The sequence below is a fragment of the Mauremys mutica genome, chromosome 3 (assembly GCF_020497125.1).
Source record: "Mauremys mutica isolate MM-2020 ecotype Southern chromosome 3, ASM2049712v1, whole genome shotgun sequence".
NCBI classification, from domain to species: Eukaryota; Metazoa; Chordata; order Testudines; family Geoemydidae; genus Mauremys; species Mauremys mutica.
The window spans coordinates 194,685,312-194,792,914 of record NC_059074.1 but is presented as its reverse complement, the minus strand read 5'-3'; the positions used below and the strand labels follow the sequence as shown (position 1 = coordinate 194,792,914).

The following is a 107,603-nucleotide window of genomic DNA, read 5'->3' as shown; positions in this document are numbered from 1 at the left end:
CTTACTCCCTTTTGAAAATCCTGGGCCTGTCCTTAAGCATTATGAATCTCTCATCACGGCTGAGTAGCACAAACACCCTTAAACAGCCTAACACCAGGACATTTCAGACAGTTGTGTAGCAAGGGACTTTTCACATGTAAGCTTAATTAATGAGATTTTAGTCTCTTTTTAATCTGTAGAGTTATTATAGACTATGGGAATGTGGCAGGATAAGACATGACAAATCATGCCAAGAATAGATTCGTATATTCCAAGGCCAGAAGGGACCATTGTGCTCATCTAGTCTGACCTCCTGTATAACGTAGGACATATTGTTTCCCAAAAATAATTCCCAGACCATAGATCTTTCAGAAAAGCATTTAATCTCGATTTAAAAGCTGCTAGTGATGGAGAATCCACCATGACACTTGGTAAATTGTTACCATGATTAATAATTCTCACCATCAAAAAAATGTACACCTTATTTCCAGACTGAGTTTGTCTTACCTCCATTTCCAGCCATTGGATTGTGTTACACTTCTCTATGCCTACTTGAGATTCCCTGGTTTATACATCCCAGGATTGCATAAGCTCTTTTGGCCACCACATCACACCAGGAGCTCATGTTCAGCTGATTATCCACCACGATCCCCAAATCTTTTTCAGAGTCACGGCTTCCCAGGATAGAGTCCCCTATCATGTACATATGGCCTACACTCTTTGTTCCTAGAGGTATATATTTAACAATTAGCTGTATTAAAACACACATTGTTTGCTTGTGCCCAGTTTACCAAGCGATCCAGATTGTTGCAATTGAAATTGGACTGTGCAGTTGTCCTGAGAAAGCATAAAGCAGTCTCACAATCAATGGGCCCGAGCCTGCTGTCCGTCTGCATGCGAGTGATTTGATTTCAGGCGGGTGTCTCCAATGGGAGTGGGCCACTTACAGGACTGGGTCCTGTCTCAAGGGCCTGTTGTGGTTCTGTAGTCCAGTTTCCCTGCTTGACTATCTGTAGCGCCTTCCTATGGTTCTAATTCTCCCCTCCCACCAGTGTAGAGCAGGACTAACTCTATCAAAATTAGTGGAGAGTCACGTACAACCGAACTACAGGAGAGGAGACTGGGGCCCTGTTTGTTCAGAATCTACTTCAGCCAACCTACACATTAAATGGCAGTTTTATCCTGGGAAGGGAGGCCAGGGAGGCTGCTGCTGGCTCTAGTGCACTCCAGTCAGGGCCGGCTCTGGCTTTTTTGCCGCCCCACGCACAAGAAAAAAAAAGGGGGTGGGGCCACCAGACCAGCAAAGCAGGGTGGGGGGTGGAAACTGGCGCAGCTGGAGTGGCAAAGCGGGGGGGGGAGAACACGGTGCGGCTGGAGCAGCAAAGCGGGGCGGGGGGTGGGGACACGGCACAGCTGGAGCGGCAAAGTGGGGGCGGGGGGAACACGGCGTGGCTGGAGCGGGAAAGGTGGGGGGGAACATGGTGCGGCTGGAGCAGCAAAGTGGGGGCGGGGGGAACACGGCGCGGCTGGAGCAGCAAAGTGGGCAGTGGCAGGGGGAGAAACAACGGCGCGGCCAGCAAAGCAGGGGGAAAGCAAAACAAAAAACCCTACAGGGCGGCCGGAGCCAGGAGACTCCCTGTGCTGCAGAGTGCGCGCCCGGTCTAATGGGTGGGAAGGGGAGGGAGCAGGGGGGGGGAGAGAGAGAATGGGGGTGGCCAGGGCTTCAGCGGGGAGCTCGCCACGCAGCCCCGACCGCCACGCCGCCTGCCGGGAGGGCTCCGCTCCACTCCGATCGGTGGGGAGGGAAGGATGCGGGCTGCCCTGCCGAGTTTGCTGCAGGGCGCTCCCCTCGGCGGCGCCACCCCCTACAGGGCGGCCGGAGCAGCGAACAAAAAAACAAAAAAAAAAGCGGCCATGCAGTCCTAGGTTTGGGTTGAAGCCGCCCCGTAGAATCTGCCGCCCCAAGCATGAGCTTGCTCAGCTGGTGCCTGGAGCCGGCCCTGACTCCAGTTACCAGGGTAGGAAGGGGTCACAATGACTGCAGCATCTCCCACAGCCAGATGAGGAGAAGCTCAGCCTCTGGAGCTTGGTAGGCCAGGGAGGACCTGGCTACTATTGCTGCTCCCAGGCTGGCTGAGTGCGTGTGGCTGGGCTGCCTTCCCTCCCTCTGTCTCCTCATCTCCCCTTTCTCTTTGTGAAGAACAAGTGAGTGTGAGAGCTGAAGTTTTAAAGATAAGAGTGAGCAGGAGGGAGCAGGTGAGTGGAGGAGAGGAGGTGGTGATGAATGCAGAAAGGACAAGGAGGGAGTGAAAGAAAGGGAGATGGAGTCAGGGAAGGGACATGGAGCAGAGGGAATTGAAGTGGGACTGCTTGCACTCATAGGTAGAGCTGGTTGGAAAAGCTACGAGGGGACCATTTTCCCTCAGAGAACGAAGTTCTGTCAAAGTCGAAACTGTGAAATTGTGTTGATTTCGCTGAAATTTTGTGTTGGAGAAAAACTGGGGAAAAAAGTTTCACGATGTTGAAACATCCTGTTTTGAAGTTTTTGGAGCAAAATGTTTCGGTTTTTCATTTTAAGCCCACTTTATCTCTATGTTATAATACAAAATAAAAACATTTAAAGTAAAAAAGGAAAAATATCAAAGCAAAACGTTTGGAGGTTATCTAAACTAAACATTTAGATCAACCGCAAACAAAGAATTTTCTGAATTGCTTTTTGCGGAGAATATTTGAAGTTAATGGGTTTTGTTTCTAATCGGAGCAAGACAAATATCAAAGTCTTGAACCCCTCCACAAAAGGGAATTCCTGGTCCCTGCACAGCACTCCTGGTAGGCTGGAAACTTGAGCTCAGCCACACAAAGGAAACACTCACGGTCACTTCCCCGCCTCAGAGCAGGGGACCCTGCATTTATAACAGCATTGAGGCAGCCTCGCATGTTAGGTGGGAGCTCTTTTAGTGAACAATAGTAAGCACTCAAATAAATATGAGGGCAGGGGAGGGAGGGAAGTCTACATACTCTACCCCAGAAGAGGACTTTGTGGAGAGAGGGATACCCCATTATGGCTCTGGTGGGGTGATATCTTCTGCTGGAGCGGTATGAGCAGCCTCCATACGCAGTTCCCTCCAATGGGGAGCTGGGTGCTCTGTTCAGGTGGGTGGGGAGTGAATCCTTGCTCCTCCTGGACAAAAAGCACTCCACTAACAACATGGAGCAGCACTCAAGGAGGGAGAAAGGCTCTAGCCTGTGCAAAAAGGAACAGTGGCAGCATCCCTACCAGCCCAGCAAGCTGCACTTGTGTGGGTGGGTCCTGCCGCTTACCACCCCACCCCAGGCTGGGACTGCTGTGCAGACTTGGGGGAGGGCTGGTGGGTGGGATCCCAGACAACATGGCTGCAGGGTGATGACACATGGGTAGACAGGGCTGGGGTATGGGTTGGGGGGGGGCATGTGAAGGTATGCCTAGGGCACCATTTCTCAAATGCAGCCATAGTAGTTTCCTGGGTGGGGGGGAAGAGCATCAGCCCCTCCCCTTCCTCCCTGTTGGTCCTGCATGCCCCGCCCCTCTGGAGACATAGGTGGGACACACAGCACTTAAGGAGCAAGGTGAGGAGATGAGGAGGGGGTGAGAAGGTGAGCAGCGGTGGGGGGGGCTGAGGGGGTGAGCCGGGGGGCTGAGGTGAGAGGTGAGTGGGGGGCGGGTGAGGAGGTGAGCGGGGGGGCCCTGGCGGAGGAGTAAGGAGGCAAGCGGCGAGCCAGCGGCAGGGTTAGGAGGTGGGCAGGGGGGTCTGGAGGTGAGCGGTAAGCCACCAGCGAGCAGGAGTTCTCGTGGCAGGTAGGGGTGTCTGTGGCAGGGGCGTGAGGAGGAGCGTGGCAGGTGGGGGAGTGAGGAGGGACACAGAAGGCAAGCAGAGGGTGAGGTGGTGAGCAGTGGGTGCATGAACAGCGGGCGGAGCCCCCGTTTGGGGAGGCTAGCCCCCAACTCCACCCCTTCTGCCCATGCTCCCCCCCCCAGCAGCTGGAGCCCCGAGACTGCCTGCGCCTGGAGCCACAAGCCCCCTGCCCTGACAAGTCCAAAGTGTCCCCACTTGCAGCAGGAGGAACCCTGGGATGGCCGAAGCCCTGAGACCCACACCCCCTCAACCTGCCCGGAGGAGCCCCAGGCCAGCTGCAGCCGTGCCTCTCCTCCCCAGACCCAAGCCACCTGGATACGTTTTTCATTATTATTTGGACTTGGATTACGTCAAAGCATTTTTAAATTTACTTCAGAATTGTTAGACAATCACTTTTACCAAAAAAGCAAAAGAAACAATAATAAAAAAAGACAAGAACATGAAAAGCACTTTATTTGTGTTTCTATTCTGTTAGGTCAGTTAAAAATAGAGATAACTGTGCATGATTTTTATTATTTAGTCTGCAACCCCCCCCAAAAACCTTACATAAATAAATGACAATGATTTGGATGTATATATGTGCATATTACTTTATTAACTTTAGGAAAAATAAATAATTTTAGGAAAAAGTGTCAGCGCGGCCACCAGCAAGAGTTGGTGGCTGCACTCTGAGGCCACCAAAACATGTGTTTCGAGAACCCCTGGCCTAGGCCCCCTGAGTTGTTTAAACCAGCCCTGAACTAGCCTAGTGCCCAGCCAGCCTAGAACTAGAGCTACCCATTTGCACCCCGACCCCAGTCTGTCATTGAGGGCCACCGTCTCTATAGGATCACTGTCTTCTTAGAACACTCCACTATTTTCACAGTGATTTGCCTGATGGACCAAACCAGAATGATTTCTTATTCAGAGGAATGTGAGGACAAGTATCAGGCAGAGCATACCCCACCATCAAACAGCTATTCCACGGCTGTTCTCCAGACAGAAGGTTCAGTAACCATTTCTCTGTTTCATCAATCATCAATTACTTTAGTTTTCTAGCCATCTGGGCAAGTTTTTGTCATATTACATCTGGATACTAAGAAGGGCTTCACGTCTTCTAGACATCTCCTGTCAGTTGTATTTCAGTATGGAAAACAATCCCAAGACCCCCTGCCCCCAGCTCTAGAGTTCGCCAAACCTCAATGAGCCTGTTGTTAACCTGATTTGTCTAATGAAAGCATCAATTCTTAGCAGTGATAGCTGCCATTAAATCAATAAGACATGTAGCCTATTAATCTGATGTTTGACATGAACACTTGCGTGGTCTGTTAACAATGTTTGCTAACACTGAGATCCCACAGTTCAGAAATTCACCAGTGTGACGTTCCCCTGGTGTTATCTGGACTGGTGATCTGCTAGGTCACTCCAATCCTCGACTCTGGGAGCCAGCCTTACCCTGCTCTGCTGTGAGAACCCTGACTCCTGGGCTGTTCACGCACAGCATCTGGCATGTAAGCTGCTCCCAGCTACGTGAGTGAGCACTTTTGGCCAGCCGCTGCTTGGACTGTGCAACCGAATGACACTAGCCAATATCTCCGGTCTCAGACACAACCCTAGGAACCTCCATCTTGCAGTGTCCAGTTATCCCTGCTGGACGCTGCAAGCTTATATGAGTTCATCAATTTAACAAAGAAATTGATATGTACCAGGCTTGTTATCCCAAGGGTAGCCTCTGACACGCTTCAAACCAAACACACTGCTTCAGGCAGAATAAAGAAAACAAATTTATTAACTACAAAAGATAGATTTTAAGTGATTATAAGTCAAAGCACATGAAGTCAGATTTGGTCAAATGAAGTAAAAGAAAAGCTCATTCCAAGCTGATCTTAACACTGTCAGTGCCCTTACAAACTTAGATGCTTCTCACCACAGGCTGGCTGGTTGCCCTTCAGCCAGGCTCTCCCCTTTGATCAGCGCTTCAGTTGCTTGGTGGTGGTGTCTGTAGATGGAGGTGGAAGAGAGAGGAAGAGCATGGCAAACGTCTCTCCCTTTTAGGCTTTGACTCCGCTTCAGAGTCAGGTGAGCATTACCTCATCGCAGTCCCAAACTGACCAAAGGAAGGTTGGTGACTCACTCAAGAGTCCAACAGATCCTTTGTTGTTGCCTGGGCCAGTGTCCTTTGTTCCTGTGAGGCCGGGCTGGGTTTGTCCCATACATGTCCTGATGAGATGTGAACTGCCTCTCTGTTCCTAGAGAGTTTTGCCTGGCCTTGTTTTAAGCCACGAGGACACAGTTTCAGCCTCATAACTATATACCTGAAATTACAACCTATGACATTACTATAACAACGATGCTTAGTGCATCATGAGCCTTCCGAAGACACCTGACATGACAAACCTTGCACTGGATACCACACAATCATATTATAAGGATGAACATGGGGGTGCTGGGTGTTCCCCCGAGGTGCAGAGTGTCTCAACCAGTGTACGCTGTACAGAATGATACTTATCCTCCATAGAAAGCACTGTAGCCCAGCCAAATCAAAACAAAACAGTTACATACTTTTCCACTACAAAGGAACAAAATAATAAGAAGGCTTTTAGTAATTTGTGTAATGAAAAAATTCCTTCACAGATTTCTATCTTTGAAAGGACATAGAAGACAAAATGGACTAAGTGGTCTGAAGTATTCTTTATGTTGGCACACACTGGGATTTTTTTAAATCATGGAGAAAACAAATATATGGTAAACAATACAGTAAACACCTCTGGAAGCTCTCTTATATGGAGGCTTTTTGTGAAGGGTGGTATTAACTAGAGATGGTTGAAAAACAGGGATTTTTTGAGGGAAAAAATCAATTTTAATTTCCAACTCTGAAATTTCATCACAATTTTGAAATACAAAAAAATTTCTACTGCCTGCGTAGTCGACCAAAACCCAGGAAAAACAACTGCAAAAAATGTTGAAAGGCAAAAAAAAAATAACTTTTGACTGAAATTTTGACTAACCTTTTCATTTTAAAATTTTTGAGCAGATCCTGCTTCTTACCTCTGGAGTGACTTTGTGACAAACTGAAGCTCTGAACAAAGGACTGAATGACCCATCCCAGCGGGGGATGTTCCAGAGACTTGATTTGAGCCTGCAGTTTGCTCCATCTCTGCTACAAGCCTGAACTAAGAACTTTGCCATTACTGTATGTAATTGATTCCATTTAACCAATTCTAGCTCTCATTTCTATCTTTTTCCTTTTATGAATAAACCTTTAGATTTTAGAGTCTAAAGGGTTGGCAACAGCGTGATTTGTGGGTAAGATCTGATTTGTATATTGACCTGGGTCTGGGGCTTGATTCTTTGGGATCGAGAAAACCGTTTTCTTTTATTGGGGTGTTGGTTTTCATAACCATTCATCCGCAGGACGAGTGGGACTGGTGGTGATACTGAGAGACTGGAGTGTCTAAGGAAATTGCTTGTGTGACTTGTGGTTAGCCAGTGGGGTAAAACCAAAGTCCTGTTGGTCTGGCTGGTTTGGTTTGCCTTAGAGGTGGAAAAACCCCAGCCTTGGGCTGTAACTGCCCTGTTTAAGCAATTGGTCCTGAATTGGCACTCTCAGTTGGGTCCTGCTAGAACCGCATTGTCACAGAGGCCAAGTGTTAATTTGTTTGGTTTTTACAACAAAACAGTCTCCAATATTAACTATTATGTGCCTTCCTCATGGTGTAGTATATATTCTCTAATATTAACTCTCAGACCTTCCCCTCCACCACCACTCTACTACACTGCTCAGTGGGTCTAACAATTCATTACGGGGTCATGTGTTAAGCCTCAACACAACACCCAGCCAGCAGAGGGCCCAACAACACATCCGTACAGAAGGGGAAACAATAGTCAGAGATGGACCCAGAGGCTGCGTGTGAACAGAAGCAGCAGGCCAGGGGCAGCAGGCTCTGAGCAGCAGCGGAGAAGCCAGGCACCTTAGGAGCTGGGCCTGACTAGGGTCTAGGAATTGGGGTCCATGACAGCGGATGTTGGAAGGCCTGCAAGTTGGACAGACACACTATATTTGGCAGAGGTCACAGCAAAGGGTACAGGGCAGCAGCTTGTGGAGGGACTGTGCACCCTTGGCCTGGCCTGTGGGGCTGAGTTAGGAATTGTGGGCTCTCTCTTTACTGCAACTGTTAGTGTAGTTGTGCCTGGGTAATTGCAAGGTGTATTTCTAGCAGCCCTAGTACAGCAATCCTTTGTCATTCTCCAGCCTCTGGGTGTAGGGTTGCCAACTCGGACTGAAGCTATTCTGGGAGATTTTTTCCCCCCCAACATGAGGTAAAGTCATTTTCTGGAAATGTCCTATTAAAATCTCCCAGATTGCTTTTGATAGTCACCAGGTGTTCAATGCCGATTCCAGGAGACTCCAGGCCAATCCTGGAGGGTTGTCAACCCTATCTGGGTGTGTTTATGGGAACCCATAAGGCAGGGGCGGCCAGCCTGAGGCTGAGAAGGAGCCAGAATTTACCAATGTACATTGCCAAAGAGCCACAGTAATACGTCAGCAGCCCCCCATCCGCTCCCCAGCACCTCTCGCCTGCTGGCAGCCCCCACCAATCAGCACCGACTTCCCCCTCCCCCCGCAATCAGCTGTTTCACGTGCGCAGGAGGCTGGGGGCGGGGAGGAGGAGCGAGAACATGGCAGGCTCAGGGGAAGGGGCAGGGACCTTGGGGGACGGGGTGGAGTGGGGGCAGGGCTTGGGGCAGAGCAGGGGGTTGAGCAGTGAGCACCCCACAGCACATTGGAAAGTTAGCATCTCTAGCTCCAGCCCCAGAATCAGTGCCTAGGTAAGGAGCCGCATAGTAACCAGGGCCGCCCGGGGGGGAGGACAAGTGGGGCAATTTGCCCCGTGTCCTTCATTCGCTCCGGGGGCCCTGAAAAACTCTCGCGGGGCCCAGGCCTCCGGAGCTTCTTCCACTCTGGGTCTTCAGCGGCGGGGGGTCCTTCTGCTCCAGGGCGGAAGGACCCCCCGCTGCCAAATTACTGCCAAAGCGGGACCTGCTGCCGAAGTGCCGGGTCCTGCTTCGGCGGTAATTTGGTGGCGGGGAGCCCCCGCCGCGGGTCTTTGGGGCACTTCGGCGGTGGATCCCAGAGCGGAAGGATTACCGCCAAAGTGGGGGCCCCCCACCGCCGAAGACCCCAGACCCCCTGAATCCTCTGGGCGGCCCTGATAGTAACCTCTGAAGAGCCGCATGCGGCTCAGGAGCCACCGGTTGGCCACCCCCCGCCATAAGGCCGGTCTCCTGAGGGGCCCAGTACATGGAGCACCTACATTGCTTGCCTCTGAAGTCATAGTGCACCCAGCTCTCTCAGAGACCCCTAGGTCCTGGTATACCACAGCACTGGCCATGACACCCAGCACTGGTGTCAGTTACAATATGCTCTAATATCTGGATGCTCCTGGGATTTTAGGGTACTATTAAAAGTGATGTAATAGGATTCCTACAGACTTGTAAAGGCAGTGCCAGGTAATGCCCTCTCATAACACCCCCTTGTAGCAAGACCCCAGCATTGGGGCACTCTGCCTCAGTTTCCCCCATCAGGCTCTTGAGCAGGGGACTTCACGAACCCAATGTTTCAATAACACCCTGGTTCCAGGCCATTTATTAAGACAAAGAGAAGCCTTTCAAGCCTAAAAATAAAGTCCTCAGAGTCCAAACCTGACAACAGCCAGGAGACTAGAAATCACACACAGTGGGTCTTCTGCCCCCACCAAGGCACCTCTTCTACACGGACTGAAACCATGGTCTCCCCATATCCTTGCTAAACTTTACAAAGCTAATATGGCTACTTTCTTGGGCACCTCCAAACTGTTTGTTGCTACTCTGCACAGCTCTTCCTTGCGCTTTTAGCTGAGCTCTAGGTGCCTCTCCCAAGGAACTCCCTGCTACTTTTCCTTCCCCCCCACCCTAGTAACAGCCCTGATCTTTATAGGGAACACCTGTCCCCGCCCCCTCCTCAGCTGCATTTAATTAATGAACAAGGTTGGCTGGCCCCAGGCTTGTAGCCCTTACAGGGGCAGACCACCCTGTTAGCGGTGTTTTTCTAATTCTTATTGATATCTAAATTAAAGATATAGCTATTAACTCCATCCCTCCGCCGACATGCTACTTCACTGTTTGATAGTTCTAAGATTGCTTATATTTGGAATTCATCATATTCTGACAAATCACTCCTGGACAGTCTGCAAAGAGTGCACCACGGCAGTCCAGGACATATACTGTCAGCATTTCCATTTTCCCCTGAGCAATATAAGTAAACTGCTGATCAGCAAAGCCATTGGACTGGTATATTGACCCATCTTGTCTGGTTTGCTTGCTTCTGCTTGGAATCCTGCCCCTCTATCAATCTTTCTTTGGGACTATGACAATTCTCCTATGGCAAACACTTACGATTTGTTAGCAGGAATAGAACTCAGGCTCCAGAAATGGGAGTTTGTACCACCTAGGCTAAAAAAGAATATCTGTGAGCTGTAGCAGTATTAACACTCCAGTGTGAGCCACAAGAGGTCAATCTAGCTACAACCACTTCACATTCTATCCAGCAGGGGGCAGTGGTACCCCCTAGGCTACTGTACCTAGAGAGCACGAGAAGTCAACATACATAAAGAGAGGTAGCTGTCAGTAGGCTTAATTCTTAGTCCCTGCCAAAACTGATTCTTGCATGTCCGATCTTTGAGTGTTTCTCCTTCCTGTCAGAAACACGGTACCCCCTGGAGTCAAGAGCCTGTGGTAGGTGTTGAGGCTTTGTGAACCTTGAACAGTGCTTCCTGTAGCCACGAGGGATTCTGAAATGAGAACAGAATCATTTTTTAATGTGTATCCCCTGCTTTCCCTGAAGAGCAAACAGTGCATACCGAGCACGGTTCTGTTTGCAGGACTGGGGCTCTGAATAGGACTTATTTTGTGTATTGTGGATAAAAGATGAGAGTGGAATTGGAAATAAAACCAAGGACTGAAACTCCACCAATTATTTAAAGAATATTCAAAATGCTCACAGTGAAGCACACCCAGACAATGACTTTCACAGGCTCTCACTTACTTATTAGCTTGCTAAGCATATGCATAATCACATTGCCCTCAGGTGGCAAAGTTTGTAAAAGCAACATCAGACTATGTTATTTTGCCGGTCTTAGAGAGACAAGGTGGGTGGAGCAGCTTCTATTGAGGCCAGCTACTGTTGTGAGAGAGACAAACTTTTCAGCTTACACAGAGCTCTTCAGCTTGTCTCTCTCACCAACAGAAGTTGGTCCAATAAAAGATATTACCTCGACCAGTTTGTCTCTCTAATATCCTGGGACCAACACAGCTACAACAGTACTGCATATTTAAGGTATAGTGGAGCACGGTGATTTGCAGCCGGCCCCTTCTCTTCTTATTTCTCCCCAGCACCGCACAGAGTAGCCCTAAGGGACAACCTGGAAAATTCCCATGTACTAGGACTTTGAAGAGGCCCCAATGGTTAATGAAGACATTTCCATCCAAAGTGCCGATTCTAAATACTACTTCATCAATGACAAGGTTCTGGGGATGAGCACAGTGTCAGACACAGATGGGGCCTCAATCCCGCAATGCACAGACACATTCTGGGATAGCAGAGTTTCTATGCTGCACCTATTTAGATTTATATACATGCTGTCTAGGTGCTCTAGGCTCCCTGAACAAATGTGCTGTCTGAGTCAAACAAAAAAATGTGGCCGTGCCACGCCATTAATAATAGTGCAGTCTCCGGAGGAACCCACGCAGCAAGAACCCTGAGGATCCTGCTTCCTTCATTAGGAAACACTGTGGGGGCTGGGAAGATTGTTCCTCCTGCCCAGCTCTCTCAGAACTGGGATCCTAGATGCCATTTCCAGGCCCTGTACTGCCGGCCGTCGCTGGTGTTGCTTCTCCTCTCACCACAGTGCCAGCCCCTGTTTGGAAAGCTCCCTACTATGCACAAGGACATCATCTTTATGCTTTTAGGTCTGTCAGAGAGTAGAGGGGAGGTTCTCTACCACATTGAGAATCCTGGCTCCTCACAGAAAGCCAGGAATCGAAAAGGATTTTCTAGGTGTCTGGGTTGTTGTAGGTTTAGTGACTTCTAGGTTTTTGAATCACTAATCCTACATGCATATTACAGGGTTACAGAGGCATAATCCAGGCTTCTTGAACGAATCTCATGGAGTTTCGTTCTTAAACAGACAAGGAATGAGGTTAAGCAGGGATTAGGGAAGGCACAGCAAATACCTGGCCTGCCCCATAGGAGCCAGGATTGTTTATATGTTAATTGAAAGAAAACAGTTTTTTAAACTGTTCATTGAAAATTAAGAGGTTTTCAAAGGTGAACAAAAAAATAAATAACAGGAGAGTATGGGATACGTCAGCAGCAGCTTTCTCAAAGCTGCCAGTTGAGTACATTGGAGAGCTAAGGAGCCAGAAGGCCTGAGGGAAGCATGTGTGAGCTGAGTTAGGAGAGTGAAGCTAGTGTCCCTGGAAAAATGGATGTATTTGATGCACATGAGAGTGTGAGGCCTTGTCTACATTGGTGGCAGCATCCCCACAGTGAAAGGCAGGCTGCAGCCACACTCGGTGTGAAGCTGCATGTGGCAGTGAAAGGCTCTGGCAGGGGAGAGGCAGCAAGGGAAAGGCTCTGGCAGTGTGGAAAAGCCCTGGCAGCAGGAGCTGCTGGAGTTTTTACCTGCTGCCGCCACCTGCCAGAGTCTTTGACTGTGGCGGGTAAAGGCTCTGGCAGCTTCCCACTGCTGTAGCTTTTCTCCACCACTGGGAGCTTCCACAGCCTTTCCTCACTGCCTCCACCTTCTAGAGCCCTTCTCCTCTCCCACTGTGGTGGGAAAAGGCTCTGTCCACAGGACACTACACTGCTATTATTAGCAGTGTAGACATGGGAGGCATTGCTTGGTGCACAGAGAGCTGTGTAGGATACATACTCTAATGTTCTGGAGTTTCTTTATTCTATTTACCTAAGCAGTGCCTCACTGTCCACACTGCTATTTATACCCAAGCTAGGGGGATGTACCATGAATGTACCCTACATGTTGTTGTAAGTGTAGACACAGCCTGAGAATAATTAGACTGAATTATACTGAGAGAAGAATATTAATTATATTGACCGGGGGAGAGTACGTTTAGTTTGAAAAGATCATGAAGGTTTGGTTTTTCTCCCAAGGAACATATGGGGTTTATGGGTTTATGTTTTGCAAGGCAGGACCCCAAGTAAGGACTGCCCAAGCAAGAGTAGGGTAACAAGCTGCTGTGGCTTCTGGGTGGTGATGAGCCATGAGTCATCTTCTATAATCTTGGTTATCTAAGCACATGGGTCCCAAATCTGCCCTTTCTTACCCAAATGCCTACAGGAGATGCACTCATGGAAGTGAGAAAAGAACTGGGCTTTTTGTGTGGGGTGCTGTAGTAAGGTTTGCTGAGCGCTTGGCAAGAGGTATGGATTTGCTTAATCTTCTGTTTAAGTAGCATCCATCAGAGACGGGGAGTTGAACGTTACCATGCCGACAGAGAATGTCAGGCCCTAAAATAGTCAGACTTGTTCCTGTATTTGTGTGTGTGTGTGTGTGTGTGTGTGAGAGAGAGAGAAGAACAGGTGATAAGAAAACTAGTAGGACTGGCTTACTGACAGGGATAGTGTTCTCATTTCCCTGGAAAGAAATTCTGGCCCAATATTTGGGAATTTCAAAGCCTTCCCACCTATTCAGAGCTATTCATCAGTATCAATTCATATTGATTCTGATGAGCTGGCTTCAAGAGAAGCTTAATTTATATTATGAGATGGAAGGATGGATTTGGACCTAAATACAGCTACGTTGTTTTAGGTGCTCGACTAGGCAGTCCTTTCGCATTGGCTTTGAAGCGGTATACCTCATAGCCTTGATTTTTGCATCTTGCACCTTCGTTTAATAATCACGTACACCTGTGCAAATGGAGTGTAACGCCCTACCCATAGTTTGAAAGCAGGAATTCTAATCTGGAGAACCAGCTGCTTAGGATATGGCTACACTGCAGCTGGGAGCATGCTTCCCCGCCCAGCTAGACAGACATACACTAGGTCTGCTCAAGCGAGCATGCTAAAAATAGCAGTGTGGACATTATGGCATGGGCTAGCCACCTGAATACAGACCCAAGGGGTGGGCAGGCTTGTATTTGTGTTAAGCCAGAAAGGGTATTCAACAGAGAGCTACAGGATTTAGCCACAAGCCCCCACCCTACAGACTCGTACTCCCTCCCATATCTGTCACCAGGGGTGATATTCATGGGAATGACTCGAAGCAAACAGGATATAGAATATACACAAAGCCAAATGTATTAAACAGAACTCCCAACTAAATGACAGTTCACTACAAAGGTTAACACAAAGCACTCTGTTGTTAATTCAAACAAATTGGCCTTAAGCCTGGGACCCCAAGCAAACATAAGGTAGGTATACAAATAAATCAGGTAACTCAGTACATCATGGGATGAGAGGCTATCACAGACAGGGAACATTCACACACAGATCCAGGGGCACCGCGGAGTCACCAACAGCGTCAGGAACTGGAGACACCTGACCCTATGACAACGGATTCAGGAATGGACACGCTCAGGATCAGGAACAGATCTTCTTTCTTTTTGTTGATATGTAGGACGCCAGGATGGACAGCCCTTGGCACTGGGCACACAGATCTTTTATGCCCTCTTGTTACCGAGCAGATTACCTAGGTCACATGACACCATCCTTCCCGCTTTAACCTAAAAGGGCACCAACTAGCCCGACAAGAAGGGATACCAAAATGGTGGACAAATCACAACATAACCAAACAAAATGGCGATTTAAAAAAATTCTCTCTGCATTTGGGTGCTAACCATTGCTGCCTGCTGTGCTGCAACATTCACACTGCTAACTGTAATGCAGTGTAGACATCTACTCAGCGGCTAACACAGCACATACCACAGTCCTGCACCTCACACCACATCTAGAAAATTGGCATTTAACCCTGTTTTCCATTCAGAAATTCTAAAGAACTATCAGTTCAATTTTTTTGTTATGCAGCGTGCTACCTAGGAGCAGAACCGATGGCACAGTCCATTTGTGACCTCCACCCACTGCCCTCTTTTCCTCTCTCTTTTTTCCCCTCATTCTGCAGTTCCAAAACACAAAGCCCTGGGCCTCACCTGTGCCCCCTCTCCCTTTGCCACATTCATTCCTTCTCTCTCTCTCAGCTGGTTTTTCTTTTGCAGTTAATTAGGTTTAAAAGGGGACATGCAGCGTTCCAGTGAGATCATATTCCAACCTCACAGAGACACAAATACACATACACCTCTACCCCGATATAACGCTGTCCTCAGGAGCCAAAAAATCTTACGGCGTTATAGGTGAAACTGCGTTATATCGAACTTGCTTTGATCTGCCGGAGCGCGCAGCCCCGCCCACCCAGAGCGCTGCTTTACTGCGTTATATCTGAATTCATGTTATATCGGGTTGCGTTATATTGGGGTAGAGGTGTATTATTCAGCCATCTCTTGAGTGAGAGCAGGTTCAACTTCACATTCCCAGGAGCTACTGTATTCCCCACTCCCCAACCTGGCATTGTGGCAGGTCAGCAGACACCAGACTAAAATTATAACACAGACTGTTCAGGTTTTCTTGACGCATAGGTATGGCTGAATAATCAAAATCATTTCCTGCCTTTCTGTAGTAAAAGGTTCATCTGGTGGTTTTGAAGCTGATTGCCTGGCAGGCAGACCTCCTTTTATCTACCATTCTTGATGGCTTTAGCTTGCTGTCGCTCAGATGGATGTTCTCACTCTATTCAGCAACCTTGCTGTAGTCCATACTTTAAAACTTAATTTTACAACCGTAACTCTCAAGAGACAGCACATTCCAAGAGGATAGACTCTCTGGGGGATGGAAATGGGGCAGATGACAATCTTAATGAAATACACCCCCTCCTAGAACATCTCAGGAGACGCGTACGCCAAAATTCCAGAACTCGTTGTTCATTATGGCCCTGTTATCATTTTTATAAAAGACTCTTCTACTTGCCTGTTGGCTCTAAATAAATATGAATGCATCTTTTCTCAGGATACATGGGTTTCATAGATTCATAGATTCTAAGGACAGAAGATACACACACACACGCACTTCCATATCTATACATACCCTCTCTCTCTCTCTCTCTCTCTCTCTCTCTCTCTCTCTCTCTCTCTCACACACACACACACACAGAACCTCTCTCCCACCCATCTTCTCATCAGCATTCCAAGAACTTGCCACTACGATGGGCTGGTTTTCCAGAAGCATGTTTTTGGTTTGTTTGATTTGCAGCAGAAACCGTGGCCACCCAGGGCATTCTGAAGTTTTTCCTAATGCTTCCCACTTGTCTGAGGCCAGAGATGCCTGAGGGGGTGGCAAAGGGGGCAGTTTGCCCTGGGCCCCCCAGTTGAGAGGGCCCCCAAACCAAGAGGCATTGCAACCTGGTGCACAGGGTCACAGAACCACTCAGGTTTGGCCCAGTGGCCCTCTGTCATAATGGAGAGACTGCCAGGCCAAACCTGAGTGGCACTGCAACCCCATGCACCAGGTCGTAATGCCCAGAGCAGGGAGCCAGGCCCCGCCCTGTGGGACCGAAGCTGCTGCTGCAGGGTGAGTGCATTGTGGGCGCACTCTCAAAACCCACCACTGTCACCCTCCCAACCGACCCCACCTCAGTGGTAATTTTTGGTAGGGTAGGGGTCTGTGTTTCAGATTTTGCCACAGACCCCTGAAAACCTCTGTGCAGCCCTGACTTAATCCCCCTCTCTGCCCCACCTCCAGCACCCTTTGTCTGGATCCTTATCTTCCTGTCTCCTTCTAGCCCTTCACTCTTCACTTGAGCCAAATTACACACGTGCTTAAACGTTTGCAGGATGAGGAGTCAAGTCCTGCTCTCCTTACTACAGATCTCTATTGTATGTATCTGCTTTAGCCTTTGTCCTGGATAACTGTGGGAGAATAATTTAGAAAGACAGACCTACCATTGCCATCATGTGGAGTGTTGTACTTTTCTCTTCCACTAAGTGGCACTATGCACTCAATATAGCTTGGATTCCAACAACAACCAGTAGACTCCTGAATGAAAGGATCACGTTTTTCTAAACAATTTTCATTGTCTCTGGTTCGGTTTGCTTTTTTTTTTTTTTTTTTAATCGCTGATCACATCTGATAAGCCCTGCTAATGGTAGGGGAGTTCACACAGCACACAGTGCGCTGACAGAATGTCCTTTTGCAAAGAAAATAAGAAATGATGATTAATACAGGGATTGTGTCTGGTTTGGGTTGCGATGTCCAGGACATTTTTCTGGGCCCAGGAAGCTTCAGTTAAAAATGGTTGAAGATTCTTTAGCTTATCCCCATTTTTGTCACAAAATGTACAGGATGTCAGCAGAAATATAGGCCTGGACCTTGAGAAGTGCTGAGCACCTATTGTCACCATAACAATGATTGTACGGATGACTTTAATAGGAATTGCACTAGGTCTTGTGAGGGCTAAAGTTGGTCCCTTATATTTAGATTTGTCCCTACTTTAAAAAAAACACTCTACCTGGGGCCAAGAGAACGGCCCAAGCTACAAAACAGGATCAGGCCTAGAAAGAATATTCTCAGAGTGGTAGCCTAGGAGTTCTTGTGGCACCTTAGAGACTAACACATTTATTTGGGCCTAAGCTTTCGTGGGCTAGAACCCACTTCATCAGATGCATGGAGTGGAAAAAACATAGCAGGAATATATATATATACATAGTACATGAAAAGATGGGCGTTGCCTTACCAAGTGGGGAGTCAGTCTAATGAAACAATTCAATTAACAGTAGAATACCAAAGGAGGAAAAATCACTTTTGTAGTGGTAATGAGGGTGGCCCATTTCAAACCCTTAACAAGAAGGTGTGAGTAACGGTAGGGGGAAATTAGTATGGTAAAATTAGGTTTTGTAATGACCCATTCACTCCCAGTCTTTATTCAGGCCTAATTTGATGGTGTCCAGTTTGCAAATTAATTCCAGTTCTGCAGTTTCACGTTGGAGTCTGTTTTTGAAGTTTTTTTGTTGAAGAATTGCCACTTTTAAGTCTGTTATTGAGTGACCAGGGAGATTAGTTTGTCAAAAACTAGAGAAACCATTTACAACACACACTCTGCTTCTCTACAGAACAAACCTAGACAAGTCATTTACAACACACACTTCTCTACAGATTGCTGGGCCGCTTGGTATGTGCCGTACATCACTCGAAAGCTCTTGGGGGGGACATCCTGGCCCCAGTGAACTCAATGAATGTTTTGCTGTTAACTCCAGTGGGGCCAGGATTTCACTCATGATATGTCGACATCAAACAGTGGCTTTTGTCTACCAGATTAGTCAACTGGCGACCCACTGGCCTGAGTGGATCGAGCTAGATAGTTATGCTCATGATGTGGATTTCATTCCAGATAGGCAGCTTGTTCACTTCAGGCTTTAGCAAAGCCCCCAGATGGTGGCTAGTTGTCAGCGGCCAGACCAACTGCACTGCCTTGGACCAGCTGCCGAACTTTGCTGCTAGGCAACCAATAAGCCCAGCTGCACTTCCTGGGACCTGACAGAGTGGCCATAGCCCCTGATTGGTTGCTGGCTCAGCAGCTCTGTTTATAAGCTTGGCCCCCACAGCAGGTCAGTGGCTGCTGAGCTGTATCATGCCTGCAGCCGAGCTTGCCTTTGTTCCAGCCCTGCTCCTGGATTTGATCCTCGGCTCGGCCTCTGGCTTATAACTCTGTTCACCCTCCAGCTCTGGCATTCAGCTTCTGTCCCTCCAGTACTGACCCTTGGATTGTTCCTGGACCCTGGCCAGATCTCACTGATAGAGCCCACACTCTCGTTTCAATCACTAGGCCTAGCCGCCCACCGCCCAGTCGGCTACACGAGTGGCATTTGGCATGTGGGCTCTTTGGTTAACTCCTTCCTTTAGCAGAAAGAGATGGAATTTAATTTTGTCCCAGTTATTGTGAGCCAAAAATAACAACCCAGTGTGGTGCAGAGAGGGTGGAAAGGAACAACATGGACAACGATGACCTGACGTGCGGAATAGCCATCCACAATTTGCATGGGACTTCTTACTCCCCATCATCCAATGGGGCTCTCCGCTTGTGAGATGGTGGGGTTGCTGCTCGGAGGCAGGTTGATGTTTTCAGGGGCAGGCTTGGTGGCTTAACACAATCTTTCGGCTGTTTTTTGTGACCCCAAGAGCCCTTCCAGTGAGTCTTCATTTTGCCTGAGCCCACAAGCCAGACACTTTACACACAGAATCAAATCCCTGTGGAAGTTGGAAGGTTGAGGGTGGGCTGGTGCTTCCATGAAAGGGAGCAGAACGAGCAGCGGCAAAACAATGGGTAAAAATTCCCAACCCTGTCAAACTTCCCCTTCTTGTCAGACATGCGCTTTGTGCATGGTGGGCTGATAACTGAAGGTCAATTATCCCAGAGTATGCACAATGTTAAACTGGAGTTCATGTGATTTGCTATATTCCTATTAGCTAAAAAAGCATGGGAACAGTAAATGTCACATACATTGTTTCAACTAACAATTTTTCCAGCACCTGGATTTAATGAATTAATTGGGAAAAAGTGCTGTGTTTGCCTGGGAGCTTTCGGGGGGCTGAGAAGTGCAGCGGTGAGACAGGACGCTCCTAAGGTAGTTGGAGCTTGTGCCCTTTGAAATTGTTTTTCTTGTGTAAACTAAAAGCTAAGCATTTTGTTAAGGAGCGCCAGGAATGCCAGCATGGAGCACTTTCCACAGAATGCAGCTCTCAGGGAATGTTTCAACATGCCCCCTATGAGTTGCGTACCCCAACAATTTTGTTGTGCATGTGCGCACGCTAATTTGTGAATGCTCCCTCCTCGCTTACACAGTTCAGTCTCCTGTGAAATAACTCTACAGTACTTTGTGGCTGCTCCTTTGCAGCTCAAGTGATTCTCAGTGTAATTCTCCAGTAGTAGAACTGGTCAAAAAAAAGGTGAGAGGAGGGGAGCAAATTGCCACTAATGTTTTAGAACGGGGTGAGCAAACTATGGCCTGTGGGCCACATCCGGCTCATTAGACCACATAATCCAGCCCTCAGCTCCAGCCGGGGAGCAGGGTTGGGGGCTTGCCCTGCTCCGCTCAGCTCCCAGGAAGCAGCTAGCATAACCCCACTCCGGCTTAACCTCCCTCCTACATAGTACATGGAGGCGTGGCCAGGCGGCTCTGCGCGCTGCCCTGTCCGCAGGCGCCGCTCCCGCAGCTCCCATTGGCTGTGGCTCCCGGCCAATGGGAGCTGCAGGGATGGCGCCTGTGGATGGGGCAGCGCGCAGAGCCGCCTGGCTGCACCTCAGAGCCGGAACGGGACATGCTTCCAGGAGCTGCTTGCGGTAAGTGCCACCCAGAGCCTGCACCCCTGAGCATCCCCTCCCCCCAAACTACCCAATCCCCTGCCACAGCCCTGATCCCCCTCCCGCCCTCCGAACCCCTCGATCCCAGCCTGGAGCCCATTCCTGCACCCCAAACCCCTCAACCCCAGCCCCACCCCAGAGCCCTTCCCCCCATGGCCCAACCCACAGCCCTCTCCTGGACCCTGAACTCCTGATTTCTGGCCCCATTCCAGAGCCCGCAACCCCAGCCAGAGCTCTCACCCCCTCCAGCACCCCAACCCCCAATTTCATGAGCATTCATGGCCTGCCATACAATTTCCATACCCCGATGTGACCCTCAGGCCAAAAATTTTGCCCACCCCTGTTTTAGAATGATGTTTCTCTGGTTTTTTGGGGTGAAATTTTGATAATTCAAAATTTCTTTGAAATAAGAAGCATTTGGTCTCAAACCACAAAAGAATTTTTGACATTTTTTGTAACCCCCTTCCCCTTTTTCATCAAGACTCACTGTTTCAACAACCTTTTTCATCTAAGTTTCAAAATTTTAAAAATCTTTGCGAGCTTCCCTGCGTGTTCTTTTTCTAAACACGTGGCAGCACAGAAGAAGTCATGTAGTTTTGCTCCATGTGAATGGGGTTGGGGTCAACAGAGATCAACATCATTGGTAAGAAAATGTGACCAAAACCTGATAGAACTGGTCAGCCTGGCCATTGCGGCAAAGGGCATTGAACTCTGATAACCAAGCCCACTCCGCTGGGACAATCACTTTACCACCAGATAAAGCGGGTAGGAGCCATGTTGGAGACTCACACACAAACACAGCAGAATTTTTTCATGTACACACCCCTTCTGAAGGCACAACACTAGCACCTTTTGAAATCCTCCTTTCCCAAATTAACCCTTTCATGCACATCACATGCAGCCCACCTCTGACTTCCGTTTGAAGATTGCTAGCTCAGATATTACTGAACACTTCAATTTCTCTCTGTGGCTTTGAATCTTCTCCATTGTGTGTACTGTATAAACATCCTTATAGACAGCCATATGAGGCATTACAAAGAGCAGATGCACACAAAACTCTCAAATCAGATCTATGTAAACTGGAATTATAGACACACACATCCCTTTCATTGATAATCTGAATAAATAAGCAAGATGACCAGTTCATAAATTATGATGATTAAAACAACTGTACCTGTGTACAGTAAAAACTAAAGCTGTGAAGCACATAGGTCATTGCATTTCTACTTGTTTGCTTAGCCCACTCTGGACAAAGTCCTACTAGATTTTATGGTGGGTATTAGAGCACTTAATGGTCAACGTTTCAGATTTTACAGTACATGGAGTGTTACAGTTGAAAAACTACAGAAAACTTCCTTATTTCAGGATGAAGGGCCAAATTCTGCCCCAAGACTTGCGTGCCGAATTCTGAAGGAAGTGACCCAATGGAAGCTGCATGTGTGCATCTGAGGGTAGGATGTGGCTTTAGATACTATAGGGTGCTTTGATTCATTGTTCGAATGAAGGAAAGAAGGATATTGATAATGCCTAGGTGAGTGCATAACTGAGGTACAGTAAAATTACAGACCTTAAAAGCCTGCAGCTGAGGGGGAGGGATAGCTCAGTTGTTTGAGCATTGGCCTGCTAAAACCAGGGTTGTGAGTTCAATCTTTGAGGGGGCCACTTAGGGATCTGGGGCAAAATCATTACTTGGTCCTGCTAGTGAAGAGAGGGGGCTGGACTCTATGATGTTTCAGGGCTCCTTCCAGCTCTATAAGATAGGTATAAACCATGAAGGGCCTGATCCTATGCTGCCTTGCACCTATGTGCAAGTAACTTACATTGTGACAAGTGGGCACAGAAGTTCCCCTATTTTCACCCACTTTGCACAGGCGTACTTGACTGCAGACACACAGGGTAGTGAAGAATCAGGCCATACTAATATTTTTTCATTGTTTGAAGTTAACCCACACTGTATACATTCTGGACAACACTTGATACTGTGCACACAAGGGGAATCGTATAAAGCCTGAGCAATGGTGAGGCCAGTTGGAGCCGACAGCCCTCAGCATTTTGCAAGGTCAGAAACACTGGGTCACTTCACAAATGTACATCGCTATTTGCTGCTACAGAGTGCAGGCACCCGCAGGTGTGTGCACACACGTGGAGGCTAGGGGCTGACCATTACCCCATCATGTAGTGATAAAGGAATAAATTCCAATAGAGTGCATTTGGATGGGGTATAAGACTCTGGCCAAACTTTTCTAAAGTCGCTTTTCTATAGCCTATCCAGCTTTCAGCCTATTAAAAATCATGAGGCCAGTATGATCTCTTGCTGCTCTCAGTTCTCATGCTAACTCGGTTATCTGAATGCCTTCATCAGCTTCCTCTTCCTTTACACATTCAAGGTAAGGGCTTTCCCCGCAGACTGCCTTGAGCTCTGCTCTCAGTTTCGTGTTGTCTCTAGTACCTAAACCCTTTCCACCTGCCAAATCTGAACGCTGGTGCAGTGGGTCCCTATGGTCCCACTGTGGTGGGATCCTCCACCTTGCAAGATCTGTGTTATTAACTCATTTTACATCTCAACTTATTTTGGTACTTCCCAACATTCTAAATTCACCGTATTTCTCCAGGTAACGGTTTGTGCGTGGCACGTGGCGACTTGTGAAAAGCTCCTACCTACATTTGCATGAGTAATAGTTTTCACCTCTAAAGCACCTTTCATGCAAAGATCTCAGAGAGCTTTAAAAACGTTAAGGCTCTTGTGAAGAAGCTAAGTGACTTCCTTGCTGCCAGTGTACAGACTAGAAAACTGACTCTCAGACAGTTGAAAGTTATTTGTCCAGAATCACACAGTGGAACACAAACTTGCTGGCTCCAAGACCTTTGCCTTAACCACCCAGAGCTAGATTGTGCAATTTCCCCCAACCCCTTTTCGGATGATTTGCTTCATGGAGGGAACAAGGGTTAAGCAGGCCCTGCTCACAGGACTAGTTGTTATCATCAGCCCTTCTGTGGGTCATGCAAGGAGATGGATGTTTCTCTCCCTCTCACCATTGCCACTGTCTGTAGAAGGCTGAGCACAATCCAGCTCCAACGAATAAGTACAACTCCCCCTCTATTTTCATTTTAAAAGGAAAACAAAACTAAAGATGAGAGACAGAGGCTGGAGAATAGAGATAGAGAAAATCCATCCCATCGGAGATACTGTCTCCCAGTCAGTCCCAGACAAGAATCACAGCTTTTAAAAAAAGCTGACTCAGCAAGAGAAAAGTGATAAGAATGAGACAGGCCAAATCACGTGACCTAAAGAAGGAAATCTGGAGTGAGAGGAAACAAGGCCTGGTCTGCCCTAGGAAATTAAGTCCGTGTATCTACATCACTCAGGGTGTGAAAAATCCACACCTCCAAACAACACAGTTACACCGACCTAATCCCCCCATGCAGTATTCTCCCGTGGACCGAGCTACCGCCTCTCGGGGAGGTGGAGTATCTACACCAATGGAAGAAGCCCTCCCGTCAGCATAGGTAGTGTCTTCCCAGAAGCATTACGGCCGCGCAGCTGCAGCATTTTAAGTGTAGACAAGCCCTTATTGAGGCTACAGAACAAAAGGTTGGTCTGCGACTGTTAATTTGCCACGGAAGTACGTCCACATTGCATTTACTCCTCAGCCATTTTCCAGGGACGCACCTAGCTTTGGAATTCCAAACGTCTAGCTAGAATTTGTAGCCTGCCTTCCGCACCCCTTCGTCCTCTCTCCCCACCTGCCTCACTAGGACTCATTGGCAGGGTCCATGACTGCCTAGAGCATGCTCAAAGACATAGCTGTGTGATAAACTGAAAGAAATCCAGAGACTGTAAGTCAGTAACCCAGGTGCCAACCCTTCTTTCCCCCAGTGATAGCGTTAGATGGTACAGCTGCTGTGTTGATATTGACGGTTTATTGCAATTTACTATTGCTCTCTGCGTAAGCCTTCATAAAAATGTGTAAACACCTACTGTTTGACAGACATGCAGAGGTGGAAGCCTGAAATTCTAACTTCTCTCCACCTCTTAAAATGTTCTGTTTGCCATTTGGTTTTTTCCCTCTTCTTCATTGGCCAACAGAAACACGCACCTCTCTGTTATGTTCAGCGAATGTTCTTCTCTGTTTTCACTGGAACTAAATATTTTTCTGTACTCTCTCTCTTTTACAGTATTGGCCCTTTCCCCAAATTCCAGGAGCAAGCACTTTGTTTTCTATGGTTTTCTGCAGCTCTGCATGGTTATTGAATGTTCTTGCTTGAGTGACTCCTCAAGCTGAAAGAGAGCCCAGGGCCCCTGGGCTCTTGTTCCAAGACATTGTTTTTCCACGTCTTTCCTCTCCTCTGCTTTCAGAGATTCAGTTTTATTCTTTCTTCCTCTAGATTATTCTAGTGGTTCTAATAACTTTTTTACATCTGTCTATTTTAGTGGCCAGTTTTAGACTCTGGATTTGCATTACTGTTACCTGCTTCATTCATTTTAATTCTGTGTTTATTGGGCTCAGCGTCAGTGCTGCCAACTCTTGCAATTTTACTGGGTGTCTGGTGATATTTACTGGGTGTCTTACAGCCCCAGCTCCTGGAGGCTTGTGAGTAGGTGAGAAATTCAGCTTCCATTTAAAATATAAAGTACAGGTCGAGCCCTCAGAGAAACCCTTGAAAATGTGAACTGACTGAACCTCAGAGGCTCAAACCTCAGGAAGCAGATAAAAGATACCTTCCTCCCCCCACTTTTTGTAAATCTCATGATTTTAAAACTAATCTAATTGTTTCAGGGAGACCAGATTGATGATTTTTAAACTCTTGGGGCAGGAAATATGGGTGTCGATCACCATATAGCCAAGGTGGCCTAGTGGCCTATGGCCATGATGACCCTTGATAGCCGACCTTAATGTGGGTGCTATTCCTGAGTCCCGCTCCCCTTGTATGCCAATTCAAGAGCTGCTCCACAACTCCACGGGCAGGAGGCAGTGTCATATTCGGTCTGGTTGCAGTTCTTCCTCCCCTATGCAGCATATCAGAGCGGAGAGGGACGTGGCCAGCAGAGGGGCTGCAGAAGGGGAGAAAGAGCTAAGGGAGCAGAGGAGAGAAAGGAGATGGACAATGGGGGAAGGAAACAGGAACGGGGAAGGACAGGAGAGGAGGAAGGAACACGACATTTCCCAGGGATACCCTGGGTTGTGAGGCTCCTTGCTGCCACCCGCCCTTCACATGAGGGAGCCTTGTCTGTGCCCACTGCGGGTCAGCTCCCCTGACTCCACCAGCCCCGGGCAACACAAGCCCTCCCTTCTTAGCCTGTGCAGGCTCCGCTGTCCTTCTGCAGCTTAACGATAGGCACACTCCAACCCCGAGCGTCCCCCTGGAGTGCCCAGCTCCGGTTCCACTGGAGACTCCCACTGTTTACACCTACGCTGGTTCCAAAGCAGCAGGATTCCCCAGCTTAGCAGTTTCACCTCAGGGTCGCCGCGGTGCCTAACTCGGAGCAGTCAGTGAAAACACGTATGCATTTATTTAACAAAGAACAGAGATTTGGCTAATAGCCAGTGGGCAGATGTATTAAAAACAATTGCTTACTTCTAATACAAAATGAAAGGCCATAGGAGCGCAGCAGTGATGGGGCAGGGCTGTGACACCCAACATGAAGTAGGAAAACTGAAAACAAAAGCCAGCAGGGAAAGAGTCACAGACCCTTTGGCATTAAAGTGCTTCCCCATTGCATCTCATTTTCTACTGTCTTTCCCACAGCAACTCCTCCTTCCCACCCCCACCCCCCCACATTTCCGCTAGGGCTGTCAAGAGATTAAAAAAATGAATCGTGATTAATTGCGCGATTAAAAAAATTAATTGTGATTAATTGTGTGATTAAGTGCACTGTTAATAATAGAATACCATTTACTTAAATATTTTTTGATGTTTTCCACATTTTCAAATATATTGATTTCAATTACAACACAGAATACAAAGTGTACAGTGCTCACTTTATATTTATTTTTTATTACAAATATTTGTGCTGTAAAAAACAAAAATAGTATTTTTCAATTCACCTCATATAAGTACTGTAGTGCAATCTCTATCATGAAAGTTGAATTTACAAATATAGAATTATGTACAAAAAAACCTGCATTCAAAAATAACACAATATAAAACTTTAAAGCCTACAAGTCCACTCAGTCCTACTTCTTGTTCAGGCAGTCACTCAGACAAACAAGTTTGTTTACACTGGCAGGAGATAGTGCTGCTGGCTTCTTATTTTCAGGTGACATTGTAAACAAGAACAGGCATTCACATGGCACTGTTGTAGCTGTCGTTGCAAGATATTTACGTGCCATATGCGCTAAAGATTCATATGTTCCTTCATCTTCAACCACCATTCCAGAGGACATACTTCTGTGCTGAAGATGGGTTCTGCTTAATAAGAATACAAAACAGTGCAGACTGACACATGTTCATTTTCATTATCTGAGTCAGATGCCACCAGCAGAAGGTTGATTTTCTTTTTTGATGGTTTGGGATCTGTAGTTTCTGCATCAGAGTTTTGCTCTTTTAAGACTTCTGAAAGCATGCTCCACACCCCTTCCCTCTTAGATTTTGGAAGGTACTTCAGATTCTTAAACCTTGGGTTGAGTGCTTTAGCTATCTTTTTAGAAATTTCACATTGGTACCTTCTTTGCATTTTGTCAAATTTGCAGTGAAAGTGTTCTTTAAACAAACAACATGTGCTGGGTCATCATCCGAGACTGCTATAATATGAAATACGTGTCAGAATGCGGGTAAAACAGAGCAGGAGACATACTATTCTCCCCCAAGGAGTTCAGTCAAAATGTAATTAACAAATTATTTTTTTAATAAGCATCATCAGCATGGAAGCATGTCCTCTGGAATGGTGGCCAAAGCATGAAGGGGCATACGAATGTTTAACATGTATAGCACATAAATACCTTGCAATGCTGGCTACAAAAGTGCCATGCAAACACCTGTTCTCACTTTCAGGTGACATTGTAAGTAAGATGCCGACAGCATTAATTCCCGTAAATGTAAACAAACTTGTTTCTCTTAGCGATTGGCTGAATAAGAAGTAGGACTGAGTGGACTTGTAGGTTCTAAAGTTTTACACTCTTTTGTTTTTGAGAGCAGTTAGGTAAAAAAAAATCTACATCTGTAAATTGGACTTTCACAATAAAGAGATTACACTATGGTACTTGTATGAGGTGAATTGAAAAATGCTATTTCTTTTGTTTGCCATTTTTACAGAGCAATAATTGTAATAAAAATAATGTAATCTGAGCACTGTGCACTTTGTATTCTGGTGTTGTAATTTAAAACAATATATTTGAAAATGTAGGAAAACATCAATAACAAAATAGGCAAAAAATAGGTAATAAATTTCAATTAGTATTCTATTGTTTAACAGTGCGATTAAAACTGTGATTAATCACAATTAATTTTTTTGAGTTAATCACATGAGTTAACTGCGATTAATCAACAACCCTAATTTCAGCACAGCCAGCTTTCCTTGGGACTCCCTCTCTTCCCCCATTTCATACAGAACGAGTTGCAATGTCAGCACTTACCTACAGCTCCCAGGCATGGCTTTGTCAATGGGCCCCCTCTCCATAGATGCCTTTTTAAAGTATTTCAATAGGTGGGCCTGGCACAAGTACCCATCCAAAATCACCACTGCTAAGAGGTTGGGGGGTCTTTGCAAAGGGCTTAATAACCACCCGGTTGCTCTGATTGGCAGCTTCAGGCATCCATCTGACATTCTTTAGTTCGGCTTTTCTTAGCAATGAAAGGGCTTTTCCAGCTCTCTAATAATGGGGTCTTTTCCTGTAGCCCGCAGAAAGCTTTCAGCCTGCTCCAGCTGCTGTCTCTGCTGCCTCTCTTTATCCATCAGAAACAAAGGGCAACAGCCATGCTCCGCATTTCTTGTATTAATACAGCCACTATTTCACCCTAAAAGGGGGGGCTGGCTTTGCAAGTGCCTACTTTCCTAAAGCTCCTTTGCAAGAAACGTGTTGTTCAAGATGGGCTTTCCTGCCTTGCCTGTCAACTGGCTGCACCTACGAGCCTAGAACTGCTGCATTGTGGACATCTAGGTGCGCAAGGGGAAGCACATTCCTTGAGACCCTGATTCAGGGGAGCATCTAAACATGTACTGAAGTCCCATTGATTTAAGCACATGGTTCCCTGCTCTACTGAATAAAGAAGCTTGCCTAAATCAGGGTCTAAGAATCCCACAAACCTTATTCTCTTTCCCTCCCTCTCCATACACAGTGACATGAGTAACATTCCTGGACTCCATTCAATAGGTGTCAGTAGCACATCCATTGCACTGTAGTTTCAACATTTAAATTCTACCAGCGGCACTCAGGAGGGATTGCTCTCACTCATTGCCTGTGGGGTTGATTATGGGCACACACACAAGTCTCTGTTTGAAAATGTGAGGCCTGATTTCCAGCCTCCTTTCCCCTCCACCACCCTCAACTCCTCAGGCATAAATTTAAGGTCTTTAGCATTCCTGAGTGACCAGAGCAAGAACTCTGCAAATTGTGAAAAATGGAGATTCTAGAAATGGAGCTAAAACCTTGAAAAAAACAAACACATACACACACAATCACACATACAAACACACAAGTTGTGCAGCCAGGAAAATCTTGAAGCTATAAAGGGAAAACTCCCCTTCCAGATGTACTCAGTGGGTCGAATGCTACTCTTGTTAACACCGATGTAAATCCAGTAGCTTCAGTAGAGTTACTCCAGATTGACACTGATGTAACTGAGAACAGAATTTGACCCCATATGGAGTATATATAGCTGGAGGTCAGGTTTTGTGTCATTTCACACTGCTCTCTAACAGCAATAGAGCAGTTTCCTTCAATGGGCAATGATACCTGAGCATTGCCAGTCATTTAGGAACAACTCATTTCTGATTACATGTTTTTAAAAAAGTAAATCAATGCAGTTACATTTACTGTCATTACAACTTTCCAAAATGATTGAAAGGTCAGGCCCACTGATAGCCAGTCACCCTCCTTTTCAACAGGAAGTGAGAAAAGAGCTCTGGGGAGAACCACATTTCTTTCCCACTCACCCTCAGGATTTAGGGAGGTCTCTTCTCCACGAATACTGCTTTTAATTCAGTCATGTTGAATTCAAGCAGTTCCAGTCGTAATCTCTCAGGGCTCTGTTGTGGCTTTTAGACACAGCTCTGAACTGGGAGTGAAGTGCATCACCCCAGCAGGAGCATCATCTGTGCAATGCTTCCTGGAGCTCCCAAGGGCAGAGCAGGAGCACTCCTGCTGTTACACCCTTCGGGGAGCACCACATATGCTCCTTGCTGGAACTGGCAGCAGTTGCTTGGTGCTGAGGTGAGGGAATGGGGTCATGACATTCTGATAAGTAAGCTGGAGAAATGCAGGCTCAACAGAACTACCATTAAGTGGATATATAATTGATTAAACAACCAGAAACAAAGAGTAACTATTAATGGAATGAAGTCGGAGTAGAGAGAGGTCTCAAGTGGGGTTCCACCAGGATCCGTTCTGGGTCCAGTGTTGTTTAACATCTTGACCTGGATGTAGGAATAGAGAGTATGTTGATAAAGTTTGCAGATGACACAGAGCTAGGTGGGATTGCCAGTACTTTGGAGGCTAGAGCTAAAATTCCAAGGGATCTTTATAAACTGGAGAGCTGGGCTATAGACAACAAAATGAAATTCAACAAAGACAAATGTAAGGTGCTATACTTAGAGAAGAAAAATCAAATGCACAAATAGAGAATGGGAGAAAACTGGCTTGGCAGCAGCACTGTTAAGAAGGATCCGGGAGTTGTGGTGGATCACAGCCTCAACATGAGTCAGCAATGCAGTGCTGTTGCAAAAAAAGACAAATGCAATGTCATGTTGCATTAACAGAGGCATAGTATGCAAGTCATGGGAGGTGATGCTGCTGCTCTGCTCAGTGCTGGTTAGACCTCAGCTGGAGTACTGTGTCCAATTTTTGTCATCAATGTATAGAAAGGATGTAGAGAAACTGGAAAGGATTCAGCGACAAAGATGACCAAAGGGATGGAATGCAAGTCACATGAGCAAAGGCTGAAGGAACTGGGCATTTAGTTTGGAAAAAGAGGAGATCAAGGGAGGGAGATATGATAGCGGTCTTCAGATACTTGAAAGGCTGCCATAAAAAAAATGGAGAAAAGTTGTTCTCTCTTGCCACAGAGGGCAGGACACGAGGCAATGGGTTCAAACACAGCAGATTTAGATTAAATCTCAGGAAAAACTTTCTAACTGTAAGAACAGTAGGACAATGGAACAGACTGCCTCGGGAGGTTGTGGAGACTTCTTCACTGGAGGTTTTCAAAAGGAGGCTGGATAGCCACCTGTCTTGGATGGTTTAGATACAACAAATCCTGCATCTTGGCAGGGGATCAGACTAGATGACCCCTGCGGTCCCCTCTAACCCTAAGATTCTATGGCTGTGCCTCCACCTCAGCACTTCATGCCTCCCTTGGGGTGGTTGGCATCCCAGGGAGCGCTAGCAGAGGGCAGTATCTATGTTTACCAGGGGCCTGCAACCATTCCTGGCTATGGTAGAGGGTGGGGGAGGTATGATAGTGGGGAATGATCCTTTTATCCTTGTATACCTATGTCGGTGCCAATTACAATTTGGCCCCAGTCTAGGCCATTCAGTGCAATCCTGAACCAAATAGCATTTACCTGAAATAACAATATTCAATGGTGTGTTATCTAGTCCAGCGGTTCTCAACCAGGGGTATGCATACTCCTGGGGGTACTCAGAGGTCTTCCAGGGGGTACATCAACTCATCTAGATATTTGCCTAGTTTTACAACAGGCTACATAAAAAAGCATGAGCAAAGTCAGTGCAAACCAAAATTTCACAGACAATGACTTGTTTATACTGCTCTATGTACTAGAAACTGAAATGTAAGTACAATATTTATATTCCAATCAATTGATTTTATAGTTATATGGGAAAATGAGAAATAAGCAATTTTTCAGCAATAGTGTGGCTGTGACACTTCTGTATTTTTATGTCTGATTTTGTAAGCAAGTAGTTTTTAAGTGAGGTGAAACTTGGGGTAGGCAAGACAAATCAGACTCCTGGAAGGGGTACAGTAGTCTGGGAAGATTGAGAACCAGTGAGCTATTATGTGTTATTTCCCTCCTCCGCCCGCCTGATCTAAATACTGTTCACGGGCGGCGGGTACCATAGGCTGAGGGAGGCTGTGCCTCCCCAAACAGCCAGGTGTAGCCCCGCCTACATTCAGGGCCGGCTCCAGACACCAGCCCAGCAAGCTGGGACAGCCAATGGTGAGGGGCGGCACAGCCGGCTCTTCGGCGGCAATTCAGGGGCGGGTCCCTCACTCCCTCTCAGAGCAAAGGACCAGCTGCCGAATTGCCACTAAAGACTGAAGCAGCCGTGGCAGAGCTGCAGATCGTGACTTTTTTTTTTTTTTTTGGTGCTGCTGCTTGGGGCAGCAAAAACCCTGGAAGCCGGCCCTGCCCACATTCCACCTCCAGTCCTGCCTCTCCTCCTTCCCACTCTGTGTGCAGCTCCACTCCTCCGGTGATCACCCCACCTGGGGCTGGGCCACACCGCCTGCCTTCTCAGCACTCCAGGGCTAGCGGGGGGGCTGCAGCCACCTGCCGCCCACCCTCCCTGAGCTCCATGACTGGGGGGCTAGCCTGGGATGGGGGCTGGTGGCTGCAGTGGGTGGGGGGTTCTGGGCTCCGGTGGGGGCCTCAGATGGAAGGGGCAGGGCTGGGGGCGAGTCTCCCCCAGCCGGTGGTTCACGTGCCACCCATGATACTGGTGCGACTAAACTAGATGCCAAATTCATTTGGTTCATGCTGACTGTTAGGGAAAGGACCCAGCTCTGCCCTGATTTACCCCTCCTTTCAATAGCACTGAAGACAGGGATATTTGCAAAGGACACAAGCGAAGACTGAACTTGTCTCAGAAAGTTACACTCATCTCAATTTTGAGGACTGAGAATTGTTATTAGATATAACTTCTACTGATGTTCAATGTGCTCATGGCTTGAAATCAGTGGGACCTGGGTGTTTCTGAACATCCCACTAGGCACCTATCTGCATCCTTAGGCAGCTAAACACCTTTGAAAATCTGGCCTGAAGTCAATTAGGCCAATTTGAATCTATTACCCATTGACTTCAACAGCTGCAGGACTGGGCCCATAATCCTGACTGTTATAGCTGTGTTTGAAGAACTAATAATGCTTAGTTCTTCTTCCCTTTATCACATCAACTGGGGTCAGGTCTTTGTCCAAAAGCATCTGCCACCTTCACTTGTCCAAGGCAGCACTAAGGTCCACCCGCTTACCCGCTGCTTTGCAATCCGTCCCTCACTTCCTCAGCGTTCCTTAGGGTCTCTCCTACCCCTCTCCCCTGCCATGCTGCCCTCACCAGGTACCCTTTGTTTATCCTCCCCGTGTGTCCAAACCCGCCAAGTCGCTCTCCCGGGAGTTTGTCAGCAAGTTTACAAGGTTTGAAAAGGAAAGTGGCAGTCCGTTTACTGTGACCTAAACATTCCACTGGAAAGCCAGGCAGAGTGACATTGGCTCCTATGTGACATTTTGTTGTAATTATCTATTGCCTTCCAATGGTTCATAGGTTACTTTGACATTGGGCTGCATTCATGTTTCACCTGGCTTGCGTATCACTGTTTTGACTTTCCCCCATATTTAGCTCTGTTCCCATGCCAAGGGAAGGCGGTGAACAATTGTTTGCCCTTCTTGGTCCACGCAAACAGATTTTTGTATCTCCCATTAAAGTGATTCACCCTGCATATAATTTTCATTCCTTAAAAGGCAATAAACCGTAAAAACACACTCTGGCATGAGGGCAATGTTTGTAGTGTTTGCACAGAGACTAAGGACAGCAGTTGAGTTTTTATAGTTCTCAGCCACTTTACAAACCCATACCTGAATGGAGCCAAGTTACCTGTGTCTGCACAAAGAGAGTTACTCCGTGGTACAGAGGGAACCCTGGGCAAGGAAATAAAGGAAGAGTCACTTTCTGTACCTCTGCTGAGTGCTGGTGTGTGCTTACCTCTCTGTCTAAGGCAGGGATCAAGGATCTATCTGAAGTGGAGGTATGTGGGATCTTGCTCATTGAGCCAATCATCCATCCCAGCTGCAGTAAAAGCTGCTTACTAATCCCTTCTTCACAAACTGATGACACTGGCAGTGAGTCTGCCAAAGCAAGGTCAATCATCGGCGATATGCATAGCTTGCCTAAGATAAGCAAAGACCCATGGCCCCTGAGACAACCCATACCCCTGCCCCGTACAAGTTGCCAAAGCTCCATGTCATACATATAGCGATGCATCATAGCACATAATCGCAGCTGGGAACTGGAACAAAACACACAAGGATATGAGTGGATGCCTGCATAATAAATATTGTGTTTGCTGCTTACATCTACTAAGTCATTGGTTTTCAACATGTTTTCATTTGTAGACGTCTAAACAATTTTGAATGGAGGCAGGGCCGGCTCCAGACCCCAGCGTGCCAAGCGCGCGCTTGGGGCAGCATTTTGCCGGGAGGGCGGCAGGCAGCTCCGGCGGACCTCCCGCAGACGTGCCTGCGGAAGGGCCGCTGGTCCCACGGCTCCGGTGGACCTCCCGCAGACGTGCCTGCGGGAGGTCCACCAGAGCCACGGGACCAGCGGCCCCTCCGCAGGCACGTCTGCGGGAGGTCCCCCGGAGCCGCGGGACCGGCGACTGCCAGAGCGCCCCGCACGGCGCGCCGCCCTGCTTGGGGCAGCGGAATTCCTAGAGCTGCCCCTGAATGGAGGTGCAGACCCTTTGGAATCTTAGGCATAGTCTGCAGATCCCCAAGGCGTTCACAGGTTGAAAAACACACACAAACTTTCACAGACCTGTAACAGGGCAGCAACTCACCCCTGCGGCGCCTCCTGTTGGTCATCCTGGGAATTAGCTCTTTGACCCAGGAGCACCCTCTGCAGGCCAGTGTCCCTCTTGGATCCAGTGCCCCTTTCAGACCAGGGTGCTGCCCCCTGCAGTACTCCACAGTCCCACTGGGTCTCCCCTCCCCAGGGAACCCCCACCCCCAGCTCAGTCATAGGCTACTGCCAGTCACTAACTAGCCCCCTGCTCCCTGGGCAGACCACAGTATAAGCCACTCATCACAGGCAAGGAGGGGTTTGGATCTGCCACCTCAGCCTAGTCCTGGGCTGCCCCTGCAACCCCAGTTCCTATTTGGCCTTATACTAGGCCACAGCCTGGGAGTTTCCAGGCTGGAGCTCCCCAGGCCTTCCCCCAGCCCTACGCCACTCCAGGTACCTTATTTAACACCCCAGCAACCAGACCCATCTCCCTCCACAGCTAGAGGAGACTATCAACTCCTGGCTTCACTGGCCTTTATAGGGCCAGCTGGACCCTGATTGGGGCATGGCCCCCAGCTGAGGCTGCCCAGCTTTTCCCCTACCACAGCGCTCTCCCAGGGCTGTTTTTAACCCTTTCAGGCCAGGAGTGGGCGACCACCCCGCTACAGGACCCCTTAGACATAGTCCGCGGACCTTGGGGTTGACCACAGGTTGAAAACCACTGTACGAAGTCACACGCTAAATAGTTTTAAAATAGCTCATACTATTGTTCTCCATAAGGTGGCTTTTTACTGAATGTTGTGCTCATTTTATGCAAATCAGGCTGATACTACACTTTTCCAAGTTATATTTAGCTTGGGTATTAATCTGGATGCCTAGGGCCAGCTCCTCGGCTAGTGTAATTCAACGTAACTCCACTGACTGCAATAGAGCGGAGCTGACATATGCCAGCTCAGGGTCTGCTAGTTTTTCCTTCTGTGATAATGCCCCTCTTCTGTATTTGCTTAAGTGTGCCTAAGTAAAAAACAAGAATATCAGATAAAGCACAACCTCTAGAAACTAAATGCAATAGTAACATCCCATCACTGGGAGTGCACATTATCTAACACTTATACAACCAAAGAAGAAATTGACACTCTCCACTTTTGACACACATGCGAGCTCTTCATTCAAACTATTAAAACTAAAACGGTTCCAGCATCAATTGAAGTTGTTCCTCTGTCCCTTTCTCTCTCCTCCTCTCTCCACCCAGAGCTTGAGGATGTCCTGCCATGCAGCTTAAGAGAGGTGACTACATTGCCTTTAAGACTAGTTTGTTTTGAAAAGACTAAGCCTGGCACTCCCTATCCACCACATGCTGGATACCACATACCCAGCATTATGGAGAGTAGGGTGACCAGATGTCCCGATATTCAGGGCTTTTTCTTATATAGGGACCTATTACCCCCCACTCCCGTCCCGATTTTTCACACTTGCTATCTGGTCACCCTAATGGGGAGACTCACACCTCCTATCTCTTACTGTGGTACGTTTCCCTGTTTGGGGGGGACTATACCTCCTGCTTGTTCCTCTTCCTTCCTTCTTCCCACTGTCCCCTTTCCTTGCCCCCAAAAGAGCACTCCTTGAAGACCCCACAGAGGGGGACCCTGTTCCCCGCACTGGCTTTTCTACACTGTGGAACAGTCTGGTCTAATATCAGAGGAGTACCCATGTTAGTCTGGATCTGTAAACAGCAACAAAGAGTCCCGTGGCACCTTATAGATTAACAGACGTATTGGAGCATAAGCTTTCATGGGTGAATACCCACTTCGTCAGATGCACGGAGTGGGTATTCACCCACGAAAGCTTATGCTCCAATACAACTGTTAGTCTATAAGGTGCCACGGGACTCTTTGTTCCTATTTACAGTCTGGTCTACTTTGCTTTTCAGTAGTCTCCTAAGGCCTGATTCTCATTTGCCCTAAGCACCATTCTGGCAGCGTAAAAGGAACATTACGCTGCGTTGTGACTGTAATCTACACTCACCTCAAGCCCCCTTTACAGTGCCAAAGCATTGGAAAGGGGCCTTACTGTAAATGAGAATCACACCCTTAGGGTTGTTATTGTGTCATTTTCTCCCTGGTAAAACTGCCTGGCTTTGGGGAATAAAGTTAAATAGTCACTCTAGGTCAATCAGCCCTGTCTGTCAAGTGTATAGTTAGTTGGAGTTTGGGCAATCAAGTGATATTTGCAAAGCTACTGCATGCTTTTGCCATCTGAAAATTTGCAGGTGCGTGCGTTTAATCAGAATTTTTTCCAATGCGTGTGAGAACCTAAAAAGACTGAAAAAGTGAATCGACATGGACAGGATTACACTGGAGGATCTTTTTAATTGTTAGTAGTAATTATTTATGTAGTAGGACATTAGGAATATTCTTGGGACCTCACATTAGCAGGGGTTACAGGTAGCACCCAGTATCAGAGGGGTAGCCGTGTTAGTCTGGATCTGTAAAAGCAGCAAAGAGTCCTGTGGCACCTTATAGACTAACAGACGTTTTGCAGCATGAGCTTTCGTGGGTGAATACCCACTTTGTCGGATGCAAGTAGTGGAAATTTCCAGGGGCAGGTATATATAGGCAAGCAAGAAGCAAGCTAGAGATAACGAGGTTAGTTGCTTCTTGCTTGCCTATATATACCTGCCCCTGGAAATTTCCACTACTTGCATCCGAAGAAGTGGGTATTCACCCACGAAAGCTCATGCTGCAAAACGTCTGTTAGTCTATAAGGTGCCACAGGAATCTCAGGTAGCACCCAGTCCACTGAACCATCCTTCCTTTGTCTTTGTACGTTAAGACAACTCCTAGAACAATGGGGCCCTGATCCCGAGTAGGCTCCCTGGGTGATGTTGCAATAAAAAATAAAAATAATGCAGCACTTCCATTGTTCTAGACGCGTTCTCCATCCTTTTTGTAAAGTCCAGGCGAACAAAGGGAAAGGTGGGAAGGATTCAAGGGAAAAGGTATGCGCGCCCAACTTCATTTCCATGGGTTTTAACTTCCATTTGATGGAGCCCTTCTTTCCATCTGTTCCAATGGTCCTTCGGAGCAGTTGTCAGTGTTAGTAGCCTGGCTGGAGAGTATAACTCTGCCTGCTTTGCACTGTTCTTCTCCAAGCAGGCTGTCAGCAGCAGGAAATGCCACCCCCCAGTCGCTGTTGCCCTGAGCCTGGGCCCGCAGTGATGATGGTGATTGATTTCTGTTACGGTGTATGGTAAGGTAGAGTTTAGACTCGCATCCCCAGACAGGAGGAGGGGTTCACTGGGCTAATGTGCTGGACAGGCCCAATCAAAGCTGAGCCTTGTCCCTGTCTAGACAGACCGGACAGGCTGCGTGCCCGGTGCAAGGGGCTATGAGCCGGGGAGGCTCTGGGACGTGATGTGCCGCTAGGGTGACCAGATGTCCCAATTTTATAGGGACAGTCTTGATTTGGGGTTTTTTTTTCTTATATAGGCGCCTATTACCCCCCAGCCCCTGTCCCTGTTTTCACACTTGCTGTCTGGTCACTGTGTGCCGCGGGAAGCCTCTCTCCCGCCGGCTGCCTGCCCCTTTATGGGAAGAAGCGGGAGGCGCTGGCTCTAAATAAACCTCAGCCGGGATTGCGACGCCCCCCCCCCCCTTTGGCCCGGCTTCCCCCAGACAAGTAGCCCGTCCCCGAGCGCCGCGTGGCGGCCGCGCCCCCCCCTCCCCCGCCGCTGGGACAGCGCCCCTCGTGCTCGGGGGGCCCCTGGTGCTCGGGGGGGCCGGCGCGAGGGGCAGGGCCAGCGCCAGCCGTGCCTCATCCCCGCCGGGGCTGCAGCAGCGGCGGCGGCGCGGGCGCCTTGCCGAGCCGGGGCTGCAGCAGCGGGCGGCGGCATGGAGAAGCCGGGCGAGAGCTGGAACGGCCACGTGCCGGGCGGCGCCCTGGCCGGGCTGGAGGCGGCGGCGGAGCCGGCCCGGCGGCGGGGCCGGGGCTGCGGCCGCTGCCTGAGGAAGCACTGCCTGGTCATCCTGACCGTGGCCGGCGTGCTGCTCGGGGTGGCCCTGGGCGCGGCCGTCCGCGGCGCGCACCTCAGCCGGGCGCAGGTGGCCGCCCTGGCCTTCCCCGGCGAGCTGCTGCTGCGCATGCTGCGCATGGTCATCCTGCCGCTGGTGGTCTGCAGCCTGGTCTCCGGCGCCGCCAGCCTGGACACGCGGGCCCTGGGCAAGCTGGGGGGCCTCGCCGTCGCCTACTTCATGGGCACCACCCTGGTGGCCTCCGCGCTGGCCGTCGCCTTGGCCTTCATCGTCCGGCCGGGGGCGGGGGCCCAGGCGCTGAACACCAACGCCCTGGGGCTGGCCGACGCGCTGCCCACCAACAAGGAGACGGTGGACTCCTTCCTGGACCTCGCCAGGTACCTGCCTGCCCGCCGCTCCCCGTGCCAAGGCGGGAGCTGGCTGCGCTCCTGGGGCCTAGGACCCCCCCGGTACATCAGCCCCAGCTAGTCCCCGGGGTACCACTAGATGTGGCTACCACTAGATGCTTCGCAGGAAGGATGTGCAGTTACCTGTCCCCAGGGAAAGTTTTCTCCTAAGCCCCTTAATTAGAGGTTGGTTTATGCCCGGAAGCGGGAGGGGTTTTTTTTTTTTTAGTATTATAATTCCACTTATGACCTATGGAAGTGTCTGATCCCACTTTGAAGCCTGCTAAGTTCTTTGGCCTCGTAATAACTGGTGGTAGTGAGTTCCATTGGTTAGTTATGTGTTGTGTGAGAAAGTGGTTTCCTTTGTTCAGTTTTGAATTTGGTTCCTTTTTGGTCTCCTTGAAAGCCGCCTGGTTCTTGGGTTAATACAAGGTGTAGACCATTCATTATTCTGCATGCTTTTATCCTGGACCCTCTTATTCATAGCTCTAAGGTCAGAAGAGATCATCTGTCTGATCGCCTGTATAGCACGGGCAATGGGAATTCCCCTAAATAATTCCTAGAGCATATCTTTTAGAAAAACATCTAGTATTGATTTAAAAATTGTCAATGAGGGAGAATCCACCAGTTAAATTGTTCCAATGATTAATTAATTTCACCATTAAAAATTTATGTCTTATTTCCAGTCTGAGTTTGCCCCCTTCAGCTTCCAGCCATTGGATCATGCCATATCTTTCTCTGCTAGACTGAACAGCCCATTATTAAATATTTGTTCCCCGTGTAGGTACTTACAGACTGTAATTAAGTCACCCTTTAATCTTTGTTAAATTAACTAGATTAAGCTCTTGGAGTCTGTCACTATAAGGCATGTTTTTCTAATTCTTTAATCATTCTCGTGGTGGTTCTTTGAATCATCTCCAATATACCAACATCCTTCAATTGTGGGTGCCAGAACTGGACACAGTATTGCAGTGGCAGTCGCACCAGTGCCAAACACAGAATTAAAGCAGTCTCTCTATTGCTACTCAAGATTCCCCTGTTGAAGGCAAACAAACTCAGTCTTTTCAATCTCCCTTCATATGAAAGTTTTTCCTGCCCTCAAATCATTCTTGTTGCATATTTCTGAACTCCCTCTAATTCTGCAGTATCCTTTTTGAGTTGGGGTGAGGAAAACTGGTCGCAGTATTCCAGTTAAAGCTATCCCATCAATTTATAGAGTGGCATGATTGTATTATCCTCCATCCCACTCCTTTTTCCTCCTGACATTTGGTAGGTTCCTTCCACCTATTATAGAGAAAGAGGGCCAGCTGCAAAGTTTACATTCCCCATGAGAACTTCCTTCAAAGGCAAGGCTCCCATTTCTAATTACATAGCAGTTATTCTTATTTTGTCTTATTGCGTAGTAGCTGTTGTTATTTCATTTTAAATAGGTGCTGGGGGGCGGTGATCAGGATCTGCCTGTAACACTTCTACAGTTCACTATTTTTAGTGTGCAGATGCTGTGACAATCTGAATAAGAGAGATTTGTTTTTTAAAAAGACACATTTCAGTGAAACACACAGAGACAATATTTTCATCATCAAAGGGAGAGACTTTTAATACAATATTCTCAAAATTACTTCCAACTGCAATCTCTTATTCATTGATTAATCTTTGTTCAACCCTTTGAAAGTGTAACACACAATATATTAGCAGTATTCAGCGCCTGATAGCGTCATCTTACTCACACTGAGTAATGCTTTACTCTGTGAGTAATCCCATTGTGGAGATTAACCAATGAGAAAATTACTACATAATCTGAAAAAAGTGGCAGAATGAATGAGAACCTGCAAATTGGAGTGCAGTGTCTCCAAATAAAAATATACTGAGGGAAACTGATACAGTATCCTGGGTGTGAATGTATGGAGCTAAATTCCTTTTTAATAAGAGTTGATAATCTCTTTTCTATATTTTGGACTGGGGAGAAGAGTTACAATATAAAAGCAAAGTGACTGAGCACTTATGTTTAACAAACATGTTAGTTCAAAGGTTTAGTTGTTTTTCTTTTTCTTGTTTTTAAATATACTACCCGTATTTTGTTATTGTTGAGGGAAATTTGTTTATCGCTGGTAAAACTAGTGGCATATCTGACTGAATGCTTTTGGGCTCTCCATCCTGTTTTTGTTGTGCTATAAATATGGATTCACACAGCCTTGTTAGCAGGGCCATTAGTGATAATAACTGCAATCAGTGGTGCTGATTTACACTTTCAACAGCATGCATGTATTTAGCTACATTCCAGTCTTTCCTCATCCCATACTTCCCAAGGACTGACCGTGAGAAATCTTGAGAGTCCTAATTAAAAAATAAAAGTGGGGAGAGGTAGAGTGCCCGTTGAGATGAATGGGAATTGATGGGCTGGGGGTAACAAATCTAGGGCCTGGTCTACACTGGGGTGGGGGGGATCGATCTAAAATACGCAACTTTAGCTACGAGAATAGCGTAGCTGAAGCCAACGCATCTTAGATCGAATTAAAATTATTTACTTTGCGTCCTCGCGGCGTGCCGTTGCTCCCCCGTCGACTTTGCTTCCACCTCTCGCTGAGCTGGAGTTCAGCAGTCAACGGGAGAGCGATCGGGGATTGATTTATTGCATCTACACTACACGTGATAAATCGATCCCCGATAGATCAATCGCTACCTGCCAATCTGGCGGGTAGTGTAGATGTACCCTAAGAAAAACAAAAACAATTTGTTTAAAATGTAGAAAGAATCGACTTCTCACTACTAAACTGTGAGAGTCTAGAAGACCATTATAATGACCCAAGCCTGAGGCTGCATGTTCATAGGATGCTGGGCATGTGTGTGGTGTTTTCTTTATATATCATCCTGGAGTTTTGAGTGTTCTGAATGCATACATGATGGACGGGGGCTGGGCACTTCCAAGGGTTCTTGGCAGGATTTCTGAAGTTCCACCTAAACTTGGGAGCAGTGGACAGATTCCCCCAGCATCATGTAAATGCAAATGCTGAGTTTAAATGATGTCAATAGAGCTCAGAGTCAGGGGTTTGATAAGGTGTATTGTGATGGTTCTCGGGGTTCCCAGGACAGTCATCTTGTTCCCTACCTTCTGCCTCTTGCGAGAGGGAGTCTTGCTGTGGTAGTGGGGTGTTCGATTCCTAAGACCACCAGCCTTTTAGCCACTCACCCACTCTCCTCCAGGTTGTGCCAGTATCCTGTCTTTGCTGTGCAGGTTAACAGGAGGTGCACCACAATCCCCTTGAAGTGATCCCCTGTGATATCCAGCCCCTGACACAGGCTACTCACAGAAATCCCAGATCCTCTGCTCCCAATGGAGCAGTGTACCCTACTTTACCAGTTTTACCTTAAACCACTGCTGCTGTATCACACACAGCACTTATGAGCACTTATAATAAAACAAAATAATGTATTTTTAAAGAAGAATAGAGGTTCCACTAGAAACAAGGGAGCGATGGAAACAAATAGTTACAATACAAAACAAAATCTTAAAACACAAACTAGGGCCCACCCTGATTAATAGTTACATTTTTCTGTCTCATAAAGTAGGTTCCCCCCCGCCCCGCCGCACTCCCTGCAAAGGTTTGGAGCTGGCTGGCTTCGCAGGAACCAGGATCCAGTCTTTCATGAAACAGCCCCACTCCATGAGATGTCTCCTCAGTGAATGGCTTCAGAGTTTCTTTCTTCACCCTGTGATGTATCCATCTTGTGTCTTTAGTCACAGACAGGGTGACCCCCGTAATGTTCCTTTTACCCCTAAGTGGTTTTGATTGTTTGCAGTTGTCTTTGACGGTTTTCCATTTACTATTCTGAGATGGGGCAAGGGTACACAACTGAACCTTACATTACATCACCGGCTGACCAAGGAGGGATGACAACTCTCTCGCGCTTGAATGGGCCATATTATCCTCTGGTGACTAACTTTTACTCCAATCCCATAGGCATAGTTTTCAATATAATTTTGTTATTCCTTAAATATTATGTTGCATCCGACGAAGTGGGTATTCACCCACGAAAGCTCATGCTCCAAAACGTCTGTTAGTCTATAAGGTGCCACAAGACTCTCTGCTGCTTTTACAGATCCAGACTAACACAGCTACCCCTCTGATACGTAAATATTATGTGTAATTACATCTCACAATGATTGAGTATTGATAAGTTACAGGCTTTCAGTAGAGATCTTACATGCTACCTTTTATGGGTAAATACCATGAAAGCAGAGTATTAGGTGTAGTTAGTCAGATCTGAGACAGGAGCTGCTTATAAAGAACAGGAGTGATCCCTTTGCCTAATGGGTGTCCTAATTGTCAATGGAATTTAATCCTTCATGCTAATAAATAAATAAAATACACATGCTGGCTCAGTAAACAACACTAGTTTGCACATTGGTGCCATTTCTAGAGAAAAAGCATTGACTGTCCCGTCCCCGCCATTTTGGTTTATACAGACATAACTAAGTGCCTATCTTACATTCAGGGTGCCCATACATAGTTTAGTCTAATGAAATATCGTAAGATAATGGACTGCTCTTCCCATCCATATGTAGAAATACACACCAACCATACAAACCTCTTCCAGCAGACAGAAAAACCCCTTTGTATCTCAGCCAACCTGTCCTCAAATGTCCTGGAGAAAAGATAACCCATGCAGCATGCCCTGATGATTGACAGATCCAGCCTTTGGTGAATGAGGGAAGGGAGCAAATTCCAAAGTCAAGAATCCCTCGAGGAACATGCTCTGGCAGCAATGCTCCAACTCTGGCCCTCTGCATTGATTTCAGTTGTGGCAACGTCCCACAAGGAGGGAAGCAGTCTGTCTCTCAAGTAATCAGTCCCTACCAATAAGCACCCTTCTAAAACACACTCGGGCCACTACGATGATGGGACAAAATCCAATTTGAAAATATCAGATGAAATGGACTGTTCCAACACACCGGCATCCCCCACCCCCATGTATCACCTCCAACACACTGGCCAGCTCAACACAGAATCCCACCCTGAAACCTGGAAGCACCATCCCAAGACTGTTGCTCTGTCCCCTCCCCAAAGACCTGTTTTGTTTTTGTTTTTTAAAGAGCTTTTCACTATGTCCAGAAGGCTAACAAATCCGGGCTCTGGCAGACCAGGGGTAGAGCAAGTTATGTGAGGGACTTGCATGGAAAACACCCCACTGGTTATTTCCCTCTCTCCCCAGTATTGCTTTTCAAAACGTTTTGCTGATCTCAGCTGTGGCAGAATGCTACAGGAGATAAGGTCTTTAAGCTGGCAAAGCATCAAACCATTTAGGGCTTTACAGGTTCAAATCAAGACCTTGAACTGTGTCTGGAATCCAACTGGTAGCCAGTGCAAATCACTTTCACACTGAAAGCACACAGTACTGATGCACTATGATTTTTTTTTTTTTAGCATGAAACACTTCAGTTAAACACAAAGGTGTGTGGCTTTGATTTTTTGGCTGTCATCTGTGGTGTCTGGAAATGTCCGTTGAGATTCTGCTACTCGGTTCAGTTCAAATTGGGGCAACAGCAAATGCCAAAATATGTAGGCTGGTCATAATTATATTCAGTCAAAAATCAATTAAAACAATTTCACTGGTGTCAAGGCAGTTCATAATTAGCTTTTGAAAAACAGGTGGCTATGACCCACCTGAACATCAAGACTGGATCGACTCTCTGAAAGATACACTCCAGCTCAACCAGAGGTTATGGGCTTGAGGCAGGAGTTAGTGGAACAGTGAAATGCTATAGCCTGTTTTATGCAGGAATTCAGACTAGAGGATCATAATGGTTCCTTCTGGCCTGACAAGCCATGTATCTGTGAATTGGACCATGAGGTGATTATTAATGGCATCGTAAGTGGCACTCACACTCTTAGTGCCCTTTTTAGGCACAACACAGAATTGAAAGCTAGTGTAAACCTTCCTGTGGGTGGAAATAGTGAACGGGAGCTTGGGCCCAGCCTGGAGAGTCAATATTTAACATGGATTCTCTGGCGATTAGAAAAGATGTCCTTTATCAGGACATACCGTTCTGTTGTTTTTTAAAAAAGTCTGTTGGCTTGGTGGCCAGAGATAGTGCTTTGCATTGTGCCATGGGAGGCTGGGGCTTGGCTCGGTTCCCAGCCTTGGCCACTGATCACTCATTCACTAGGCCAGACCTCTGAAGACGCGACACGTACACAAAGCTCCTGCAGAAGTAGTTCCTCCTGTGGTTTAACAGCAAGCTGACTAATGAGTGGATAGATTCAAAGGGAGAAAAAGGGTTGGGGCTACATCTGAGCAAATATAGAGACCTCCATCAAAAATACAGAGGCACCTCTGAGAAATACGGGTTTAGAGGATGCTTTGTATCCACTTTGTCCTTTCCTGGATCCTTGATTCTCCTATACTGCCATTAGATTCACTTGGGCTGGCATATAATGTGATATCCGGTCCTGAGTTCGCTGATCTAGTTTCACACTGCAGTTTTGATGAAGGCTAGTGAGTGATTCTTTGGGGCACCTCAGATTCAGCTGACTTGTTTTATCTTTTTTTAAAAATCAGGGATTTAAGGCATGGATTTTCAGGTCTTTGCCAGCCTCCTGCTGCGGAAGTGGAGGCTAACTGCTGGTGCTGGGATCCAGGCATAACTGCCAGCATATAGAAAAGTTCTGGGAAGAGAATTATTGCATCCAGGTACAGGGTTCACTTTGTTCTTGTGAATTTTAGAATTTATACAGCGCTCTACAGATACAAATTAACATGTCATAAACTAGAGCTGGTGAAAAAATTTCTGTCTGAACAGTTTTCCGTTGGAAAATACTGATTTGATCAAATTGAAACGGTTTGTAGCAACACTGATTTCACTGACATTTTCTATGAAAAATTATCAAAAACTTTCATTTCAATAATGTCAAAACATTTCATTTTTACTTTATGATTTTGACTTTTATGTATTTTATACTTTTATAACATAAAAGTCTAAATGAAATGTTTTGACCTTATGAAAATGAAGTATTTATTGAAGGTCAAAACAAAAAAAGAATATTTTTCTCCTCTCCCAGTTGGGGTGAAACCAGATTTCAAAATCTCAAAGTTTTCTGCAGGATGGAAATTCCAATTTTCAGCTAGCTCTAGTTGTAACACCCTTGGGAGGGAGTGAAAAATTATCATCCCCATGTTATAGCTGGAGAAACCGAAACAGGCTGGATCGAGACCCCAGGAGTCAGTATCAGAGCCAGGCTCAGAATGCAGGATTACTTTTGCTCTTAGTCCCATTCTCAGTTGAGCTTGCAGAGAATACTCTGCCTGCCTGCAGTGGCCTTAAATTAACAATCTAGTGGCACTACATCTCACAGCCATGGATTAGCCCTGTACATTGAGGGATGGACAGGCATGGGTTTCTCAGATACCAGTGGCTAGCCCTAGGCAACTGTGGTGGAGTAATGGGCCTTAGAAACAATCAGAGACAAACTTTACATCTGTTTTTGAAAGAGTTATAAAAATGAGAATATCAGTAAATAGCAACACTCCTCTACTCTGAGACCAAAAGGGATAAAAGTCTTGCATTGTAATGACCGTGATGTGGGATAGGGAATGGTGGGTTAGTAGTTACAGTTATACGGTTGCTTGAACTGTGTATTTTCAAGAAATGCTAAACACAGAGTGTCATTTTATTGGCAACCAGCTATGTCTATTTCTGATACCTCATGATTGTTGCGTACACTATGAAAAAGGGAATGTTGTAGGTTAAACGGGAAATGTTACAGTCTGCACTTGCTTTTTGCCGTATTCTGATTCAGAAACTAACATCCCCTACATTATTGGTGGAACCGATTCTTTGTAATTATTAGGGAATGGAACAATAGCTGTTTTTACATGGTTGTGCATTTGTGAACAGGAGAAAAGCTTCCAAATGGGTGTATACCTATAACAGAGAAGACCCCAGTCTAATCTCGTCTAACAGTAGGTGTCTCCTTATCTAGGTTCCTTTTTAAATGATTAAATTAAGTTGGGAGACAGTGTTGTCTTGCATCAGGTATAGGGCTGTTATTTTGCAAGCTTCCTCGTTGAGCTCTGCCAGTGCCCCAGATCTGAGGCAGTGCAGTCCTTTCATGCCGAGTGATGCCCACGTGAGTGGTGGCTGTGTTTCTTTCTGCAAAATGTATATTGTGTTGTGACAAGTGGGGAGTTCTCTGCCCAGCTCGCAGCCATAGTCGCTGGCCAGAGCACTGAGGAAAGTCACAGTGGAAAGCATTCCTCCCCTTCAGAGCACAAAGGTGGTCTGCATTTGCTACCACTCCCCTGAGGCTAAAGTGGCTCCTATGTGTAAGGAGGCCCCCTTTCCTGAGAAGGGGAGGATCTGTAGCAGATCCTCTGGAGTTAAACAGGAATGAAACATGCACCATATAAGTTATGTAACTCTCTTCCTTCCCAGCACTGACAGCATTCAGTTCTACCACCTTGGCAATGGTAGCAAGGACTGTACTCTCACTGAACCACATGCTGGCAGGATAACCAGCATACTCAGTATCAGACAATCCCAATGTTTGCTCAAGGGTGGCCAGCAGAGTGATAACACTCATGCTTTAGTAAGATGTAACAGGCACTTCAGGGCTTGGGGTCTTTTTAGAGCAAACTAAACTTTTAATGTTACACATTCAAATAACCCGTTAATCTAACCCTACTCCCCAAGCTCATCACACCCCTTATCCACAACTACTATGGACCTTCTGGACTATTCCCCTGTGGTTCCCTTCCTGAGCTTGGATTGGCCCTGTTTCCCAGGTTTCTAAGGGCTTGTCTGCCTGGGGAAATTGCTATTCTAGAATAACTTCCTATGTGGACACCCTTAATTCCAGAAAGAAGGGTTGTCAACATTTGAAAAGTAATTCAGATTAAGGAAGGGTGAGAATTTAAAGTGCAATAGCTGTTCAGGAGTATCTCCTGGTGTGAACACTCATATTCCAGAATAGGAGTGCCATGTTCCTGTTTAACATAATCCACTTCTGAAGAATAACTTCCCTATCTAGACAAGCTCTAATTGGAGCAGCGTACTGTGGGAGGCTGTCTATCCTTCATGGCAGAAAGTAGGCTAGGAAAAGAGCAATAGATGCAGGGGACTAGTAAGGGCGTGTGAGAGAGTGAATCTGTGTGTGTTTTTGTGGCGATTCTGGCAGTTATTTTTTGTCTCATCACTTGAATTACTTCTATTCTCCCTCCCCATCATCACCAAAAAAAAAAAGTTATAGGGAAGCAGTGGAGTCTAGTGGATTGAGCACTGGACTGTGACTCGGGAGACCTGGGTTCTATTCCTGCCACTGGCCTAGCAGGTGACCTTTGGCAAGTCACTTCCTTTCACTGTGCCTCACGTTACCCCTCTGTAAAGTGGGGATAATGATACCGATCTCCTTTGTAAAGTGTAGAAGATACATGGTGCTCTATATAATTATTTATTACTTTGTTTCATAGGAAATTCCAGGTGTAAAATGGTGTATTGAGAAAAAATGTTGTCCAATGGCTGTATCTGATTTTCATGTGCAATTACACATTCGCCTAAGTGCCGTCCTTCCTATATGGTGGCACACATGGACAGGAAGTATGTTTGTGCTTCTATATGTGAATTTTCCATTTTGAATTGGGGACATAATGAACACAGACTCGTACTGACAGAACTGGGGCTGGCTTTCCAAGGTCTCTTAGTTTTGCTTCACTGCTCATGATAAACACTGTCTCTGATGTGAGCACATGATCAGCCCATACAGCCAGTCAGTTGTGGGATGGCATTTTCCTATGGAACACATTGAATTAAATTATTTACTGTGCTTTATGTGAGAGTGTTTGCACAGATTCACCCTCTGATGAAGTTGAAAGCCTGTGCACTTTCACACTGGCCTGTCTCTCATCAAAGGCTGATTTAATTCACATGCTGACTTCTCTTAATGAATTATAACTCTACTTTGTGTAAAACTGCATCTTAGTGTATAGCTGATTAAATCACTTATTTGATAATAGGCTTTTATGACTAAAAATGTTTTCCTAAATAGTAGATTGCACAACAAATAAGAATAACACATTAAATTAGATGCTTGCATGATAGTCAGAAGTGACTTTATTATTTGAGCAGTCAAAACATCCATTGTTTTATTTGATCTTTCATTGTTAATTAATTTGGCCCATAATTATATCCTTTTGTAACCTAAAATGTTCTTTTCTGTCTTCAGGGTCAAAATCAGGTCAGGTGATTGGGGAAGTACAGTCACATCTCTGTGCACCGCATTCACCAATATTCAGAATGGCCTCGAAGCATTATCTAGCAGTTCAAGCCAAAAATTGCCACTTGCTTTGCTGAATTGGGGCTTGCAGCAGCACTAAACCACCTACTAAAACCCAATGGGATTTAAGCACATGCTTAAATTTAAATATGTGCTTAAGTTCTGGGCCTAATGCTCTGATCCTACAAACAGTTACATGTGCATTTAACTAGATGCATATGAGTTGTCCCATGGAGGTCGATGGCACAACTCACATGCATCAAGTTAATCATGTGCATAACTGTTTGCAGTACTGGAGCCGGCTTGAATTTCTTTTCTTTTCTTTTCATAGCTCAGCAAAACATTTATATTGTGAATTTCTATGAAATAAAATCATATTTCTCAGCTATAATGCGATCTGACTCAATAATCCCCAAATTATTCCTATCATGCTTTCAGTGCTGTTGACAAAAGCAGCAGAAAGAAAGGCTCTGAGTGTTAACAACCAGTTGTTTTGTGAAAGTCTGTGTACTTTGTAGTATCATCAAGGCTGTGGGAAAGTCCGTACGGTGTGACTGGATAAAGGAGATATGACTAGGAGAACACCAAACAGGTTATCAGTTGAGTTGATAGCATATGCTAGGCTATGTCCACAGCTGCAGCTGTGCTGCTGTAAGTTCTCCCCTGGAGCTGCTCTATGCTGAAGGCCTGGGCGAGAGCTCGCCATTTGGCATAATTAAACCACCCCCAACAACTATGTTTTTACTGGTATAGTGATTTGGTGAGTGAAATAAACTGCTCTGGCAAAAGCACTTTTTGGCCAGTATAACTGGTGATATAGCTATGTCAGAAAAAAAAAATAAAAAAAAATCACACCCCTAACTGACATATTGTGCCGCAAAACTTTTAAGTGTCGACTTGGCCTAAGCCAGACCTTTTTGCAGTATTTTCACCCCAGTGCCCACAAACTTTACCCTCCGATTCCTGTCATGTCCTAAGTGATAAGCCTGACCATTCCCCATTCACCTCAAGACCCAAGGTGAATAAACAGCATATCATGCATACTGTGTGGTAGCTACCTTGGGAGCTTCCCTTCAGAATCATGCCAGCTGGCAGTACGTCTCTAAGGTATCCAAATCAAGTAGACACTTCTCTTTAAAGCTTTTTCTCTTTCTCAAAAAGGTCATATACAGATAGGTGAAAGATCAAGCCTACAATCAGAAATGCGGGTAACTCACTACATGTGCATTTACATACGTAGCATACAGATGAATATTACACACAGGCCCGCTGCGGGTACAGGCTTGTTAAATATCAGGTAGTACAAAGGTAGGAGATGTAATAGAAACCTCAACATCCTATGTTACAGTTTTAAAGAACAGGATTGTTAAGAATTAGCTGGGATGGTAACTGGTTAAAGGATGGGAAACAAAGGATAGGAATAAACGGTCAGTTTTCACAGTGGAGAGAGGGAAATAGCAGGAGCTGTACTTGGTCCAGTGCCGTTCAACGTATTCATAAATGATCTGGAAAAAGCAGTTAGGAGTGAAGTGGCAAACTTTACAGATGATACAATATTTTTCGAGATAGTTAAGTCTAAATCTGACTGCAAAGAGTTTACAACGGGATCTCACAACACTGGGTGACGGGGCAACAAAATGGCAGATGCAATTCAATGTTGATCAGTGCACACTAAGCACATTGGAATATATAATCCCAACTATACATACAAAATGATGGGGTTTAAATTAGCTGTTGCCACTCAAGAAAGATATTTAAGACATCTGCTCAGTGTACAGTGGCAATCAAAAAAGCCAGCAATGTTAGGAACCATTAGGAAAGGGATAGATGATAAAACAGAAAATATCATAATGCCACTACATAAATCCATGGTACACCCACACTTTGAATGCTGTGTGTAGTTCTGTTCACCTCATTTCAAAAAAGGTGTATTAGAATGGGAAAAGGTGCAGAGAAGGCAACAAAAATGATTAGGGGTATGGAACAGCTTCCGTATGACTTGAAGTTAAAAAAATTGGGACTGTTCAGCTTAGAAAAGAGATGACTAAATGGGGATATGCTAGAGGTCTATAAATCCATGAATGGCCTGGAGAAAGTGAATAGGGAAGTGTTGGCCAAGATGGTCAGGGAGGTAACCCTAAACCTCCAGTTGCCAGAAGCTGGGACTGGACGGCAGGGGATGGATCACTTGATAAATTGCCCTCTTCTGTTCATTCCCTCTGAAGCATCTGGCATTGGCCACTGTTAGACACAAGATGCTGGAGTAGATGCCATTGGTCTGACCCAGCATGGCCCTTTATACATTCTTATGAAAAAATCTCATGAAGAGAGATTGAAAAGGTTGGGATTGTTTACCTGAGAAAAACGAAACAAATCAGAAGAGACAAGATAAAAGTATATAAAATAATGAATGGTCTCGAGAAGGTAGATTATGAGCTTCCGTAACACAAGAACAAAGTGGCATTCAGTGAAATTAAAAGGCAGCACATTACAAAAAAAGAGCTATTGAACAAATGATTGTAAAATGGTTTCATGTTCTGAAACTTGCATCGATCTGACATTCTATTGGGGTGCAAAACAAGTGTAATTTACCTACAGAGAGAACAGAAATGAAGTGTAGCAGTAAAAACAACTGATGGGGAGCAAAATAAAATAGGGAGTGCAGCTTTATCTTATAACCACCAACTATTTTTTTTTTCCTGTTAGGCTTGTTTTTCTCTCTCTCTCTCTCTCTCTCACACACACACACACACACACACTCTCTCTCTCTCTCTCTCTGCTAAATTTAAATGAGTTATTACTTTACACTTCATACCCATTTTCAGGACTCTTACGTCTGATGTGCAGTTTACACCACTGTTTTAAACCACTGTTGAATTTAGACTACAGATTTCCAAGGGATTGCACCTTCTTAAACCTAGGATTTTTAACCACTTCAGTGCTGCAAGCAGGAGCTGTCTGTGGTATTGTCAGGCTTTATACTGGCTATTTAGGGAAGCGGATTTCCTGGATCTACTCAATGGCCCTTGCAGTATTAAAGGGTGAAATGGTCCCCTGAAATTGATTTTGCTGATTATAATGATGTTCAGGTTCTTGCTATGAAAAAACAATCACATGAGAATTAGCAGAAAGAATGGGTATTAATTTACCTGCTATTCAGTAACGAGGAAAGTAATAGTTTCACTTAGGCATAAAACTGGTGGAAGTTAATTAAATATACAGCATTTTAATGCCAAAATATTTGCCCTTGCTATAGGTTTGGTGTTTCTCCAACATAAAAAGCCATGATACTTGGCTCATTTTATTCTTTAGACGGGAAGTATTTTACTTTGTTTTGTTTTGTTTTTACAGAAACCTGTTTCCTTCCAACCTGGTTGTTGCAGCTTTTCGAACGGTAAGGCCCATGTAGCTTTCAGAAATGAGTTGCACTGAGCAGGCAGGCCAAAGGAATGCTGGCTTCTCATAAATGACTGGAGATGTGGTAGATTGTAAAACAAAACAAAACAAAACAAAAATCCCACTACAGTAATTCACCACATTTTCAAAAGCACCTGTAGTAACTTGGCACCTAGCGCCCTTTGAAAGCCAGTATGAGTTAGGTGCCTGGCTTTTCCTTTTGCTGCCTAATATTTTTCATTACATCACTTGTCCCCAGTTCAGTCTCATTTCTCATCTGACGTACAGTGCTATGAGCTAAGTGTGGTAGTCATACACTAGCTGGCACCAGAACGTATGAACTTATTTAAACTAGATGAGCCTGAGCTGTAAAGTTTGAAGAAGGTGTTGGTTTGGGCCCATTTCTAATTTTAGATGTATGTAAAAGATACTTAACTGCTGAAGATACTGTATTGCTATAAGACAGAGTAATTCTCTGAGATAGCCAAGCTGGAAAATAACCATTGTTAGCTCCATTGTGCTCTTTTCCTCAAAGCAAGATCAAACTCCAAAATCGGGTTTCATATAAAACCATAAAATAGCACAGGTCAAAATCCCATATGAAATAAAAGTGGGAAATACAGTGTAGTGGTGTTCTGTAATAAGGTTTAAGTGGGGAGATTCTGCATTTCTTTACACTGTCATTGACACAATTCACAATTATTCAAATTCTTTGTTTCCCTATTTTAAAAAATAAAAATCAAGAGCTTTGCTCCTGGGATGTGTTTAGTTTGGGTGTCAAAGTACATTTATGCCCTTGTTTTTGTGTGTGTTAATTTATATTCTTGATATCCCAATCTAACTTTCAGGTCAGTTTTAAGGGTGACACTTATATTTGTATAGGTGGCCAATATAAGCACCATATACATTCCACTTAAGCCCCCAAAATAGGATGTAGGTGTTGCATAGGCCTTGTGCTTGTCCTCTGCATCAGGGTGAATTTCAGCCAGCGAGAGCTTTTCAGATAATGACTTCATCTACCTTAATTCTCTGGGCCATTTGCTGTCTGTTTTTCAAAGAATACTAATTGAAATCAGTACATTTGTCTGAAAAGCTGCCAAAAATATATTTGAGAGACAAGGCTCAAAAGCTCGTCTCTCTCACCAACAGAAGTTGGTCCAATAAAAGCTATTACCTCACCCACCTTGTCTCTCTACTATCTTGGGACCAACACAGCTACAACACTGAATACCAAAAATACATGCCAATCCCAAAATACGCATCAGTTTTGAAAATGTAAGTCATGACTTTGAATTTAAAACTGTTTGGTATTTAAGAAATAGATATTTATAGACAATGTACTTTAGTGGGGGAGGTTACAGCTATTGGACAACTTAAAGGAGCACTGTCACTTTAAAGCTGTGCAGTAGAAGATTGTGCTCTGGTATCTCCACACAGGGAGGAAATTTTATACCTAATTGCTCCCTTTTCTTATGCAAGAAGAGCCAAAGTCAAGTTGGGTTAGTGGGCCTGATTCTGATCTCTATTGCACTGGTGTAAATTAGGAATAACTCCATTTATCCATTACCAGTAGAATTATTTCTGATTCTCACTAGTGTCCCCTCCCTCTATGCACGTTTAGTTAGTTTGTAGAGATCCTTTTTTATCCTGATCTAGAGCTTGGGCCCAGATCACAACAATCTGGTGAAATCATACTGGTAACCTTACAGTGATGAAATGTTGTACTAACACAGATAGGGTCACAGTGATAATCTAATGGACAGAAAACATGCTGTCTTTTGTATTCACAGTATGCAACGGATTATAAGATAATAGTAAGAAACATCTCTGTTGGAAATGTTACGTTTGAGAAGGTAAGGCAGTTTCTGTCTCTCGCTCTATCTATCTATCTATCTATCGTACTTTTCTGGCACGTGTTACTGTAGTATCTGTATGTTTCAGTCATTAATGTCTTTACCTCACAACATCCCTGAGAGGTAGGGAAGTGTTATTACTCCCATTTTATAGCTGGGGAGCTGAGGCACAGAGAAGCCAAGTGACTTGCCCAGGGTCACACAGGTAGTCTGTGGAGGAGAAGGGAATTGAAATCACAGCTCCAGAGTCCGAGGTTAGTGCCCTACTCGCTGGAGGATATAAACAATATAAGAGAAGCTCAGACATGACTCTTTTCCTCCTTGCATTCTTTAAACCAGTAGGTTGGTTGAGATTGTTTCTAGTTACAGGTTCATTGCATCTTTATTTTATTTAGTCGCTGATTTAAGGCAGAAACAGTTGGTTCAAGGGGATGAACATGACAAATTAAAGCAGAACAGAGGCATATCTGCAAGTAGTCAGAAAACTACATCTGATTTGCAGGTGTTGGAGATGGCAGCTGTCCTTATTTTCAAAATATGGCCTATGGAGACTTTGGGTGTCATTTCCAGAAGTGGTCAGCATTGGCCTACCTCTGCTCCCCACTCAGGGGAATCTTGCCCATAGGGTGAGATTTTCAAACATGCCTGTTGTTAGTCTTGTAAACTTAGTATATTTGACCTGGAAGTTATTTAGAGACCAACACAAGATTCCAGGATACTATTTTTCATGGTCACTTTCCCAAGCATAACAGCACTTTCAGCCCATTCTGTTGGGTGGGGGAAGATGGGATGTTTATCACACTGATTTATTTTAATCAGTTAATGTTATCCTGAATTTGGAGTTTAACAGGCCCCTGCATGCATTTCCAGTTCAAGTCTAGGCTCTCGCAGCTCCACTAGCAGCAGCACCTCCAGCCTACTTCATAGCCGCTGGTACAGGGGGGTTGCCCACGCTTGCTCTTGCTCCCTGCTAGCAATAGGGACTGGGGAAGGCAGTGGAGGAGAGGAGATAGGAGCTGGATCCTGTTAGTGCTGCAGATACAGAGCCACGGCCTGCCTCTCCCTCAGGTTTTCAGCACCTCCTTCTCCCCTTGCTGATAGCTGTGGCAGCAGCCTTTACCCACAACCTAGACTGGCTTGAAGGTGCACTGGCCAGCCTATTTTTCAACCCACCAGGATAACGAGACTGGGAATCCCCACTGCATTTCTTCCATGGCTGGATCCATGATTCGAATGTGCTCCAGCAGAGCAGCAACTGTCGCTTGCCCTCTTCTGCTGGTTCTCATCCTGGCTGGCCCCTTGGGTCTGCAACCTGCTGGCATTTGGAATTCTCAGTTCTTGGTAGGGTGGCCAGATGTCCCAATTTTATAGGGACAGTCCTGATTTTGGGGTCTTTTTCTTATATAGGCTCCTATTACCCCCCACCCCCATCCCGATTTTTCACATTTGCTGTCTGGTCACCCTAGTTCTTGGAGGCAAGGAGAAGAGTGCTTCCTCCACAGCAGGATCTGTGCATGGCAGCTACAAGCTTGTCAACTGCTTCCCTCATCCCCGTTTTGTTGTCGGGCCCCTCCCAGTCTTGATGCCTCCAGAAGTCACTTTCTTCCCATTGGGTCAAATCCTGAGCAATGCTGACCCCTGAGAGATCAAACCCTTCCCCCCATTGACTGCAGTGGAAGTTGCAGGTACTCATTGTGATGGTTCTCAGAGTACCCAGGACCGAGAGTCTCCACAGGCCTAGTAGCCACCCAAGCACTCCTCCGAGCTATGCCAGCCCTTACTTTGCCATGCAGATTATCAGTAGATGCACTCCAGTCCTCGCGTCCCTTTGAAGTGTTCAACCCCTTATCCGCTGAACACTCAAAGAAATACCAGTTCTGGTGTCTACACACCAGCTTTTACGATCCAACGCAAGATCAGCATGTTGCATAAGATCACAGCACTGAGGTATATTTATAGAGAAAATAACAATAAGTTTATTATAAAAGAGTCAAGAGTCAAGTGATAGTGAGTAAGGAAACTGGAAACAAAAGGTTATATATAAAACAAAACTATAACACGCTTCCTAGAGACTAGACTAGACTTACAAGTTGTCTTGCCTAAAGAAGCTTATCTCACCCAAAGTCCTGTGCATCATTTCACCCAAGGTTTCATCCCGTTTCCATGACTGTAAAGGTGCTGCCCATTTATTTCCTAGGTGCAGGATCCGGAGATGTCTTCTTTGCCTTCTGCTTATATCCCCAAAGTTTGTGTATGTTTCAGAGACAGCAGAACCCCCTTGGCTTGTTTTCCTATGTGCTGCTGCCCTGTGGGCTTTACCTCGCTTTGATAGCTTCTGTGTAAATGGGCAACCGTTGTGTTCACGTACAATGCTTAATTAACATCTCAACAGAGACAGGTGAATAGACATCTTTTGTTTGGCAGAGAGCCTGTTTCGCCGTCTCTGTTGTGATACAGAATCTAAGAACAGGTTTCAATATATATACATAACTCCTTACGTGATATCTGTACGAACATTTCACAACAATATCAATGACCAATGTGATCCTGGCTTTCATTTGAGACCTCACATGACGTTCTTTGGTAAACCAGAATGTACTTACCAGGATCAGGATTATCCTTGTAATCCCCTTGCCAGTTGTCATTAAGGAGTCCTAGCACCTTACTCCAGGAGTTTGCTCCCACTGAGTAAGATGAGTATTTAAAGTATTTCACTACACCTTGAAAAAGATGGGGAAATAAAAAACGCCCACTGATAAACTCTTTGAAGAAGATCCTCTTAATTCCAGTCTCTAAAACTGCCTGACACTGAAAAACCTTTTCTTTTCTAACATTAGAGTACATCACCCCTGAGACACTGCCCAACAAAGCAGCCTTATGGACAGAACACAAAAATTGCTTTCATGAGAGCTTTGTTCCCTGGTGATATACAGGACACACATCTTGTTGCCTTAATTTAGGCGTTTAGCAGAAACATTATTGATCATTGTTCTGTTCCTCAAAACTATCTGAAGATCCTACTGCTTGTTTATTTTTTAGCACACTGAATGAAATCTATATCCCAGAAAGGGTCTGCTGAGATATAGGCTATGCAATTTCAGTATGTAGTTAACATAAAAAAAGATGTACATGTGCAATATGGTGTAGGTAAGAAATATAACAATTAAAACATGATTAGTATTAACTCTATCACAGTAGCATCTGTGAATCTCAGTCCAGGGCACCACTATGGTAGGCAATGTGTAGACAAGTAATAAAGGTGGAAAGTGACAGAGAGGGTGGAACAGCAGTACAAAACAGATAGATGGGGTGGAGTTGAGTGGGAACATGAGATAATAAAATGAACATAGCTGAGCAGAAATATAACTCCCCTCTAGCATAATCCACCGATACTACAGGGCCTGATCCAGTAGCCATTCAAATCAGTGAGAGGCTTTCCAGTGATTTCAGTGGGCTTTGGATCAGGCCTGTACTGTAATTAACATTGGTCGCACAAAAAGGAGAAGGAGGAAAAACATTGCCCCATGTTAAATTGAATACTTTATATCTTGATGAAGAATACTTCTGTAAGGCACCTACCACCTTCAGATCTAGTCTGGAGCCCATCTCGATCCTGACGCTATGTATTGTTAAAAAAAAAAAAAAGCCCCTGTCCAAATGTAACTATCATCCATCCATAAGTAACATGATAGCAGAGTTGAAATTTAACTGCTGAATGGTGCTTTGTTTCCTTTTGTCTGACCACCCTTTGCTAGAGGCGCTAGGACCACTCCCAGCGAAATTAAAGAGGCTCCACCCTGGCATAATTCCAGTGTTTGGAAAATACTTGATAGTGTTCCAGGAAACACCGAGTTCCATCAAACAAGAGCCCTGCAAGGTGTAAAAGTTAAAAGAGAAGAGAACAGAAAAGAATTCCACCTTTTAAGCTGCCAAAAGTCACATTCAAATCTTCTGAGAAAAAGAAAAAGAAACATGGTTTCCAAGTGCATCCCAAAGCATGCTGGGCAGCTGAATCCCAGTCAGATAAGTACAGTGGGCCTGAGTCCATGCAGCTCACTGGGGTGTCAACTCCTGGCAAAGTTTGGCCTGGTGCACTAGTAATGAAAATTCTTCTCTCATTTGAACCAGTGTAAATTAGGAGTAACTCCACTGTTTATGTAAATAAGCATACATAAGTAAATATACTTAAATAAATCCTTTTATGCAGAGGTGAGAAAACATCAAAATTTCCTGCAAAATGAAAATTTCAAAAATGAAACATTTTGTTCTGATTTTAATGTTTAACATTTTTATATCATCAGATTTCAAAACAAAAAGTCATTTCAAAGTGAATAATCAAAATGTTCTGATAAGGTCATTTTGACCTTATTAAAATGATTTTTTTTCAATTTTTTTGCAAAATGAAAATTCATCAAAATGAACACTTTACCATGAAAAGTTTCAATTTCAACAAAAGGGAATTTTCTGATGGCAAAAATGTTCAGTTGGAAATTTTTTTAGCATTTCTACTGACACTCTTTTTCCTTGCTGCCTGCAAGCAAACAGCCTGGAATCTGAGATTCAAGTTGGGTTCTTTCTGACCTGTGCATCACCTACGTCTGAGGGAATCTACACCAAAAAATTAAAAATTCTGTGCACAATATTTTTAAATTCTGCCTATTTTATTTGTCAAAATAACACAATATAATCACAGTTTTCAACTATTTGCTGACAAGTATTTTGAAATAAATTACCAAAAGGATTGAAAATGGTGTGATTATATTGTTACTGTTTTTCAGTGTTATTTTGACAATTAAAATATGCAGAACTTTGCAGAATTTAATTTTTTTAAATTTTTTGGTGCAGCATTCCCTCAAGAGTACCAGTGTTCTGTGTGGTGCAATCTGGGTGCGGGCAGCTCGGTTGGGGGTCTGGGTGCAGGGGGGAATCTGGATGCACAGAGGCTTGGTGCAGGATTCTGGGTGCAGAGGGAATGGGACTTTGCAGGGGAGTCCAGGTGAAGGTGGTTATGGCTCAGTGGGCGGTGGGGCTTGGTGGGGGGCTCAGTGTGCAGCTAGTTGGGGCTCAGTGGGGTGGGGTTCTGGGTGTGGGGGGCTCCTGGTGGGTGGGGAGTTGAGTGCGCATGTGGGGGAAGGGTCACTGTACAGGGAGCTGCTCCCCCGGTTGGCCCAACCCCTGTGCATCGAGACACCCTTGCACCCAACCTCCGCCACTTTTCAAACAAGGAGTCTCTCTCTTAAAATTGCTGGTTTTATTTGAAGTGCATGAGTGTTCTGAATTTTTGTCTACATTTATTCTACATTTTTAACTTTTATCTGGGAATATATTTATCTTTCTGGTGTTGAGCAGATGTCTACTTCAACTAGCCAGAAGTTTAAGCCTTCTGTAAGTCACTGATCTAATCTTTTATTGTGCTGAGATGAGCTAATAAAACAACCTGGGATATTAAGAAGCATGTGTTGCCAATGGGAAAAAATGGTTTGTCAAAACGATTATATTTTTATTAAGTCATGAGAGCACTCAGTCAGATCCTATTTTGTTATTATGACAAACAAGTCCACAGTTCTTCTAGGGAAATGAGTTCAAAAGGACTGGCAGAGAGCGCTTGTCAGCACATTGTGAGCTCATTTATATGAAAAGCAAGATCAGTTTTGTTATCCTCTTACTTGCACCAATTAGCCAAACTATTTCTGAGAACATGAAGCATCTTTTCATCTGCACCACCTAAGTCTGATGGTGCTGACAGAGAAAGATGGATTAAGAATTTTTCACAATTTCCCACCTTTTTTCTAAATACCACCTGTAGAATGTATCCATAGCTAACCAATAGCAAACCATGGGTCTAGACTGCAGGAGTCTGTTTGCATAACTGAGTTATTCTAGGAGGTGGAATACGCGTGAATGGGTTTTGGTTCCTCCCACAAAATAATGCCATGTATTATCAGTAGAGATGGGTAATTAGCTATGGCTAATACCTGCTTTACAAAAATATACGAGTAGCTTCAATACTTGAAATATCTTACACTCCATGCTCCCTCTCAGGGTCATGGAGAAGAGACTTTCTAACCTTTAACTAGTGCCCCAGTTCTGTCCTGACCATGAGTGATTTGTCACCATTTTGACCTGTACCAGTCCTTCTGCCCTGATGCCAGCATAACTACTACTGGACTCAATGGGAAAGTTTGTAAGCACAAGGACTGCAGCATCCGACCTTAACTAGTTCCCATGAAAACGGAAACAGAAGCACATTCCCTTTTACTTCCTCTGCAGTGTTGTTGGGTTGCTTTGCATAATGTCCCTTTCCATTCCTTGGGAGGTTCTGCCATGCTGATTTCAGATTTATCAGAGAGCAAAATAACAAGAGGTTCATTTTTATTCAATTCCACATCAGTATGATGCCTAACAAACATGTTGTTTATTTTTGTTACCACAGATCCCTATTGGCACAGAGATTGAAGGGATGAATATTCTGGGACTGGTTTTGTTTGCTCTGGTTTTGGGAGTAGCTTTGAAAAAGCTTGGCCCAGAAGGAGAAGAACTGATTCGTTTCTTTAACTCATTCAATGAGGCAACTATGGTCTTGGTGTCTTGGATTATGTGGTAAGTGTGGTTGTAAATATGTTACACCTCTACCCTGATATAACGCGACCCGATATAACACGAATTCAGATATAACGTGGTAAAGCAGTGCTCGGGGGGTGGGGGGGAGAGGCAGGGCTGCGCACTCCAGTGGATCAAAGCAAGTTCGATATAATGCGGTTTCACCTATAACGGGGTAAGATTTTTTGGCTCCAAGGACGGCATTATATCGAGGTAGAGGTGTACCATGACAGCAGTGCTTCCTGGTTTAGGAATGTCTGACTTTACTTACCTAGCTGGGTTTTTGATGTCACATCCATCACCAGCGTAAAGAGTGAGTGGCCTGGCATCAGTGCAATGAGTCTGGTACTTGATGGCTGTTTTGCCAACTATATTTTCTTCCATGTTTATCAGTGTTGCCTCTTGAAAAGAAAGAATGCAGCCTCTTTCTTTGCACATGAGCAGTATGCAGAAGGTCGCTCGCACCATAGGCTGTCTCTTGAGAATGACAGACAGTCCTCTAGGAATCAGCTTCAGGACTCGATTTCGATTACTTCGAAAATCAAGCCCTATTTTTTCTAAGCATCAGAGACCTGGGTGAGCACACAATTACATGCCTAATTTTATGTGACGTTACTGTGACTGCACAGGCAAGTTGGGAATTTGTACATGCAAAACTTCAGTTTACATGCACACTTGAAATAATTGCATGTGCAAACTAGGTGCACAGCTGTGATCACATATTTTAGTTCATTCCTTTATCTTATGATTATTTGAAACTCAGGCCCTGAATACAAACTAAGCTGTAGCAATACACGCAGAAAAAAGATGTTTAACACAACTTTATTTGGGTTCCAAGGAATGTCTGCTGCTGAAGAAGTGGTTGGTTACAGAATGCAGAACTGACAAAACACAACTGAAAACCTCAATCCCTTCATATAACAAGAGTAGTTCAGTTCCCATTAGAGCAGTGGTTCCCAAACTGGGGTTCATGAACACTTGGGGGTTCGTGAAATGTTACAGGGGATTCTTGGGAAAAAAATTCTATAATGGTGGACAGAGCTGGCCCTAGGGACCGTGGGCAGCATGGGGCCAGTAGCCCGGAGCCCCTGGACTTCCAAGAGCTAAGCAGATGAAAGCAAGCATATCTATCACACTGAGGAGATTTAAACTTCAAGAGTCCTTATAAGAAATGGAAAGGGAGGTGGATATTTTTTGCTGTTTTTTAAATTAAATAGGCAGCTAGTGTTGTTTTTTAAAATTATTATGAAGAACAAGTTTCAGCTTTGTTGTAATGTGCCTTGTTTGCCTGGACTGCTCAAGACCTGAATGCTTGTGTAGGAGGAACTCTTTGAGTTGGCTTCTTAAATACCTTCATGCTGTTTCACGTCTGATACTCCTTGATAAAACATAGGAGCCTTGTCTTATAACAGGCTTATTCAAAGAGATACAAACTACGAAAGTGAGATATTGGAAGAGTGTTGCCATTTTCATAATGTAATAAAAATACTGTAATGATAAATAATAATAGTGTGTAATATGCATGTCATAACAAAATTTATATTTCCCAGATCACTGCTTTTATAATTTACACTCAGATAAAGGAGAAAATCCCTAGAAATATTCATTTTTAGGAGGGGGTTCACAAGACTTGATATTTTAGTGAAAGGGTTCACAGGTTGTTGAAGTTTGGGAACCACTGCATTAAAGTGACAAAATAGGTGAAAATCTTGACCCTAATCAAGTCAACAGGAGTTTTGTCATTGACTTTAGTGGAGCCAGGATTTCACCTTAGATCTTAGGTCTCAATTCATATAGGAAAGACTTCTTTCATGTTCCTGGGTGGGAAGGGAATGTGGGAGCCAATACTTTCAACATACAGATAAGATTGCCAATTTTAGTTGGACATATTCCTGGAGGTTTCATCACATTACATAATTGTTAGTTAAAGATTAATCTTTACTTCCTGGAGATTCCAGGACAATCCTGGAGGGTTGGCAACCCTACCTACAAATCAACATCTCATTAACATTCCTGATCTCCCAGAGAGCCCTCCATAGCACTGCTCCCTCATCTGCTGGATGCCTATATATTTTCTAGGAGGCTGAACCTCTGATGATAGTTTATTTTATCTCCTCTGCAGAGTTGTAATTAGCAGGACCTCCCTTTCACCCACTTCTCTGGAGTCCATGCCTACATTTCTGTGTGACATTTGCCATGAGAGTTTTAGATCCCTGCTAAAGTATGAGGAGGACTAACTATCCAAAGTATAGAAATGAAAAACCATAAGTACAATTACAGTAAAAGAGAGCTGGAACTCATTTGTCCCAACGTTTTACAAAAGCTAAGGTCAATCATAAATGTTTCCAAGATTATATATATTTTAATCCTGTGGAAATCTGTTGGTTTTTTTTATTTCAGTTTTTTAAAAGTAAATATGCCCATGTGGTAGTTGCAGCTTGACCAGTGCTACATTAAGACTATAAAGGAAAGTAAAAGTGAATCCATTGATTTGTTTTTCATTGTCTAAGCTGAGAGAAAAATAGAAGTAAAGAAACAGTGGAAAGAGGAAAGTGGAATTTTAAACACTCTTCCCGGTTTAATAATCTAAGGTGTAATTATTGGTGGGGTAAGAGGTGTTGTTAATTTTAGATCAGATTTGCTATCTGAAAGACTCAAGGTCCACGTGGATAGGTTGGTTATGACTCTTCACAGTGAGCAACTCATACTCAACAAAGATCTCTGAAAAGGTCTGCAGTTTCAAAGCATGTTTCTAAAATCACTCTGCTGGAAGAGTAACTTGATTTACACCAGTTTAAGTGAAATCCAAACCAGAGCCCCAAATGTCATGCCTGCCATTCATTATGTACTGTATACTGAATGGCTGGAGGTTACATCTTATGCAAGAGACCCAAACTGTTAAACTGTCTGTGGGGAATATCATTCTGCCAAGCCCAATCAAACAATGCTTAGCCAATAACATGGTACTCTAGGTGCTGAAACTGCTGTAGAGAAGAACCACAACCGTTCAAGAAAAAAGAACAAGGCGTATTTGTGGCACCTTAGAGACTAACAAATTTATTTGAGCATAAGCTTTCGTTGGCTAAAGCCCACTTCATCGGATGCAAGCAGTGGAAAATACAGTAGGAGGACACACACACACCATGAAAAAATGGGTGTTGCCATACTAAGTATAATGAGAGTAATCAGTTAAGGTGGGCTATTATCAGCAGGAGAAAAAAAACTTTTGTAGTGATAATCAGGATTATTACTCTGAAACCTGTAACCATTCAAGAAGTCTCTCAAATTATGCTCATTCCTTTTCTAACTCCATGTATATACATCCTGACAGGTGAGTTTTTTCACTTGAACTGCTATTTTTTTCCCCAAGAAATGGAATGGATTCAACAAAATATCTGACCTTATAAATACAGATCTTTACATTCATTTCTGTCATTAGGGATTTAAATGTAAAAGTCTCAAAGCAGCTTAAGGCTTTCACTCTGGAGTGTAATTCCTAGGCTATCAAAAACTGAGAGGTGATGGTTCTTGTACTCAGCTCATTATGAAGCTAACTCTCCACATTAATCAGCTGTGTGTAATCCTTTTCTTTGTGGATTATTGGAATGCTTCTGAGCCTGACATGGCAATGTACAGTAATTCTCACTTCTCCTCTTTCCTTCTCTAAGGCTATCGGTGTCCTCCTGATATTTATCCAAAATCTCTCACACTTTTCGAGTTACATTTAGGGATGGGCAAAACTGTTCTTACAAGATAAGAAGTGTCTGGAATCTCCTCCCCTTCTTTGAACCAAACCCAAACACCATACCTTTAAGGGCTGTTGTCAGCCAGTGGTTAAAGTAAATTGAAATAAGATGGGAAGCCAAGGAGAGGGAGCTACACACAGGCCAGGGGGAGGACTGGGGTGCTGTACAAGAGGTGACATTGGTTTTCTCCTGAGGGCCAGGGCAGATTGTGGGATGGAAGAGGAAGGGACATGGTGGATCTACTCATATTCTGATCCACCAGCTGTTACATTGGGGGCCCAGGGACTGGAGTATGCCTGGAAACTGGAGTAGTAGCTGCTGTGCTGTGGTGAGAATTTCTTCTCTCTTTGTCTCAGACCAGGGAATTCCCCAGTACACAGCAAGGCTCCTTGAGCTGGAGACGTGTTTTGGGCCTAAATGCAGCTCCCAAGGAGCTCCCTTTGAGGACTGTAAACTGTTGCTGACAAAGGAAACCACAAACAAATTACTGATGTCTGAACATTTGTTGTGCCTTCCCTGGACTGGCCCTGTGCTTTCTGAGCTTCAGGAACTAACCTGGTACCCTCACTGATGGAATAAAACTCCACAATAGACATCTTCTCCTGCACTCTCTCCTATGGGCATGCAATCTCCCTGATAGCGTCTGCCAACATTTCTGCACCTACTCCTCTCCTGGCAGTGCCACTTACAGCCTTCCTGGATGTTTCTTTCAGGCCAGAGGCCAATGGCAACTTATCCAGGCTGACAACATCCCCTTTAGTAACCAAGAGAGAACTCGGTCCATTGTAGATTTGTTTAGCATAAGTCTATAGAGCGCATGGCCCTGTGTATTCTGTGGTTCTGGAGGCATGGAATTCACTGCAGATTCCACCCCTTCAGGAGGATCAGAGTGCTGTACACAGGTTTCCTGGCGGGAAGAATTTGGTCCCTAAAAATAAAAGTGGTATGTGGCTTTTTAAGGCTTGTTCCTCTTGCTTAATATTAATGAAAGACAACCCTTGTTTTTCTTTATGCAGGTATGTGCCTATTGGCATTACGTTCCTTGTTGGAAGCAAGATTGTAGAAATGGAAGATATTGTCCTTCTGGTAACCAGCCTGGGAAAATACATCTTTGCCTCAATTCTGGGTCACGTCATCCATGGAGGAATCATTTTGCCGCTTATATATTTTGCATTCACACGCAAAAATCCTTTCAGCTTTCTCTTAGGACTTATAACACCATTCGCAACAGCCTTTGCCACGTGTTCAAGGTGTGCTATTGTGCTTGTTTCTGGTATGGAATAATGGTATGCTAAATCAGTGTTTTAATGTGAACAAGTTTCAGATGCAAATATTGGCCCTGATCCTGCAACGGACTATGGTTAGGCATACGGTATGCCCCTTACAGATTCCCACTGATGCCAGTGGGGCATCAGGAGGGGTAACTATACATCCGGGCATAACCTTTTGCAATATTGATGCCATTATTAGCAGTGATGTGCAGCCCATATTTTGCAATTTCAGCGACACAGTGTGTGGGACTGGGGAATCTGTTTGCTTTCCCATTTAAAGAAAATCTCTTTCCTAACCATAACCAAGGAAGACGGCAACACCACTTCACAAACAAGCTGTGCTCTTGCTGAGGATAGCTACACATTGCTCTTGGCCAAGCTTTTCAGAAAGGACTAGTGAGCTGGGGTGCCTAATTTGAGGCATTATAAAAGGTCCTGATTTTCAAAAAGTGCTGACCCCCAAACTGCCCTTTGAAAATCAGGCCTTTTTAAGACATCTCAAGTCAGGCACCCAAAGTCACTAGTTAGTGTTGAAAATCTTGGCCTAGAATTCTATGTAGCAGTACTATGGAAATAATAAAAATACTAATAACCTGATAGCTTATGCACTGGGTTGAACAGGACTGTGCTGCTCCATGATTGTCTTATTTCCTGTCTGTTTCTAGCTCAGCTACTCTCCCATCAATGATCAAGTGTATTGAAGAAAACAATGGAGTAGACAAGAGGATCAGTAGATTCATCCTTCCAATTGGGGCCACTGTGAACATGGATGGAGCTGCTATATTCCAGTGCGTGGCAGCTGTGTTTATTGCTCAGCTGAATAATGTTGACCTCAATGCTGGACAGATCTTTACTATTCTGTAAGTTGCTTGTGATTCAAACCACATCTCCCTGGCCCCCAAACACCATGCTAAGCCTGGGGTCTTTCTGTTTTTAAACACTAGTCATTATTTAATACTTAGCAGTTCAAATTCCAGACCTTCAGTTGCCAGTTTTGGTTGGACGTATTCCTGGAGATTTCATCACATGGCAGAATCTTTGATTCCTGGAGACTCCAGGGCAACCCAAACCAGACCTTTGAACTGCAGTCTGTAAATTGCTGTGGAACATATTATCCAACAATACAACAGGAGTCTTTCAAGCTTTATAAATCTCATTTTGACGTGTACTGGAATTTAGGGAGGTTTGATAGATTTGGAGATTAAAGGCTAGATCTGAATCTTAAATGGATGCTGAGCATCTCAAAAACACCATTTGTGCAGAACTCTTCCCTCCATCTCAAGCTCCCCTTTCCCTATCTCCTGGCCATCAAGCTAGGTAATTCCATGGCCTCTCCTATGCCCCTGCCCTCCATATCCTCCTTAACACTTTGTTCTCTTTTACCTTTCGTGTTCGGATACCAATAAGTCACTTCTTTCTTTACAACCAATCCAAACCCCGTCCTTTCCTTCCTGTCCTCACTGCTAATTACTGTGTTCCTCCCTGCCTCGATAATTTCCCACTTTGTCTACGGTAACTTCCCTTTCTCTGGCCTTTCCAGTGCCCAGGCCGCTGCCCTCCCGTCTACCCAGAATGCTGCCCTCGAGTTCGTCAGCCGCATGCAGCACTTTGACCACATTGCTCCCTTTGCGCTCCGTTTGGCAGCTCCACATCGCCTTCTGCGTCAGTTTCATACACCTTGCCCTCACGTGCCGGGTGCCTCTGCCCTGGCCTGTGTCCCATCCCTAGCTTTCAACAACTACCTTGTTGGGAGCCTTTACTCCGCCTATCATTTTGCATGTTCCTATTGTGCTCTCCTGTTTGTCTATCAATACTGCACCCATCCCTGTGCTAATCAAGCACCTTCTCCCGCAAGCACCCTCATTCTGGGCTGTCCCTTCCACACCTGACATAACCTATATACCATGAACTATCTTTTTCCTCCTTCAGATCCCTCCCCAAGACCCTCCAAAATCCCTCAGTGATCCCACAAATAATTTTTAACACCTCTAAGAGACCAACATTCTGTATCCCGCAGACATCCCTGGGCTATATTCTGGGTGCTCCGCTTCCTTCCAGCCATCCCTGTTCCTGTTATTTGCTTCCTTCCCTTGCTCTTTTGCCTGCATGTTGTCCATTTGGATCACTTACACTCCTCTGGGCAGGAACAGGTCTAATTCTGACTGCAAAGCATCCAGCACACTTTGATTGCTGTGATCATTTTTCATGTACATGGCAGAGATGCACCGTGATGCATGTTGCTCATCTGAAAATACACTGGTAGTATTCGCAGCAGAGTCATTACTTGGATAGCTAGTTTTGATTCTTGCAGAATAACAGCACTCAGCACCCAACAGTATTAATTTCTATTAGTGGACATCTGCAGAATACATGGCCCGATACGGAAGAATTTGTAGACAAAGAAGTTACATTTGCCCCCATCCTTTTGCTTTGGTTAAAATTGACACTGTAGGAAAATAGGCACCGTAACCATTGAATGAGCGTGTTAGTGAAACTGCACTAACTTGTGTTTGAAAACATTCTCAGTGTGACTGCCACTGCAGCCAGCGTTGGAGCGGCTGGAGTCCCAGCTGGAGGAGTTCTGACCATTGCTATTATCCTGGAGGCCATTGGACTTCCCACCAACGATCTATCCTTGATATTAGCAGTGGACTGGATTGTGTAAGTACTGTATAATATATATCATCTGCGGCTGCATATGTAATTGGAAGCACTGCACTGGGGGAACAAAAGCAATAGTCTAGAAAACAAAAACACAAATCAAACAGTTGAATATCGAGTTTACACTCACTCTCACTCTCTCTCTCTCTTCACCAGCAAAGGCCAAGAATAACATAAATAAGAACTGTGGGGCAGATCCTAAAGTACTTATTCAACTTGTACTTCATCTTTGCTGAGATGAAATTCCCGTTGATGCTAGTTCCCTTAAGAGGAATTATTTAGAGCTGTACAAAGGGTATAGGGGATAGAAGAAAAAGAGGACTGAGGCTGAATAATGGGGAAAGCTTCCTGAGCATTGGATTCATTAGGCAGTACAATGGTCTCCTTAGGAAAGCAGTACACACCCTGTTGCTTCAGACATTTAAAACTAGGGTAGACAGAGGCCTGGGAACAATCCTACATTGGTAGGAGAGTGGAGTCGGGGGACAAGCAGTGCTCGTAGGACAGAGCTGATATTGCTGCATGAACATGTTATTGGACAGGAGCAGTTTTCATCAGGAGTTTAGTTAGCTATTTTTGCACCTCTCCTTTCTTTGCTGTTGGAAAGAGCCAGATAAGGTCCAAATTCTGACCTTATTCAGTTCTGCTCAGTTCTTACCAAGACAAATCTCCCTTCTGAAATCAGGGGAGATTATCCCACAGCCTGACAGATCCCAGGGTGAAGAGTCTGATCCTGCTATTCAGATTCACTTTCTTCTCATGACTTCTAGATTGACCCTCCTGTACCGCCCTAAATAACTTCTCTCCCAGGGGGAAAGGTTAAAAGACTCCATTTGTATAGCTCAGTTAAGTGACATGGGGACCATCTGCGAATACCTGAGAGGCGTAGATAGCTCTCCTGTCACTTTAACTGAGCTGTCTAAAATGGGGCTCTGAGCCTTTTCCGTTCAACCAATCTCTTACGCCCTTTAATCATTGCTGTCCGCCTGCGAACTCCCCCCTTATAGCAGAGTTTTATCCACTGACTCTGAACCTCTCCTTGCCCCAGTGCCCAGGAAATTTATCAATCAATCTTAATAACCCAGAAAGCCTAACATTAAAGTACTTTAACACCGACCTTGCAGTGCTAGTGAAATAACAGGTTTAGAGTACGCTGACCTAGTCTGCAGTCAAGACCATTGGCTGGAGAAGGCTATTGAGGCAAATCCTTGGGCCAGGTTATTGTTGGATGCACAAGGCAAGGGAAAAGGGCAATAATCATTCTCCCTTCCCACCTCACCCCCCCCCACTTTGTCCTCATTGTGCAGGGCCAGGCATAGTCGCAGTCCCTGTGCTTCCTAGAGGCACTGGCCTAGTCACCTCGGGCACCAGCCACTTTAAAAGGGGTTGTGGGAGGAGGCAGAGCAGTGGCCCTAGCCCCCTCCCTCCACACGTGGCCACACATGACGCACCTTCCTGACGGGGGTGACAGTGGCTGCACCATCCTCTGTGGGCCTGGGAGCTGCAGGAGTTGTGCATAGGGCTTCCCAGTGCTCCATCTAGGTCTGGATGGCTCTGAACCCACTGTTCCTTGAGTACTAACCTGCGCTGTCTGTGTATCGCGTGCCTCCTCCACGCAGTCCCCTTCCCTTCATAGTACACCGCAGTGCATTGCTGTCAGTACTGCACGGGAAGCAGCCTGGTTGTTGCAGCTGATGTGATTATAATGATGAGGATGGTGGGGCGGGAGGGAAGTAACCTTGTGACTTATTTTATTGCAAAGCGTTGAATAAGCAAATAGTACCAAGTCACAAGTTAAGCACATGGTGAAATTAGTCCATGAGTAGACTGAGTGAGGTCCCAAAGCACAGAGGGAAGAAATGTGTCCGTTTTTAGCAGATAGCCGTCATTTTAATCCTCTCTCCCACTTGAGAGCTACAACGTGATCCAGAAACCTCCTTCCATTACACTGTAGCCTTGTCACATTCGCTTGTGGTGCATGGCCCACGGGCAGCAGGATGGGACATGGTGCCAAAGCTCAGACAGCAGCACTGGTGATGGTGCTTTGTGCCTGATTTCATACTCACCTGAACATCATCGGTTGGAAGGTCTGACTCAGGCTAGAACATCGCCAGGTTTCACTGCGCTTAGGGGAGCAAAGACAGCGAAACAATCCAGTGAAAGCTGGATGAAAAGCTGGGCCCGGTGGAACAGAGGCACTAATGAAAAGGAGCTCAGTGGGGGAGAAGGAAAGGCATGAACAGGGCCTGTCTGCATCCTGGAACAGGGCTCCCACATGTGCTCGCTGAGCTTTTGGGTGATGTGCAGACTCCAGGCTTCCCTTTAGTTAAAAACAAAGAGCCCAATTCATCCATATCCAAACTTGGCAGCCCGTCCCAGCTCTGTGATGGAAGACTAGCAGTGGGCCATGAGTGGCCATGCAGGGGACTCAAGGTCAGGAATGGAGTCAGGGCTCTGTCTTCCTGTGCTGGTGGGGACAGCTGTGGAGGGAGGGAAGTGGAAGCAGTGGGATAGTGGAGAAAGCACATCTGTCTTAGGGAAGATCCCTTGTGGGTGCCCCCCTGTCTAGAGGTGAAGTGTTACACTGGCAGCTGAAGAGGAAGCATAGAGATTGAGAACGGTCAACGCTAATAGTTGGAGCCACCCATAAAACACTCTATATTTCTATAATACTTAAACTATGATGATACCTATAGAGAACAGCTAATACCACTGTCAATCCATGAGTACGGTATTTCTTCTGTCTCCATTGACTTCTGTGGCATTACACCAGGGATGAATTTGGCCCTATATATTGAATTATCATAGAATCATAGAATATCAGGGTTGGAAGGGACCTCAGGAGGTCATCTAGTCCAACCCCCTGCTCACAGCAGGACCAATCCCCAACTAAATCAGCCCAGCCAGGGCTTTGTCAAGCCTGACCTTAAATACCTCTGAGGAAGGAGATTCCACCACCTCCCTAGATAACCCATTCCAGTGCTTCACCACCCTCCTAGTGAAAAAGTTTTTCCTAATATCCAACCTATACCTCCCCTACTGCAACTTGAGACCATTACTCCTTGTTCTGTCATCAGCTACCACTGAGAACAGTCTAGATCCATCCTCTTTGGAATCCCCTTTCAGGTAGCTGAAAGCAGCTATCAAATCCCCCCTCATTCTTCTCTTCTGCAGACTAAACAATCCCAGTTCCCTCAGCCTCTCCTCATAAGTCATGTGCTCCAGCCCCCAATCATTTGTAATGCTTAAGTTAAAAGGGTGCCTGTGTGCTTTTGCCATTGACCAGGGACCGAACCACCACTGTTGTGAACGTTGAAGGAGATGCCCTGGGAGCAGGTATCCTCCATTATCTGAATCAAAAAGAAAAGGCGGCTAAAGAGGAGGAGCTAAATGAAGTCAATGTAGAAGCGATTCCCAACTGCAAATCTGAAGGGGAAACATCACCTCTGGTAACACACAGGAACCAAGTCCCCACCCCAGCCAGCACTGCGGAGCCAGAGTCAAAAGAATCAGTACTGTGAACTCGGGGAAAACTTGCAAACAGGTGGACTGCTGCCTTGTTAACATGCTAGACCATTTACACTGCAGTTAGGAACTGGCTGTGTATTCACCTTTTGAGTTTCAGTGGCAATGATTTGAAGCTATAGACTTGTTAGGCGTGTGTCTATCTGTCTCTCCCTGGAGAGAGCAATCACTGCATTATGATGTTTCCTACAACACAGGTATGTCTGTGGTGTGTGTACATGCATACATGTGTATGACAACAGTACCAATAAGGATTCTTTTTTGGGGTTAAAAAGATATTTATTAGTAAAAGTCCATGGGGAGGGGAAAAGAGGCTAAACCGAGTTGTAGATGGAATTTGCACCACAAACAGGTCTGAGAACTAGGGGATCCCGAATGGCAGGGGAATGTTATGCAGGAGCCAGTACTTTCTCAGAAACACCTATTTAATAGTATCTAATGGGAAAATAGAAAGTGCATTTCTAACACACACACACCCTTGTCCTTTGTGCACACGTTACAGCAAATAAATGCTGAAGACCAGTCATTTTAAAATCCAAATTAATAGCTCGGGGGAATCTGATCTTCATTCTATTGCCAAGCAACTTTATCAAAACATCCCCAGGAAGCAGACATTGTGGCAGCGTTCTCACTCTATTCTCCTTTCTATTCTGCTTTCAGTGATAGAAATCAGCCCCGCAACTTTAAACTCTAAAATAACAAAGATTGAATGCAGACAAAAGATCTGCTTTGCTCCGTATTTAAAACTGACCAACCAATTTTAAGCCAGTTTTGGCAAAGTAATTACACTTCTATAGCAAGTTACAGTATAACTGCATCTACAAGAGAATTGTCTATAACAACCCTGAGTGACAAAGAATTCAGCTCTATGCACCTAAACACACACATGCATCTACTGCCGCTAGAAACTTGTTCATGTTACTTTAATGGCTCAAGTCAGACGTACTGGGACACATCCTTTTCCAAGCAACATTTCTCAGACGAGAAAGGAATATAAAAACTCAAAATGTGGAAACTGATGAAAAATCCAAAGCATTATCCCCTGGCTGCCCAGAGTAGGGACTACTGATGGCAGGAGAGGGGAAGGCATGTGGAATCCAGTGATTCCTGGTAATCATCCTGGCTCTTGGCACGGCTGTGCCTGCCCCTCTGCATGCTGCCCTGGTGTCCCTGTCCCTTTGAGCAGCATAGCCAGCTTGACAGAGGTGCCGCTGTTGGACCCCTTGTCTGCAGCAGTTCACTCTCATCGTGTCTGTTCTTACCACGGGAGGTGGAAGAACCCATAGACAAGGACTTAATGGGGCAAGTTTTAATTCCTACAGGGTCTTCTGCCTGAAATAGAACCAGCTGCTCCCTGACTTCCACGCTGCCCCCACAGGGCCAGAGCCACAGCTCATTGGAATCAATGGCCAGACTGCCACTGAGACAGGGCCTCAGGATGAACACTGTTCAAAGGGTGCAGCTTCCCCTTCCTCACAAGTCAATGCAGTGCATAGCCCCGGCTCCTCTCTGTGTGAGCCTCCCAGGCGTGGTTAGCATGATTATTGCTTGTGGAACAGAGGGGAGCAGTTGTGCTATTGTTGGCTGCTTGTCTCAGCAATGAACATTTACCCTAGGTAAAAAGTAATAATTCTCTCCCTTAGTCTTCCTTTACAAACTGCTACACAAGGTGTACACAGGGATCACAGCCCACACCAATGAAACGCAGCCACCTGTGAGGTGAAATGAATTGTGCACAGCAATGCTACACACATGCTTAAGATAGGAAGCGATGAATGAGTCAGTCAGCTCTGAAACTGCACATAGAATTTATTCTTTTGATTTAAACCCATGTTCTTAAAAAAAGAGCCCACGACACTCCTTGACTCGTTTTAAAAAATATAGTGGTATAAAGAGACTCCTTGCCGGACTCTCCTTTGCCCAATAACTAACGTGCTCACCGCCCAGCACCTAACAGTAATGTCACAATCTTACAATCCCCCGTAAGATTCCTCCCAGTTCCTCTCAGCTCAGGAACACAAAAGGGGCCTTACCACCTGTCCTGAAGGTCAACGCACTAGGGATATTTTGGACCAACGTGGGGTATGACTCTTAGATTGGCGGGCCCCTGGCAGAATACCCAGCCCCCCCTCTCTGCGGTGCCAACCCAGTTGTCCCTATTCCACAGTCCCAACTGTGGCAGCATAGCGTGTTCATTAGGTCCCAGGCCATTGAACGCCTTATAGGGCAAAGCGCATAGTTCAGATTCTGCACGGTACCTGATAGGTTGCCAGGGCCGATCCAAAAGCTGGGGTGTTATGTGTTCCCCACAGGATGTACCCTGTAACTAACGAGCTGTGGAATTCTGCACCAGCTTCAGTTTCTGGATAGATTTTAGATGGAGCCTCATGTAAAGCACATTGCATTAGTTACATTTTGGGAGCTAGGCTAATTACTGGAGCTGGAATTTAACCAAGGCCAACACTCCTGCTTGTGCAAAAAAGTGCCAGAGGATTTGTATGGACCACAAGATTGTTCAGGACCATTCTTCTTAATGTTCAAGAAATCTGGAATCTTGCAGGTAGCAAAACTATTTTAAGCTTGTGCAATGGGCCAGTCCTTTCATTATTCTAATGTAGCAAGAGACATCCAAGAGATTCCCTGGAAAATCACTTTCTCGGTGCCAGTCAAACTACATATTTCTTTTGATAATCCTTGTCATAAGTAATATTTCTCATTGTCTGCTCTTACACATGATGTTACTTGCCTTAAACACTGTGCAGTCCTATATGACGGCTTTGTCAGTTCCACTTGGGTGTTCCTTTTGTTTGTACTCTGAGGTGCATGTACAATGCAAAATTGTAATGGATCCAAGGTTATAGTATCTTTAATGCAAATGAGATTGTGCATTTTAGCATCTGTCCTTCTTGTAACGTGGGGCGTGATCCAAAATGCAATTAAGTTGATGAGAAACTTTCTGTTCACTTTACTTGACATTAAATCAGGTCCTTAAAATAACATCATTACAAAAAAAATTATATAAAAGGTCCTTGAAGCGTCTTCACTGTTCTTACTGTGTAGGACTGGCCTGGTATTCGGCTATAGTACTTATGATGCACCAGACCGTATTACACAAAGAACACCGTATTTCAGAGCACTTTACAGAAGCTGTGGCAAAGGGATTGCATGCTGGCAGACAAAGCAGCTGTTGTGTGCTCAGCAGCCAGGCCAGTAAAGCCAATCACATCTGTACTGCTGCCAGCACAGATCACCAGGATTTCTTTGTAATATTGATACGATCTGTAAACAATTCCAATTCCTTTGCATTAATGTGTATAATTGAGTTGTACAATTTCACTGGTCCCTTCCTCGATTTGTCTCCAGGCTGAAAACATGTTGAGTCAATTGATTTTCCTGCCATTAATATACCGGTTCCTTTGTATGAAATAAGTATTTTTTGGCCTTTGAATCAGAAGGGGCAATTGCTGTCCCTTCTCCCTGGAGCCAGTGTACTCCACAGGGGTTGAAAGATAGCCCTCCCCCAACAGACTCCAGGCTACTATGCATTTTCTGAGGTTGTGTCCTCCCTTTCCTGTGGCTGCACTCTCTAAGGGGAGGGAGCCAGGGACCAGGATCAGAACGCATAGTTTAGGTTCTAAGGCCCTCACTTAACCCTATTTAGCACTGGTGCGGATGCATGGATTTCATTAAGGTTACTACTGATTTATACCAGTGAGAGGGGAGGCAGAGAGGGACCATAGGTGGAATTAGAAGAACTACCAGGTTATCCACAGCTATCTCAGACTCTCTGGTTTAGTGGTGGGTTTCTCTGACACAAGACCATTGTTTTCTTGATATCACTCCTGGAAACGTTATTCCACAAAGCGATATTTCCACTGTATGACCTCACTATGCCAGTCAACCAGCCTATTCCAGCCAGCAACGCTCGTGCAAATACTGATTGCAGAGGTGGCTGGCACTTCTGAATGTGACATCAGAGAAGAGAGTGCCACATTGTTGTTCAGTGGGTAGAGGTTCTTTGGAGATTTCAAGTAACCTGCCTTTGCTTTGGGTAGGAGGCTACCTCTGTAATGGGAGGTATCTAAAGTTTCTTAGTTCGAACAGTCCAAGAAGTTATACAAACAGGAGTATTCTAGTCCTTCTTAGGATAGCAGGTGTCAGCATATAGGGACGTGTCGGTTTCACTCTGGTACTTTGAACATCGCTCAGGCTGTCAGTGTGAGGAGCAATCTTTGTATTGCAGGTCCAAAGTGCTGCTGTTTTTATTATAACATTGTAGTGTGGCCCTTTTCCCAATTCAGTCTTTGTCAGTTTGCTGTGATTCAGCTGTGGGATGTACTATGGGAGAGAAGGCTTCTGGTTCGGAGACACAGCCTGTGAGGGGCAGTGTGGGCTGGAGATGAGTATGGGATTGGTGGCCAGGAACCCCTGAGGTCTAGTCCCAGTTCTGCCATGTGACTCAAGTCACTTGACTTGTCTGACCCAGATTCTCATTTATACATAGGGCAGGTCGACACTAGAAGCAGGGGCAGCTCTAGCTTTGTTGCTGCCCCAAGCACGGCAGGCAGGCAGCCTTGGGGTGCTGGTGCCTGGGGCTGCCGCTGATTAGAAGCGCTACATTGGCACAACTTCACTGATGCAGCTGCTCCACTGTAGTGTGTCTGGTGAAGATGCTTTACAGGGCCGCCCAGAGGATTCAGGGGGCCTGGGGTCTTCGGCGGTGGGGGGCCCTGCTTCGGCGATAATTTGGCGGCGGGGAGGTCCTTCTGCCCCGGAGCGGAAGGACTCCCTCCCCTCCCCCCCACCAAAGACCCAGAGTGGAAGAAGCTCTGGGGCCCGGGCCCTTCAGAGTTTTCCGGGGCCCCCAAAGTGAGTGAAGGACCCCACTCCAGGGCCCCAAAAAACTCTCATGGGGGCCCCTACAGGGCCTGGGACCTGGGGCAAATTGCCCACTTGCCCCCCCTTCTGGGCGGCTCTGATGCTTTATGTCTATGGGAGAGCGCTCTCCCATGGGCAGTGTAACAGTCCGGTGCGGGGGCTCGGCCCTCTCAGGTGCGGCCGGGAGCCAGGCCGCCTCACTACACGGCTTAAGTCAGTGATCAGTCTCCGAAGGTCCAGGGGTTCCGCCCCTCAGGCCGGGGCTGAACAAACGGCAAGCAGTCAATAAAGCCCACGCCCTCCGTCAGGGCGGGGCAGCAAATAACAGTTCTAAGCTCAGACCCTCCGTCAGGGCTGAGCGGCACAGAGTCAATGAGATAAACCCAGGCCCTCAGTCAGGGCGGGGCAGCAAACAATAGTTCAAGGGGCTCAGGTCCTTGTAGCAGGAGCTGAGCAATAACAAAGTCAGGAAGCCCAGGCCCTCAGTCAGGGCGGGGCAGCAACACTGCAGTTCTAGGCTCAGATCCTTACAGCAGGGCTGAGCAGCACTAATAGTTCAGGGCTCAGGTCCTTGTAGCAGGAGCTGAGCTACAGCAATAACAAAGTCAGGGCTCAGATCCTTTTAGCAGGAGCTGAGCAACAGCAGGCAAGTGCAGGCTTCGATGCCGGAGCGCTGGTTGGAGGGGGAGGCTGCCACCCGTGAGTGGGGTGGCAGGGGGGACACAGGCCCACCCACTCCACTGTGTCCCAGCCCGGGGCCCTATTAGCGGCTATCACTGCCGCTGGTCAGTGGGGTCCTGATGCAACACACTGACATGGGCACCTCGGTGCCTACAGCCTGACAGGGGTCGGCTACCCCCGGGCTACACTCCATCTCCCCCTCTTCGGGTACCTGCTCATCTCTGGGGTCGGGCGCTGGGTCCCACACCATGGGCTCCTCGCCGTGCTGAGAGCCAGCTCACTCGGGCTGCTCCTCAGGACTCGGGTCGGGGGACGCTCCAACAGCTCCTCAAGGTACCGGGCTCGGGGCAGGCTCGGCCAGTCCTCCTCAGGGTACCGGGCTCGGGGCAGGCTCGGCCAGTCCTCCTCAGGGTACCTGGCTCGAGGAAGGCTCGGCCAGTCCTCCTCCGGGTACCTGGCTCGGGGGAGGCTCGGTCCGTCCACCTCCGGATACCTGGCTCGGGGAAGGCTCGGTCCGTCCACCTCCGGATACCTGGCTCGGGGAAGGCTCGGTCCGTCCACCTCCGGATACCTGGCTCGGGGAAGGTTCGGTCTAGCAGGAGCCCGGGCAGGAGCGTCTGTCCTCTCCGGCTGCCGGCTTGCAACTGATTGTTGGGGCCGGGCCTTTATACTTCCTGTCCTGCCCCTTGACTTCCGGGGGGCGGGGACAGGTGGTGGTGGCTCCGCCCACTGAGGTGGTTGTTCTGGTTCCTCTCTCTCAGGTGCGGCTGGGAGCCAGGCCGCCTCACTACAGGCACAATTATTCCACTTCTGTGAGAGGCGGAAGCTATGTCGGCGTCAGCGCTTAGGTCGCTGTCATCTGCATCGCTCGGGCGGGGTGTGTGCGTCTTTTTCACACTCCTGAGTGACATAAGTTACATCGACTCAAGGGGTAGTGTAGACCTGCCCTAAGACGTCTTTACAACAGTTTGGCACTGGGACTTCGATGGCTGTTTAAACTGCCAGCATGATGTAAAGAAGCCTTAGGGTAAAAAAGAGAATCTATCCCTCTCTCCTCATTTCCCTCTGTAAATGGAGACAGCACTAAGCCACACCTGGGTGTGGGTGTGAGTCGCTCTTGGTGCCTTGTGCCTCGGAAGCATTGCAAGGAGTGAGCCTGAAACACAATTTCAACACATGAAGTGCTCCAGTAGCCTCCTGATGCACAGTCTGCCAAGGCTTAGCGCTGTGAGAGAACGGCTCGGTCATCGTAAATGTCCATTTTCTAGAAAGGGGTGTGCCACGTATCCTTCCTTGTTCTGTGAAAACTAGTTCCTAGAAGAAGACAAGAGGAAAGAGAAGCAAAGTGGTTATAAACACTACACAAGCGAAGTGGTTATAAACACCACACACACACTTTGTGTATATGCTCTTTTTAAAAACATTTCCTGAAGCAAGAGTTTGGCTCCAAGGCTGCTTTGGTATAAATGCTAAAGCTAGAAGGTTGTTCAGTTTCCAGTGTAGAGTTTACAGTAGAAAGGGGGTTAAAAGTCTTTCTGCCTGGGTTGTGCAGTACCAAGCACAGTGCAGTCCTGGCTCCTAGGCCCTATAATATAATCATGTAACAGAAGGGGCTGGAGTCCCCAGACTGCTACCAAAAGGGCAGCTTGACACCTTCACTTCCCTCGGCAGCTGTCCCGCTTCATGTTCACATTCCCCCTACGCCCCCAAATGCCTCCCACACATGTATTATCTTTCCCAGTATTAACTCTTCTTCTTCGAGTGCTGTCCCTGTGGGTGCTCCACTCTAGGTGACGGTGCGTCCCGGCGCTGTCGATCGGAGATTTTCGGTAGCAGTGCCTGGTTGGGGCGCACGCACCCAGATGGTATCTCCCGTCTAGTTGTAATCTTCCTGAGTGCGTGCGCCCCACACCCTCCAGTTCCTTCTCAACCGTCCTCGGCTGAAGACGGGACTCGGAGCAGTGCTGCCTTCTCTTCCCTGGTATCTATAGGAAACAGTAACAAAGAACATAGAAATAATTATTAATTACTTCCCAGTTGTTTCCCTTCTTTTAGTATAGTTACATAGTTAGTTACTTAGTTTAAAAAAAAAATCACTTCAGACTTGTCTCTCACTGAGACACTCTCCCCTGCCATTTCTAATTTACAATGCCAGGGGCTTCAGGATTCAAGAGGTGTGTTTTCTGGCAGGACTCCATACCAAGATTGGATGGGCACTCACATTGTGTGAAGTACCTCGCGGAAGCCTACATCCCCGCAAAGTGCCTCTACTGTATGAGCCTCGAGTCGGGGGCTCGGCACGACAGGGACCTGCGGCTTAAAATGCTTCTCATGGAGAAATCCCCGCAGCCGCTTTCGGAGATGGGGAAAGTTAAACCCACTCCCACATCCTCCCCAGCCAGATCGAAACTGGTGGGGAGCGTTGCTTCACCCTCCCTGGAGCGGAGGCAAGAAGCAGAGCAGTCTCATAGGAGAGACTCTAACAAGGGTAAGGGGTCTCCTGGGAGATCCCTACCCTCTGTGCTGACAGCGCCCAAGCTAGGCGCCTCAGCCCCGGATCACGCCTCAACAACGGCTCCCACAGACTGTAGAGGCGAACACAGAAGGATTCCGCGGCACCAAGCGCCTCAGTGTAAAAACAGCCGTGGAGCTGGCTGCGCGCTCTGTCCCTGTGCCGACAAGGACGTCGGCACCGCAAGCCTCAGGGCTAAAAATAGCCGCGAAGCCAGCTGCGCGCTCTGCCCTGGTGCCGACAAGGACGTCGGCACCGCAAGCCTGAGGACTAAAAATAGCCGCGAAGCAGGCTGCGCGCTCTGTCCCGGTGCCGACAAGGACGTTGGCACCGCAAGCCTTAGGGCAAAAAAAATAGCCGCGAAGCCGGCTGCGCGCGCTGCCCCGGTGCCGACAACGACGTCGGCACTGCAAGCCTGAGGACTAAAAATAGCCGCGGAGCCGGCTATGCGCTCTGTCCCGGTGCCGACAAGGACGTTGGCACCGCAAGCCTCAGTAAAAAAAAAAAAAAAAAGCCGCGGAGCCGGCTGCGCATTCTGCCACGGTGCCGACAAGGACGTCGGCACCGCAAGCAGTGCTAAAAATAGCCACGGAGCTGGCTATGCGCTCTGCCCCGGTGCCGACAAAGCCGTTGGCACCGCAAGCCTCTGGGCGAAAGAAGAGAGGAAAAAAAAAAAAAAAAAAAAGCCGTGGCTCCGACTGCGTGCTCTGCCCTGGTGCCAGGTAGGACGTCGGCACCGACCCTGCCTTCTGCCCCTGCACCAACAACAGACCCCCTGCAGGGCACCAACAACCGACCCACTGCACCGCTCACACTTTCACTTTCGCTTCTTAACATGACAGCGCAGTCCCACCACCTGAACTGGCTACCTTCACTGAGCGCGAACCTGATCTACAACGGCAAGCAGAGTTCGCCACACCTCCATCTCCTCCCCCACTGGAGCCTTTTTCCACCTCAGGCTAAGGTCTGCAGCCTCCAGCCTCAGTTTCCCTACTTCGCTCCCTATAAATGAGGCACTCTTGGAACCAGCTGACGCTCTCTGCAAACTCCAGCTTCTTTATTACCAACCTGCAGAAAAGCCGAACATAGATACTATGTTCCTGCTAAGGACGCTGACTTCCTATTTTTTTTTTCACAACTGAACTCTTTCATTATCAATGCAGTCGCACAAAGAACGAAACAGCCACAATATCAGTCCACCCCGCAGGACATGGACCGTAAACACCTTGACGTATTGTGTCGCAAGGTTCACACATCCTCCACTCTACAATTCTGGATCGCAAACTACCTTGCACTCCTTGCCAGGCATGACTTTGATGACTACAATACACTTTTGAATTCGCCTCTTACATTCCAGAGGACAGGACACCGGGCTTTAAATCAATTCTGAGCGAGCGCCAATTGATTTCCAGAACAGCCCTACAAGCCTCTGTAGACACGACAGACACAGCAGCCGTACAACTGCACCGGCTGTGATTATGCGCAGTTCTTCATGGCTTTCTGCATCTGGCATCCCTAAAGACCTGCAGAACAAAGTGGAGGACCTCCCCTTTGATAAACATAAACTGTTTTCTTTAAAAAAAAAAACAAAAAAACAAAACCACACCTGATGAACTACTTCATACGATGAAAGATTCTAGAGCGACACTGCGCACCCTGGGCATTCACCCATCTCTTCCCACGGGTCAACGATATCAACCCAAACCTTACCACATAAATAGGAATCGCGCTAGACCCCCTAAGCGCAGACAAGATCAAGCTCAAGCAACCACTTCCCATCTATCTGGGAATAAACAATTTTAAAAGGTTGGTTCAGGGTCTGTGCGACCACTCCTTGATTCCACAGCCTATTTGCCCATTTCGCCACCGCCTCCAGAGTTTCCAACATGCCTGTCAGCAAATTACACAGGACCGCTGAGTCCCCGAGATAGTTCAGTCCGGTTACTATAGCCCATTCATATCCTATCCTCCTCCCCTTCCCCGTCCCTCTTTAGGGACCCCTCTCATGAGCACCTGCTTCGCGCAGAAGTTGCTTATCTTTTACAGCTAGGTGCAGTGGAGCCTGTGCCAATGCTACATCCAGGGAAAGATTTCTACTCCCATTACTTCCTGACCCAGAAAAGGACTGGGGGCTGGAGGCCTATACTAGACTTACGCCAACTGAACAAATTCGCGAGGATACAAAAATTCAAAATGGTCACACTGGGCACATTAATTCCTGCACTAGATCAAGGGGACTAGTTTTCAGCCCTCAACCCACAGTACGTCTCTTTTCATATATCAATTCATCCAGCTCACAGACGCTTTCTAAGCTTCACAATCGGTCACGACCATCTCCAATATGGAGTTCTTCCTTTCGGCCTCTCCACGGCGCCAGGAGTTTTTTTCCTAAATTCTAGCTGTACTCGTGGCTCACCTCCACAAACATGGGGTCACGCAGTTCCCCTACCTGGACGATTGCCTCATCAAGGGCAACTCCTATGGCGAGACACTCCAAGCTACTCTTTCACTATCGCCCTCTTTCACAGCCTAGGCCTCCAAATAAACGACCAAAAATCCACCCTGACACCTACACAACAGATTGAGTTCCTCGGAGCTCATCTCAACTCAATCCAGAGCAGAGCCTTGCTCCCATATCACAGATTCCCCGCTATCACGCAGCTCAAACGCACGCTCTCTATTCATCCAAGGACACAGGCAAGACTCTGCCTACAGCTCCTTGGTTATATGGCAGCCACTACCTTCATACTCCAGTACGCCAGGCTGCACACGAGATGTCTTCAGGGCTGGCCCAATTCCAATTTCAAACCCAACAGACACACCTTAGGGATGCTGTTAACTCCGCCTCCCAACTTTCTAGCTTCCCTACAGTGGTGGACAAGACCAGAGAACCTCTGCACTAAGGTTTCCTTCCAGAACTGATCCCCAGCACTCGTGCTCACCACGAACGCTTCCCTAATTGGTTGCGGAGCGCATTTAGAGGGACACAGGGCGCAAAGCTAGTGGTCTGCATCAGAGTCGCACCTACACATAAATCTCTTATTGTTCAGAGCTGTGAGATGAGCGTGCTTTCATTTTCTTCCCCTCATAAAGAACAAATACCTGCGAGTCTTAACAGACAACATAGCATGTATTACTACATCAACAGACAAGGGGGAGCACGCTCACATTCTCTTTGCATGGAAACCATCCGTCTATGGAATTGGTGTATATAACGTCAAATACAGACCACCGCTTCCTACCTGCCAGACTGCCACAACACTACTGCCGACGCACTCGGCAGGCACTTCTCGACGGAACACGAATAGGAACTGCACCCCACAATACTTCAACAGCTCTTCTCCCTCTGGGGCACCCCGTCAGTAGACCTCTCTGCCACAACCCAGAACTGAAAATGTCCCCAGTTTTGCTCCAGAGTGGGACTCAGAACTCCATCCCCAGGAGACGCATTCCTCATCCCGTGGAACACCTCTCTCCTGTACGCCTTCCACCAATCCCTCTGCTACACGGGGTTCTTCAGAAGATTGTGGACCATAAGGACCGGGTCATACTTATTGCCCCGGCTTGACTGAGACAGACGTGGTATCCCTACCTACTCTGCATGTCCTCCCGTCACCCACAGGCTCTCCCCAACAGGCCAGATCTCCTTTTCCAGAACAATAGACTGGCTCTTTACCCTGAGCTCCTCAAGCTCCACCTCACAGCGTGGTTCCTTCATGGTTCCAAACCCATGAACTAGCCTGTTCTGAGCAAGTCCGATATGTCCTCCTGCACAGTAGGAAAGACTCCACTCATAAAACCTACCCGCAGAAGTGGAAGAATTTCGCCCTCTGGTGCTTATGTAAGCACTTAGCGCCCAATATGGTAACCCTCCCGATCATTCTAGGCTACCTCTTGGAACTAAAACAAGACGGACATTCGCCCAGCTCCACCAAAGTGCACCTGGTGGCACTTACCACCTTCCATGACCTCTTAGCAGGTTATTCACTCTTTACTCACCCAACCCTAAAACGATTTCTCACAGGCCTGCAAAACCTCTACCCTGAAATTCACCCAATAGCTGCTTCATGGAATCTTAACCTCGTTCTACACGCTCTCATGAAGCCTCCATTCGAGCCCTTGGCTACCTCCTCTCATCTCCATATATCCATGAAGGTGGCTTTCTTAGTTGCCATAACATCGGCAAGGAGAGTAGGTGAAATGAGTGCCCTGATGGCCCACTCTCCCTACACAATCTTCTCCAAAGACAAAGTCACTTTGAGACCACATCCTAAATTTCTTCCTAAAGTGGTATCTACCTTCCACCTCAACCAACCTATATACTTACCTACTTTCTATCCCGAACCTCACAAGACTCCACAAGAGGCAACCCTACATACTCTCGATGTCAGGCGAGCAATTGCCTTTTATTTAGACAGGACTAAACCATTTCGCAAGTCTCCGCAACTCTTTGTTTCCATTACCGAAAAAAAAAAAAAATCAAACGGTATGGCTATCTCTAAACAACGTCTGTCCAAGTGGATCTCTGACTGCATCAGATCCTGTTACCGTGCGATGAATCTTCAACCGCCTGAAGGCGTTAGAACTCATTCCACTAGAGCCATGTCGGCATCCATTGCCTTCTTACACAATGTTCCCATTCCTGATATCTGCAAAGCGGCTACATGGTCATCTGAACACATGTTTGCAAAACACTGTGCTCTAATGCAAAACACCACGGCAGACACAATAGTAGGTCATACAGTACTATCTTCATTACTCCCTGCCGTATCTCCAAAGTCCCACCAACCGTAGTGGGTACTGCTATACATTCACCTAGAGTGGAGCACCCACAGGGACAGCACTCGAAGAAGAAGAGAAAGTTACTCACCTTGCAGTAACTGAGGTTCTTCGAGATGTGTGTCCCTGTGGGTGCTCCACTCCCCGCCCTCCTCCCCTCTACTTTGGAGTACTAAGATTACTCTCCACGGTAGAGAAGGAACTGAGGAGGGTGTGGGGCGCACACACTCAGGAAGATTCCAACTAGACGGGAGATACCATCTGGGTGCGTGCGCCCCAACCAGGCACTGCTACCGAAAATCTCCGATCGACAGCGCCGGGACGCACCGTCACCTAGAGTGGAGCACCCACAGGGACACACATCTCGAAGAACCTCAGTTACTGCAAGGTGAGTAACTTTCTCATCCTCCCCATCCCCATAGGGTTATTGGAATGTATCAGTGGTTAGTGCCCAGCAGGGCACAGGCGGATGTTGGTGTGAGAGTGCGACATAGGCAAAGAAAGCCCCACCAGCCAGTCAGCATGGGATTTTGGACAGTCTGCTCCCAGCCATATGCTAATAATACCTGCCCGCCTACCTACCTACCTCACAGGGGCGTTGTGAGGGCTAGTTAGTTACTGTCTGGGCAGCGATTTGAGCAAGTGCTGTGCCTTGGAAATGAAGCAGTACCCTGGTTATCCTGGGAAAGGGGACTTTTTCCCCTGCTGGTGTGATGGGGGTTGCCTAACAAGCATCTTCTGTTTTAAGCAGAGGAAGTGTCAATATACGTCACCCCGTGAGAAACATTTGAATAAAGTCGTTATTGTTAATAGTTGAGTTGTGGTGGTGCCGTCAGGCTGCATGAAACGCAGTAATTGTGAGAACTTAAGATCCTCCTGGGACGTCCCTCACGGTTGGTGAGAATGGCTCTGCCTGACTGATAGACGCAAGCTTAGACTGAGGATGAACGGTGCTCAATAGTTTTGGAGGGAAAGCTCCAGGAAGCAGGGGCTGTGTTTACAGGTGTGTATTGTACAGCGCTGTGAATCAAAACAAGGGCTGTTAGCCATGACCAAATCAACTGATAAAACCAAACCTCTGCCACCTTCTTGCTGGATAATTCGGCTCCTATGGCAGAGTTGCTTATCTGGTGAATCCCTTTTTCTTATGAAAATGTATGTTGTATGCTGCAGAAAACAAATAAAGGATGAAGCATTAGGCAGCTATTGAAGAAAGAGCTTCATCTGTCAGGCAGTCCACACACCAAATCCAAAATTTTAGGGCACTGGGCGCTGTGTCCTTGTGTTACATACCACACTTCTGAGGCACGGATACACAAGGTGCCTTTTGCAGGGAGAGTCGAACTGGAGAACGCTCTGGCAATTTCAGGAACTGTGTGAAACCTTCGTGGGGCTGAATCTATATTCACAGCAGTTCACAAGCACAGCCCAGTTCTGTACGGCACAGCCCACTGACAACATTCTTGATGTTGAAATCCATCCTTTGCCTCTTGGTCTCGACAGGTGCTGCCCTTATAAATAACTCCTCTCGAAGGAGTAAGGAACAAGCACTGGACTGGGAGTCGGGAAACTTAGGGACAGATCCTCAGTTGGTGTAAATTGTCTGAGATCCATTGACTTCAGTGGGGCTCTGCCACTTTACACCTGCTGAAGGTCTGCCCCCTAAATTCTAATTCTGCCACTGATTCACTGTGTGGAGCTGGGCAAATCACTGAAATCCTCCATTACTCAGTTTCTTTATCTGTAAAATAGGAATAACAATACTTACCTGAGAGCGGTAGTGTGAAGAGCAAGGCGTTAAAATGTCTGTAAAGTGCTCTGAAGATGCTAAGCCCTAAATATTAATAACAATGAATAAAACATGATAATTAGCCAAAGACTAAATATGATCAATCTGTTGTGCAGCAATTCAAGTCACTGGTGCAGTGTACAAGGTGCAGTGTGTTCTTTATCTGACAGATAAAGGAATCGATCTCTTACAGGTTAAATTCACTGTGCTAGTTCAGCGGATGCTTGTGGGGCAATTTCAGATTTGCTGGCATGCCAAAAGGGGTGTTGTTTGGTCAAACAAGGGAGTGCAATACCCTGTGAAATCACAGCCCTCCATCCTGACGGACACTGGATTACATGAAGGCCAAATCAGGTGGAATAACTACTGCTCATTTAGAACCACAAGGCAGAGTAAGTACTGGGGAAATGTATTTCCCTACATATATCTGCTAATGTAAGGGTCCCCATGCACATCTTAACGCTGGTGAAGGAGGATAGGGATTTAGGGCACTGGCTGGATGGTTTAAGTTATATAAACGCTTTTGGGAAGCTTGGGAAAAATAGAATCCTGCTCTCATGTGTCTCTTCATCATTCTAATTACGTATGGATGAGCAGTGACCTCATTGGAGGGAAACATTAGATGAAACATTGAGGGGATTTCCTGTGTACTAGGCAATAGCCACCGTACACTAAATCCAGTGGCTCTCAAACTTTTGTACTGGTGACCCCTTTCACATAGCAAGCTCTGAGTGCGACCCCCCCTTATAAATTAATATATATATATATCTATTTAACACCATTATAAATGCTGGGGCAAAGCGGGGTTTGGGGTGGAGGCTGACAGCTCACGACCCCCTGAGGGGTCCCAACCCCCAGTTTGAGAACCCCTGTGCTAAACAAACTCCCAAGGTCAAAGAGGTGATGAGATGTTAGACAAAGGCTAGAGTAGAAGCTTTACGACTGTGAAGGTAACAAAAGAATCCATTCATGGGAGATATGCAGGAGGGGACACTCTTTGCTTGTGAGGAAGGAGGAGCTGGGGGTGGGAAGAGATTGAGAGGAATGTGGGGGTTGATACAGAAGGGAATGGGCTGAGAAGCAAAGGTGGCCATGTTTGCTATGGGCAAATGGACAGGGACTGGTATGGGCTATAGTGGAAAAGATTGCAGGAATTTGCATATTCCAGGCTTGAGGAAATGCAAATCCCTGCACTCTGGCAAAGATATGGGGGGGGGGCGGGGGCGGGCAGAGTGCAGAGATTTCGCTGGTGTACAATTATTGAGAAATAAGCAGACAGAGTATGCCAATTCCAGGCCTCTGATAAACCACTACTGGCTATTAGCCATTAACACAGAGAAATAACAGTACAATTCTGGATCACTGACTGTCCCACTTTTCTATATGCTGAATGGCTGAGGCAAAAGCTTCTCAGTATAATGCACATCAGCTTTTATATAAACAGAGAGAGGAGTTTCTTGAGTGTATTGATGAGAACCATGTTCAGTTGCCACTTCATTTTCATGGAGGAGAGAAGGCAGCAAGGGAATGATTCCAAGAACTTTCCAAATGTTGGACAGCACATTGAAGGAGCTTGCCCTCTGTATATTCCACATGATGAAAACAGCTCAGAATTTGTCTAGCTACAATAACTCCATCTTCACACCTGAAGAAGTTATACAGCTCACACTGGTATTAATTCTTCACGCATCCATTGTGCCACCCACACACGGATAGCTATGGACATTTGTGATGGGCAAGTACTATCGTCCCATTTTACGGGTGCAGAAATGAACACACAGCAATGTGAACTGACTTGCCAAAGGTCCCTCAGAAAGTCTGAGACAGAGCTAGGAATAGAACTCAGCTCTCCTGACTTCCAGTCCGGTGCATTAGCTAGAAGACTCTCCTTCCCCTCAAAATAAGGAATATGTAGTGGATGCAAAACATCATTCTGGGATTAATAAATTGGGCAGGGAATATTGCTGTTTGAGGTTGAGGAAAGATGTCACAGACTCTGATTTATACTGGGTGGAAAACTAAAAGTGAAGAGTTAACATGTAAAGGTTCATCTTTCCTTTGAGATGGAGTTCCCACAAGCTAAGAAACATGAAATGAGGGTCTCATTCATTTGACACATATTCCCTTGGTTACGTCCCAACAGGCCTGATTCTGAGGTTCTGAGCATCCTCAAACAACAGCGTGTGCTAGTCATATTTTACCACTGATTTCAGTGAGAGCTGAGGATCCTCAGAGGGTGAGACCCCATATGCCTCACTCAACAAAAACGCACAGTGGGCTTTTCCATCTGCAAGGCAGGCTGGCCTATTCATACAAAAGGTCAACCTGCTACAGAAACGTGACATAGGAAACAACTGCAAAGCCAACCCTGTATTAAAGCAACATGAACGTTATGGTTTCAAACCCACAGAGGCCAGGAAATACAGCATGAAGGGTCTCAGGATAACGTTCGCTCTGCCCTTTTGCAACTCTGCGTTATGACAAGGTCTTTCACCACATGGTCGCATAAGGCTGATCAGAGCAACATCCTATTTAGCTAATATTTACTTTATGAACAAAGATGAACTATGTGTACATAAAACCTACGCTAACTGCAGTACAAATTGCAGAACTAAATATGAAATCTTTCCAGAATGCTTTGCTACAAGGACATTTTATACACGTTGCCAAACCCCCCTGAGTATTAAACACATTCACACAAAAAGAACAGTATTCATATTGTATAACCATGAAAATAGCCCCAAATATTAACTAGTACACACTGGAGCTTACATCAGTACTAACAGAAACTCGAATTGCTGGGCCAGATCTCTGGAGACCCTCGTGTTTAGGGGAAACTGATCATGACCCACTCATACTTTGGGGGCTTTGATCAACAGGGTTGACTCAGGGGCACCAGACACATCTATGAAGTATGAAGAGTCTAATTCTAAACAACAGCTCTGAAACCTGCCTTATTGTGCTTTGGCCGGATTCCCTGTTCGCTGTCTGGCTGTTGACTTTAACTATGCACCCACAGGTAAGTGACTCAGTTGACACTGGAGATAAAGAGGAGTATGTGACAAGCTGGTATCAAAGTGGAACCTGATTCAAAGTGAGGGGGAAAGGGAGTTTCTTTCCTTTACCGTGTCAACTCCTCACCGTTAATGTTTCTGTCTTTGCGTGTGTGGGTTTTGTTTCTTTACATAGATACAAACTGTCCCTATTTAGGAGGAACAGATCTTATATTTTTATATGTTAAATAATTTGATTAATTCCTTTAATAAAATAAAACAAAAAACTCCAACATCCGTACTAGAGCTTTTCAATGGTGACTGAACTAATATCCCTCACATACAAGTATCTGCCTTGAGACCAAAACTAATGTTGCTTGTACTTATAATAACGACTCCATTAAATATATATATATATATGTATATAGCTATCTATCTATCTATAGAGTGCTGTTGTGCGCACATTGTGAATGTCTGTAACTAATAGTATTTTAAAGATATTCTCTGGTTTGACCCTTGTGACTCCATAAAAGCCTAGTTATTATCCATCTAGCTCAGATCTGTACGTGTGCGCACACATGCAAAAAGGACCTTATTGTTATATATGTAGCTAAGTGAATTTTGGGTAGCTATGATTCTGTTTTCTATGTACTGCACCTTTAAATGGAAAAAAGTCCCCCTGCCTGGCTAGCGGGGAAGGTAGTGCTGCAGGTCAAATCAAGACGGTTGTGACTGAGGCAGTGACACTGCTCATGCACTCGCTCTCTCATTGAACGTTATTATTTGTTCTTTCTTTGGTGGTTTCCTTAATCTGAAATAAAAGTCATCTAGACACAGTTTGCTCTTTGTATGTAGAAAACATAACACATCACCAAGCCTACGTTCCTAATCTCAGATCTTGTTCAGACAAAACTCCCAGAAGGCCTGAGCAGGGGACTGCAGGTTTGAACCCCCAAAGTCCCCGTCTACTCTAGAAAATTGCTATTGACTTCATTGAGAGTGTTCCTAAGGACAGAGTGAAAACTGAGTAGGGATCTTGGGATTTAGCTGCTCTCAGGACCTAAAACCCTGCTCATAGATTGTTCAGACATACATCAGTGATGATAGCTGCACATCATTCCACCCACCGTTGGCCACACGTATCTCTGGGCAGCCCGAAGCTGATTACATTTCTGCACAGCCCAGTGCAGCAAGAGCCCTTTGTGATGGGTTGGATCACAGAAACCCCCTTGGGAGCTGCCAACCGGTGTGCCAAGACTACTTCTATCCCTGTTTTCCCTGCCAGCTCAGGACTCCAGCACCCTGTCTTGCTGAGCCAGACACTCCCGTCTGCTCCAACAAAGACTCAGGGTCTGAATTACGTGCCCCAAAACTGCAGGTTTACCTGAAAACAGCTCACAGAAGTGTGCTTGTCTTTAGCACCCAGATACCCAGCTCCCAATGGGGGTCTAAACCCAAATAAATCCGTTTTACGCTGTATAAAGCTTATGCAGGGTAAACTCATAAATTGTTCGCCCTCTATAACACTGATAGAGAGATATGCACAGTTGTTTGCTCCCCTAGGTATTAATACACACTCTGAGTTCATTAATAAGTAAAAAAAGTGATTTTATTAAATACAGAAAGTAGGATTTAAGTGGTTCCAAGTAGTAACAGACTGAACAAAGTAAGTCTCCAAGCAAAATAAAATAAAACACACAAATCTCTGTCTAATTAAACTGAATACAGATAATCTCACCCGCAGAGATGCTTCAGTAAGTTTTTTCCTCAAACTGGACACCTTCCAGGCCTGGGCACAATTCTTTCCCCTGGTACAGCTCTTGTTCCAGCTCAGGTGATAGCTAGGGGATTCCTCATGATGGCTCTTCTCCTTCCTTTGTTCTCTTCCACCCCTTTATATATATTTTGCATAAGGCAGGAATCCTTTTGTCCCTCTCTGAGTTCCCACCCCCTCCTTCTCAATGGAAAGACACCGGGTTAAAGATGGATTCCAGTTCAGGTGACATGATCACATGTCACTGCAAGACTTCATTACCCACTTGCCAGCACACACGTATACAGGAAGACTTACAGGTAAAACACACCCATCTGCAGACAATGGTCCTAGTTAATGGGAGTCATCAAGATTCCAAACCACCATTAATGGCCCACACTTAACATAATTACAATAGGCCCTCAGAGTTATATTTCATATTTCTAGTTTCAGATACAAGAGTGGTACATTTATACAAATAGGATGATCACACTCAGTAGATTACAAGCTTTGTAATGATACCTTACAAGAGACCTTTTGCACGAAGCATAGCTCAGTTACATTATATTCACTTCTTATTAAATTTTTATAAAACCATATAGGCTGCACAATGTCACACCCTTCTTTAAGGGGGCTTCTTGGGACAGTTTGTCGATGTGGGGAGGAGGACAGGCTTTCAGAGACATTGACCAGAGGTGCAGTTGTAACACGTTTAAAACAAAAAATATTGAAAAAAATTGAATGACATTTTTGAGATTTTTTTTTCCTAAAAGTACAAAGGAAAAAAGTTTTGATAAAATATTTGTACCTTTTTTTTCTATTCTTCCTAACCATCTCAAGTTGTGGCTCTAAAAACACAGAGCACTTAACTGACTCATGTGAAGGCCAACATTTGTTATAGGTTTACAACAAAAGCAGCTGCCACGGTTATAGCTTAATCTCTGAGACATCCTCTGTTCGGAGGCCATATCCAGGTTCGATAGGATGATGGACCAGTCTTTTTTCAGCTCAGATCTCTGTGAAGCTCCTGTGCTGATGGGTTAAATGATTGCAAGAGAGACATTCCACATTTTTTCCCTCTGTATTTTGCTGCCAAGTGAATGGCTGGGTTCTAAAACGGGTTTTGGTATAATTCTGCTGTTAGTTATGGAATCATGAAAGTTACAGACAACAGAGGTTGTTGCTTTTCTACTAAAAATAACATTACGCTCCTGCTTTGTATTTTTCTTTTGCTAGCATCTGTGTTTATTTTTCAAGTCTGTTTATTAGGAAAGAGCTGTAGTAGTGGATTTATAATGCTCTCTGGCTTATGTGGCAGCAGTTTATCCTCCTGAAAGGATAGATGCCCTTTGAGAGTTTCCTTCTCGCCTCCCCCCCTTTTTTTTTCTTAAGCACTTGTTCTCCAATACAGAAAACAAATGGATGCACTTTATCTTAATGTCCAAGATAGTGCGTGTGGCAGAGAGATGGAGAGAACTGGAGAAGAAGGAGGATGGGTGTGACAAGATAAGAAGCATCTCTACCACTGCTTAACATTCCTTTCCTCCAGCAGCAGGTGGGAGTCTCATAACCCATTCTTAGGGCCAGATTCTACACAGGTGTAAATCAGTGTAACCCCCAGACTTCAACAGAGCTGCTCTGCTTTACGCCAACCTGTTAAACAACATGGGCCTTGGGGATTTTTTCCACCAGAAGTCCCATTTTTAAAATAAGTGCTAATACAGTACTCCCAGATTCTGCGGGTGAGGTGCGACTCAGAGTAAATCATACAGCTCTTCATAATATAATTGTCCCCCTTGTTTTGCGTGCTTTGATCTTTAGGAAAATAGTTAACAATGGTTATCATTAAATCACCACTGTCTGACCTAACTCTGAGATGCACGGGAACACCCACTGTTTCTGTCTGGCAGCTGCAGGCACAGGCAGGCATCACTGCCTTGGTTTACATTTGATTCACTCTTTGAATGTTATTGTCACAATCATGCAGGCTAGGCTGCTGCAGTTTATGCCAGGGACCAGGCTGATTATACAAGCTGGCTCCAGAATCCAGGGCCATCCATGTTGCATTAAGCAGCCATAATAGGATTAATACTTCTCTGGAGAAGGGGGATCAGAAGTGCTGGGTTACTATCATCATCAGACGATCACACAAATATATACAATCATGAAGCATTATAGCCATTGCTCTATACTATGGTGTAATTAGATGTCATTAGATGAAGGCGACTGAAGCCACCAGATTCAGAGAGAGGCCTATAAAATTTGTACTTTGAATATCACAAACTGATTGATCTAGGCAGGGCCGGCTTTAGGCCAATTCAACCAATTCCCCTGAATCGGGCCCCACCCCTAAGAGGGCCCCGCGCCCAAGCCCTGGTACTGCGTACTGGCAAGAGCTGGTGTGCTGTACCAGGGTGGCCCGGCTTCTCCAGGGGGGCAATTTAAAGGGCCTGGGGCTCCCAGCAGGGGTTGGAGCCCCAAGCCTTTTAAATTGCCACCAGAGCCCCACTGCTGGAGCCCTGGGTAGGGCTGCAGGGCTCTGGGGGCTATTTAAAAAGTCCAGGGCTCCCGTTGCTTCTACCGCCCCGGCCCTTTAAATAACTCCCGGAGTCCCGCCACTTCCCCAGGGCTCCCTCAGCTATTTACAGGGCCGGGGCGGTAGAAGCAGGGGATTCCCCGGGCCATTTAAATAGCCCCCAAGCCCTGGGCTGCTGCTGCTACCCCGGTGCTGAGGGAGGGAGGAGGGGGCACTTACTGTACAGGGTGGGCTGTACCCACACCCCCTGCCCACACCAGCCCCGCACCCCCGCCCTGTCTCCAGCCAGCCCGTCTCCAGCCAGCCCTGCACCCCCTGCCCTGCCTCCAGCCCTGCACGCACCAGCCCCTGCCTCCAGCCAGCCCCGCACCCCTGCCCTGTCTCCAGCCAACCCCTGCCGCACCCCCCTGCCTAAAGCCAGCCAGTCCCGCACTCCTCTGTCTCCAGCCCTGCCAACCCCTTCCACACCCCCGTGACCCTGCCTGAAGCCAGCCAGCCCACCCCACACACCCCTGTCTCCAGAGCCCTGCACCCATTGCCCTGCCTGCAGCCAGACTCTACCTCCAGTCAGCCCCTGCCCTGCCTCCAGCCGGCCCCATGTCCACTGGTGCCCTGCAGTTCCCAGGGCAGTAACCCTGCACACCTGCTTCAATGGGGAAGCGGGGGGGGCAGGGAGCAGCTGGGACCCACACATGTGCACACCCTAGGGTGACCAGACAGCAAGTGTGAAAAATTGGAACAGGGGGTGGGGTATTTTCCCGGACATGTCAGGCTTTTTGGTTCTTAAATTGCCATCTGGATGTACGGTAACCCTATTGGTACAAAAAATACATACTGTGGCACATCTCTTAAATCAGAACATTTTATAGGGAACTGGTTGCTAAGAAATGAAAGGCTTATTTTTACATTTATTTTTTTTTAGTCATCCCTGCCGGGGCCCCACCAAAAATGTTTGAATTGGGCCCCGCACTTCCTAAAGCCGGCCCTGGATCTAGGTCAGGGGTTCTCAAACTGGGGGTCGAGACCCCTCCAGGGGTCGCAAGGTTATTACATGGGGGGTCACGAGCTGTCAGCTTCCATCCCAAACCCCGCATTGCCTCCAGCATTTATAATAGTCTGAAATATATTTAAAAGTGTTTTTAATTTATATGCGGGGGGGTCGCACTCAGAGGCTTGCTATGTGAAATGGGGCCACCAGTGCAAAAGTTTGAGAACGACTGATCTAGGTCATGCATGACGAATCAGCATTGTTTTCCTGCTAGTGCATCTTTAATCAAAATAATTCAACTGAGTACGCTTCCCCCAGACTCTGATTTTGTTCTCTTTGGCCTTGTATTTTGTGGGTTTGTTTTTAGGACACAATTCTTCTTTTTCAGGGCCTCTTCCTTTTCTTCAGCTCTATCCAAAAAAGTACATAAGGTCCAACATCTAATGCAAATGACCTTCCTGATCAACAGGGCTGGCCCACAACATTTTGGCACCTGAGGCGGGGAGCTCAAATGATGCCCCCATGCCCCCGCGCTTGGGCCAAAACTTTGAAAGGTCTCAATTCTGCCTTCTTTCTGTTCTACCCCTCTCATGGTACTGCTCTGCTACCTACCCCAATAGAGGAGAACTAACAACTTAAAATGCCTTGTTCAAAAATTTTAAGTAACACTTAACTTTCAAATGCCTGAACAGCAAATGTAACTTGTCTTGTCTGCATAGTAAACACTGGCATTTTTATCTGTTTGAATAATCAAAGTGGTGCTTTCCGTGCCTCCTTGGTTGCAAAGATTTGAACTGCTTCCTGAAGGTCCACAGTCTGGGCCAGCTCATGCTCTATTGAGATGGTTGCAAGGCCGACCAGCCTCTCCTGTGTTATTGTGGAGCTTAGATGTGTTTTTATTAACTTCAGCTTGGAGGAGCTGCATTCTCCACTGGCAACTGTTACAGGAAGTGTTAGAAGTATGTGCAGAGCAACAAAAGCATTTGGAAAGAGGGTGGTCATCTTATTTGTGCACATATATTCCAGAACCACCTTTGGAGCTGATCCTGCTGAAATGTATCTTGAGAGGGCTTACAGTTCATCACCTAAATAACTCGTATCAATATTGCGCAAGTCATCATGTGTCAACACTGTCTCTAGTGCCCTGCATTGTTGGTGTACGTCTTCTTCAAGTATATTGAGGAGTTTTGGAATATCATACATCCCAAATATACTGCTGTGTTCCTTGAGCTGCATGAAATATTCAACTGACTGTAGTGCACAATCTAACACCTGGTTAAAGAATTCAACTTTGAATTGTTGTTTGGGGTCTCTTATGGGATTATCTCGTGCCTTGTAATCAAAATGTCTTCTTCTGTGACTCTTGTATTCTTGAATGGGTGGGAAAATAGCTTCAGTGTGAAGTTCCTCTGCCAACTTCTGTGCACTCCTCAGAACATTTTGAAATCCCGCATCTGACCGGTAAGACTGTCGGTATGACTTTGCTTTGTCCAGTTGTTCCATTGCTCCAGATATATCAAGGTCAACACCTTGGAGTCTCATGCTTACATTTATTTCAAACAGTGTGTCATGCCACAACAGTAAGCCACACAGAAATTTGAAGTTATGGATGTTTCTGGTGATTCCATTTCCCTCTGCCACTGTTCTCCCACAAACAGTTCCTGTCACAGCATTATCCTCCATAATGGCAACTATGGCATCATCTATCTTCCCAATTTGGTGTTTGCTAGGCTTTATTGCCTCCACTCAACTTTCCCATCACATGGGACTCAGTGGTTTCAGTGTCAGAGAGGATTGTTCCCAGACGTTGCTTCAAAATTTGCCATCGATGAGTTGATGCAGAGAAAAATACATAGATGCTTTGAATTACATTAAAAAATTCATCAGCCTCACTAGAAGCTGATGCTGCATCACTGACCACCAAGTTCAATGAATGAGAATTGCATGGGACAAAAAAAGCTGGAGGGTTTAACTCTCGGATCCATGTCTGCACACCTCTGTTCTTCCCTCTAATGTTGGCACCATTATCATAGCCCTGACCTCTCATGTCAGCTATCGCATTTCCCGTATCTTCTAGCTTTTTAAGCACATTTGTCACACCGGTTCCTGTAGTATCATCAATGTCAATAAATTCTAGAAAATGCTCTCTGACAGTCACCACTGCAGGGACATTTTCACTAGGTTCTGTTATTGTTACAAAACGCACCATTAACATATGGCTGATGTCAGGTGTGCAGTCCAGAATAACAGAGTAATATCTTGCTGACTTCAGATCTGCCACAATCTTCTGTTTGACTTTTGTTGCCAGTAACTGTATGATCTCATTTTGAATTGTTTTTCCCAAGTAGTGGTGTGTGTACATTTCTTGGGTGGTGACTCTTCTTAGATGCTCCTGGAGTACAGCATCAAACTCAGACATCAGCTCCACAATTTTAATAAAGTTTCCATTGTTTGGCACATACAGCTGATCTGAAGTGCTACACAGTGCTAGGTTTTGGGTAGCAAGCACAATGGCAATAAGCCTTTTCAGAACATTTTGCCAGTAATGCTGATCATCTGTGGTGGCCTTTAACCTTAGACTCATCTCAAGCTCTTTCCACCTATGAAATGCTCTCTGGTGATTTGCTGCCTTCTCATGGCATGCCAGATTTCTAGCCAGATTTTTCCAGTCCTTTCTTCCTGTAGAACCCAATGTGGCTGGAATATTAGACTGGAAGAGTTTGCAACAAAAACAGTATACAGCATTCTGGGTTTCTGAGTACATAAGCCATGGCCTCTCCACTTTTCACCATTGGGGATTTCACACCAGTAATGTGTTGGATGGAAACTTCTATTTTCATTGTCTTTGGGGAACCTGAGGTTTTTCACTTGCTGTGGCCCATGCAGTACTAGGAAGTCCCTCAGGCTACTGCTCAAGTGGGTCCACAGTCCTGGATTATCTAGATTTAAGGAACTAAACTCAGCAGCAGCTGTTTCTTGCACCTCCACCACACTCTTCTCTGATCTACACTTTTCTTCAGGAATGTGCATGGTTACATCCATTTGAGATGGAGATATGGATGCTGCAGTAGCTGCCAGGTTACCTGCACTCTAACTAACTGGAAGATCAGGCATCTCCTCACCACTCACATCCTTACTGGGGCTGGAAGGCTCACGGTGAACATTTGTGTCTATGTATCTCAGGAGAGCTTCTTCCTGCTTAGATAGAAAAGCTTCCTTTGCTTTCTTTCTTTTTCTGAATGCTGCCCCAGAGGGGCGTTTTCTTCTTTCACTAATGGCTGCTGTTCTGTGCCAGCTATAGTGGCTCTCAACACTCAGTTGAAGGGGACAAATAAGCAGGCTGGTAGCAGGGCCTGAGTGAGGGAAGATATCAGGGTCTTAAGGGCCTAACTGGCTCCTACTACTTCAGTTTACTGCCTGTTCTCCTCAAGTGGGTTCAGGGAAGCAGCAGGAACAGGAAGCTCCCTGAGAAGCTGGTGTTAATCAGTCCAGGCTCCTGGGGGTGATGAGATACATAAGAGGCTCCTCCTCCTCTCTCTCTCTGCAGCTCCTGCTGCTTTCTGTTATTCCCTCTCACCATTTCTCCTGCCTGCCTGTTATGTCTCTTGTGCCCTCCTTCCTCCAGCACAGCCCGCCACCATCTCTGTGCATCTAGAGCAGAGAGAATACATATGCACCAGCAGCAGACACAATTTTCTACACTCTTGGTCCTAGTGGCACCCCCCCCCCCCCCCGCCACCCCGAGTCTGGCACCTGAGGTGACCGCCTCAGTTCGCCTCATGGGAAGGCCAGCCCTGCTGACCAATACACATTGTCAAACTGGTGTTGCAAAAAAAAACAACAAAAAAACCTTGTGGCTTTGCCCATTTGCAGATACCAATCCCATGTCTATTAACATTCACATAGATTAAAATCTGCCACTTCCCCCTGCTTTGATCCCTTTCATTTCACAAGAGTGTGTCAATCTCATCCATACTGGTATGTACTGTATCACCTATTCAGGGCCGGCTCCAGACTCCAGCGCGTCAAGCGCACACTTGGGGCGGCATTTTGCTGGGAGGGCGGCAGGCGGCTCCGGCAGACCTTCCGCAGTCATGCCTGCGGGAGGTCCGCTGGTCCCGCGGCTCCGGTGGACCTCCCGCAGGCATGTCTGCGGATGCTCCACTGGAGCTGCGGGACCAGTGGACCCTCCGCAGGCACGTCTGCAAGAGGTCCCCCGGAGCCACGGGACCGGCGACCGCCAGCGCGCCCCCCGCGGCATGATGCCGTGCTTGGGGCGGCCAAATTCCTAGAGCCGCCCCTGCACCTATTCCTGCTCTGTAACTACCAGAGGCCCTCATATGTCAGTGTTGGCCCTGTCTGAATCTCTTTATTTGGGAATTTGAAAACACAACTCAAAAGGGAAGCAGTTAGCAATGACAAAAGGAAAACACTAAACCAGACAGCCAAACTCTGTGTTTAATCACCAAGGCGACCACGCAGCCTTTGGAGCAAGGGGTACACCATGTGGCCAGACAGCGGAAGTGCAATCTCTTTATTTATTCTCCTTTTCTTTAGCTCGTTCCTGTCCTCTCCCTTCAGCTGAGGAGTTGAATGGTGAAAAACTGGAATTTTCCTGCCACTAATTTTTGGTTCTTTTTATTGGTCTTCTAGTTTCTGTCCTTTTAGGGTGCACTTTGGATAAAAAGCTTAAAAACATGACCACCAGGAAGGCTAGAATTTTTTTTTAAGTAAAAAAAAACACAACAAAAAAAGCTGAGATTCCTGCCAATCACTTGACTGTAGGAGCTGGGGGTTTAAGAAAGACACCAAATTGTCATGAGACTCATGATAATCACAAGAACTGGCAACCCTGTCAGTGGGCCAATGCCCACCTGCTTGATGTTTACATCCAGCCCATGCAACATATTGGGATTATGCAGAATTTAAGATTTCATTTGTAAATTCCATTTCTAGATCCTGTGGTTGCAAAGATAGACTTATGAATGTGAACTGATGTAGGGCTGTGTTTTTGAAACTGCTGACAGATGAACTAAAACAATGGCTCTGAGGGATGTGTGAACTGCTCCCTTTTGTCCACATGGGACTGTTAACTCTGAGGCCTGTCAATGATAATTCCAATGGTAAATTATTTCCTGATCAGTTCAGCAGAAGTATCAAGCTGTTAGCTTTGGTGATGATATGGTGATGGAGAAGCTCTCTCTCTCTCTCTCTCTGAGATATTTCTTCTAGGGCTCCCATTACTGATGGACGGTGGTAGATCTTGGGGTCATGATGGTCACCCATCATATCCATTTATAAATGTAAGCCATTATAGGTGTTGGACGCCTGAAGTTCTCTTTTCTCTGACCCCTCAGTGCCTAAGCCCACCTGCTGACTGGAACTGTCAGTGGGAGCCGCGATCAGCTGGACCTGTGAACGGGGCAGGTAAACAAACCAGCCCGGCCCGCCAGGGGCTTTCCCTACACAAGCGGTGACCCTAGTTTGAGAAACACTGAGGTAGAGGAAAAGACTGGCTAGTGGAGGAGAAGTAGAGCTCAGGAACAAGTTTGCTGAGTTGGAAAATGAAGAAGGGTCACAGCAGGCAGTAACTGAATGTGGGAGGGCAAGGAAGAAGAGAAGAGCAGCTAGTCCTATACGAAGAGGAGAAGAGCCAATGGAGATACCCAGAGTTCAGAACCCCAGGATGATACAGGATGACGCTCAGAAGATTGCAAGAGAGAATAAAAGCCAAAAGGACTTGCAGCCAGGAAGAACAGGAGGAAGGCCAGGAAATCACACCATCATCAGGAAAAGGCAGGTCTACGTGCTTTGTGACTCCCTACTCAGAAGAACAGACAGGCCTGTCACCAGAGCTGATCCGGAAAACAGAGGGCTTGCTGGGACAGGGACAAGTCGCCTCTTCCGGGGAGCTGCCCGAGGTGAGTGCTGCCCGGAAGCGGCACCCCAAAACCACTCCCACACCCCAATCCCCTGCCCGAGGCCCCTCCCGCACCCTGCACCCCCTCGTGCACTCCAACCCCCCCGCCCACACTCCAAACCCCTTATGGCCGTTCCTCCGCCTACGAGCAGCAGGGACATGTCGCCACTTCCAGGGAGCCACGTGGAGCCAGGTAGGGAGCCTGCCGGCCTTGCACCAACTGGACTTTCTATGAAGATTAGAAATACCGGTTTGTAGAGCTTTCTGGTTGGTACAGGGCTGGATAACACAACTTTTACTGTACAAGTAATGAGGAATAAAAGTCAGAAATGGTCACAAGAAAAATAAATATAAAGTGCAACTAATGCCTAACTTAACAAACTATGTTAGGTTCAAAGCCAAGTTTCTCTCACCATATGCTCACAACAGTCTTACTGGCCAAACTTCTTAGGCCTGGATCCCATCTTCTGTTTAATGGCTGCTTCCTTTGTCCCTTCTCATGCAGTGAATCAATGGCGAGAGACAGGGAGGAGGAGGGGTGCCTTGAGGTGTGTGCCCCTTCTTTTTATTGTCCTGTGCCCCCTTTGAGAAGCATTTCCAGCTGGGAAGGGAATTCCATGCTGCTTCTTTGCTAAGATGTAGGTTGTTTTTCCCCTGCTCCTTGTCCTGCCAAAAAATGGCCCAGCAGCCTGGTTTACACCTGGCTGAGGCGTCAGCTTGCCCTTTGTCTGCAAGGAACTGGTTTGGCCGCTCCCCAGACTTCTCTGGAAAACATGCTTTTAGTCATGAGCTCAGCTTATGTTTATAACTTCACGTATGTGCTTTTTGTCATGATATTATTAATCAGCAAATGATGAGTTTTGAAATGCTCTCTCCCAAGATGTACTTTACAATACAACAGTATGTAGGGTGAGGACATGGTACATTCTGTCACAATTACCCTTTGCCAGTCCTTGGAGACCTTACATTCAGGCAGGGCTTGAAGGTGCACCCGTGCTCACTATATCAGAATCCTACGTGTTAGGGCAGTGATTCTCAACCAGGGGTATGGGTATCCTTGGGGGTACACAGAGGTGTTCAAGGGGTTACAGCAACTCATCTAGATATTTGCCTAGTTTTACAATAGGCTACCTAAGAAAGCACTAGCAAAGTCAGTACAAACTTTAAAATTTCAGAGAGACAATGCCTTGTTTATACTGCTCTATATACTATACACTGAAATGCAAGTACAATATTTATATTCCAATTGATTTATTTTATAATTCTATGGTAAAAATGAGAAAGGAAGTAATAGTGTGGCTGTGACACTTCGGTATTTTTGTGTCTGATTCTGTAAGCAGGTAGTTTTTAAGTGAGGTGAAACTTGGGGTACACAAGACAAGTCAGACTCCTGGAAGGGGTACAATAGTCTGGGAAGGTTGAGAAACTCTGTGTTAGGGCAACATATTGGGCAGCTGAACTCTCTGAAGAGTCATAACAATTTAAAATTTTCAGCAGCACTTTTGGCAAATAAAGAGGGTTAGTTCTAGCTGGTGTAAGTCCACTGAAGTCGATATACCAACTGAAGATCTGGCCCAGTTTATTTTGCCTACCATTGGGTTCCTCTCAGCACAAGATCAATTCCGATGCAAGGCTGATGAGATATGAAAGAGTTAATAGAGTTAGAACAATCCTTGAGGACATCCTAGCGTTTGGTTGATCAGAGGAAGATCAGGATGCAAACCTTCCTTATAGAGGTCACATGACAAAGGAACACAAGAACTCAGCTCAGAAAACTAGGACTGGCAATCCCACAGATAGCTTTCAACAGTTTTAGATAAGTTTTGGTATGATTAATTACATGACCACGTTTGCACCAACCTTTGAACTTGTCTAAAATCAACACAGTTGCCAAAGCAAGACAATGGATTTCCTGGAGGATAAGCAACAAACTATTGATTTCCAGAATTTCAAGGATTTGTTCACAATGGAAACAGCTCCAGGATTTGCCAGCTTTGATCCTGATATAAAGCTGATTCTAAAAGCATTCCTCGGAGATTAGACATGGTGCTGTGCAGCTCCAGTAAGACTAACCACTATATCATGCATCAAACGAACTCATAGCAACATAGGAATATTATAAAAAATAGAAGAGGAACAATGTGCAATTTTGTTTGACAGTAAATGCTTCCAAGAGCGTGTGTCTGGCTGCAGTGTAACAGCCGACCCACTTGAAGCAGTCCTGAAGAACTGCTCACACTACGGAGGGTAATTGTCTAGTTACTGAGATGTAGTGTCAGCTCTTCAATGGACGTAAACTGATCTGGCTCCATTGAGGTCAATGAAGCAACACCAGTTTACACCAGCTGAGAATCTGGCATACAATATCCCCATTGACATTATGCCAGAAGAGATGTAGCAGGTACTGATAACACTTGTGAAGAAATGGACACACATTGCACGCTAGTATCTTCCAGCAAGCAATCACAAAACAACAGAAATTAGAGACAACCAAAAAAGATGAACTAAAGAAAGTCTTAAATGAGTAATAGTGCCTGGATGTCCAGACGTTAGAAAGACATGTCACTGAAGGACACTGGAATCATACTAACCAACTCTCGCTCTTGGAAATAGTTATTTCACAGGAAGACAGACATGCTATGGTACCAGACACGTATAAACACACTGTGTTATCCACAAAGCAATGCTCCTGCTAAGAAAATACCCCAAAGGGGCTGCTAGATTAAGCTAAAGCTGTTGGCAAAGCCCTCTATTTCATTTGGTTGGAATATTGGAACATATTTACTGTTACACAATTTACTCTCCACAATGGACAGGGGGAGAGGTAACTTTAATTTTTCAGTGTAATTCATCTTGTATGTGTTGTAATCTGGAAGGCACTCACATACCACAGTATTAGGTGTGGCATAAGAGCCTAGAAAAGAATCTCATCAGAAACTAGGTAGGTTGAGCATATGGATGGGTTAAGGAGGAGGTTGAAGACAGATGGAAGAATGTGGCAGCTAGGAAAAATAAATATGAAAAAGCAGAAAGGAAATACCTTAATGCTAGAACAAACTAAGGCAAGGAATACACAGCTACGTAATTGCTGATTCTCTGGACCTGTTCCCGTGACTATCCAAAGGAGAGAAAGACAGTTTAGTGTCTGCTAATTACAAAGGAGGAGGAATTGTCAAATCTTTAAGATATATGCCTGTTAAACGTTTGGCCCAATAAATTGCTCCCTGCTGTGTTTGACTGAATTCTGGTTATTGTTCGTTGTTAAACGTGCCTCAACCCAGAAAGCCAGCAGCCATGCGGCTAACGGGCTACCCTGAGCCTAATCCCAGAGAGTGGTGGTGCTGCAAACTTTTTAGTACAAGCCCAAGGAATCTCGAGTGTGTCTTGCCTTACTCAGGGAAAGGATGGTAAGAGTGGCTGCTTGGGAGAATTCCCTTGGAAAGGTAGGGAGTGCCACACCTACGTGTCGTAAGGCTGGCATGATCCTCAGGGCTTGTCTACACTTTAAATGCTCCAGTCGCACAGCTGTAGCGCTTCAGTGTAGACACTACCTACACCGACGGGAGGGGTTCCCCTGTCAATATAGGTAACCCACCTTCCTTAGAGACCTAGCACTGTTTACACTGGGAATTAGATTGGCTTAACTACGTCACTCAGTGCAGTATGGATTTTTCACATGCCTGAGTGACATAGCTGAGCCAACCTAATTTTTTAGGGTGGACCAGGCCTCAGACTGGAGAGTTATTCTGTTTAACTTATTCTAGTTTCTTGTAATAAACACAATGCTGTGAGAAGGCGACTTTGCTGACTGTAAAAGGTTTATTTTTCCTTGCTGGTTCATTCCTCTAGCTTCTAAAGTTTTGTGTAGAGGCTGGGCTGGGGAGTCAGGGGTATGTCAGAGGTGGGGTTAGTCCAACAAAATTTGTCAGATAAAATACAGGGAGTCCCTGTATACATTGGGTTTGCATTCTTGAAAAGGGCGATGGATACTGAAATGACATATACCGGGGAATTTTCCCCCATAAGAAATAATGGAATAAGGAGGCGGGGGGAGGAGGGGAATGTATTCACAATTTCACCACACTCGCCTATGACAATGCTCTTTTCACCTAAATCAGTGTACCTTTTTACAGTGACAGGTCATACAGTACACATTTTACACATAAAACATTGAATAAAATAATGTAGACCCCTATTAATACCGTTCCAACACATAGAACATTTTAATACAGTACAGTAATACAGTGTCAATTACGCTAAACTTAGGTAAAGGTAGCGGCTGGATTTTCTTGGGCTGGCTTTTCCATGGCTGGCTTTTTGGTTGCAGAAGTCTTAAAAAAAGGATTTTATCACGTCTGCTCTCCTGCATGAATCTTTGAACGACAGATCTCCCTGTAGCAAGCCACTGCATCATTGAGAGCCCTGGAGACTTTGGCAGACCGTTCACAGAAAGGATCACCGCTCTGTATGATTTCCGTCATCTCATCCAGCAATCCAAAGAAAGGGGAGAGATTCTTTGTCTTCAGACTCCTGGCTTCCTGCCCAACATCATCATCATCGTCCTTGATTTCTTCGGATATCTGTGGTTGGTCCAGCTCAATTAGTTCCTCATTTGTCAGTAGCTCAACGTGAGACTCCAACAACTTCTGTTCATCCTCCTCCTCCACCTCCTCAAAGCCGACATCCTTTCGCCAACTTGACAATTTCTTGCTTGAGAGCAGGAACGGCATCAAATCCCACGAATCTGTGGAAAGCATCTGGCCATGCAAGATGCCAAATGCTGTTCATACATTGTGAAGTGACCTCTTCCCACAACGCGTCAGTATTTTCCACGTCATTCAAGATGTTGTAGGACTCCCAAAACTCCTTTACACTGGGCTTTCCTTCACCTGCTGTCTGCTCAATCAACATGGAGAACATCTTCCGTAGGTAATAAGCCTTGAACATGGCCGACAGATGCAAGTATAGTACAGTACTGTACAACAGGGGAATGTGTTACAATTCACGTTGGTCTTGATCTGTGCAAACAATGGCTATTCGGATTAGGACCAACATAAATTGGAACACGTTCACCTAATGATGAGCGACAGATATCTGAAACAATGGATAAGGGGGAGATGAATACCGGGGACCCCCTATAGCCAAATTGTAGGCAATTACAATGTGTCACCTTGCTGATTGGATGAACGGCCCAGTCCCGTCACAGAGGAGGTTAAATATCACCCAGTCATGAAGGTCTATTACAGGAAAACAAGCTTTTAATTTTTGGACTTGGCAGTTGACTATTTCACATGGTATGTACTGCTCAAACTGAGATGTCTAAAAAAAATTCACTTCTCAGCTAAGTGACCTTGCAGGCTAGGTTTCAGTCCTCAGAGAAACGTATGCCAACTGGCCAAGATATAAAAATCCATGCCAAAAATATAGCTGCTAGAATTTCAATTTCCTAGGAAGAAAATCTTATTTCTTCATCAGATATTAACACATGGCTAGTTGTATCCCAGATTTAGTCCCACAATTACCATTTTCCCATGCACACAGTGAATCATCTGTATCAGAAATACTGAACCACGAGGCTATAGAAAATATTATTTATGCTAAGCATAATTCTGTGAACTCCCAATGAAGTCGAATCAGTGAGATTTGTTAAGCCTGAACTTAATTGGGTTCACAGCTCTGTGGTCCATGTACATCTTTCCTCCCACACCCTAGACCAGAGGTGGGAAAACTATGGCCCGTGGGCCGGATGTGGCCCACGGGACCCTCCTGTCCGGCCCCTGAACTCCTGGCTTAGGAGGCTAGCCCCCAGCCCCTCCCCTGCTGTTCCCCCTCCCCCACAGGCTTGTGGCAGGGCTGTGAGCTCTTGGGGCAGCACAGCTGCAGAGCCACAGCCTGACCTGGTGCTCTGTGCTGCATGGTGGCGTGGCTGGCTCCAGCCGGGCGGCACGGCTGCCTGTCCTGGTGCTCTGGGCAGCACTGCTGTAGTGCCGCCAGTCACTGGTGCTCCAGGCAGTGCGGTAAGGGGGCAGGGAGCGGGGGAGGAGGGTTGGATAGAGGGCAGGGGATTTCAGGGTGGTGATCGGGGGTGGGGGTGTGGATGGGGTCGGGGTGGTCAGAGGGCGGGCAACATGGGGCAGAGGTCCTGGGGGGCAGTCAGGAAGGAGGGGGGGTTGGATGGGCAGTGGGGGGGCAGTCGGGGTGGAGGGTCTGGGGGTGGTCAGGGGACAGGAAGTGGGGGTGGTGGATGGGGCAGGAGTCCCGAGGGGCCGTCTGGGGGCAAGAAGCAAGGGTGAGGGAGTCGGATAGGGGGTGGGGCCCAGGCCATGCCTGGCTGTTCGGGGAGGCACAGCCTCCCCTAACCTGCCCTCCATACAATTTTGGAAACCCGGTGTGGCCCTCAGGCCAAAAAGTCCCCCGCCCCGCCCTAGACATTTCACAAACAAATCAATTAAAAAAGTTAATCAGCAAGGCATTTATGTGTACAAGTAACTGCTCATTTGTGGTATGCAAATATGTGTTTTCCATGTGCAATTAGTCATCCGCTTGCACGTGCACTTGCTGATTTTGCTGGCACAGCTGAAGAACAGCCCTTGGGAAATGTAAAACCTCTACAGCCGGGAGATTTCCGGGCACCCTGTAGTTTGGGAACGGATGGGTGTGGGTGGGAGGGGGTTAGATGAGCCACCTCACACATGCCAATTTCAATGGTAATAAGAAGGAGGAGTCCTTGTGGCACCTTAAAGACTAACAAATTTCTTTGGGCAGAAGCTGTGGGTTTTAGCCCATGAAAGCTGATGCTCAAATAAATTTGTTAGTCTTTAAGGTGCCCACA

The 107,603-nt window shown here is 46.2% G+C and overlaps 1 protein-coding gene and 1 long non-coding RNA gene across 3 annotated transcripts; both read left to right on the top strand.

The window, feature by feature from the left end:
• Positions 1-16,507: 16,507 nt before the first annotated feature.
• SLC1A4 (solute carrier family 1 member 4) lies at positions 16,508-72,260 on the top strand. Of its 2 annotated transcripts, XM_045010220.1 has the most exons (9): positions 16,508-16,527; positions 21,680-21,765; positions 52,242-52,284; positions 54,077-54,139; positions 60,573-60,739; positions 65,502-65,735; positions 66,422-66,616; positions 68,283-68,417; positions 71,704-72,260. In XM_045010220.1, exons 5-9 carry the CDS (start codon positions 60,600-60,602, stop codon positions 71,936-71,938), a joined length of 939 nt encoding a protein of 312 aa, XP_044866155.1. In that variant the 5' UTR covers positions 16,508-16,527; positions 21,680-21,765; positions 52,242-52,284; positions 54,077-54,139; positions 60,573-60,599; the 3' UTR covers positions 71,939-72,260. The 2 variants fall into 2 exon arrangements, with proteins under 2 accessions (XP_044866155.1, XP_044866154.1); XM_045010219.1 differs by lacking the exons at positions 16,508-16,527; positions 21,680-21,765 and adding an exon at positions 38,079-38,613.
• Positions 72,261-85,198: 12,938 nt separating this feature from the next.
• On the top strand, positions 85,199-93,201 carry LOC123365926. The gene is made up of 3 exons (XR_006577828.1): positions 85,199-86,973; positions 89,461-89,600; positions 92,739-93,201. It is a non-coding gene; the product is annotated as an uncharacterized LOC123365926 (long non-coding RNA).
• Positions 93,202-107,603: the final 14,402 nt, after the last annotated feature.

Excerpts from the sequence above, each read along its gene's own strand:
- SLC1A4 (XM_045010219.1), top strand. The coding sequence starts at position 38,096 with ATGGAGAAGCCGGGCGAGAGCTGGAACGGCCACGTGCCGGGCGGCGCC. Across the intron at positions 54,140-60,572 it reads GAAATGTTACGTTTGAGAAG|ATCCCTATTGGCACAGAGAT; the intron begins GTAAGGCAGTTT and ends TTGTTACCACAG. Across the intron at positions 65,736-66,421 it reads GCCTTTGCCACGTGTTCAAG|CTCAGCTACTCTCCCATCAA; the intron begins GTGTGCTATTGT and ends GTCTGTTTCTAG.